At 33.3% G+C, this 144,179-nt stretch overlaps 13 protein-coding genes, 1 long non-coding RNA gene and 3 other non-coding genes across 24 annotated transcripts; 11 read left to right on the plus strand and 6 right to left on the minus strand.

Moving 5' to 3' along the window:
* The first annotated feature begins 7,933 nt into the window (after positions 1-7,933).
* Positions 7,934-8,040, plus strand: LOC117134568. The gene has a single exon (XR_004458752.1). It is a non-coding gene; the product is annotated as a small nucleolar RNA R71 (small nucleolar RNA).
* Positions 8,041-9,596: 1,556 nt separating this feature from the next.
* Positions 9,597-12,338, plus strand: LOC117134008. The gene is made up of 2 exons (XM_033291396.1): positions 9,597-9,877; positions 9,927-12,338. Exon 2 carries the CDS (start codon positions 10,109-10,111, stop codon positions 11,135-11,137), a length of 1,029 nt encoding a protein of 342 aa, XP_033147287.1. The 5' UTR covers positions 9,597-9,877; positions 9,927-10,108; the 3' UTR covers positions 11,138-12,338.
* Positions 12,339-12,347: 9 nt separating this feature from the next.
* LOC117134017 lies at positions 12,348-16,912 on the plus strand. Its single transcript, XR_004458122.1, has 2 exons — positions 12,348-13,891; positions 13,933-16,912. It is a non-coding gene; the product is annotated as an uncharacterized LOC117134017 (long non-coding RNA).
* Positions 16,913-17,868: 956 nt separating this feature from the next.
* On the minus strand, positions 17,869-27,507 carry LOC103868923 (aquaporin NIP3-1). 2 transcript variants are annotated; one of them, XM_009146973.3, is made up of 4 exons: positions 20,236-27,488; positions 19,598-19,822; positions 19,186-19,466; positions 17,869-19,106 (listed from the first exon to the last, which is right to left on the minus strand). In XM_009146973.3, the coding sequence occupies exons 1-4, from the start codon at positions 20,407-20,409 to the stop codon at positions 18,773-18,775; spliced, it is 1,014 nt and encodes a 337-aa protein (XP_009145221.1). In that variant the 5' UTR covers positions 20,410-27,488; the 3' UTR covers positions 17,869-18,772. The 2 variants fall into 2 exon arrangements, with proteins under 2 accessions (XP_009145221.1, XP_018514550.1); XM_018659034.2 differs by lacking the exon at positions 19,186-19,466 and having other exon boundaries at positions 19,038-19,106; positions 20,236-27,507.
* A 4,405-nt stretch (positions 27,508-31,912) lies between these two features.
* On the minus strand, positions 31,913-44,103 carry LOC103868924 (protein BREVIS RADIX). 3 transcript variants are annotated; one of them, XM_018658822.2, is made up of 8 exons: positions 38,543-44,103; positions 38,287-38,388; positions 37,912-38,025; positions 36,225-36,372; positions 35,382-35,776; positions 35,106-35,235; positions 34,715-35,028; positions 31,913-34,441 (listed from the first exon to the last, which is right to left on the minus strand). In XM_018658822.2, the coding sequence occupies exons 4-8, from the start codon at positions 36,336-36,338 to the stop codon at positions 34,363-34,365; spliced, it is 1,032 nt and encodes a 343-aa protein (XP_018514338.1). In that variant the 5' UTR covers positions 36,339-36,372; positions 37,912-38,025; positions 38,287-38,388; positions 38,543-44,103; the 3' UTR covers positions 31,913-34,362. The 3 variants fall into 3 exon arrangements, with proteins under 3 accessions (XP_018514338.1, XP_033147286.1, XP_009145222.1); XM_033291395.1 differs by having other exon boundaries at positions 37,912-38,214; XM_009146974.3 differs by lacking the exon at positions 38,287-38,388.
* A 2,061-nt stretch (positions 44,104-46,164) lies between these two features.
* Positions 46,165-49,178, minus strand: LOC103868925 (BUD13 homolog). The gene is made up of 9 exons (XM_009146977.3): positions 48,991-49,178; positions 48,469-48,678; positions 47,502-48,378; positions 47,311-47,378; positions 47,150-47,214; positions 46,945-47,048; positions 46,784-46,856; positions 46,505-46,685; positions 46,165-46,404 (listed from the first exon to the last, which is right to left on the minus strand). Exons 2-9 carry the CDS (start codon positions 48,659-48,661, stop codon positions 46,319-46,321), a joined length of 1,647 nt encoding a protein of 548 aa, XP_009145225.1. The 5' UTR covers positions 48,662-48,678; positions 48,991-49,178; the 3' UTR covers positions 46,165-46,318.
* Positions 49,179-49,221: 43 nt separating this feature from the next.
* Positions 49,222-51,200, plus strand: LOC103868926 (histidine biosynthesis bifunctional protein hisIE, chloroplastic). Of its 2 annotated transcripts, none has more exons than XM_009146978.3 (5): positions 49,222-49,479; positions 50,086-50,331; positions 50,423-50,518; positions 50,598-50,749; positions 50,834-51,200. In XM_009146978.3, the coding sequence occupies exons 1-5, from the start codon at positions 49,327-49,329 to the stop codon at positions 51,030-51,032; spliced, it is 846 nt and encodes a 281-aa protein (XP_009145226.1). In that variant the 5' UTR covers positions 49,222-49,326; the 3' UTR covers positions 51,033-51,200. The 2 variants fall into 2 exon arrangements, with proteins under 2 accessions (XP_009145226.1, XP_033147293.1); XM_033291402.1 differs by lacking the exon at positions 49,222-49,479 and adding an exon at positions 49,568-50,011.
* Positions 51,201-55,829: 4,629 nt separating this feature from the next.
* Positions 55,830-59,664, minus strand: LOC103868927 (probable methyltransferase PMT20). 4 transcript variants are annotated; one of them, XM_033291379.1, is made up of 7 exons: positions 59,361-59,658; positions 58,431-58,713; positions 58,009-58,353; positions 57,702-57,912; positions 56,703-57,381; positions 56,556-56,633; positions 55,830-56,255 (listed from the first exon to the last, which is right to left on the minus strand). In XM_033291379.1, exons 2-7 carry the CDS (start codon positions 58,710-58,712, stop codon positions 56,036-56,038), a joined length of 1,815 nt encoding a protein of 604 aa, XP_033147270.1. In that variant the 5' UTR covers position 58,713; positions 59,361-59,658; the 3' UTR covers positions 55,830-56,035. The 4 variants fall into 4 exon arrangements, with proteins under 4 accessions (XP_033147270.1, XP_033147271.1, XP_009145227.2 ...); XM_033291380.1 differs by lacking the exon at positions 59,361-59,658 and adding an exon at positions 58,837-58,949; XM_009146979.3 differs by lacking the exon at positions 59,361-59,658 and adding an exon at positions 58,798-58,911.
* A 6,382-nt stretch (positions 59,665-66,046) lies between these two features.
* On the plus strand, positions 66,047-67,251 carry LOC117134370. The gene is made up of 3 exons (XM_033292666.1): positions 66,047-66,793; positions 66,884-67,122; positions 67,194-67,251. The coding sequence occupies exons 1-3, from the start codon at positions 66,047-66,049 to the stop codon at positions 67,249-67,251; spliced, it is 1,044 nt and encodes a 347-aa protein (XP_033148557.1).
* LOC117134007 lies at positions 67,202-69,842 on the plus strand. The gene is made up of 4 exons (XM_033291389.1): positions 67,202-67,511; positions 67,611-68,089; positions 68,176-68,269; positions 68,336-69,842. Exons 1-4 carry the CDS (start codon positions 67,251-67,253, stop codon positions 68,951-68,953), a joined length of 1,452 nt encoding a protein of 483 aa, XP_033147280.1. The 5' UTR covers positions 67,202-67,250; the 3' UTR covers positions 68,954-69,842.
* Positions 69,843-69,852: 10 nt separating this feature from the next.
* Positions 69,853-70,596, minus strand: LOC117134371. Its single transcript, XM_033292667.1, has 2 exons — positions 70,390-70,596; positions 69,853-70,317 (listed from the first exon to the last, which is right to left on the minus strand). The coding sequence occupies exons 1-2, from the start codon at positions 70,594-70,596 to the stop codon at positions 69,853-69,855; spliced, it is 672 nt and encodes a 223-aa protein (XP_033148558.1).
* Positions 70,597-72,435: 1,839 nt separating this feature from the next.
* On the minus strand, positions 72,436-73,756 carry LOC108871890. The gene is made up of 2 exons (XM_033291394.1): positions 72,741-73,756; positions 72,436-72,669 (listed from the first exon to the last, which is right to left on the minus strand). Exons 1-2 carry the CDS (start codon positions 73,695-73,697, stop codon positions 72,577-72,579), a joined length of 1,050 nt encoding a protein of 349 aa, XP_033147285.1. The 5' UTR covers positions 73,698-73,756; the 3' UTR covers positions 72,436-72,576.
* Positions 73,757-76,848: 3,092 nt separating this feature from the next.
* On the plus strand, positions 76,849-77,016 carry LOC108871836. Its single transcript, XR_004458718.1, has one exon. It is a non-coding gene; the product is annotated as a small nucleolar RNA snoR143 (small nucleolar RNA).
* Positions 77,017-77,052: 36 nt separating this feature from the next.
* On the plus strand, positions 77,053-77,223 carry LOC117134533. Its single transcript, XR_004458719.1, has one exon. It is a non-coding gene; the product is annotated as a small nucleolar RNA snoR143 (small nucleolar RNA).
* Positions 77,224-83,823: 6,600 nt separating this feature from the next.
* Positions 83,824-85,080, plus strand: LOC103868929 (acyl-CoA-binding protein). The gene is made up of 4 exons (XM_009146981.3): positions 83,824-84,038; positions 84,463-84,580; positions 84,694-84,756; positions 84,825-85,080. Exons 1-4 carry the CDS (start codon positions 84,027-84,029, stop codon positions 84,908-84,910), a joined length of 279 nt encoding a protein of 92 aa, XP_009145229.2. The 5' UTR covers positions 83,824-84,026; the 3' UTR covers positions 84,911-85,080.
* Positions 85,081-85,342: 262 nt separating this feature from the next.
* Positions 85,343-86,722, plus strand: LOC103868930 (pentatricopeptide repeat-containing protein At1g31790). The gene has a single exon (XM_009146982.3). It carries the CDS (start codon positions 85,395-85,397, stop codon positions 86,631-86,633), a length of 1,239 nt encoding a protein of 412 aa, XP_009145230.1. The 5' UTR covers positions 85,343-85,394; the 3' UTR covers positions 86,634-86,722.
* A 49,305-nt stretch (positions 86,723-136,027) lies between these two features.
* LOC103868935 (ABC transporter G family member 14) lies at positions 136,028-142,179 on the plus strand. Its single transcript, XM_009146983.2, has 5 exons — positions 136,028-139,716; positions 139,881-140,670; positions 140,759-140,914; positions 141,019-141,206; positions 141,299-142,179. The coding sequence occupies exons 1-5, from the start codon at positions 139,576-139,578 to the stop codon at positions 141,947-141,949; spliced, it is 1,926 nt and encodes a 641-aa protein (XP_009145231.1). The 5' UTR covers positions 136,028-139,575; the 3' UTR covers positions 141,950-142,179.
* The last annotated feature ends 2,000 nt before the right edge of the window (positions 142,180-144,179 follow it).

Here is a 144,179-nt window from a genome sequence, read left to right on the forward strand (position 1 = left end):
AGTGGAAGGTTGAGTGGGTGGGTTCCTCCACTTACGCTGAAGCTGCGCAGTAGTGAGGGGGAAGCCAAGAGCATCAGGCGGGGGTGGGGGCTGGGGGTTTGAGGTGTTCGCGAAAGCGAAATCGGCTGAGCTACATCCAGCTATTCCTCCCCTAGTTAAGACATCAGCTACTTTCTTCATGAACTTGGCTGAAGTCTTTGCCTGCTTCTTCACAGTCTTGCTGAGCGCCTTGCACTTATCCTTCAGCTTTTCTATCGTTCTGTCCTGAGCTTTGTTCCACCTCTGGAGACGACCAATGTGGTCATGAGCATCACGGAGAGCTCCAGGGGGAAGGACTCCGTCATGGGGCTTGAAGTAGTAGCGCGGAGGTCCATAGATATGCTCAGACGTGTCTGCAACAGGCGGGTCAGGTTGCGTAGGGACACTCCTTCTCCTTGATGAAGCTGCTTGAATTGGATCGAGAGGCCCGTGTTCTCCGAGAAAGTACTCCTGGGGAATGTTGAAGCTGACAGCTCCTGGTATCTCTAAACTCGTCAGGTTCCGGTTTGGAAGAACCACCTCGACTGGCTTGCCCTGCAAGTAGTAGTGGTAGACGTAGTCCTTCCCATACATCCCACTGAAATAGGTGGCAATCCTCAAGTAGGTGCCATCAATGAACCTAGGCCCCGCTGCGTCCTTTCCCAAGGGAACATTCAGAAATTGGAGCAGTGGTGTGATCATTCCGCCTATCCCCATCTTTGGGCGCGAATCAGTGGTGTACCACGCCCAGTCTCTGTAGTGTTCGAGACGGCCCACAAAGAAACTGACCATCCCAAAGGTAGCATAGATATCAGTGCTGGGAAGGGGTAACACTCCAGGTTGAGCGTAAGGACGGATAGCCGGACAGAGCAGTCGCATGTCTTCCTCAGTAACATTACCAGCTTGCTTCCGTGGGTAGAAAGCATGGACTAGCAATCTGTGGAGGTAGCGTACAGACGGGTGTCGGATGTGTGAGTTCTTGTCAGCCCCGGTAGAGTGCCTGTTTCCAGTGATCAACTTCCAAAGCTCTGTGGGGAGGTTCTCACACTTGGGAAGTGAGTGGTCTTCTAGGTCTTGGAACCCCATGACCCTCCCAATGTCCTTGAAGTTCATGTTGTATTCCCTTCCATTGACCTTGAACGTGATTTTTCCCCATCCTTGCCTCACATGCGCCGTGTCGTGGTAAGTGACCACAAGAGAGGATAGGAACTGACAAGTGACATCCTTGTAGAAAGGATAAGCCATGGTGAGGAGTTTTGGCATCTTCAAATGTCCCAGCATCGCCTCAATATCAGATTCTAGGCCCAACTCCTTCAGCAAATCGAGGTCGGCGAACCTGGTTGGAGCCCAAGTGACCCCATTCTTCAAGTGATCATACAGCTCCTCCACAGATGGAGTTTTTGCCCTGTCTCGATCAACAGCAACCCCTTTTCCTTTGGACATCTTGGCTTTCTTCGTAGGTGCCTGCTCATCAGCACTCTCAGTTTCACTCTCCTCATGGTGGGAACTGCTACACTTTTCCCTGCCCTCTTCTCTTGTTCTTGCGATTTCCTTGCAGCCAAAGTCTGCTGTCGAACGGTTCTCTGCGTCCCTGACCCAGTTGGCTCGCAGGATAAAGCTTTTCCTCTTATGCAAACTCTTTTCTTTCAGCTTCTTGCTCTCAGCTTCCAACTTTCCCTTTGTCTTCTTAACCATTTTCACCTGAAAAGTAAAAACTTGAAAAGGGATAAGTAGATGGAAGTAAAGAAAAACAGGATTTTGCAGAGAAAATTGCAAAAGTGAACTTAACAAATGAATTATCAATTTAAACTCAAGTTCAACACAATGCAACAATTCTCACTCTTGTAACACCTTAACACATCTAGTTCACCCACAAACTCACCCAATTAAGGTCAAATTCGAAAATCCCTAATTCCATGAACCCTAATTTTGCCAAAGTGCAAATTAAACTCAATTTCACCATTAATTCAACAACCCAACTTGATAGATAAACTTTCCCTAGTCTATTTCACCACAATCTAGCAAGAAAGTGACCAAATTTCGACTTTCAAATTCTAGGGTTCATGGACCTACGAATTTGAATTTAAAAACTCAATACCTTGCTCTGGATGAAAGGAAATGGTGAATGGGTGGTGAGGAATAGACTACAGGGGCGAAAGCTTGGATTTAGAAACAAGAACTAGTTGATTTGGGTGAGAATTGAGAAGGTTTTGGGATTTTTGGTGTGGGTGAGTTTGAGAGAGTTTGTGAGTTTGTGAGAGGAGGGGAGAGTGAGAGAGATGGAGTCGCGGGGGTTGGGGTAGGTTTAGGGTCGTCCGGTTCGGTTTAGGGTGGTCTAGGGTCGGTTTACTTGAATCAAACCGGGGTTTAGAGTTAGGAAACTTACCTGGACCGGTTCGGGAGCGACGTGAGGGTGTCGCTGGGAGAGGTCGCTCCCGAGTCGTTTCCTCGCGTCGTGTTTCGACAAAACCGCGAGCGACCTTGAAGTGTCGCTCTAGAAACCTCGCTCTGGGCTGGAGCGACTTCAAGGCGTCGCTCTAGGACGTCGCTCCGGGTCAGTTTTTGAGCTCCGTTTCGTCGAAAACGCGAGCGACTCCGAGGTGTCGCTCCCATAATGTCGCTCCCAGCTGGAGCGACCCTTCGGCCTCGCTCCGAGACCTCGCTCTGAGGCGATTTTTCTTGATCCGACGACGAAAACGCGAGCGACCTTGGAGTGTCGCTCTCGAAACCTCGCTCCCAGCTGGAGCGACCTTGAGGTGTCGTTGTGAGACCTCGCTCCCACGCACGACTCCTGCTCAAAATGAACCGATCAAGCACCTGCACACAACTTCTCTCTCTTTTTTTTTTTATGCAATAAGATGAAAAATGGAAATACCAATGCAATATGTACAAGGATACGCATGGGACTTCCTCCCAAGTGAGCTTGTTTTAAGTCCCGAGCTTGACTTTGCCTCCTTTTAGATTAGGCCGGGGTAGGATCAGACAGTGGAGTTGAAACCCCATCTTCCTCTGGTGCAGTAGCCATGTAGAGCTTAACCCTTTGTCCATTGACTGTGAAGTCTCTTCCATCAGTGCTCCACAAAACTATTGCTCCATATGGTCTAACCTCCTTGACCTTGAAAGGACCGGACCACCTTGACTTAAGCTTTCCTGGAAACAACTTCAGCCTAGAGTTGTAGAGAAGAACTTGGTCTCCTTCTTTAAACTCTCTCTTCAGGATGTTCTTGTCATGGAAAGCCTTAGTCTTCTCCTTGTAGATTCTTGAGTTCTCGAAAGCATCCATTCTTATCTCATCAAGCTCATGTAGCTGAAAGAGCCTTTTCTCCTTGGCACTCTTGATGTCAAAGTTCAGCAACTTTATTGCCCATAGTGCCTTGTACTCAAGCTCCACTGGCAAATGGCAAGCTTTCCCATACACTAGGTTGAAAGGTGTGGTACCCAGTGGTGTCTTGTACGCTGTCCTATAAGCCCAAAGTGCATCGTCAAGCTTATTGGACCAATCCTTCCTTGTAATCCCCACAATCTTCTCCAGATAGATTTGATCTCCCTGTTAGAAATCTCAACTTGGCCACTTGTTTGGGGATGATAAGGAGTTGCCACCTTGTGCTTCACACCGTTCTTCTTGAGAAGTCCCTCAAGCAGTTTGTTAATGAAGTGGGAACCTCCATCACTGATTACAACTCTTGGAACTCCAAACCTTGGGAAGATGATGCTCTTGAACATCTTGATTACAACTCTAGCATCATTGGTGGGGCTTGCAATGGCTTCCACCCATTTGGAGACATAATCAACAGCCACAAGGATATATTTGTTGCCAAAAGATGATGGAAATGGTCCCATGAAGTCAATACCCCAGACATCAAACACTTCAACTTCAAGGATTGGATTTTGAGGCATCTCATTCCTCTTGGTGATGTTTCCTCTTCTTTGGCAAGAATCACACTTCGAAACAAAGTCTTGTGTATCCTTGAACATGTGTGGCCACCAGAATCCAGCTTGTAATACTTTTGCAACTGTCTTGAAGGTGGCAAAGTGACCTCCATAGGATGATCCATGACACTGTGCAAGGATCCCATCAATCTCCTCATTTGCAACCACTCTCCTATAAAGCTGATCTTTGCAGAGAATGTAGAGGTAGGGTTCGTCCCAGTAATATCTTTTCACATCCTTGTAGAACTTCTTCTTGGCATACCCTACAAGATTCAAAGGTTCTCTTCCTGTGGCTAGGTAGTTCACCAAATCAGCATACCAAGGTTCTTTCTCCTCTGTTGCTTTGACCTCTTCCAGCTTCCTACCAGTCTCACAAACTGCTATCACTGCTTCGATAGCCATGATCTGCTCTTCAGGAAGTCCTTCGTCAATAGGGACACCAGACTCTATCCTCAACCTGGACAAATGATCAGCTACTCCATTCTCAACTCCAGGTTTGTCCTTGATCTCCATATCAAACTCTTGGAGCAAAAGGATCCACCTCAAAAGCCTGGGTTTTGCATCTTTCTTGGCCAAAAGGTGTCTCAAGGCGGCATGATCTGTGTAGACAATGACTTTAGACCCAACCAAGTAGCTCCTGAACTTCTCAAAGGCAAAAACAATTGCCAGCATCTCCTTCTCTGTTGTGGCATACTTCATCTGGGCATCATTGAGGGTTTGGCTGGCATAATAGATCACATGGGTTTTGCCATCTTTCTTCTGCCCCAGAACAGCTCCCACAGCATAGTCACTGGCGTCACACATGATCTCAAAAGGGAGATCCCAATCAGGTGGCTGGACAATTGGGGCACTAACGAGTTCACCTTTCAGCTTCTTGAAAGCTTGTAGACATTCTACATCAAAACTGAAGGTAGCTTCCTTGCACAGCAGTCTGGTCAAAGGTCTAGTGATCATGGAGAAATCCTTGATGAACCTCCTGTAGAATCCAGCATGACCAAGAAAACTCCGGATGTCTTTCACTGTCTTTGGTGGAGGCAGACCAACCATAACATCGATTTTGGCTTTATCCACCTCAATCCCCTTCTCTGAAATCTTGTGTCCTAGCACAATCCCTTCCTTGACCATGAAGTGACACTTCTCCCAATTCAGCACAAGGTTGGTGTCTTCACATCTCTGTAGGACCCTGCACAAATTTGACAAACAAGCAGAAAACGAAGATCCGTAGACAGAGAAATCATCCATGAATACCTCCACAACATCCTCAATCAGATCAGAGAAAATTGACATCATGCACCTTTGAAAGGTGGCTGGAGCATTACATAGTCCAAATGGCATTCTTCGATATGCAAAGGTACCATAGGGACATGTGAATGTCGTTTTCTCTTGATCATTGGGATGTATGGGGATTTGGAAAAATCCTGAGTACCCATCAAGGAAACAATAGAATGGGTGATTTGCAAGTCTCTCAAGCATCTGATCAATAAATGGTAGTGGAAAATGATCCTTTCTAGATGCAGAGTTTAGTTTTCGGTAATCAATGCACATTCTATGACCTGTGATGGTTCTTGTTGGTATCAATTCATCCTTGTCATTCTTGATCACAGTGATACCACCTTTCTTTGGTACAACATGCACAGGTGATACCCATTTAGAATCTGAGATAGGGTAAATAACACCAGCATCTAGGAGTTTAAGAATCTCTTTCTTTACAACATCCTTCAGGTTAGGATTTAACCTTCTTTGATGCTCGATAGAAGTCATTGATTCATCCTCAAGATGTATCCTATGCATGCACAAAGAGGGTGATATCCCCTTGATGTCATCTAGTGAGTAACCTATTGCCTTTCTAAATCTTTTAAGTGTTTTCAAAAGTTCAGATAGCTCATTTTCAGTAAGTTCACTACTCACAATGACAGGGTAAGTTTCATTAGGACCAAGGAATGCATACCTTACACCATGGGGAAGAGGTTTAAGCTCCACTTTAGGTGCCTTAAGTTCACTCCAGTCATCCTGCTGGTTGTCCTCTTGTTGAGTGACTGAGACTTGTTGGTGAACCATCTGTGGAAGCTCCTCGTACTGGTCCTTACTGAAAAACGCCTGGTGTGAATCCAGCATCATCCCATAGGCAGTACTCTCCAGGTTCTCAATCACCTCAGTCTCCTTCTCTACAGTTAAAGCATGCTGTAGAGGGTCCTCTAGTGACAACTCTTCAAGGAGTTCATCAGCAAGGGCATCCATCTCTTCGATGTAGAACACTTGTCCTTGAACTGTTGGCCTCCTCATTACTTCCTTGATGTCGAAATGCAGAACGTGCCCTTTACCCAGATGGAGATCAATCTTGCCTTCTTTAACATTAACAATAGCTCCTGCTGTGGCTAAGAAAGGTCTTCCAAGGATTAAAGGATCTTGAGCTTCTTCACCCATTTCAAGCACCACAAAGTCTGTAGGGATCTCATAATTTCCAACCATCACTGGGAGGTCCTCTAAGATACCCACAGGGTACTTCACTGAACGATCAGCCAATACCAGAGAAAGTCTACACTTCTTGTACTGAGTGAAACCCAGCTTCTTAGCAACAGATAGGGGCATCAAGCTGACACTAGCTCCCAAATCGCAGAGACATCTATCAAATACCATAGGTCCAAGAGCACAAGGTAATGTGAAGCATCCTGGATCTTCTAGCTTCTTTGGAATGACCAGTCTCTGAATGATAGCACTGCACTCATGAGTGAGAATCACCATGCCCTCCATCTCTTTCTTCTTTGCAGCTACAGCATCTTTGAGGAACTTGCTGTACTGAGGGATCAGCATGAAAGCGTCAATAATGGGCATTGTGACCTGGACTTCACTCATTTGCTTGTCAAACAAAGCTTTGTACTTCTCTAGCAGCTGCCTCTTGAATCGACCTGGGAATGGAAGCTTGGGTTCATAGGCAGGAGGAACAAAAGAGTTTTCACTTGCAGGAGTGACAACTTCACCATCTTTAACTGTTTTCTTCTCTTCTCCAACCTTTCCTTTTCCTTTTGCTTCCACTATCTTTTCCAAGATCTCGTCATTGATCTTCTCATCAACAATCACCACTTCATCATCTATGGTGATGGCAACCCCCTCACTTTGTTTCTCAGCATCCTTGGTGAGAGTTCTCTGAGGTAACTCCTTACCACTCCTGAGAGTGATAGCTTTCATGGTTTCCTTGGGGTTTTGCTCAGATTTTCCAGGTAGAGAACCTTGTTGGCGATTTTGTTGAGTGTTCATGGCAGCAAACTGGTTCTCCAAAGCTCTGAACTTGTTGTTGAGCTCATTGTAGCTCCCATCAATCTTTGAGTGAAGATTCTTCAACTCATAGCCAACATGCTTCTCACTTCTTGTTTGAGACTCCAGGATTTGTTTCAGTAGAGCATCAGTGCTGCTGACTTGAGGAGTGGAGGTAGAGGGATTAGATTGTTGTTGGGAAGAATGGTTGCCCTTGTTGTTGAATCCAGGAGGAGGGTTTTGCTGAGGTTGATAGCTGCCTTGCTGATTGTTCCGAGGCTGATAACCACTCTGTTGGTTGTTGGAATAGGATTTCTGTTGGTAGTTGTTGTACTGAAAGTTGGGTTCTTTCTTGTACCAGCTACCATTGTTGTTGATGAAACACAGCTCTTCCTGACCTTCCAAACCCTCAACTTCATGGACAACAACTGGTGTCTCTTGGCTTGGGTTGCCAACAAAGTGCAGCTGCTCTTGGGTAGCTTTATCAGCAATGAGGATGTCTATCTTATCCTGTAGAGCCTTCAATTCCTTCCTCGTCTGCTTATCATCAGTTCTACTGCCTCTGTCGTGGTCTCCACTGTAGACTGCATCACTCTTAACCATGTTGTCAACCAGCTCCTCTGCATCCTCCTCAGTTCTCCCCAAGAAGAACCCATTACTAGCTGTATCCAGTCTGGCCCTGTACTTAGGGAGAGCACCACGGTAGAATGTGCTCAGCAAGCTCTCCTTAGAGAAACCATGGTGTGGGCATTGAGCTTGGTAGCCCTTGAATCTCTCCCAGGCTTCACTGAAACCTTCCAAGCCCTTCTGTTGAAAGCTGGAGATCTCGTTTCTCAGCTTAGCAGTTCTTGAAGTAGAGAAGAACTTCTCCAAGAATGCTTTCTTGCAGTCATCCCAAGTGGTAATGGAGTCGCTGGGTAGAGACTTCTCCCACTGACGTGCCTTATCTCCCAAAGAGAAAGGGAATAGCTTGAGCTTTAAGGCATCTTCGGACACACCATTGGTTTTTGACAACCCACAATAGCTGTCGAACCTGTCCAAGTGATCAAATGGATCCTCTAGAGCCAAGCCATGATACTTGTTGTTCTCGATCACGTTGAGGAGTCCTGACTTGATCTCAAAGTTGTTGGCTGCCACAGCGGGTGCTCGGATTCCCAATCTATGACCATGAATGTTTGGACGGTCGTAAGTGCCAATGGGTCGAGCTGCTCGCTGTTGGTTAGGTGGGCCATTGTTGTTAGCGCCATTGACGCCTGCATCTTCTTGATGAACGTCTCCCATGTCAGTGTTCAGTCTCTGCAATTGAGCCTGATGTTCTTCTTCTCTTCTCTTTCTAGCACACTCTCTCTCTAAAGCCCTGATGTCTGCTGCTCTTGGAACTAGGTTTGATGGACCCCTGCTCCTCAAGTTCATACACCTGTAGATTAAAGGGAGGTGAAGAAGAGTCAGTAACAAAAGAAAATAAAAATGACTTAGTCTCAAGCAATTGACTAAATCTCAATGTTTAAATCTACTCAGAATTTGGCAACGGCGCCAATTTGATGTTAGGAGTTTTCAAGGCTCCTAAGACAAATGCTGTAGTATAAATGATTGTCGAACCAGTTCTGAGAGATATCAAAGCACCGAGAATGCAAGTAATCACTTAATCTAAGTGCAATCAATGATTTAGATGGGTTTTTAAACTATGACTAATTAAAAGAAATAACTAAATGATACTTTCTTAACTATTGGAAAAGAGAACTCATGGATATAGGGATTAGACCTCGGGTGATCAAGTTTCGAACTAAAGATGGCAAACGATCAATCAATCTATTAACCTTAAGCTTGGACACAATCCTAAACAAACTCTATGTCTAGATGAATGTTCATTTACTTAACACAATTCAAACATCAAATGTCTTTGGTTGAATAATATGAAAGCAATCATAACTAGCAAGTCCAATGGCTATCTTAGCACCTCTAACAACAAATGTCTTTGGCAAAGTATGCTAAAAGCTAAGAAGAGTTGTCTCGGGCATTTCCTCGAACACCTTTCGGGGGGAAATGCCTAAGGATCAACTACTGAGTGGCCAACTCAGAAGATGCATTATGCTCACTCAACTAGCAAGGAAATATGAATGATCTACACTAAAACATCCTAGTTCTAACCTAATCACCCTCAATCTCCCTAACCCATGAATTCAAAAGGTGATTACTCACTAATCTCCATGATTCCTCTTAAACCCATGTTGGATTTCAGATTAATCATGTAGAGAAACACAGGAAAATAGATAAGAACACAGAATTCTCAATAATAAACTGATCAATTGATTCAAAGAGATGACTTTCCAAAGGTTTTTGGTGGTTTTTCTAAGAACAAAGATAATCTCCTCTTGGTGGCTTACAGAGTATTAAAACATAGGTTTTCAGAATAAAAAACGTGCATAATAAAATGACAAAAAGGGCCTTGAGAAAACATGAATTCGAGCAGATAGGCGACGCGCAGCGACCTCGGCAAGTCGCTCCAGCACGTCGCTCTGGGCTTCGGGAGCGACCTCAGGGTGTCGCTGCGAGAGGTCGCTCCGGCTTCAGTTTTGAGCTCTGTTTCGTCAAAAGAGCGAGCGACTTCAGGACGTCGCTCCAACGTGGTCGCTCCGAGAGGTAAGGCACAGCGACTTCAGGACGTCGCTCCGGTTAGGTCGCTCCGAGAGGTAAGGCACAGCGACTTCATGTGTCGCTGCGGTTAGGTCGCTCCGGTGTGTTGCTCGTCCGCTGATCACTTTAAACACTTCTTTTGAGCTCCAAATGCACCCAAACGTCTCCAAGAACTCCATGTGATACTCCAATACCTGATAAGGACTCATGTATGCAAAATGCAACCTAAACATGACTAAATCCTAATCTATATGATCAAAATGCATATGGATGGATGGATAAAACAATGGAAATATGCATGATATCAGGACCCCGTCAAGTCGCATGCCCTGTACGAAGCAAACGTGGATTGCTAATTGAGGAAGTTTTGGATACTGAAGAACCTGTTTACGGCGATGATGAACTGGATGATGAAGAAGAATTGTACCCTTATACATGTAACCTCTTGATCGTTCGTCTCTCTTGCCTCACACCTCGCGCTGATGATCATTTCCTGCAACGAAACAAGATATTCCAGTCCTATTGCACAATCAATGGAAAAGTTTGTTCTTTTGTCATCGATTCGGGAAGTAGCAAGAATGTGATAGCTGCTGATGCAGTTACCAAACTCGACATCAAGGACAAACCGCACCTGCCGCCTTATAAACTAGCATGGCTTCAGCAGACACATGATCTCTTTGTCACTCGCCGAGCCCTAGTCACGTTTTCGGTGGGAAAGTCATACAAAGATAAGATCTATTGTGACATCGCACCGATGGATGTTTGCCATCTCCTTCTAGGCAGACCTTGGGAATTTTATCGACGGATCATATATGATGGATTCAACAACACTTATAGTTTTAGCATGGACAATCGCAAGTTTGTGTTAAAACCGTCTTTACCAGCCTCACTCCACCTGGTGTCTCACCCTGTTCTTTTGCTCCAACGCCAACCTTTCAAAGCAACCATGCATGAGGAAGAGAGGGTACTTATTCTCCTGACTAAAGCGGCCGGCCCAGACCTTTTTCTAAACATTCCACCCGACTTTAAGGAACTGTTGCACGAGTTCGCTGATGTTTTTCCCGATGATTTGCCAGATGGCTTGCCTCCTCTTCGGGACATACAACATTGTATAGACTTTATACCAGATGCGGCACTGCCCAATAATTCTCATTATCACATGAGCCCCACTGAGCACGAGGAGCTTCGACGTCAAGTTGAAGAACTCGTATCTAAAGGATTCATGCGCGAAAGTTTGAGTCCATGTGCGGTACCGGCGCTTTTGATTCGAAAAAGATGGATTGTCTCGTATGGGTGTGGATAGCAGAGCGATAAACAAAATAACAGTCTGTTATCATTTCCCAATTCCACGAATTGACGACTTATTGGATTTAATAAGGACGGCTACGATCTTTTCCAAGCTGGACCTTAAAAGCAGATACCACCAAATTTGCATTAACCCTGGAGACGAGTGGAAGACGGCGTTCAAAACTCGAGAAGGTCTTTTTGAGTGGTTGGTAATGCCCTTCGGATTATCGAATTCTCCTAGCACGTTTATGAGAGTAATGAACCAAGCTCTTCTTCCGTTTATTGCTAAATTCGTGGTTGTCTACTTTGATGACATTCTCATCTTCAGTACATCACTCGCGGACAACATTCAACACCTTAAAGATGTCCTCACCATTTTGCGCCGAGATCAGTTCTTTGCAACTTAAAAAAAGTGTGAATTCGGCTCCAAATAGGTACACTTTCTTGGCTATATTGTGTCTGATCAAGGCCTCGCAGTAGATCCAGGGAAAATTTTGGCAGTTCGGTTGTGGCCAACACCGACGACAGTGACCGAGGTCCAAAGATTTCATGGCATGGCGTCGTTCTATCGTCGTTTTGTATCCCAGTTTAGCAGTTTGATAGCGCCCATGACAGACACTATACGAGAGGGTCGTCTCAACTGGGCACCTGCTGCAGCTAACGCCTTCACAATAATAAAAGATAACCTCATGCTCGGCTTTGATTCTTGCTTGACCCAATTTTGGTCTGGTCTTTGAGCTTCACTGCGATGCTTCGAAAATGGGTATCGGAGTTGTCCTTAGACAGAAAGGCCAACCTATCGCTTTCTTTAGCGAAAAGCTGTCAGGTTCTCGAATTCATTACCCGCTATTTGCCCGCCAGTACACCTCCAGATTCGGAGTCGAATACTTATTACCTGGGGAGTCCTGATGCAACGGCATCCTTAGTTTTGGCGCCAACATAGACATTTGAATCATAAGACTATAGGGATTTGGTTGTATTTTTTATTTTCTGTTTAAGATAATGATGCTTTATTTCCTTAATGTTTTAGTCTTTATATTCCTATTCTTTTCTTGAGGCTTTCCGTGGGAAGTAGCTATATAAGCTAATCTCTTGACTCTTTGTTATGTACGTTTTGATTTTATAAAAGAAGCTTTGCTTTAAATCTTGTTTGATTTGATTTGATTCATCAAACAAGAAGTTTATCTCAAGAAGCTATCGAAAGAAACTCTTGATCGATCTAAGAAAAGGTCTCGAAGAACCCTAAAGTTCATTGATCGACCGTTCACCCATTCATATGCTGCACCACTGACCGAACCTGATATTCAAATAGTACTCCACCCAACTCTTGAGTAGGATGTTGGGTCAGGTTTTATTTGGATATCAGGCCAGGTCGGGATTTAATTTCAGTTCGATACCAACTGTTTTGATATCGGTTTAATTAGTTTGATATCAGTTTAGATTCTAAACCAGTAAACCAAGCTAAACCTTTGTCTTTGCGGTTTCGGATCTCGATCTTCAAAAAATGAGGGTAAACAGATTTATTTACTTCAAATGTGTGCAATTAAGTTCATATATTTAAAATGTATGCAATTAGGATGAGCATGAAAGATTGTGCAGAACTCTTACTATACGAATGTGAAAATAGGTCGTTTACCTTTGTTTATTTTGGCGTTCATTTTCTCTTATTGTCTTTGCTAAAATTTTAAAATAGTTTGCCTTTAATATCCATGGTTATCTAAAAGTCTTTGCTAAACATGTATTATCGAGAGTGCAAGACAGCCAGAATACTGAACCTGATTCATCAAATAATTTTATTTTGCATGATTTTGATGTAAATTGAATTATTATATTCATGTTGTCCCTCTTCTATAAACATCTGAGTATACTTTTTTATATAAACATTTATAAAATAATTAAATTGTGAGAATTATTATATATTTTATTTTGTTTGTTTATAAGTGTTAGGTTATATTGTAATTTATACTAGATTTTGACCCGCGCTTTGAAAGCGCGGGATTTATTTCATGTTATATTAACATATCAAATCATCAATATGTTTATGTATTCATCGGAGATTTAACTTCAAGATGTGTAATATTGTTTCGATATTGTGACAATATGTAACTATATTTTTGTGTAATGTGAAATTTTAAATTAATAGATTACAAATAAATAAGACACAATAGATTACAATTTTTTGTATCTTATTAAATTAAAACTAATTTTATGATTAAGTAAAAACATTAACTACATATTAAACTATGATCCATCTATACTATTAGTTGAAATAGTATGGAATTATTATTTGCAAATTAAATAAGATATAAATTACTATTATAAGAGAAAAATGTTACTATGATTCATCTTTAATTATTAAAAAATGTATGGATTTTTTATTTTTGTATATATATTATTATCATATAAATTTTTTATTTAAAAAAAAAATATATATCAATTTGTAATGTTTCTGTTATAAATAATTTATAATGTATAGATTATACCATTTTGACATATGGCTAGATTTTTACTTGCGCTTTAAAAGCACAATATTTTTTTCAAACAAAATTTTATTTGTTACCAGTTTGTATTTTTGAATTTGATATCAGTTTGTATTTTTGATTTTGTATCACATTTTTTGCAACAAAGACATCATTATATATATTTGTATGAATTCTTTAGTATTTATAAGGGTTGCATTTATGAATTTTGGGAAGAGTTAAGATATAATCTACATCTATTGTGTTTATTTAATGGTTAAATTTTTGAGATTTGTAGTAGTTATGTAAAGGTTACAATTAAATTTTTGAGATTTGTAGTAGTTATGTAAAGGTTACAAACTTACAATTATGGATTTTGCAACTGAAAATTTTAATTTAGTGTTAATGATTTTTTTAAAAAAATTAACACATAATTCAATATCACTTATATATCACTTTGTCAATGAGAATACTATTTGGGGGTAAAATTGTATACATAATTTGTTTTCCAAAAAGTAATCTAGTACAACCTTAGACATTTTATAATTTATTAAAAACTGCTCAATTATAAATATACAGTAAATCCTGAGAGAGATATGTAAAGTAATATCAATATATCTCAAAGGCATATGTTTAATTAGAGATTGCTCAACGTTCTAAGGGTATTTGTTCAATTTCTCTGACCTTTTTTAATTTCTGGATTTTTGTGTGTATAAATATTCTTCACATGCATGGTTTAAATCAGATGAATCTGTTGACAGAAAAAAAATCAGATGAATCTAACATAAAAACAAAGTGAAGATGAGGTGGTGTTGGAAGATAAGGAATTAGCAAATAATTCAGGAAGATGAAGTGGTTTTTTTATCTCGTAATTTTCTGATTTAGTCAAGCTTCAAAGGACACATAAGAAAATAAATGAAAGCAGCTGATGCAGTTTACAAAGAACTCATGTAAGTAATGCTATTTCTTAACTTCAAGATTTTAGTGAGGTGAATTTTTTTTTGTTCAAAGACATGAGTTTTCGTAAGGCTTTTTTTAATAAATTAATTCCTTACAAAAATTTAACCTGCTTGGATTTAATTGTTTTAATTTGTCCTCATAGCCAGTTATATAGAGTATGTATAGTTGGAAATTAATTAACTATTCTACTTTGAAATTGTTTTAGGAATTTCTAAACTGCCTGAAACAACACGCATATAAGTCTCAGGATGCCTTATATAATATTGTATTTGTTATAATGAAACTACTAATGTTGATACAATATTGTTTTTGTTCTTATAGAAAATTTTATTGTTCTGTAGGATCTGTAGAAGGAGCAGTGAAGTTTAAGTGAGATAAAAGAAAGCAATGAAAGTATTCTTTTTAGATCAGCATAGAACTGATTCTGTTAAGCACAATAGACGGAAAAAATTAAAATAATTTTATAAGTTAGGGATAGAACTGATTATGTTAGTTATGAAATGAAAACTAAAAAGAAATATATTATGGTGTATATGTGATCATTATATGTAATGCAGTACTTAATATAGATGAATAAGACCGTAATATACCAAAAACCCTCAAAAGCGCACTTACATATGCATATTAGAATATGATCTCCAAGCTTGCTTTGGATCTGGCTGTGAATTGCTTCCATGAGTGAAGCACTTTGATTTGAATCCGCCAAAAAGTTTTAAAAGGTTTAATCTTGCTAAGAAAACTTAATTTTACGACTGATTAGTCTTTTTTTGTTATTTGTGGTGAATGCTTTTGTCAAGCTGTTGATGAATGTAGTTTTATACCATCTTGTTGTTAAAAAAAAAAAAGTTTTATACCATCTAATACCATTTCAGCATAGTCGTCAGTTTGTTTTAAACTAAAGATTTGTTTAGTTTATGTTTCACAAAAGTTGATTTGTGGAAGATTGAGAATTATAATGATTGGGCGCTAGTTTTTCTGCTCTAATATTTTAGATATTAAGGTTTACGATTTTTTATTTTTCTAATTTCTATTGTTTTTTATTGATTTGAAAAAAAAAATTGCAACTACGATAACAACCGGCACAATATTTGAATAGTTAAAAAATAAATTGGTATAATAATAAATTTGTTATTAAGCATATATATTTTAAAAAAACACTTCGACTTTAATTTAACAGTTATCCCTAATTCTGTTTTTATGGTTTATTTTCAATAGATGAGGGGTAAAAATAAAATAAAAACTAATGATTTGGGGTTTAGGGTATTGTGAATTAGGGATCATATATGTTAGGAACGTATAATTATGAATACTGCCAAAATGCATTATATCAGACTTCATCTATATATATTACATGTCAATTTGAAAATCTTGTATGTTATTAGATGGTGTAAGTTTCAATACGTAAAACCCACACAACACCATATACTTCAAAAAAAAAACATATGGTTTACGATTGGTTATGTTAATAGAAATAATATAGTTAGATTTTTTTTTAGTATAGAGAAATAATATAAGATTAGTTAGGTTACGATAGCTTTAATGATTTAATAGATTAGTTTGTTGGAAGAGAAGATATTGTGGAATAAGTAAATAATGCTTTAATAATTTAATTAAAATCATAGTTTAAAAATAATCTAGTGGCATTGTCTTGTAAATATTGTTGAAACAGGAGGGCACCTCAAAAAAGGGTCTTCTGTTTTAATAGTATTGATGTATTAAGTATCATTACGTTACCATCATAATTAGATATGTGAGTTTTAAATATAATATTATATTAATTCAAATATTTATTTTTGGTACATCGAGTTACTTTTATTCTTTTTAATTTAGCAACGATTTTTGTTTGTTTTCTTAATTATGTTAAAGTTGAATTATTATTTTCTTAACTTCAAGTAGTTTAGTTCATCCTCTTATATTTGCACATATATTTTGTAAAATTCGTATATCTGATATATGTTGTTTCAGAAAAAAATAGGAAAAAATATTAAATCAAAGTTGCATTGATAAAAATAACTTGTAATATTTTAAAAATTCATGCACATTTATGAATATATAAAATAATTAATTCATAACAATTGGTTTAATTGATTCTTCATATTTTGATTAGTTTGGTTATTTATATTTTGGTGGATTGGGTTCTATTTTTTTTTTGAAATGAATCAAAAGATTTTATTACAATTAGACTAGAACAATAATAACCATGTTAGTATTAATTACTGATTCGTAATATAGTTACACCAAAAACTCTTAAGTTTTCTCCCCATCAATTTACTATATTCAGTTCAGATCAAGCAATATTAATAAGTTTAATTTTCATTCTAACATTGTTTGAACTGTTTATTCAGTTTTAAGTTAGTAATTATAAAATAAAAGTAATAAATTGATATTAGATGATAATTTTTTGTTATTAAAAATTATTATCATTTAGTCAAAATTAATATTCATTGTAAAAATATTATTTTATCGTGTTTATTAGCCTTACATTTTAATATATGTGTTTGGTTTTAAAATAGTCACAAAATCTAATTGTTTGTTCTTTGAAAAATTATATTATATAATCATTTTATGTTGTTAAAATTTATTTTTAATCATATAAACTATATTTATAATAATATTATGATTTTGAATAAGGATATCTATATTAATTTATTTTTCAATTTGTTTTGTAAATTATATCTTAAAAGCTTATACATACATTTCTTTTTTGGTTATGTTTTTAACAAATACAAAGAATAAAAAAATCGTTTACATATAGAATCTATATAATTTCTATTATTTATGTGTTTTTGTAAAAAAGCATATATTTTAAAAAGGAAACTAAGTAAAAATAAATAACTGTATTTGAAATATAATATTTTAATTCGTTAAGGGTATCAATATAATCAACCATCGTGAGAGTTAACGTAAGAGCGACACATAAGAAACTGACTTCTCAAATAATATTATAGAGATAGTAAAAGTTTATATATTTTCTTTTTATTTACGGTTTTTGAAAAAATTTAGAAAAATAATTAAATTTCTGTATATAATTTTTTTTATGTTTATATTTCATAAATATTTATTTTTCTATTTATGTATTTTTGCAAAAGGGAAAATTAAATTAAAAAGTTAACTAAAGTCTTATATTGAAAAAGGAATGACAATAAAATATATTAAAGTTAATATTCAAAGTAAAAATATTATCTTTTAGAAGAATATTTTTTTTTAAAAAATTATATTTACAATTTTTGTGAAGCTATGTTATATATATATGTTAAAAGCTTATATATTTTGCTTTTTATTTATGTTGTTTAAGGAAATTTTAGAAAATAAGTTAAATTCGTTTCTATATAATAATTTTATATTTTTATTTTATAAATATTTCCTTTTTTATTTATGTGTTTTTAGAAAAGGAAATTAAATTAAAAAGTTAACTAAGATCTTATTATGAAAAAGGAAATACATGATTATTATCAATCATATATAATATTTTAGTTCATTAAAAGTATCTATGTAATCAACATCGTGAGAGTTACCGTAAATACCGACATGTAAGAAATTGATTTCTCAAATAATAATATAGAGATCTTTTGTTTCACGTTTGAGAAACTTCAATTGGGGTTCAACTCGAGAGAGTCTTATCAAATTTGAAATGAACCTATCAATTTTGGGACGGGGTCATACTAAACACACATGTTCTCATCTGGTGTTTTTACATATTTAGATTCAGTATAAAATATATATATTTTTATTGTACTTAGCCTTCTAAATGTTGACAAAAAGTCTTCTAAATAGTTTTATAATTAGTTTTGTATTATTTTTAGGTTTTAGTTCATCTTCAAATTGTCGTTCAAATTCATTGTGTAATTGTTAAGGAAAAAGTTCATTACCTAATTCGTGAATTGCCAATAAATTTTTATTTTTTTCCTTTTAGAATTTAAATTTGTTTTTATTTTCTTAAATTAAATTCGTGTTATACACTTTCAAAAATTATATTTTGGTATGAATAGTTTAACAATCCTTTTGCCCATGCATAGCATGAACCATAATACTAGTTAAAAATTGTAAACTTAACAAAAAACATGGTTATTGAAATTATATTGGTTAAAAGTTATGGAGAACAATTAGCTACAAAAAAATAATTCATTGATAACCAAGACTACTTATGATTTTTTTTTAAATGTGTAAAAAATTAATTAGAACATACATCTTTTTAAAACAGTGGTGGTATTCTGTACCAACACATATGTCTTTTATGCCAACTTGCAAGTGACATTACATGTTTCGTTGATGTCTGTGGGCGATGAAAGTATAAAAATTTTCCGGTTATTTGGGTCAACAACTCGAAGAACACAAGAGTCGTCTTGAGATGCTTCTTGGTGATCGTTCGAAGAAACTTTGTTGCAATTTGGACGTATTATCTCACCATATGATTTATTTGTAGACCGTAACATATTATAAGTCCATGCACCTATCAATGCTCCAATAACCGGTGAAACTATATATAACCATAAGTTCTTATAACATCCCCATATATAAGCAGGAGCCAAGCTTCTTGCTGGATTCATTGATGCTCCCGAGATTGGTCTAATCGATTTTCAAAAACAAAGCATTAACAATCATAATAACTTTGTAAAAATATTCTAATGGACTTCGATATAAGTACCCGCTGAACAAGATGTTGAGTACTACGGTTGCACCAATAGCAACGCCTGCGAATGATCTGTTTGCTCGTTTATCAGTAGCTACAGCCGAAATAACAAACAACAAGTTGAAAGTAGCGATGAGTTCCACTATGAATGTCGCTGTGTTGGAACCTGAAGGGCGTGTTCCCACATAAACATCGCCTTTGAGGCTACAAACGTTGTTATTCAGATGGAACATGAGCCTGAGAGCTTCGGCCGCTAAGGTTGATCCGAGAAGTTGAGCGGCAATATACCCCGGTACCTATATAGAGTACCATTATGGATGAATACAAAATGTTATATATATATCAAGCATAGATTTATGATGAAAATCACTTAAATCATATCATATATAACCCTAAATTTGATAGTATTATTTTATTCTTTTGTCACCTGTTTAAAAGGAAACTTTCTAGAAGAAGCAAGCGCAATGGAAACAGCAGGATTGAAATGAGCACCGGAGACATGACCAATTGAGTAGGTCATAACCATTACGGTTAGACCCCATGCCAAAGCTATGCCGGGAAGTGTCACCAGTTCACCGTACGTATCATTTACCACGGTTGCCGAGCATCCCGCAAATACAAGAGAGAATGTCCCCACGAACTCGCCTATCAACTAGAGTATATATACAACAATACGATTTTAGTTATATAGCAATAAAATCAATTTAATTTATCCCCAAAAACTCAATTTCATCATCATCACATATGATGACTAAACCGAGTTTTAGTTTGAATTCAATGGTATTGATCTGCTCGTTTTCAATATTTAAAACACCGTAGCTAAGAAAAAGAATGGTTAACAAAATAGTTAAACTACGTAATATTCTACCGAACCGATCCTGTATAGATGTTAATTTGGTTTGATTATTATACTTCACATTTGAATGTAGTCAAAAGTCAAATATTTGAACCAAAGACAAAACAGAACGTGCATATATGTTAAATCCTTTTTGTTTCTTAAATATATGTTTAATTTTGAATACGACTAATCAATGTCTCGATAAAATCAACAAAGCACATCATTACCTTTTGAACGAAGGATATGCATATAAGAGAACAGGGGGAATCTGGTAACCGGGAATCACCACTGGATCTACCATCTTCGATGTTTAAGATGGTGGTTTGTGTCCGAACAGTAATACCAGAGATCTCGGCCATTGATAAGATACTTTTCTCAGAAAATGTTAATGGTTTGCTCATTTGAGAACTCTAGTTTTTGTTAGTTTATAAGCAAATGATGAAGTTGAATTGTATATTCTATACAGCATGACAATTTCATGTTGACGAATTCTTCTTAGAAAAGAGCCAAAAATAGCATCATAGTAAGGCGGATTTAAGGAAGTGTGGCAAGTGCCAGGTACATCAGTTTTATATTGTTTTAGTTTATAAAGGTTTTATTTAAAAAAATGAGCATGCAGGTTAAATCTCCCTTATATGTTGCCCTTTTTTTATATATATTATAGTATGCAACGTATATTATAACCCTTTTACAAGGATAAAATAGATATTCTAGTTTATCTTAAACGTTTTATAAAAGTTATAATTCGTATGTAAAGTACGTACTATGATCTATCCAAATATAGAATACGTGTGCCTGAGTTATAACCAAATTTCTTTGTTTTTCTTAATACAATATGTATTGTACGCTTTTTACTTTATTGTAGAAAAATAAAAATAAAAACGTTAACTTGTGTTTATCCCTTATTCTATTATATATCGTAGATAAAACAGTGAAATGTGGTAGAATTTAAATTCTAACATCTTCCCTAAGTTCTATCATTTTATAATATGTATTCCAACCTTTTGTTTATGTTCTTTTAAGAAAAATATATGTATTCTATATTATGTATTCTATATTTTCATATATTTATAAATCTGAGAAAATCTAAGAAGAAATCCTAACTAATTTTATTCAAACTTATCTTGTACTTGACGTTGAGTTACATTGGATCAAATTGAATTCAACTTTTTTTTTGATTCAACGATCTTATTCCTTTATTCAGAAGAAGCAAGGTTTTTTTACGAGGTTTAATCTGACAATCACCTTGAATATCCAGAAACAGAAGAGGCTCTGACATAACATGAAGAGGATGACGATGAGCCGGTGATAGTTGGCCGAAATTTCTAAACAGAGTTCATAAGATTCCCCGTAATCAATTGCCAAGATCACCAAGAGAGGTTGAGAGAAAATGTTTTTCTCTTAGCGAAGAACACAATGTTGATCGTGACAAAAATGGACTAAATATTTAGAATTACTTTATTAATAAACTAAATAGATAAACTATATACATATTTAACTATTATTTCTTAATTAGCCAACATAATTTATAAATTAGGTTAGACAGTCATTTTGTACTAAATTATAAATTAGAGGGTTAATTTCGTATTTATAAAAGCAAAGGCATGTTGGGACAAAAGTAATACAATCAAAGGTATAAAGAAACAAACCATTTCTTAATATGGTCCATTAGAACATGAATAATGGTTGTTTCGGAAGAAAAGTCTCTCACAAAAGTAATAGTAAAATATAGTAAAGTAAGAAAGAGAACATTGATCGAATTGATTTCTACAGATGTTTCTCTTTTATTGGTGTTCTTGTTTTTTAAATATTAAATTTAAATCAGATAAATAAATTGAACTAAAATATTAATATAAGTGCTTAAGAATTTATGTCTGAGAGACTTAACCATTGATGATGTTCTTAGCCAATTCTTCCTTTATTCAATATTTTGACCCTTGAGCTCAAAACAATTTTATTCAGTTTTGTCATACAAGTTTGTGACCTATATGTCCAACTTATATGCAAATCTTGGTACAACACATGTCTGTTACGCCAACTTTTTTTTTTTAATTTAAATTCCGACTTTTATTCATCATCCCAAATGGGCATAAGTAATGGATACAAACAGAGACTCAGATAAAATCCGTACAACCTAAAACTGCTCCGCTACACTTCCGAATGATACACAGACGGGTTACTTCGCTAAACTCCGGACCCAACTCTAAGAAGGATACACAGACAAGCCGCTTATCATAACCCCAGACCCAACATCGGTGATCACCGGCTGGTTCCGGTTAATCGGGGCGGGAGAACAAGTCTCCGCTTCCTCCTCCCCGAATGATCCATTACCACCATGAAGATCAGAGAGATTACAACACAACATCACGATCTAAAACTATCACAACCTAAACACAAGAAAAAAAACAGACAACAACACAAGCAAACATAAAACTAAAAAACGGGATTGAAAGAGGCTGCAACACACAAACCAACTAGAACGAAACCTGCAACGAAACGGTTAGAAACACATCCACTAGAGCAGCCAAATGACTAAAACCCTGGCGCTGGGATGATGAGCTTCAGCGCAAGCTGTCTTCGAGACCAGTCCACCGAAAGAAGGACCGAGTACCCGCCTTGCTCAACCTCTGAGAACCAGAGGACTGTCCGCTTCAAAACCCATCCGGAAGCTCTCGAAGACAAGCGACAAACTTCCTAATGAGAGCAAGCATCAAACGCTCGGAGAAGTGACATCGCGAAGACACAAGCCGAGAGCTAGCTGGGATGCCGTGACTTGAGGAATCAAAGAAGAAGCAACGGAACCCGAGATTGGCCGGAGCCATAGACGACTCGCTCCCTCCGCCGAGCTACAGACTTGCACGCGCCACCACCAAGAAGATGCGACCGACACACGACGACCTAACCTCCTTGCACGCGTCGGTGAAAAACACACCGAAAACTTCTTGGATGACGGCGAGGTGAGCTTCCGCCGCGAGACACCAAGCGAGCAGAGAACCCACGCGCCACCACCCCACTCCTCCAGAACAGATCGAAAGAGATGATTCCAGTGAAGCCCAGATCTGGGAAGAAGAGACCCCTCGGCAAAGCCACGCGCCACCGTTCCTTGAAACACGCCGGAGATCTAAAGGAGAAAACGAAACTCCGACGAATCTCAATCCCTAAAACCCGACCCCCTGAGCTGAATCACCCTTACGCGCCTCACCGGACCTCCAAATGGCTGACGAACTCCACAAACGGCGAGGTCTCACCGTGATGAGAAGCAGGTAAAAGATCATAACTCCAAGTATATCGACCCAAGGAATAAAGCAACAACAGGAGGCGAAAGCAAAACCAAAGAGGAGGAAGGAAGAGAACGCCTCCGACGCCGGAACAACCGAATAAGGGAGAAAGACGAGAGCTTTTAGTGAGAAGTTTTTGAGGAGAGAGGTTTTTTTCATGCCGTTACGCCAATTTGCATGTGACATTACATGTGTCGTTAAAGTCAGTGGAAGATGAAAATATGAAAATTTTCCGGTTATTCGGGTCAACCACTCGAAGAACACAAAAATCGTATTGAGATGCTTCTTTGCCATTGTTCGAAGAAACTTTATTGCAATATGGACGTACTATCTCACCATATGATTTATTTGTAGACCGTAACATATTATAAGTCCATGCACATGCTAATCCTCCGATGACCGTTGAAACAATGTATAACCATAAATCCTTATAACATCCCCATATATATTCAGGGCCTAAGCTTCTTGCTGGATTCATTGATGCTCCCGAGACTGGCCTAATCGATTTATCAAAAACAACCATATTTCTTACACAATTTCTAAAAACAATCATAATAATTTTATAAAATATATTCCAATGGGCTTGGATTTAGCTACCCGCTAAACAAGATGTCGAGTACTATGGTTGCACCAATAGCAATTCCTGCAAATGATTCGTTTGCTCGTTTATCAGTAGCTACTGCCGAATTAACAAAGATCAAGTTGAAAGTATCGATGAATTACTACAAACACCGCAGTTTTAGAATTTGATGGGTACGTTCCCACATAAACATCGCCTTTGAGGCTGCAAACGTTGTCGTTCAGATGAAGACGAGCCGTAGAGCTTCGGCCGCTAAGGTTGATCCGAGAACTTGAGCAACAATATAGCCCGGAACCTATATAAAGATATTGATCACAAGTAGTTTATATTACTATATTCATGAAATCATCATGTTATTTATGTGCCTTGTGCTTATAAGCTTTGACGGACCTAAGGCAAATTTTAAGATAATTTTGTTTAAATAAAATATTTTCTAAGGCCTGTTTCAAAATAGAATATATATTTTCTATAAAAAAATTAAGTGGAAATTGGAAGTTGTAAACTTATCTTTAAAACAAGATTCAAAATATTTTATGATTTTTTGGGTGTTCAAAATATTATTAAAATAAAATGATCAAACATCATATACAATACATAGTTTGTTTGATAACAAAATTTTCGTGTTTGTTTAAATATACTCATGAATTGATCATGCAAAATCGTCATGGTCAATAAAAATGTTATCATGCATGCATAAATGGATTATGTATATTAGAGTGTATCAGAATTATTAGAATGATTGAACCAGTGGTTTAATGTATAAACCGGTAGACTAGTGAGTATAAATACATGTTATGTATGTAGAAAAGAGTTGAGTTGAATTTCTGAGACAAGAGTAATACCAACATGATCCGCACTGTGAACGTAGAGAGGATTCAAATTCGGATCTTGAAGCGATGCTGTTGCTTAGCCATCACCGGATGTTGAGATGACGGTGGCGTCGATGTAGAGTTGACAACATTCGCATAAAAAGGAGGCATAGCGAAATCACGAACCGAAGGTAAAGGCGAAATTGAAAATCAAGAATCCAAGAGTCGATGAACATAAAGATAGATCAATAAGCGGAGGATCGCAAGATCAAGAGAGCAATCACAACTGAGAGAAAGTGATAGATTGCAAAGAACTCCAAAAGAATCGATCGAACAAAGACGATGACGAAAATGGAAAGACTCATAACATCGAATCGTGAATCGGAGATGACTGGAGCTGAAATCGAAGTGAAATGGAGTTGAACGGGGCTCAGATCGAGGGGAAACGAAGCAGGAAATGTGAATCTCACCGCTCTGATACCATATTAGAGATTGAGCTGAAAGAATCAAGAGGAAGTTTGTTACAGAGAAAAGTATTTGTTTTATTTAACTCAAATATGGTATTATGAATGGAGGATAGAAGGCAGCAATGGCTCAACGTTCTCTTCATCTTAGACATGGGAAGCATTGCGACCAAACGAGGATGAAAAGCAATGGGCGGATAGTGTTTGGTTTGGAGGCTAATTACGACATTCATTCAAAATGTGGGTTGCCAATTACGACAGGCTTCCCACAAGAACAAGACTCGCCTCCTGGGGACTGCAATTACAAACAAACTGCTGCCTTTGCTCACTTGAACCGGAGACAAGGGACCACCTTCTTCTTACGTGTCAGTTCAGCAAGGACGTCTGGAATCAGATTCTCTCCCGCTTAAATCCACCCTCTCAGCTGTTCTGGAATTGGAGTGAGCTCCTCTCTTGGATCCGAGCCTCCTCTCCTACCAGTCCCTCCATTCTACGAAAACTTGCAGTTCAAGCTACGGTATTCCACCTGTGGAGGCAGAGAAACAACATTTACCATAATAATTGTGTTATGGCCCCGGCAGTGATCGCGAATATGGTTTACAGACATGTCAAGAACATAATCCTGGCAAGGAGGAAGAGAAAGCAATTTTGAAACCTCTTGTCTAAATGGTTATTGTAATTTTTCTAGGTTTTTTAACTTTTACAAAAAAAAAAGGTGTTCTTTGCCGGGAACCCAAACAATGTAAATAGCCTCTTCCAGAGCAAATCAAATTCGGGTGGCGGAAGTTACAGCCGCAACCCCTTTACCACCAGAGCTGACTCGTTCTGGTTTTTTTTTTCCTCCCTTATTATTTTAACCTTTATTGCTCTCCCTTATTTTTATCTTTTTTGTCAAGGTGGAGTAGCCACTAGATTCTACTTTGTAAAATCTAAAATCATTAATATAATATTAGCATTCTTAGCAAAAAAAAAAAACCATTAATATAATATTAGCTTCTTTTTTTTTTTAATCTCCTTTATTGTTTTAACCTTTATTGCTCTCCCTTATTTTTTTATCTTTTTTGCCAAGGTGGAGTAGCCACTAGATTTTACTTTGTAAAATCTGAAATCATTAATATAATATTAGCACTCTTAGCAAAAAAAATCATTAATATAATATTAGCATTTTTTTTTATTGCTCTCCTTTATTTTTTTAACCTTTATTGCTCTCCCCTTTTTTTTTTTTTTGCCAAGGTGGAGTAGCCACTAGATTCTACTTTGAAAAATCTGAAATCATTAATATAATATTAGCATTCTTAGCAAAAACAAAATTCGCTATCGGCAGCATGTCATATAATACCCTCATATAATTATTTTTGGATTGGTACAATACTAACATTTATAAGAATGTAAGAACTGAATTTGATAGTAGTATGTTTTTTCTCTTTGGTCACCTGTTTAAAAGGGAACTTCGTAGAAGAAGCTAAGGCAACAGCAAGGTTGAAATGTGCACCGGAGACATGACCAATTGAGTAGAACCATTATGGTTAGTCCCCACCATAGCTATGCGAGGAAGTGTCACCGGTTTACCATACGTTTCATTTACCACCATTGCCGCGCAGCCGGCAAATACCAGAGAAAATGTCCCAACGAACTTGCCAATCAACTAGAGTAGACAACAATAAGCTTTTTAGTATTTTAAGTTTATCCAAAATCACTCAATTTTGATCATCATGACATAAAAACTATGCAACTGAATCAAAAACTCTACCGAACCAATCCTATATAGATCTTAATTCGGTTTGATTATACTTCATAAATTTGAATAACTCAAAAGCCAGAAATTTGAACCAAACTCATATATATATATATATATATATATATATATATATATATATATATATATATATATATGATTAGGGCATCTGATCTAAAGGGGCATATTTTAGTTTTCTTATCTTACTTATGTTTATAAATAAAGGAAATTAATAAGATTTTTTTTGTTAAAAATGTACATGGACATTTTTAATTATGATAATTTGAAGGCATCCTACATATATTAACTGAGAAGTCACTTAAGTGACTTTTTTTTACGTATCGATCATTGGTGAAATCTTAAGAAAATCCCCCTATACATTAAAAGAGAAGTCACTTTAGTGATTTCTGCTGAGGTGGCACTCATATAGCGCTTCTCAGGAAAAATGTTATAATTCTATTGGCTGGTTTTTTTGAATTTTTCTTTTTCATTTATTTTAATCAATCGCTTATGTGTAGACAAGCCCAAAACTATTGTCGATTTGGTTAAGCCCATATATAGCTAGGGGATAATAATTATCGATTTAGTTTAGCCTTGGGTACCCGTTCGGGTTCGGATCGGGTATTTCGGATTTTTGGGTATTTCGGTATAGAGGTGTAGAACCCGTTCGGGTATTTCTGTACTTCGGGACGGGTTCGGGTATTTTTAGTTCGGATTCGGTTATTTTGGATCTGGTTCGGATATTTAGATTTAAAAAAAAAATTAAAATTTTCATTTCTCAAGTTTCTTATATTTAAAAATATAACTTTCAGTTAACTAATTTTTTATTTTTAATAGATTGAATAGTTAATAGATTTGGACATAAGATTTTAAAACTAAAATGCTTTAATTTAGTTATTGTTTTTAAATTTCGAATGTAACTTTTTGTTAATTTTTTAAATAAAAAACTTGACATGCATTTTAAGTTAGTAGCAAATCATTTTTTTCGTAATTGTATGTATATCATATAACTTAAAGTATGTGTAGTATCAATATAAATATTTTATATAAAATGAGAGATGTAAACTGAAAATATAAGGTTAATTATACATATGTTCGGTTATCTTCGGATATCTATTCGGGTTCGGGTATTATCCGTTCGGGTATCCATTCTCTCCTTATTCAATACCCGTTCGGGTATTTTGCTATTTCGGTTCGGATTTCAGTTCGGGTTTTTCGGATCGGGTTCGGGTGCCACTTTGGATATCGGGTAAAGTGTCCACTCCTACTAATTAGGTTGTTTGTTTTTAATAACTTACCTTTCTAATATGGATTACTTGCGCAAGTTGAAATCATTAAATATGCAAATAACTTATTGACAAAATTTGTTTTTAATAACTTACCTTTCTAATATAGATTACTTGCGCAAGTTGAAATCATTAAATATGCAAATTACTTATTCACAATATGGATTACTTGCACAAGTTGAAATCATTAAATTTTATCGATTTAGTTTACCATTGGGCAAGATTTAGAATTAAGACAAATATTAAAAACTTTCCTTATTATTCAAACGGTAAACTTGTGCATGTTCATATCATATTTATTATATTGCTTACAAAATATTTTAATGTTTCTAATTAGGTTGTTTGTTTTTAATAACGTACCTTTCTAATATGGATTACTTGCGCAAGTTAAAATCATATCATATGCAAATCATTTTTTGACAATACACATTTAATATCGATTAAGTTGAAATCATTAAATATGCAAATAAATTATTGACAAAATTTGTTTTTAATAACTTACCTTTCTAATATAGATTACTTGCGCAAGTTGAAATCATTAAATATGCAAATCACTTATTCACAATATGGATTACTTGCGCAAGTTGAAATCTTTAAATTTTATCGATTTAGTTTACCCTTGGGCAAGATTTAGAATTAAGACAAATATTAAAAACTTTCCTTATTATTCAAACGGTAAACTTGCGCATGTTGATATCATATTTATTATATTGCTTACAAAATATTTTAATGTTTCTAATTAGGTTGTTTGTTTTTAATAACTTACCTTTCTAATATGGATTACTTGCACAAGTTAAAATCATATCATATGCAAATCATTTTTTGACAATACACATTTAATATCTTTCTTTAAACGATTTTATTATTTATTGTGCAAAATATTAAAATCATTAATATGAGAATAAATCGACTGTATATATATAGGAGACACCCAATGTTTTAAAATACAAACATTCTCTTTTCATTCTTTAAAGTATTATTCACAAATCTCTCCTCTCATACTATTAAGGTATTACGACAATGCTGCTTGTGTGCTAAGAAAAATGTGTTTAGACGCAAAGGCTCTTCATCTTTAGAACCTTGAACTCAACTCTTTGTGTCTTGTCTCCAAAAAGCATGTCTGGTCTATCTTTTCCATGTGTTGAATACTGGTAACGACAATATGTCTTCCTTTTTTTATATGTATACCAGGTCATGAGAGTGATAGTGATCCAGAAAACCTTGATTGAACATGCTGAGAAGCTTCGCCAAGTTAAAGCAGTTCTTGAATAGGTTCTTTAGTACTTTCTCTCTCTTTGTTGAATATTTTCCGGGAAAGTATTACATAGTATCATTTAGTAATACTATCTTATATCATTTTTTTTTGTTGAATATACTATCTTATAAGTAAGCTAGCATTATGCATTTTTTATTTAATTCATGAGGTCATTTTTTCACAGCAGAGAACTTTTTGGAATGGCGCATGGAGGAAATTTCTCAAGGATATACAGGAAGGTTCAACTGAAGCCGCTGAAGTGGGATGGTGAAGGCGAAGAATAAAGACCTGTAGAGGCCCTTATGATTCTTAAATACGGCGGTGTTCTAACTCACGCTTGTAGAAAACAGGTGTTTACATACTCTACCATTTAATTTGTCATTGTTATATATATATATATATATATTTACCAAATATGGAAGAATTGTTTAACTTATTGACGTTTATCATCACTTGCCATATAATCGAACGAATATTACAAATAACGAAACTATTCTCGAAATTATTGAAAGACTAATAATGTTTTATTTATTACTTTTAATATTTATAACCTGTAAAATAAAATGAACGAAATTTTATATAAGATAATTATAATAGTTTTATCCTCTACTTGATAAATTGTGTTCGAATATAATTATATAATAACTATTTTAAATATTACAAAATCCAAAAATGTTTATTAATATTATTTTTAAATTATTTATCGTTGTTTAAAGAATAAATTTATCATAATTTTAAAATAATTTATAAAATGCTTACAAAATGCAAGGCAAAGTTGCACTTTCAAGAGTTAAGTCGAGATCTGGATTAAAAATCCTAATAACTGGTAAAGAAGGAAAGCCGAAGACAAAAACATTGAATGTTTTCTACAAACAAATTTTTCAGAATATTCCATAGTCACGGTACGTAATTTTAATCTACTTTTTTCAAATACAAATTTTAAAATATATAAACTGTTACAATTATTTATTTTTTGTATTTGCCAGATGGGTTTTGATGAGTTAGGAGACCGATGACGGTATGTCAATTTAATATTATTTCATGTTCAATAAAATTTTGAAATTTATAAATTTATCAAATAATGTTAACCCGTCAAATTGCTTACAAAATTTATTTAATTTTTTGCACGTTTCTAATTGAATTTGCTTTCTTTATCGAGAAATGTACTTCATAATTTATATTATTTATGGATAATATTTTGATTTTTATTATATTTTCTTTTAATATGTCTACATAAATGTTTGTTTATTATTTATGGAAAAATAATATTATTCACCTAAAATAAAGAATTACGAAACATATACAATACAATTTTAATTAATGATAATATAAAATCTGTTACTTCTAAAACTATACACTATTTATTCTATTTTTTGAATGAAAGTATCTTCGTAAACACACAGAATATTTTGTGACGTTGCAATTATACATACACACAATATCTGCTTCTTCATACTGACGTTACTGTGTTCCCTCTCGTGAAGTACGGGCCGAGAGAGAACACAGGGTGCAGACCGATCATGTTCTTATACCCGCACAGGGTGCGGACCGATCACCTAGTTATTATAATTTGAATGGTCGCTGAGTTTTAATTTTTATTTATTTTAATTAGACTTAAACATAAAAGGTAAGTCTAATAATCCATTAATATCACTTGCCAAATAATCTGCATAATATTACAAATAATGATTTATAGTAACCAATTGTCAAAATTATAGAAATAGTAATAATGTTTGATCAATTCTTTTTTATATTTATAAACTACATAAAATAATGAACGAAGACAATTTATATAAATCGATATAATGATTTTATATTCTTATGTAAAGCATATATATTCATATATAAAGTATTATAACAACTATTAATGTTTTACAAAGTCCATACATTCTTTACAAATCATTTATAAAAAATGAAAAACATTTATAAAATTATTTATCTTGGAAGTTGTAAGTCATTTATAAAATTTTCTAATTTAAATATATTTATATCGATAACTATTACAATAATATATATATATATATATATATACATCCAACTAATTAGCTTAAACCTCAACTTACTTTATATTTACCCAAATATATATATATATATATAAGTATGTCAAATGGATGCACAATAATCAAATATACAACTTGAAAGCCCAAAAGAGATGAAATATAATTTTTTATAGTTGAATTCATATTTCAGGCAAGAAAAAATACAAAAGAATGATGATTTTCTTTTTGAAAAAAAAAATAATTCTTAGATAAATTAGAGGCTATTGATTTTACATTGATAATTTAACAGATAATTTGCATGATGTGAGAGAAAAAAATACACTTTTTGAAATTTTATTTTGAAGTGTATATTTCTATTTTGTGTTCTTGAAAGGAAAAATATTGTATCTTCATATTTTATATTATTTTGGTTAATTTGTTTGTTAAATTTCCAAATATTATATATATATATATATATATGAATCAATTGAATTTAATGATTTATTTATTAGTTAACCTTATTTGATGTTGAATTCCATTTTGTATTATCAATTTTGGAAATTTTTAACATTTTAAAAATAGTAACCTGTAATTATAATTCATATATTGATTTTTTTTCTAATCATGTGTGTATACTCACAATGACTTATAGCCTCATATATAGTATATGTTATTTTGAATATTTTCAATAATATATAACCTAAACTTTGAAAACAATGAGTTTAATTAATTTACATATAATTTTTTGAAAGTCTTGTATTCTTAATATTAATTCTTATTTTGTATTTTATTTTAATGTTACATTTCGAGAAATATAATTTCGAAGTAAATTTATTTATAATGTTTTACTTTTGTTAACTTACCTTGTTAGATATTAGTTTCTATTTTATTTAAATGATTTTATGAAAATGTTTAAATTCTAATAAAAAAATACTGAATTGTTTATCACTGATTTATAGTCTTAGCTTATATATAATGTATGTTATTTATGAATGTTTTCAATAGCATATAGCCTAAATTTGAAAATCATGAGTTAAATTTATAGTTATAATTGTTTGAATTATTGCATCTTAAAATTAATTATTATTTTTAGTTAATTCATGTTAAATTTAGAAATTATTATATATATGTATATATATATTAAGTTAATATATGTATAATGTTTTTACTTTTCTTAGTTTGCCTTATTTAATATTGATTTCTTTTTATTATGAAATAAAAATAGTTTTGTGGAAACATTGACATATTTAAAACTAAAAAATAAAAATCTTTATTTGTCATAATATGATTGGTTGTTTTAAATCATATCCTAATGGCTTTTAGCCTCAACTTTTATTTAATAGTTCACCTTATTTGATGTTGAATTCCATTTTGTATTATCAATTTTAGAAATTTTAACATTTTAAAAATAGTAAACTATAATTATGATTTTTCATATTTTGATTGTTTTTTTTTCTAATCTTATGTGTATACTGTCAATTACTTATAGCCTCATATATAATATATGTTATTTTTGAATATTTTCAATAGCATATATTCTAAATTTTGAAAATCATGAGTTAATGTTAATTAATGATTAGTTATAATTGTTTGAAAGTCTTGCATTTTTAATATTAATTCTTATTTTGTATTTTATTTTAATGTTACATTTCGAGAAATATTATATATATTAAATAAAATTTAATTATAATGTTTTACTTTTGTTAACTTACCTTGTTTGATATTGGTTTCAATTTTATTTTAAATGATTTTATGGAATTTTCTAAATCCTAATCAAAATATAATGAATTGTTTCTCACTTATTTACATTCTTAGCTTATATATAATGCATGTTATTAATGAATATTTTCAATAGCATATAGCCTAAATTTTGAAAATCATGAGTTAAATTTATAGTTATAATTGTTTGAATTATTGTATTTTAAAATTAATTATTATTTATAGTTAATTTATGTTAAATTTCGAAATATTAATATATATATATATATATATATATATATATTAAGTTAATATATGTATAATGGTTTTACTTTTGTTAGTTTGCCTTATCTAATATTGATTTTTTTTATTATGAAATAAAGAGTTTTTTTGGAAACATTGACATACTTAAAATAACAAATTAAATGTTTTTTTGTCATAATACGATTAGTCGTTTAAAATCCTACGTGGAAGCTTTCAATGGCTTATATCATCAACTTTTATATAGTATAGATATAGATTTTATTTTTGAAATAATTTTGTTTTGTAATATTGACATTTTTAGAAATAGAAAATTAAAAAAAAAAAACAATTCGTAGATTTTAGTACTTTAAAATAATATGTGAATATTCTCAATGATTTATAACATCAACTTATATATATTATATGTTATTTCAGAATATTTTCAATATTATGTAACCTAAGCTTTGAAAATCATGAGTTTAACTTTAGATTTATATAATTATAATTATATGAAAGTGTTGTATTTTAAATTTAATTATTCTTTTGTTATTTATTTTTAGTTTTCGAAAAAACTATTAAACATTATGTTAACTTAATATAGTATTTATATCTTTGTAAATCTACCTTATTTGATATTGATTTATATTATAGTTTAAAATAAACAATATATTTGGTAATGTTGACATTTTTATAATTTGATTTTTAAATTTTTTTGACATTTTTAGAAAAGCAAACTAAAATATTGATTTGTCATACTACGATTGATGGTTTTAAATCTTATGTGGACGCCCTCGATAGTTTATAGTCTCAACTTTTATATAGTATTAGATTCACAATTTTTGTCTGTTAGGTTTTTATATAGGTTGTATGTATATATTTAGGCTTAGTGATCGATGATTGATTTATGTATAGATATTAAGCCAAGATTAAACATGATAACCAAAATGTGTATAGCTGTATTGTTGTGTGCTGGAGATTAACTAATTTGTTAATTAAAGATTATGAAAAGCCTCATATTTCCCTGTTCCTAGAGGTATTGGGTTTGTATTCTCTCTCTGTTCTGCTCCCACCACGTCTTTGCATGCACTTCCCCAAATCGTTCCCGGCTGTTGATTAAACCAAAAAACAAACATTAGTAACGGTATCAATATAATGATGAAATTCAAAATGTCTTACAACATCTCTTTGGTCACCGATATTATAATCCGGAAACCAAACTAATCATAGGATTTTAAGTACTAAATAACCAATTCAAACTGCTGAAAATCTTGTAAATGTTTCATACTTTAAGGTAACAGGGATCCTGAACCATGAGCTTAGCTTAGCTTAGAGGGTTTAAACGATTGATCCTAAATGCTTAGCTTAGAAGTTTGCTATACCTGAATCTGACACGACGTAACTCTCTAGTCCCATCTGCTAACTGTCTGATAGTAATATAAACGCCTGGCTCATCCTCTTCAATCCACTCAGCCTGCATTTCACTAGCATTGCTCATGGACGGTGCCTCATCTCTCGAGGAAGTCGTGGTTCGTGATGCATCCATCAGAGGTCCTCCATTGTGACCATAGTTGCTAGAGCCACCATAGAAATGATGCGGCACATTAACTCCTGGAGGTCTGAAGTTGTGTCTTGGTGTCCAGTCTTTGCTCTCTCTCGCTGATTCCATCTTTGAGTAAGTTGAATCTCTCTGTGACTGAAAAAAAATAAACAAGACACGGTTCACTAAAGGTTCTTGTCTGGAGGAGAGAGCTTTCGGAATGTGTTTTTAACCTGGTCCTCGGATCTTGCAGGAGTTTGAAGAGCTTGGCGGTTGAATCTCTGTACATTGTAAAGCTCAACGACTTTTTCATAGTTCTCACCCCACCACCGTTGAGCTTGCCACTTGTCGAAAATCTCTCGGCTTTCAAAACAAGACACAAGTAATGGTTAGTTTTCAAAACAAGACACAAAACAGGACATGCAGGTTCTGTTTTAGTCACTACCTACTGATCTATAAAAAAAACTTAAAGATCACACACAGAGGTTGTTTTGAGTAGTTCAATTTACCTAAAGCGGATCCGCTTAAGATCATTTCCTCCGGTGGGAAGCGACGAGAATGTGATATGGACACCTGGTTCTACTTGAGCCATCCATTCTTTAGGCCCTTCCTCATCTAGTACCACATCACAAGACTGAGCAGATATAGATTCCCGATCGTTTCCATAGACTGAAGTGAACTTTTTTGGTTCTGATCGTCCGGCTGGATGGTGAGAGGAGTTTGTGAAGTCCCAAGCAGGAGTTGAGCCGGCACTTCCACCCATGTAAGGGTAGGGAACACCATCAGAAGCGTTGTCATAATCTGGGAACGGTCTGTGTCCTTTCTTCAAGGGGCTGGTAGTGGAACCAGTGCATGGCTTGCATTGTTTATAGGCACCCGAGAATTTTATAGCCATATCTTTAATCTGCATAACACAAGTTACCCACACACACACACATTTTAAAACGCAATGATGTTGAATACAACAGTTTCACTACCATTATATGTACGTAGTTTCAGGCTTTTAGCCATGACTAAATGCGCCAAGAGAAGTATATATTTAGCCAAAAGAAGTAAAAAGACGACTAATATGATCATATTCTTTAAAGAGGATCGACGAGATCTAACATGATTAAAATTATATTCAAAAAACTACTTCATTAGCAAATATTAACCAAAGCATTAATCTGCCACTATGCTCTCAAGAAATTATATAACTTTCAATGTGGATTTTTCCGTACTTGTTTGACTTTCTTTTTTTTTTTGGATAAATAAACACTGACATAATCTATTAAAAAGAGATTGGTGAAAGATTCAATAAGCAAGTAGAAGGATCAACAACGAAAGAAGATATTCATAGATAGAGATGAGACCTGTGTGGTTAGGCTTTTGACGGCTTCTTTAGTATTGGGAGTGGTGCCTCCACGCGCTCCATTACCGACTTCCTCACCTCCGTCTGCTTTCGTACAAGCTATGCAAGTAAACATCTTTTCTGCTCACTATTTGTTTGCCTTTTCAGCCCTACAAAATCGTATAAAACAAAGTCTACTTAAAATAAACACCACACAACCAAACCTCAATGAATAATACTACAAACCAAAACAAAATCATTACAAAACCAAAAGTAGAGACAACTAAACAATAACGGGATCCACAATCCGACATCAAACACGGTAGACATATAGCTTATGTAATCAGAGTACATATTTTAATTTATTGAAATATAAAATAATAATAGGAAATGATGAAATGGTCCTACGATAGCAGTAACAGACAAATTGTAAACATTAGTTACAAGTTGGAATATAGGAAGGGGAATTCGGATGCCGATTTGTCGTTCTCTCTAACGCAAACACAGCACAAAAGGATAAAAGTTGTGACGTATCTCTCTTCTGGTTAGAAAACAACTACTCAAAAGAAAATAGAACCTTGATTTGGTTTAGTTTAACTTACAAACAAAAGCTTAAATATTTTAGAGAGCTAAACCCATTTCATACCGAAAATAATAAAAGTGGAAAGACAGTAACCTCGGAGATTTACACACTTAGCTGGAATCAAATAGTTTAACTTATAAGAACCAAAGCTTAAATATTTCAAGAACTAAACCCATTTTTTATTTTTCTACAACTAAACCCATTTCTGTTCATACCAAAGATATCATAAAACTGAAAAGAAAAAACAGTAAACTCGGAGATTTTTTTTAATCTCTGAAGCAAAGAACACTAACTGAAATTAATAAAATAATATAAGCTTTTACGGAGGTTCATTATATTTAGTTCGTTGATCTTTGATTGAGACAAAAAGTGTTGAAAGATATTTAAACTACAAGTTACACTTCTCTTTTTTAAAAAGAAAGAAATAGAACTTGGGGATAAGAGGATAGGACCCCAGTGAGGAAAAAAAATTGTATGTTCTGAAAAATGGTTTAAAATAGACTCTTTACTTTAATTAATTTACGAGTAAAATAGTCCATTTTAAAAGCAACCATAATAGAAACAAAATTTTCTTCTTTGTACTTTAAAGTGTTATGGTATACAGAAATGCTTTTGTTTGCAGCAAAGAGCCCATCCCTCAACTAACACATATCAAAGGAGATGAAAGAATAAAACTTTTTTTTTGCAGTAGCCGAAAGTCCTGACATTAAAAAACAAAATAAAAATACTACTAACTTAACAAAGAATCAAATAATATGTTCAGATTCCTCCGTGTGTAGCACCATTCAAGACCAAAAAATACGATCATTAATGGAATAAACTGGAAAAGGAAATATTGAATGTATTAAACAATAGAATGGAATCTTGACAGTCACGTGTAAGGAAAAAGAAAAAGAGTTTGGTTTCTATTTTAGGGTTGTGTGTGATGATGGACCAATCTAAAGCGTGTCGAGAGATGAAAGCTACAGATATGAATCTGTATTCAGAATACAAACGATCACGAATTACGAAGAATGGGGTTTTTTATTATGAAAAGCAAAGGCAAGAATAACTGATACAAAAAGCCATTATTATAGACATTGAATTTTTTGATTTGATTTGAATGGATATTAGTAGATTTACTGACCTTTGCTTCGATATCTGCGTGTTTGATTAGAGAGCGCTGCTGCTTTTATTTCCTCTTTAAGGTTTAGTCCTATTGTGATAGCCGGCACGAGTGGGGTTTGTTCTGTGTCTAAGCCTACATATAGACCATCAATGGTTGCACAACATTAGCAACCGTAATAAATGTGAGTAAAAGGACGAGTCAATTGATGATGGCAAGAGAGAAAAACTTGGCGTATTCTTCTTCTTTCTTTCTTTAAAGTAAAAGTTAGGAAACAATAAATACAAGGAAGCTTTTGAAACGAACAAGAAACGTAAGATTTTCCTGGAAAGATTTAAGAAAAATCTGTTTGAATACTTAGGAATCGGACACTAGAGATATCTTTTGGAAACTTACTATGCTATTTTATCCCCCAAAAAATAATAGAGACGAGTGACGAATCGATTCTGTCAAAATCAAATGACAGAGGAGGGGCAACAATGTAACAGTTCAAGGCACCTTACCATGAAAAAAAGAAAACTCAGTGAATCTTTTTCCGAGAAAAAAAATAGTTTGAAAAGATAAAAACGAGTGATATATCTCTGTTTGCTTTCTCAATCGTTTCTACAGAAGCGAAAGTACAAAAACACAAGCAACGAATCTCCCTACTGACCTGAAATGTCTGCTTCGTAGCGAAACAGAATCAGATTCTCAATACAAAACTTCACACTCACGAAGCAATACAACTCAATGCGAACAGATAATTTTCTTCAAGAACAGGAAGACAAGTTCGGGTTATCGGGTCACCCGAGAACTGAAACGGAGCTCTGATATTTTTGTTTTGTATGTCGAAGAGAAAGAGAGAGCAGACAAGTGCGTATTTATACGTGGAGGAAAGTGAAGGTTTTAACGGCGTTAAGTCTTCATTTATTTAAAAGAAAAACACAGAGGAGAGTTCTTTGGTCGAGTTAAGAGACGGCAGCGAGGGCCCATGTTGTCTTACAGTGGCTTACGTGTGCTGGAACTTGATTACTTGGCTATTTATCACTCGTTCGTGAAACCGGGTCGGGTTATGGTTACGATATACTTACTTGACATGCCAAGCGAACGGTCGCATCACTATTCGCTTTGTCTAGGTTCGTTTTTAAATTTAATTTAATATATACTACATTACTACTCTTTTTTTATATTAAAAAACAAAATATTATATACATAATACATGTATCATTTGTATCATCATTTTTTGTCTTGTTATAGATGTGATGATCATGTGTGAAACTTGAAATACTACATGAGTAAAGAAAAAAGTATCGACTGAGAAGAGAACATATCATTTTATGGTTGAAACTTGAAATTTACAAGTTAGAAATAGCTCAGGGATTATAGTGCTCGTATATATATTATTAAGCTAGTATAGTATAGTATAGTATTATATTGTGAATGCGTATAGTTGAAGTTTTTCTTAACTAGTGTCATTATCAAAGATTAATGTTTGCATGGTGGATAGAACTTGAAGTATGGGATACATACAGCTATGCTATTTGCTTCACACGTGACATGTTTGTTTGTCATGTACGTTTCTCTTACACATTCCTCATTCTCCGACCAAATATTTGTTGTCTATTTTTATTTTTATTTTGTAAAAAAGAAATTATTTGATTTAGATTCAGATTCTCGTTTTGTCTATTTTGTTTTTACTTGCATATGTAAGCAGAGCCGGCCCGTGGGTTCAGTTCGGGGTTGATAAAAAGTAGCCAGTCGTGATGGTTCATTCTGTGCACAAACTATATGAAGATATGTGTCTTCGAATTTCGCTAAACATTACAATAATTAACATAGGAATCATAATCTTGAACTGATCTGAGTCTTTGAAATATATGAAAAAGCACAGACACAGTGTATATAGTTCTAATCAAAATGAAAATGAAAGTTTTAATCAAAATAACATGCATATAGTTCTTGTCATCGAAGTTCGAACTCATAGGTAAGATTCATTAAAAAAAATGTAAAAGCATGATGAACAAGCTGCTTGACTTTACTTAGTCCTGTTGTTCATCGATCTTTTCCTTTTGAGAAAACACAATAGTAGAAAAGAATTACTCGAGTCCGATAAAGATGGTTAACTAAAACACAAACTTTTAATTATAAAAATTACTAAATAAACGTAGGCATTAGAAGATCCGTCTCCAAAGTCACGTAGGTTGATGATATTGTAACGTTGATTCGTGGTTAAGTAATAGGGACATTACACATATGTCTTCTCTGTATTATTTAATATTTTCCTCATACATATTTTGTAAGTTATTCATTTTCGAGTAATTAAAACAAACAATATGAGAACGGGAATACTTGAATTCAAGTTTGAAGTCCAAGTTATGAAGCTAGTGCAAGAGTGGATTTTTAAGTTTCGGATGTATATATTTTTCATATATTTAATTTTTTTTTTGCTATAACAAATATTGTACTAAATGACAAAATGCTATAAACATTTACTTGAATTTACGGCAGCACTATACAAACTATTGGAATTGTTTTATGTTTAAACATCCAGTACTAAAGGCGTGTAAACAGCTTTTTTTTTTGTTTACTCTAAAACATTGAAAACTCTGAGGTTGCATAAAATTAATCACTAATATTATGTGCAACATGTTCGACGATTCTATACTTTCTTGAAAAGAAATAAAATCAGACAAACATAAAATGCATCTCTTTAACCCAAAACGTGGGGGCCTTGGGGGTGGGAACTTAACTTTTATATATTCCTGGGGCTACCCTGTCTTTAAGCAAAGAATGCTTCGAACTGAGGGACAACAAAACTCCAAATAACTATCCAATTAAGAAGTACATATGACGATATTATATGAAAATAAGAAGAAATTTGCATGCAGTTTTACGTTTAAAACATATTGTAATTTTAAACAATAAATGTTCAAATATTTTTACAAAAAAACTAACTTCAAGAGTCTAGTTCAAAACAATATTAATCATGATTTCGCTATTATTAAAAAAATTAAAATACTGTCGAAGTAAAAGTTAAAAAAAAAAACTAAATATGTTTTGTGGTTTTAGTAAAACAAAAAAAAACATATTTGTGGTATCTTAAGATATGATAACACAATGCACAATTGTCGATAGTGGCTCAATCGTTTATATTGAAACTTTATCTTGTAAAAAGAATTGCATCAATTTATATGAAGCACTGCACTACGTACAGTTGAAACAAAAATGGGCTATACAAAAATATATTTTTATGGTGTAAATCAAAAGGATATGATTCTAACTTATATAATTGCGATTTAACTAATGTGCAAGAAAAGTATATGAGACTTTTGTCCAAGTATAGTCGATGTCCCCAAAACACTTCCCATCTTGTGTTATAGTATATGTTATGTCTTTTGGATTCGTTTTACTAATAAAAATACAAACATATTCTTCAGCTTTGTCGTTTTTATTTTTCATTCTTTATGTTCCTTTTTAAACTTTTCACTGCATTGTTAGATCATATTCTATTTCTGAAGAAATAATATATTTACTTATTTAGATATCAAAATGATCATGTAAATTAAGAAAAACAATTTTCTAAACTACCATTCGCTAATCTCTTAAAACCACCACTAAGATGTTTAGATTACAACAATTACGTACATAAACTTGTGTGTTAAAAAAAAAACTTGTGTGTTAAATAGTGTTAGTTCGCAAGATTTTTGGTTTTCTTCCGTTTTACGCATGTTCCTGATCATTTCCAAGAGGCTACCTACCTCTGATTAGTGAAAAACCTGTGTTGGAACTCTGCTTTTTAACAAAAATCCAGAAGCTGGTTTTTTCGACTTTCCGGTGATTTTTCCTCGGACTTTTCCGGTCAAACAGATGTTTTGTGGCCGGATTAATAGTGCGTTGCAAAGCTTACAACGAAAATTTAGTATATTTAAACGTCAAAAATATTTAAATAAAAATAATATTTAAATAGAATAAGATATGAAACAACAAAAATGGTAACTTAGAATTATACAAGTTTCAAAAAGATTATGTTATTACCAGTGTCCCACATCGGGGAATGATGCCTTGAGGAGTAATATATACATGTTCTCCCACCATTGTCATAGGTCAAATGCTTGTGAGAGAGACTCAGCTTGGCTCTGCACCATCGCCGTTCAACTGGCTCAGGCGTGGGCTTTGGTCCAACATTGTTTTTGGACTAAGTTATTTTCAGTTTTCTAGTTCACTTTAAACGACATATAGTTCATGAGAAAGAACATGATTTTCTCTACTTTGACAAATATTTAATCAAGAAAAGATCTTGTTGAGGAAGTTTCGTAACGCCTAACCTCTGAGATCTTCACGAGATTCCCACTAACGTGCATACGTGCTACAACAATTACGGTAAATAGCTTGTCTTCTCCTCTTTAAATGTTCGTCTTCTCTTATTATCATGTGATTCATTATTTGCTACATCACATCGTCTCACTACTGAGCGAATAATAAAAGTTAAGGAAAAATATTTTATCTCGACTCCATATGCTGTTTACAAAAATGTTTTTCATATTAACTTTCATTTCGTATATTTCCTTAATATCGCTTTATTTAATCATTTATGTAAATTCGGCTAATGTCGAATGGAAATCCTCATAGCGTAAAACCTCACGCTTTAATGGACGCTTCACAAAACCACTGACTCTTTCACCGTCATACACCATAGCCAGGCTAGAGGCTCCAGATCTATATATATGATTCTTCACTGGCCTTTCCCCTGCGACCGCTCCTCCTCCACTGCGCATCAGTTCCGCTGAAGTCAACACAGCCACGACGAGCTCTACCTCTGCGACATTGCCCTAGCTGCTCAGCACATTGTTTTCTATGTACTCCAACGACAAGCCTAGCCAGATCCATAACTCTCTCCAGCGAGTTAACATAGTTTGGCGCGCGTGACAACCCACCTTCTCCCAACAAAACCCTGGAGATTACTATGATCTTTATGGGCTTGGACCTGGCCATTTGGTATGAGCATTAGACCTAATTTTGCGTGTCAAGAAGGCTCTACGGTTCCAGGGTCTCCTACCCTTTAAGTCATCTGCTATTTCTTACTAGAATGTCATTTCCAGTTCTAGTTAAAGCTTTTTGACTATGATTTTGGATCTCTCAACTCTTTTTGGCCAACAATCGAGCACCGTTAGAGATGATTGCAACCACCGTTAGAGATGATTGCAACCGCTCTCAAAACCCGTTGGTTGGATATTTCAACGTTAGTATTGAATCTGATTTCAATGTTTTCTTCCAAGCATAGTTTTAGACTTTCAAGTGAAGTTTTTCTATAGATCTATTCTCTTTTAATTTTAAATTAATTTATAATTTATATGCATCATTTATATTAATAATATTATATTACTTTAATTATATATATGATTTTAGATATGTTATATCTAATCGATTTTGTTGTTTTTACATTCGATTAGTTATCATTTGGGTAAATTAGATTGCATATCTGAATCCAAGTGTAATATTTTTTATTCTTTATATCAAAATTTGATTAATTTCTTATTTGCATTCAGGTGGTTGTTGTCTTAGATATGTAAATATAATTTATGAAAATTATGTATATTGTGCTTAGAATGAAATAAAAAATAAACTAAAGTGTATGATTCCAAATTACATACATTAATATAACGATAATATTATGAATATTTTACAAAAGAACTAAATTGTAACAGTTGGTTAATATTTTATTTTTATTTTTAATATGTTTTGAGTTGTCCTATGATTTATATTTATAAAATAAATTACTATTCTTATAAAATTATATATTATTATCGTAGTTAAATCTATGATTTTAGATATAAGTTAGATTAGTCGAGTCACTCATGTTGTGAATATATTGACTTACATATATTATTTCAAATTCAAAATGAAGTATAATTATTTTTATTATAATTAAGTCAAATCAAATCAATTTTATTTATAATTTAAATATGCATGTATTTTCATAACATTTATCAAATTATATATTGATGTTTTTTAAAAAAATATTAGAAAATAAAGCGATGATCAAAGTTAGATGCATAAGTAGCTAATACATTTTTGGAAGTTCATAAACACATATCAATATTTACAATAATTAAAATATTTTATAATTCTAAATAACTTTATGCCAACATTATATTTTAAATTGTTTGCCAACATTATTTTAATTAATTTTGAAAATGAGAATTCAGATTTGCTTTGGTATTTTGATTATGGTTCTACTAGGTGTTTGCCCGCGATGCGGGCTTAAACTATTCATAAAATTTTAAAAAGTTCCTTGTACACTATATTCATTATACTAAAATAAATCTTAAAGTAACTCAATATTCTATTTTTAATTATATAATTTATGTTTTTTTAACTTTTTACTAAAAGATTTTTTCAGATAACAATACAATATATATATATAGAAATTATCTTTTTTTTTAATTATATTTTTTAGATTTTGGATAATTCATTATTTTATTTTAACTATATAATTAAGAATTTTATTTGATTAATATTTAGTTATATAATTATGTTTTTAACTTTTCACTAAAAAACTTTTTCAGATAACAATACAATATATACATAATTATCTCTTTTTTAAATTATATTTTCAGATTCTGGATAATTCTTACTATTATTAATTTTAATCAATTATCTAATCAAATAAATTAAAATTTCTTTTTTAATTTATTTATACATTTTATTCATTAAGGGTAAAAACGATATTAACCACTCTAACTTTTAACGTGAGAGCTCGATTCCAAAAATTTACTTCGCAAATAATAGTATAGATTTCCACAGACATAAAAACATAAAATTTAAAAGCAAATTTAATATTAAGAAAATATATAACGTTAATAATGATAAAATATAATATATCTACCTTATTTAAAGTACTTTATAACCATTTGATCAAACTTTTTGTTTAAAAAAATAGTTTTTTAATATCTCTTAAAAATAAGCACTTAACAAAATTGTGATTGTATTTGAAAATAATATTATATAAGTAAAATATAATATTTTGATTTTTTTTGCTGTTATTGAAAATATTATAATCTACTAAATATATGAAAATAAATAAAATATTTCAATATTACTAATTATAAACTATTTTTAGTCAATTTAACATATATCAGTATATGTTACTTAATTATTTTATGTAATCATCTGAGAAAATAGATAGATATATAAAAATATTTTTATTACTTTAATTTTTTTTGTATTATTTAAAATTATGTTTTAAAAGAAATAATATATCTTTTTCTAATATCAAAATATTTCTAAGAAAAAATAGATATAAAGAAAATATTTTATTACTTCAAAAGTATATTTTATGTTATTTAAATGGAGTGCTATTATTTTGTGAACTTTCCTTTTTAATGAAATAATATTATATATACATATATTTTCGTTTATATAAAAATATTTTTATTACTTTAATTTTTTTTGTATTATTTAAAATTATGTTTTAAAAGAAATAATATATCTTTTTCTAATATCAAAATATTTCTAAGAAAAAATAGATATAAAGAAAATATTTTATTACTTCAAAAGTATATTTTATGTTATTTAAATGGAGTGCTATTATTTTGTGAACTTTCCTTTTTAATGAAATAATATTATATATACATATATTTTCGTTTTAATTTTTTTTTTTAAACTTTATAAATGTTTCCTTTTTATTTTATGTCTATAAATGTAAGATTACTATTTTGTTAACTTTCTCCTTTTATGAAATCATATTATATATTCATATATTTTCGTTTTTCAATTCCTTTTTTTGACTTTATAAAATTTTCCTTTTATTATATGTATATGTTTTTGGAAAATTTTAAAAAGTAAACTAAATAATAAATAAATAATAGTATTTTAAATGTAAATTAATTTATTAAGGGTATCAATGTAAACAATTATCGTGAGAATTAAACATAGGAAACTGACTTTTCAAATAATATTATAGTGATCGATTAATGTATTTTAACTCCTCCAAGATTTGCCAGTCAAAAGACTTAATGGCAAATAACTTAAAGGGCTTGGCTCAATCAAAAATTAAAGAATCTACATTTACATGTGCACAAGTGACAAGAGTCGGTTCTTTTTCATGTCTGATATTTTAGTTTAACTTTTGGATCATTTCTATCTATACAATTCTATTTCGATGGTGTTAAGTCGAACATCTTTATCTAAAGATGTCATAAGCAAAATCAGATTGAATTTAATTCAAGATTCTGTTTTTAATATTTGTACTACTTTCTTCAACATTAAGAGTTATGTTAAACCGAAGCCATTCTGTACCGTTATCTAGCATTTTAAACAATTATCAGAATTCCTCGTTGTCTTAACATATAAAACGAGTACAAACACATAGTTCTTCGGTTTAGAATGGTCCTCTCATAAACCAAACCACATTTAGCCCAACAACAAATTCTGATTTAGTTTTGGGGAATCACATATCAGCAACAGACCAAAGGTACGCTTCACTTTCCGTTGCTTTTTTCTCACTTGTCTTCTTAAACCTGTCCTTCTCATGTCCTATATAACCCCCACAAAACAGATCAAATAAATAAGCTTCTAATGGATTCTTTTTATTTTATATGTGCAAAGGTAAAACACATAACAGAAAAAAACTTACCAGTACTGCGGTCAACTCCATCCCAATGTCTACCGGGTTTGATTCCATACCGATTAGGTGCAGCTTCTAATCCTCTTGTTATCCAGCTGTGCTTTGGGATACTTTGTGGTATTACAAATCCAGATTTTTTCATCTCCTCGTTGTCTCCAAGATCCATAAGAGGTGCCTCGTACTGCTTTTTCTGCGATATAGAGATCCGCTGATATGTTAGTTTTTTTTATTCAAAGGCGGGTCTTGGTCAGTGGTGAATTTTGTAGTAGGCAGAAGTACTATCAATACCTTCACCAAATGAGCCATTGGATCTCCCCATCTAACTCTTTCTTTCATCATTTGATCAAGCTCGGGATCATCCCTGAAATGACATGGATAAAACCGTTTGATTAACAACCAAGTGGATAGTAGCTCAACCTCAAGCTCATGAGAAAGAGACGATATAATACCTGGTCCGAGCAAATGGCTTATCCTTCTCAAGCTCAAGTTCCTGTAGTCTAGCTTCAGCATCACGCTTCTGAGCTAAACCTTGGCCCCATTCCAATTTGATCTCCTACAAAGAATTAGCCAATTATGTTGCCAACTGTTTCTCTCTCAGTTACTCAGATTCACTATTCATATTCTGTAAAACGTAGAGTTAACAGCAAACAGTACCTTTGGCTTCTCTATCACTTTCTTTTGCTTTGATTGAAGATATTCCTCCTTCGATATACGCTTCCCTGCAATATCAATAAATAACCATATGGGAGTGAGTCATGATATATTCATTCTCACCGAAAATTATAGGGACCTAAGAACCTATTCTCGGTCCTTACCTGTAATCTTGTCACGGAACACTGCTTCTGCATTCTGACCAGTTAGCTCGGAATCCATATTTTTAAACCTGCAAAATAGTTTAACTTGTCAAAATGGTTTCTTGTCAAGTCCCAAAGACGTAAAAAGACAAAATCCTAATAGAAAAAGGAATGGTTAAATCTGAAAGAAAAGTCTGCTTTAAAATTATTACCTCAGCTGTTCATCCTGCTTCTTCTTTCGATATTCACTTCCAATGTCTTTGCCACTAATTAGCCCAGTCTTCCGTTGCTCCTTGCTTGTTTGGGGAGGTGGTGATTCTCTGCGCGGTCTCCTTGGTGGAGAGCTATCAAAATTGGAACTCCTCGACACAGGTTTCCTTTGAGGCGAAAGATCCGAGTCTCGGGAACCCTTCACACTCACACTCCTGCGTGGTGGAGATAAATCAGAGTTGGAGCCAAGAGATTTTGAAGGCCTTCTACCAGGTTCAGGTGATGGAGAATGATATCGTCTTCTCCGTGGAGGAGAAAGATCATTGCTCCTTTTGTTAACATCTGAGACAAGTGAATCCTTTTTCCTGCGAGGGGGAGATAAATCACCGTCTAACTCAAGAGAATCTGAACGCTTTCTGCTTCTTTCAGGCGATACAGGATGAACACGTCTCTTCCGAGGAGGAGACAGATCTTCACCCAGACTTTTGGGGGCTGGATCTTCAGGTTCTGGTGAAGGAGAATCATTCCTGGCTCGTCTTTTGCGAGGTGGTGTCAAATCAGAATCCAAACTAACAGGCTTGGCATGTAGTCTGTTAGGTTCAGGGGAAGGTGTATAATGACGTTTTCTCCGACGTGGTGGTGACATGTCTGTTTCAGGAAGTGAACCCCTAGACCCACCAGGCTCAGGAGATGGAGAGTCGTTACGAGTCCTGTGTCTCCTTGGAGGAGAAATATCATCAGATCTTTGGGGGTCTGAAGATAAACTCACCCACCCACTCCCATCCTCAGCAATGGCATTTTGGGCACGCCTTGCCTTGATTTCCTCCAACCTCCTCATTCTCTTAACCTCAATGTCCTCGTCAACCACAGGCCTTTCCTCTTAGACAAAACAGAAAAAAAAAAAAACTTATTAGTGTCAACTGCTACTCTTTCAGGAAGGAAGTTAAGAAAGAGTTTTAAGGGCATTACCAGCTGAATAATTTTCATTATCTTCCTCGTGGGGATCAACCTGCTTCTGCCAAACGGGATCTTCATCCACAACTAAAACACCAGTGGGTTCAGGCTTGGAAGGCTTCTTCTTTTTCTTTTCTATAACCTCACTACTTTCATACTTCTTCAAGTAATCTTTCATAGATTTCACCCCTGTTCTTGAAGCAGCCATCTTCCAGAATTTAAAGCCTAGTAACCAGTAAAATAAACGTGGAAAATTAAGGTAAACATGGCATCTACAATACACATGAACAAAATTGAAAACTTTCAGTAAAATAAAAAGACTCAAGCAGGATTGGCAATGCGAATTCTTTATCATCTTCAAATAAACGAATGATAGAATAGCATTCAAAAGACAAATCAAGTATCAATCAAGCCCTAAATCACCATACTCTAGCAATAAGAATGGACTGAATCCAGAAGAAGAACCAAAAGCGATTAGTCTTATCCCCAGAACCTAAAACCGAAGCGATTCCAAAACCCGAGAAAGAGAACACATACCTGATCGGGAGGTTGACGCCGGAGATGACAGGTGAATAGACCAGAAGCCCAAAAGCCTACTCCGCGAGATCTTCTTCTTCCTCTTCTAGGGTTTTCAATCCCCCCAAAATTCACAAGAATGGCGAAACTGAAATTAAATCAGTTAAGAGGGGTGTTTCCGTAATTTACGAGCAACGAGAGGGGCTTTTCTGTCAATTAGAAACTGATGGGCTTGTCTTTAAAAAAAGGCCTTCATTGAAACTAATCATCGGCGAGAACATTTAGGGTTTTCCTCTTTGATCCCGCCGCCACTTTCGTCCCCCTCTATATAAATCGTCCACGATTCGCATCTCCTTGATGGCGATATCTTACAATGCATTAGCACAAACTCTACAGGGGAGGAGTACCTGCTTCTTCTTCGTCCCCAAAGCCTTGTGCATCAAGCAGAGAAGCAGATCCACTGTCGTATTCGCTTCTAATGACAAGAACATTATTGCTCTTCAATCTAAGGTAGTTTATTTATTTATTCTTTGTGAGAATGATAGTTGAACCAGACATTGTCAGGTGGCTACTCTCTCTTTAATACATGAGTAGTTACTGTTACATGTCGGGTAAAGAAAACAGAGAGAAGGAAAGATTTTTAAAGATGGTTTCCATCTCTAGGATCTGGGTTTCTCTTTTAAGATGCTCATCGTTTGCTTGGTCAACTTCATTTTGTGATGACTTGAGCTACATCTGTTCATCACATTTTATTATCTTCCCAAGTGACTTATGCTCAGTTAATACAATTGTTTCTTGTTTGTAAACTTTTTGATTTTGGCCAGAGATGGTCAGGTTCCTACTCTTTATCAAGTGAGTTGGAACTGTTACATCTCTGGTAAAGAAAACAGAGACAAGGAAAGCCCTTTTGATGGTTTCCATCTTTTGGTCTGAAATTCTCTCTAAAGGTGTACATCGTTTGCTTGGTCATCTGAATCTGTGATGGCATGGGCTACATCTGTCCCCCACAACTAAATAATCAATCTCCTGTTATATACTATAAGTGAGGGCTTACGTTGTTAGTTTATGTTTGATGCTGTATTTATCTTTCCTTGTATTTTGTTTTCTTGGGTTTAGGTAGATAATTTGTTGGACCGCATAAAATGGGATGAGAAAGGATTAGCTGTGGCTATTGCACAAAACGTTGACACTGGAGCAGTATTAATGCAAGGCTTTGCTAACCGAGAGGCTCTCTCCACAACCATCACTTCTCGTAAAGCTACATTCTTCAGTCGATCAAGATCTACCTTGTGGACTAAGGGAGAGACATCCAATAACTTCATCAACGTCCTCGATGTTTATATTGACTGTGATCGCGATTCGGTATGTTTGTCTGAGCCATTGTTATTAGAATCTGACTAACTCTTCGTAAAATGTTATATTTATTAACTTTAGTTGGCTTGTGATTACTCAGATAATTTACCTTGGAACACCTGATGGGCCTACTTGTCACACAGGGGCAGAGACTTGTTACTATACATCAGTTTTGGACCAGTTAATCGATGATGAGGTTTGCTTTATCTTTTCCTGTGACATGAGATGAATTCAAATCTGAAAAAAAGTTAAAACAACTTTCAATCGCACCACAGGCTTCAGGAGAGAAGCTAGCATCAACAACATTGTACTCGCTAGAATCAATCATTTCAAAGAGGAAGGAGGAATCAACAGTTCCTCAAGAAGGCAAACCGTCATGGACCCGGCGGTTATTGACCGATGATGCTCTGCTTTGCTCAAAGATCAGGTAATTTTGTCGGTTATATTCAATCAATTGTTACAACAGATCGTCGAGTTATGTATGAAGCTTATTGTGGTGTTTGTGATTCAGGGAAGAAGCAGACGAGTTATGCAGAACGCTTGAGGATAAGGAGGAAGTATCAAGAACAGCATCAGAGATGGCGGATGTGTTGTACCATGCGATGGTGCTTCTGTCTAAAAGGGATGTCAAGTTTGAAGATGTACTTGAAGTTCTTAGGAAACGCTTCTCTCAATCTGGGATCGAGGAGAAGCAAAGCCGTTCAAAGTGACCTTTTAAACTGTTGTATTTGCGAGAATTTTAACTATTCCACTGCTCTTATCATAGAGCTTTTTTTGTACATTGCAAAATCGGAAATAAATTGTATCGTGCTTTTGTACATTGCAAAATCGGAAATAAATTGTATCGTTTTATTTATGTAAACTCTTGCTCTGCTGTATCATGGAGCTTTGTTTAATAATCTTACATTGTTCAAAAAAAAAAGAAAGGTTTTTTATATTCGACCAAAAGATTTATTGATTACTATCTAAGCAAACATTGTTGTACAAGAAAACTTTGACATTGTTACATCCTTTTCTTTGGCATTTATTATCTTTAACTCATTATTATATCTAAATAAAAACTTTGGAGATCACAAATTTTATTACTTGCGTAAATCTTTGTAAGATCTATGTTATTATATTAATATAACACCAGAGTTCGGGCGTTTAGTTCTATAATTATATAAATCATTATTTTTCTATAGTTTTGTAGTATATATTTTTAACATTTACATGTATTAAATTTTTAAATTTTTAAATTTTTGTGTATGTGATATTATACACAAAAATTGTTATTATGAAGTAATTTTATTTATTTTATCTACCCGTAAATTGCATTAGTCGTTTATATATATATATAACTCATTATTATATCCAAATAAAAATTTTGAGATCAAACCAATTCTGCGGTTAGAATCACTAAGATTAGAATTCGTTTGGATCAAGCTACGAGGGATACTACTGTGTCTATTGAGCACATTCATGAGCCTCGTGGTGACTTCAACAAAGTCTATAAAGATGAAGATGAATACTAGAAGTTGAAAAGTAGAAATCGGTGGCTTAACCTCAGAGATCGTAATACTTCTTTTTATCATGGATTAACAAAGTGAAGAAAAGTAAAAATAAAAATAAAATATCTAAGATGAGAGATAGAAGTGGAGTCATTCATACTCAAGAGGAGACTATTGCTAAAGTTGCAGAGGAGTATTTTGTGAGTATGTTTCTAGTCTTCTCTTACCATTTCTCTTCATAACTGCTTGCCTAATATATAGCTAATGATTACGATGGATATGAATACAAAGCTGATTGCTCCAGTTACAGATATGAAAATCAAAGAAGCTTTGGATTCAATAGGAACTGATAGAGCTTCGGGCCCAGATGGATTCAGTGCACCGTTTTTTCAACAGTTTTGGGAATCTATTAGATCTGATGTGTGTAGTATGATCATGAGATTTTTTGAAACTGGAGTTATGGAAAATGGGATCAATCATACCAATATATGTCTAATCCCTAAGTTTCTAGAGGTGGCTTCAATGGGTGATTATCGACCTATTAGCCTGTGTACGATTGCTTATAAACTGATAAACTGATTTCTAAGGTGTTGGGGTTAAGACTTCAGAGATGCTTGGAAGTTGTTGTTATATCTGAATCTCAGGCTGCTTTTGTTCCTGGTAGACAATTTTTCTGATAATATTCTTGTGGCTCATGAATTGATAAGTGCTTTGAAGTCGAAAAAGGATTGCTCGGAACAGTACATGACTATCAAGACTGATATCACTAAAGCTTATGATCGTGTTGAATGGAGTTTTCTAGAGAATATCATGTATAAGTTGGGTTTCATCCGGTTTGTATATCTTGGATAATGTCTTGTGTAACTTCGGTGAACTATTCTGTATTAATTAATGGAACTCCATATGGTGAGTTTCAAGCCTTCAAGAGGAATAAGACAAGGATATACGTTATCTCCATATTTATTTCTTCTCTGTGCTGAAGCTCTTAGTCAAATGATTGATTGTGCTCAGGAAAGTAAAATGTTTTAAGGGATGAAGTTAGCAAGATATTGTCCTTGGGTTTTACATCTTTTATTTGCTGATGATTCTTTGTTCTTTTGCCGAGCAAACGAGCAGAATGCGTCTTGTATGGCTGATATATTGAATAATTATGAGAAATTTTCTGGTCAGAAATTAAATTTGGAGAAATCATCAATCATCTTTGGTATAAGAGTTGATCAGTAGAAGTGAGCCAGAATTCAGAATATTTTGAAGATTCATGTTATTGGTGGTGGGGGAAAGCATTTAGGACTACCAGAACAGTTTGGTAAAAGCAAAGTAAAAGATTTTGATGGAATGGTTAAGCATATCAAGACTTTAACTATTCAATGGCATAATCAATATCTCTCTCTGGCGGAAAAATAGGTTCTTATTAAGTCAGTCCTTCAGGCTAAGCCAGTGTTCTCTATGAATTGTTTTTTGAATCCAAAGACTACATGTGATGAAACTAATGCTATTATTTCTGAATTTTGGTTGGGTATATTTGAAATGTTTGTGTCTACCGAAGAAAGAAGGGGGCATAGGATTTCGGGACCTGTATAGCTTCAATAAAGCTTTGTTATCCAAGAAGGCTTGGAGGATATGGCAAAATCCTAATTCTCTTCTCAGTAGAATTTATAAAGTAAGATATCATCATTCGTCGACATTTTTAGAGTCTTCGAATCCTAAGAAAGCCTCTTGCGGCTGGAGGTCGATTCAAGTAGACAAAGATCTACTTCAAAAAGGCTTATGTTCAATGATAGGTGATGGTAAAGACACTAACGTCTGGTTGGATCATTGGTTACCGGCTCTTCCACCTAGATGTGTAATACAAGTTTCATATAATTCGAATATGAAGGTGGAAGAATTTATTGATAAGGAAACTTACACTTGGGATATCTTGAAGTTGGAACAGTTTTTGCAACCGCAAGATATTGGTCATGTTTTGAAGATCAGGTTATTTAAGTTCGCTCTAGCTGATAGACTGATTTGGCCGTTCACCAAAGATATGCAGTATACGGTTAAGTCAGGATACTGGACAACAACTCACTACTACCATGATGGGGAGGACATACAACAACTTGAGGGTTCACTAGATATAAAACTAGATATTTGGAAGCTCAATATCTTACCAAAGATTAAACAGTTCATATAGATCGTGTTGTTTCATAAGCCCTTCCAACCTATGCAAGATTATATTCGAGAGGGATTCACCTTGATCCTACTTGCCAAAGATGTTATGAATCTATCAATTATTTATTGTTCTTATGTCCACATGCGTCTGCAATTTGGAGAAGCTCGGGGATCCATAGTAATCATGTTTTTTTATCGGATTGGAAGATAATATAAGAACCCTCTTGGGAGTGATGAATTCTATGCCAGAGTATGAGGCAAATAAACTGCTGGTATTTTGGGTTCTTTGGCTGATCTGAAAATCTAGGAATGAATTTATCTTTTCAAAAAGAAATGTTCATCCAATTGAAGATGTTAGAGGTGCGATGGATGTTAATATTCAATGGCATAAGAATGTCATGTATTCTAAACGGTGTAATGGAGTACAATAGGTTAGATCACCGAAATGGGAGCCTCCCCCTAGTGGGTGGGTAAAGTGTAACTTTGATTATAGTTCGGGTACTCAAGATGGTGGAGCTGGAATAGCTTGGTTAATGCGTGATGAAAAAGGAAGTTTTCTGGGAACATGATGTACTCGAGTGGAAAAAATGTATTCATCACTTGAAGGTGAAGTTATTAGTTTTCTTTTCGCGCTTCAACGGGTTTGGATTAGAGGATGGAGAAGAGTATGGTTTGAAGGAGATAACCAAGAATTGTGTAATCTAATTAATCAAGTTAAGAACCATGTGGAACTGGGGAATTTGCTTTGTGATATTCGTTATTGGATGACTTTGCTACCGGAAAGTTCGTTGGATCATGTTAACAGAGAGAAAAATCAAACGGTAGATATTTTGGCTAAAAAGGCAGTGATCATCAAAAAAAATTGTTTGAATTTTATAATATTCTTTCTGTATGGTTGATTCAATTTCTTTATATACCGTTTACAATTTAGTTTTTGATAAAGTTACGTGGTTACAAAAACAAAAAAAAACTTTGGAAATCACAAATTTTGTTACTTGCGTAAATCTTCGTAACATATGAATTTTAATAAAACATGCTTGTTGTTTAAAAAAACAATTAATAAAACATGTATTGTTGCTTAGCTATGACAAAGACCAAAGGTTGCTTCTGCTTTCTTTGTTCATAACTTCGGAATACATACTAACAATATCAAATAAAAAAAACAATATCAGAGATAAAAGATAGTATAAAATAGGGCAATTGTCAATAATAGCACCTTTGAAGTTCATGTCTCAAAAATAGCACTAGAAGGAGAAAGTCACAAAAATGACATTCATTAAAGGGTAAAATATCCTTAATACCCTTGGTTTAAAATTAAATAAACAAACAAAAATAAATAAAAATAAATAAAATAAAAATAAAATAAATAAAAAAAAGATTTTTTTTTTATATAGTTTCAGATTATATGTTTTCAGATTCGAAATTTTTATAATTTTTTTTATAATTTTTTTTTTCAAATTTTCTTTTTATAATTTAAAAATACTTTTTGAAACTGTTTTTAAAATTTTTATTTTTTATTTTAGTATATTTTTTTTATAAAATTTTAAACCCTAATTCCAAAACCCCACCCCTTAACTCTAAACCCTAAGGTTTGAATTAATTAACCCAAGGGGTATAAGTGTATATTTACCTCTTTAATGAAACCTATTTTTGTGACTTTGAGCCTTGAGTGCTACTTTGAAAACATAAACTTGGTTTAGTGCTATTCTAGTTTTTTTCTCTATAAAATATGTAAAGCTTTGAAAATGTTTATGAACCGGAAAATTAGTTTTTCCGATGTTATATTGTTACGTGTGTGAACGGGATTGCGTAACTAACAATGAACTGCATTGCCTTTTGTATTGGGTTTGACAGACAGTTCAACAATGAAACAAACTATAACTAAAAATATAATATGTATATATACCCGATAAATTTAACATAAGCCAAAAAAGGAAAAATGTTTATAGCTATTATATCTTTGTTTTAAAGAACCAGATCTCTAACACCTCAAAAGAGTATACATCCCATGAGATTGATGAGAACTAAGATTAATCCAACATCTTCGGTTTAAACTTTGGTATAGTGCCTCATCAAGAGGTTTGGTTAGACGAAAACCAAAGCTTTTTCTGGCAAACCAGAATCTTCTCGCTTTCCACGGCATACTCAGTCTCCTCTCTCCGACAATTCCACCTCGTCCCCTTGGCCAACATCGTGATTGCGTCCATGAAATAACTCGATTCTCGCATTATTACATATCCACCCGGTCTCAATATCCGGTCCATCTCCAGCAAAACGTACTTCATCTCACACCTGTTTCACATTACCACACGGTTCACATACACATAAATACCAGAACCTGTGCGAAACCAATCTTAAATTCAATTTAACCGGTGCTGAATTTTGATAAACCAAACCGTTCCGGTCCGTCCAAACCATAAAATTAAACTAAAAATCAAAATTAATCGTAAAGTTGTTGAATTGGTTTTAATTTCATATACCGGAACTAAAATTTGAATTTGAGCCCAACCAAGAAAATTGGAACGGAAAACAAATGTATATCCAATTTAAAATTGAAACCTAAACCATACCAAACCGGGATCTAAAACGTACCTGTGGCTCTCAAGTGTAAAAAGGCTGTCAAGGTGAAGAAGATCATATGTTCTTGGATACGTCGAGAAAGCTTCGCACCTACAGTTTCAGTTCCAGGTTAACATCCTTCACATACACATAACAAAAACAGAGAAAAGATTCTATTACCAGTCGTGGTAGGTTCCAATGAGACCACGATCAAAGACAACAGGAAGCGTATTGGCGCTGTAGGACGAGACAACGTTCATGACCCAAACAGGATCCTTGACAAGAGCAGCAGCGAAGCCTCCATAAACAGTGTTCATATCCATAACATTCCTTATCTTATCTGTCCCAAGAGCCGGTAACACTTTCTTGTAATGCTTAACCCTGTTCTTCCACTTACCATCATCGTGTTTCAAACCACTAGCGCTCCCTCCATGAACATCAGAGATCCTCTCCGGCGCTACGTTCAATCTCTCGGGCCATTTCGGTATCGACCCGAGTCCAGAGTTCTTGACTTTAGCGGTCGGTGCAACCACGCAGGGACGGAGGGGAGTGTACCAAGCGGAGTCAGGTTCAATGCTGTCGTCACATTTTGGAGGGTAAGCTTCCATGTTCTTTGCGATCTTGTCGTAACAAGATTTGTCTGAGAGTTTCTGCCACACGGCTATGTCGTCTTTTTGTGCGTACTTTTTGAAGCACATGGAGGTTAGAAGTGACTGGAGCTTGTTGTAGTCTGATTTCTGATCTTCCATGGTTGTGTTCCATCCGCGCCACCGTCTGTTGTAGTTCACTGGTGGACCTGAGAGAACCCAGAAACCTCCAGGTCGGACTATCCGGTGAATCTCAAGCAAATAGATCCCACCTGCAACATCATACAATCATTCAGATGTTTGAGATTAAATGAAATAATAAACCAATTACAATCGATTGACAGTGTGTTCAATCCAGATTAACCAAATCGATCCAAACCAAACCAAAATACTGATCTAAAAATGTTAATACGGTTTAAATGGATTCATTTTCTATATCCAAAAAAAACCAAAACCGAACAAGAAAACCGATCTAAAACCTGAATCTGAACCAAACCATTCATAACAAATTAAGTTTTATCTTGGATATGAATATTTTTATAAGCCGAAAAATATATCACAATGTAATATAAACCATGAAGCAGAAGCTTACCAAACTCAGTCCAGGGAATGAGACATCTAGAGCAATGAGCCATATCAAAAGAATTTGAAGGGAAGGGGAGACGCTGCGTAGAGATAACACCGAGAATAGCAGGGATCCCACGTTCAAGAGCAAACTGAACCTGAGCTTCATGGTTATCTCTAGGAGCCAGAGAGATTGTTAGTATCCCACGGTCCAATAGATCACCTCCCCAGCTCGCTACCTACATAACAAAAACCAACTCAAAAACTTTATAAACCGGAACCGGTTAGAGAAACTTGAGTTAGTTGAAAAGAAAGAAAGAAAGAGAGAGACTAACCCCACAGCCAGTGTCAATGGCGGTTCTGACTGTACCGTCTTTCATCTCGGGAATCAGATCTTGCATCTCATCAACGTAGTGACTAACTCCACGTGGAAACATGGTACCACCACCAGGGAAATGGAACTTGTCACCTTCTTTCTTGAGCCAATGCTGGTTTGATTTCTGCTTGTTGATCCAATCATAAGGCACGTTCTTGTACCAACACTGGTCTCTGCTCTTCGGCCATCTTATAGGCGGTTTGTACCCGTCTGGTGGTGGGATCAAACACTCGTTCTTCTCGTAAACTGGAGGACAGTGACGCTCCAAGAAACTTAGGCGGTGTACACCGTACCTCTTCCATCTCTGAGAACAAGGAAACACCACAACAAAAACAGTTCAGTCTTACGCAACAGAGTAAGAGTAGGTTTTTATTTGTGTACCTTTGGATCGGTGCAGGGCGTGTAATCTTGCAACTCTGAACTGCATTCAGGGAAAGAGACGGATTTGATTTGAAGAGGCGAAACTGTTGGTTTCATAGGGGAAGCTACAGCCTTTGTAGTGGTGCTTGTGACGTCGTTGGCTTCGATCTTGACTCTCTCAGAGCAAAACATACCACCGAGGTAAAAGGAGAAACCGCACAAAGCGATGAACAGAACTGTGAGTGATAAGATCCTAGAAGAACCCTTTTCGGGTTGCGAAGATTGCTTCCCGTTCTTCATCATTCTATAGAAACCAAAAAAGTAAGGAATCAGATCAACCAAACTTCTTATTATCGTTACAGTTCACTATGAAATATACAAAAATGACTTTGGTATGTCTTGATCAGGAATAAATATGAATCTTTAGTCAATAAATAGTATGAATGAGATTCAGATTTAGAAGATGAGATCTGGAAGAGACACTTTTTTCCAACACAGTGCAACTTCTGTCGCATTTTCACATGTCCTAAAAGATGGGTCCCCAATATTAAAGGCACCCCTAAAGCATCACACTAGGTCAAAAGAAGTTTAAATTGGAAGACATCAGAGGCGACTACTCATTTGTTTTAACGCTTAAAATAACCCTTAAAAATATGTACAGTTGAGGGTTCTACAGCTCTATATTTATCATCTATCCATAGATCGAAACTTTACAGCAGAATAATTTTCAATTTAAGAAACTTTGGGAGGAAAAAGGGTTATGAACAAAATACATTGAAAGATGAGATCTTTAGATGGGCTTAGTAGTTAGTGCACATCAACAGAAACAAACGGAAACAAGTATGACTTGATCAATGAGTACAGCTCACCAAAATGGATCTGACGCGTACACAAAAGAAAAACAGAGGAATATGAACAGAACATAAAGAAAAGAACTAAGGATTTACTTACTTAGAATGTTTTTGTTTTGAGATGAGAAGATTTTAAGTAAGAGATTGGGATAAGAAGTGAGGACTCCTCTCTCCGCAGATCTCTCAATCTTTCACTCTCCAAGTCTGTGTGTTTTATCAGACAAGAAGTGAAGCTAACAGATAGATAGAGAAAGCTTTTTATATAAAAGTATCTCTTCTTTTATTTTCGTCTTCCTCGTTGGTTCATTCGCCGCTTTCCCTCCTCCCCATCACCTCCTCCTCTCTTTCACTAGATTTTCAGTTCTCTTTCTTTAGTATTTTTCTAATTTTGTAGTATTTGATATTTATAAAATTTATTTTACGACAGAGGTATAAAGGATTTCCTTTTTTTATAATTTAGACAAATGGCTGTCATTTCTTCTTTTTCTGTTTTTCTTTTGCTAGGCTTTTTTTTTTAAAGGAATTTAAAAGTTAAAATATACTTTAAAGCTCTAAACCCATGATAATTTGAGAAAAACACATGAATATTTGAGAATCTAATCTATTAAAATCGAAGTACAAATTAAGAATAACCCTTAAACTTGCACAATATTTACAGTTTAATGCCACTGAAATAATTAAATGAAGTTACTTTTAAATATTTTTTGTCTTTTTCAAAATTAATAGTAATACTTACTCCTAATTCTATGCTTTCCATATCTTTTTAAAAATTAATAAAACATTTTCTAAATTAAATTTACAATCAATTCAATATAAATCTTTTAACTTATCTATATCATATTAATATTATAAACATTCATAAATATCAATAATATACACAAAATATTTATATAACAATATAAGTTACATTTTGTCTCATTATCCTCCATAATTCACGTCGCTCTTCTTTTTTCTGAACAAATTCTTTTTTCTTACCAATATAAATATATTACATGCACCATTATAATTATTTACAAACTTACCATGTATGTAAAATAATTTATTAGACATTCTCATAAAATTTTGATCCACAAAAAAACAAAATAAAACATTTGTATAGATGCAAGGATCATATTCTAAAAATAGTGGTAATACAATTGACGGTTACAAGATAAAATAAAATTAAAAAATATAAACTATAAAATTATTATGCTTATGAATGTTATTAAATAATTATTTAATACATGTAAAATTTTAAAAATACATATTATCACTTAGACAAAATGAATATTTATTTACAAAAATAAAAGCAAAAATCTGCAAAGTCGTAGTTTAAATGTACACAAATTTAAATCCATTTATATTTTTTTATCAGTCACATCAAATTTATATTTTCATTTTATTTTCAATCTTAATTTGTATATGTTCCAAATTTCATATAAGTTTAACAATCATTTTATTTTCTTACAAATATTATAGCTAATGTTTCATTTATAAATAGCATGCTAATTCACAATTGTCTATTTTCGTACTTTTTATTTAAAAAATTTGTTAGATATATATATTAGACATGGATCTTATTATATAAATGTCAGATTTTTTATATAATACCTAATATCGGTGATACTTTTTACGCTAAAATGATTAAATATAAAATCAAGTACAAATATAACATTTATATTTATAAATATGACTACATTAACAAATATATCATTAAATACAAACACAAATTAAATATTTGAGCGGTCGTGCGGGTCAAGATTTAGTCTATATTATAATGATTGAGTTTTTGCTCTCTACTCAGCGTGCCACATCAGCGTTTTGTGGACCATACTTTTAAAAAGTGTGAAAAGTGTCAAACTCATGGCTCGAACCCGGATTATTGATATATAAACACCAACATTTATACCACTAAACTAAAGGATACTTTGTATATTGATGGCCGAAACTAATATATATTCATGAAGGTCGGAAACGCTTGCTTATTCGGTTTTCTCTGTGGACCAGGCCTAGGGAAGGAATATAATATAGATTGTTTTTAATTGATTTCCTGATTCTTTGTTGAATAATATTATTTGCAGATTCTGTGATTCATGGGTTTATTCCCGCGAGACGTGCTAATCATTACATGTCGTCTTCGAAAGATGGTTCCATTATGTTTCGATATCATAACTAATATTTAAACTCACAGATATGGTTGGGAAAATACTTTCTGTCCAGAGCTTTGTTCTTACCAAAAAAACAACACGACTCGTTATCCATCTCCTCATTGATCCGTAAGAAACAATCAACACACAATTCTATTTATATTATTATTATATATATTGTGCTAACATCAATAATCAAAAATATTTCTTACCCAAAATCTGTGGTCGTTTATTTATCTTCCTTACTTATCAAACTAATTTTAAACAAACATTTATTTTACAGCTTAAAAGAAACCACAACAACTCAAACAATCAAAACACCAAAAACTAGAATTCCAAAAAAAGACGAATCATTAATAACCACCTCTCTTTTTTGTCTAATCTTAGAAATAAACTTCAAAGCAAATACATCAAACCAATCACCTTAACTAAAACTCAACGACGCATACATCGAGTCAGCTAAACAAATACAAACTACAACTATTTAACAATTTTAAAACTTACTTTCGCAACAAAGAAGACGAAGACGACAACCAAGATCAGTGAAATTACCTAAACAAAAAAGCAGAGTAAGTTACGAACTCTGATAAATACAACAAACAATGATTTTTGTTTACATATTACCCATCAAATAAAAGAGAAACAAACACAGCTACACTAGAAGATACAAGAGACAATCCAGAGAGACACAAAGACGGCAACAACATCTCCACCTGCTCACTCTTCTTGTCTTATAAAAATAGCTTACATGCCCAATGTCAACAGGCCAATGCTATTGCTTTTTTTATGAGAAATATATAAATTCGTTTAAAGCCCATTAAGGCTCAACTACTCAAAAATGTCACTCATTTTATAATTATATTTACAAGTTTAAAAATAAAAAAAGTTTAAAAACAAGTTTTCATGTATTTGTTTTAAAGGTCCGGAAAGAGTAGGGGTGTTCAATCCGAATATCGGTTCGGTTTAGGATCGGTTTTTTTTGGTTTTCGGTATTTCGGTTAGTAAACTATAACTACCATTCTAAATCCATATTTACTTCGGTTCGGTTCGGTTTATATACTGTGGTTTTCGGTTTATTCGGTTTTATACCAAAAAACATAATTATTTAGTTTGAGATCATATTATATCAATTTTAGAGTCATATTGTCAACACAATCATTTATTAAAAATATATTACATGTTCAAATAAATGAACAAAAAAAGTAAAAATGCTTCTACCATCAAATAAAATAATCAAATCTATAACTAAAATTAAAGCTTGAAATTTTGAAAATAAAAATATGAAACAAAACAGAAACATGAAGTTTCAGTGACACAGCAAACAACACCACGAACTATATCAATCACATTACTAACACAGTTTAGTACTTCATAAGTGGAGAACAATGCATACATAATTCATCATCCCAACTCTAACCGTATAACAATAAAAAAAACTTGAAAAACAACTCAAAACGCAAAATTCACAACTACAATAACCCTATCAAATATTGAGATGAAACAAAAAACTTTGTCCACAATCCTGCGTTTGCGCGGAGGCAATGCTCCTAGTATCTGTAATACTGTGGTAATATGTCATTTATTTATGATATGTTATAAATCAATTGATGGATGTCCATAACCGGTCTGATCCATAACCAGCCCAAACCCTAGAGAGAGAGACGGCCCAAACCTAGAAAGGGAGAGGCGACCGACTTGGAGAGAGAGGCAACCAACTTGGAGTTTCCATTCTTCTAGTTTTCCTATTTTTTATTGGTTTATGATTTGTAAGTTTTCCATTTATGTATTTCTATTTATCTCTCATGTAACCCTTATATAAAGGGATGTCTTATTCATTAATAAAATACACAGAAACATTTAGCTCTAAATCTATTGTTTCACAATATGATATAATTAATAGCATCATTTTTACATCTTATGCTACCAAAACCAACACCTTCCAAAAAGACGTTTCCAATCCAACCTCAAATCCTCAAATTAAAAATGTTATCATTCCAACCGAATATCAGATCCTCAAAATTACTGTTTATTTCTTCTTAGTCCTTATTATTATTATTTTTTATGTTAAACTTAATTTAGATTATCTAAGTACACCAAAATAAAAAAAAATAGAATAAATATCACATAACATTAAGTAAATTTCACAAAATATAAAAATATATTAAATAAAGCTCACATAAACTAAAAATAAATGAAACCAACTTCAGAAATAAAGAAAATTACATAAACACTTAAAAAATTACATATCTAAAATTTATGTATATGTATGTTGTTTTTTTTTTTTTTTACAACAAAAGGCTATGAAACTAAGAAGATTCCTGGTCCGAGAACCACCTCGGGGGAATTGAATCAACATAAACCATAGCAGATGGCGAAGTCCTAGCACCTCGTGCCAACTTGTCCGCCAGAGTATTTTGCGCCCTTGGTATATGCTGGATAGTAAAATTAAGAAAGAATTCCTTACGTATGTTGTTTTATTATATATGTAATTTATATTATCTCTTATTATATAATATTATAATATTATGTGTTTTTACAACTTTAGATATTTATAATGTGTCTAATAGTTATTATAATTATTCAATAGTTTTATTTATATAAGTAAATAACTGAAAGTTTACAACTAATTAATATTATATATAAATATCTAAATTCATTTTACATATACGAAAAACAAATAATTATTTTACATTATTTTAAAAATATTATTTTATGTACAAAAACTTGTATGCCAATTTTATCTTGACGAAGATATTTTTATTTAACTATAAATTAGTTAAAATGTAATACTTTCTAAAAAAAAAACCAAATTTTTTTTTACTAAAGACTCATAAAAGTTGTTTTTTTCTTTGTTCTTCGTAAATTAGTTAAAGCTTTGAAAAACAGTAAAGCTTGCTTGGCAAATTAAATGACTTAAAAAAATAAAAACTAAAAGGTAAAATTTGATTGGAAGAAAAATGAATTTTGAAAAAGTAAAAACAAAAAACTAAAACAAAAACTAAAAACAATCATCATATAATATCATATAATTTTGACATAAAAATAGTATATGATAAAGATGCCCTTACACGTATATTCTCTTTTAACCAAACATGAAACAATTTTATTTATATTTTTAATACTTGGGAAATTTTGACATAAAAACGTGCATATACTTGATATTTCAAGCAACGAATTATTAATACTAACACGTACCCCAACTTAGGAGTATGACACTCCTTACCGACACAATAACGATGCGACTTGTAGTCTTAAATCAGTAAAAGAACTGTGATAAAATAATTTTACTACAATTTTATCTTGACGAAGATATTTTTATTTAACTATAAATTAATTAAAATGTAATATTTTCTACAAAAAGAAACCAAATTTTTTTTTACTAAAGACTCATAAAAGTTGTTTTTTTTTCTTTGTTCTTCGTAAATTAGTTAAAGCTTTGAAAAACAGTAAAGCTTGTTTGGCAAATTAAATGACTTAAAAAAACAAAAACTAAAAGTTAAAACTTGATTGGAAGAAAAATGAATTTTGAAAAAGCAAAAACCAAAAACTAAAACAATAACTAAAAACAATCATCACATAATATAATATAATTTTGACATAAAAATAGTATATGACGAAGATGCCCTTACACGTATATTCTCTTTTAACCGAACATGAAACAATTTTATTTATATTTTTAATACTTGGGAAATTTTGACATAAAAACGTGCATATACTTGATATTTCAAGCAACGAATTATTAATACTAACACGTACCCCAACTTAGGAGTATGACACTCCTTACCGACACAATAACGATGCGATTTGTAGTCTTAAATCAGTAAAAGAACTGTGATAAAATAATGGGAAATTACCTCTAATAACTCACATTTTATAACTAATGACTAGATTAACACACAAAAAAAAGAAAGATAGAAAATGCATAATTAAGACTGAAATGCCCTATCGGTTAAAAAATTAGTTCCCAGTAAAAATAAATTAAGGCAAAATTACTCTTACTTGACCAAAAAAAAGTAAAACCTCTTTGAAAAAAAAAATATCCTCACGACACTTTTCTCTTCCATGACCCCAAGAATCCTAAATCCCCAAATTGTGAAATCCTCAATCTCTTGACTCTCTTTGGTTTCCATCATGATTTCTCATCGATTTCTTCATCTCCACACCCTAATCAACCACTAAGTGAATCCAAAACCCAAGCGACGAAACCTAAACCCCCTTTCGAAAATTCTCAGCTGCGTCGAATCTCAAGGCTTTCATCACTTATTCTCGTTGATTTCGACACTCTTATAAGCTCCTCTCCACATCAATCAGTTTAATTCACCTATTTTGCCATCAAAGGTCAGTCTCTGTCAAACTATTTTTGATACAGAGTATCAAATGAATTCGATTTTGTTTTGATACAGAGTAGAAGTGTTTTTCATTTGTACATTTGTTGATATCAGTTTGGGTATGTCTGGGTCGTTTGTGTTCTTCAGTCTTGGTCGTTTCTATGTTTTTGGAAAAAAAAAAATTTTCTAATACTTACTACATTTTACAATTTTGCAGACGGATGACTACATCAAAAAGTGGAAAAAAATATCCAGCAAGACTTTATCCAGAGGGGAAATGTCCATTGCAAAGTGGAAGCATGAATCATAACTGTCATTTGGCTAATTTACAGATGGTGGAAGAAGTAGTTGGTTTAGATGTGTGGGAATCCATTAAAACATCATCTGTTGGAGTTATTCTGAGGCTGAAAGAGCTGAATTATACCTGGTCAGCCAAGGCGGTTCATCATTTACTTACAAACCAATTGGTGGTTAATAATATCCATGAGATATGGTCTGCTATAGAAGGTCAGCCAATTAGGTTTTCGCTATATGAGTTTGGTGATATTACGAGTTTAAATTGCGAGCCTTTCAACATAAATGACGAGGTGGAGATTGATCATAAGCCATTTTGGGAAGAGCTTGGTGTCTCTCCTTCACATGGTCCTATGCTTTCTGAGTTGCAGTCGTTGTTCACTAAAATTAGGAATTGGTCGTTTGAGAAGAGAAGAATGATTGGTTTACTATGTGTCTTGTCTATTGGAGTACTTGGCATCTCTCCAGACAGTAGAATTCCTTTGGATCAAGCAAAGAGAGTCCTAGACATAGAAGCATTTGACAGATACCCTTGGGGGCGTGTGGGATTTTCTAGCCTGGTAAATTCAGTGAAAATTGTTTCATATGAAGGAAGGAACAAGTATACACTTCGCGGATGCGTACACGCTCTCTTCATCTGGGTGTATGAGTCGATACCTGGTATTGGGCATGAATATGGGAATCATATTGAGGGTAACCAAGTTCCTCTTCTCTCCTGGTATGGATCTCGTGGTCGTATAAACTGGGATGAGTTTTATAAAAAGGAGAAAAGTCTCCATCTGAAGGTTACGTTTCTTTTCTTCATTATTGTTTTTTTTTAAAGTGATCACTTGAGATATTAAGATACTAACATATTTGCATTATTTTATTGGTAGGTACGAGTCAGACATCTCATTGTCAAGCAAGAAGCTGAGATATACCCTCAATGGCCAGAGGACAAGGTTGATGATGATCTTCACAACTTGATCACATACATTCTACATGGTGAGCTCGATGATACGTATTGGAACTTGAACTCGCGTACTGCACCAGTACCAAACAAAGAGAAAAGGAAATTGGTGAGTGAAGAACAAGAGTGTATGAAAAAAAAATGCCAAAAGAGAGGACATCCACTGTGAGTATATAAGCCTTTTGTTATACATATATGCTTGATGTTTATTGCTGAGTTTGTTTACTGTGTTGTAGCATGCTTGTGGATCCAGCCTTAACTCAAGTCGAGATGATACATTCCAACTTGGCCTAATGGAAGCAATGATAACATTGACTGCAAAGGTTGGAAGTATTGACACAGTCATTGTTGAGAAGGTGTTGACTGCAGTAGACGCATCTGTAGATGAAAAAGTAAATGCAAGGATTGGTGAAGCCGTGCTGGTATTTACACAGAAAATCTCCACTTTACAAGAAGAGATTGCTCAACTTAGAGAGCAAATGCAAGCTACTGTCCCTAAAAATGATGCACATTACAATGTGAACCATGAAGATGAAGTCAACAGCAACGACCCGGTTAGTGATTTGCTTCCTTTAACTAGTATGTCTATTTCATTTTAAAATAACTTACTCTTGAAATTTGACTTTCTATTGTTTTTTATATGCTGAAATTAGTCATGGATGGTCCAAGACAAAGCCTCATCACAAATGGATGCGGCAATACAATGTGTGGTTAGAAAGAAAGCCAAAAAATCCGAGGTCAAGCTAACATCTCCAATTCTACTTGACACTGGTGGTGAGAAGGTTGTTGGAACAACACAAGTAAAAAAACCAGCTAGAGGATTGAAAAATGTAAAGAAGGAGAAGGTTGAAGTTCCACAACTTAGGGATTCTGGTGGAACATGGTCTGATTCAGAAGACAAGCAAAAATATGGTAATCTAGGTGCCACATTAGACCAGTTGGCGGCAGTCTTGGATGGACCTTTGCAAAAATGCAAGACACAGCTGACAAAGACCCAAGTGTATCCATATGTAGGTAACTCAACTGTCAAAGGGATCATAAAAGGTGATGTCTCTAAAGCCTGCTATGATCCCTTAGCTAAAGTTGATGAGACAAAATTTAAGAAGCTACTGGATTATTTGCGAAGTCTTGAGTAAGTTTAATTATTAGCACGCCTTATTTGTTCTTAATAATTTGTTACTGTTATACTAACTTGAGCTTGTTTTTTATTCATTTCAGTGGTGATAACGATGTAGACACTAACTTCTATATAAAGCTAATAACGCCAAGAAATGTGTGGGAAAAAGATCGTTTTGGGTGGCTGTCAGATTCTGTAAGTTTATTTCTTTTTCTTGTATCAACATGAATCCGGGTGGTTAACACACAATTTTTTTTATAGCATATGGCATCTGCAATGCTTATGTTTCATAAAAGAGCTATGAGGGACCCTTCACCGTACTCAGCAAAGATAGCTTTTCTTGAGCACTGGTTTGTCAAGATGTGGGTCAGAGACTACAAGAAATATGATCCTAAAACGTGGAAGTTCTCAGATACTTACAAGAAGGTGTTCAATGGCAATCACCCTACAGAGTTTTCCAACAACAGAAAGTGGCTGAAGGATGTGGATCGGTTGTTTCTTTGCCACTTGATAAATGGTGACCATTGGGTCGCTTTAGAAGTGGATCTTGACAAGAAAATAATCCATGTTTACGATAGCATACAGACAGTTGTCCCAAGCCACACGGATCTTCTAGAAGAGTGTCGTCCTTTCACGAAGATGATTCCTTTATTGTTGAAAGAAATGGTTCCAGAAAGGAAGAGTTCACAGCAGTTCAGGATTTCAAGACTTAAAAATGTTCCGCATAATGAAGAGCCTGGTGATTGTGGTGTTTACGCTCTGAAGTATATAGAGTGTAAGGCGATTGGCTGTGGTTTTGAAGGACTTTCTGATCAGTGCATTCTGGCAATGCGTATTAAGTTAGCTGCTGAGATCTATGATGAGGTTTTGGGTCTGTAGTATTTTAAGTTTCTGATATGATATTCTATGTTTTGAACGTTATGGATATGTAGTATTTTCATTTTTCGGATGTGTAACATTTTTATGGTTTGGTTTGGTTTTGAAATCAATATTTCGAGAAGTTATGATAGTCTAGAGATGTGGAAGGGTTGTGGAGACGTTGATCAAACACGCTTCTGAATTAGCTTCAAAACTGTGTTCTTTTGTGGCTTTTTTTTTTGTCATCAAACCTTGTAACAAATGTATCTCAAGTCAAAAGACTTGGCAACAACCAAAGAAAACAACTGCCAATAGGCAACAAAACCCAAACAAGAGAGAATTAAATAATAAGAGATTAAGAGTATATAGAGCTGAACAGCTCGTGTCTCAATCTTCAAAGAACTCAAACGGACTCCGCGGCTTCCGTGAACAGGGAACGCATCAGCCATAAGAATAATATTATTATTGATGCAGGTCAATACATAAGTTGTGTCGTTGTCTGGTGGTATTTGGGTGGTTTTTCGCCCATCACTTCATGGGTTCAAACCCAGCAGAGAGTGTTTTTATTTTTTTGCATTTGCTAATTCATTAATGGCATAATGGTAAATAAGTTCATCTTCTTCAGATCAATTCTAGGGTCATGAAGATTGCAGATTTTTGTGATTTTTAGTTCAAAATCGTGAAAGCAAGGTGATAAACCAAGTTGTTTCACTTGACTTGATCTCAATTTGTCAATTTTCTATCGATTTGAGGCTGGGTGATCGAATTAGTGGTTTTCTGGGAAAAAAAAATTGGACTTTCATGTAAAACAGAGTAAAACAGAGAACAAATTGTCTAACCAGAATCCAATAAAATAGAAGTTAAATTGTCCAACAAAAAACAATAGCAAATTGTCTACCAAAAAACAAATGACGCATTGTCTAACCAACAGGACATGTTTTGCAATTGTGACCAACTTGATTACAAATCGAACATTTGTGCTCTTTTCTTGGTCGTTTCTTATTTTCACCTTTCTCAAACCAAGACTTCATTCTTGAATTTTTGGGTCTCCCTGGTGGTTGGCGAACCTCGGGAGGCAAACAAATTTTTCCTGCGACATTATCAGGGACTGGTGTATCAGCATATCTCGGCATTACTGCCACAGAGTAAGCGTTGTACAGATAGTTTGTAAGATAGTATGGAAGACACAATGAAATGGTTGATAACTTTGTCGCTTCAGCTGCTGCAATTGCGTGAACACAAGGTAGTTTTTCTAAGTCAAATCTGCGACATGAACAACTTCTCTCAGTCAAATTCACTATGTGGGTAGATGAGACACTTGACACCTGATATTGATGAATATCTATCTGTTGCACGCACAGCGTTTTAGCATAAGGTACACGGCCCTACAAAAGTATGTCTCAAATGTTAGTATTGTGTTCACCAAATATTCATGTGTAATAGAAAATCAGGTTTACCTCTAAAAGCTTCTCTACTCCACGAGTTAGAGTTGTTTTCATTGAATTTGCATCAATCTTACGTGACGAAAACCAGCGCATCATCATTTGCCTAATTGCTTCTATAAGTCTTACAACCGGCAAACTCCTTTCATCTGAAAGCACTTTGTTGATAGATTCAGCTATGTTGGTCGTAGTCAAGTTGTATGATATCTTGCATATTTGCATTGTTTTATCCATTCATCCATGAGCATTTTCATCATGTAGATTAGGATTTAGCCATGTCTAGGTTGCATTTTGCATTCATTGTCCTTATTAGGTGTTGGAGTGCCACATGGAGTTCTTGGGGACATTTGGATGCATTTGGAGCTTAAAGGACGTGAAATAGGTGATCATTTGACGAGCAGAGCATGGGAGCGAGGTTCCGCAGCGACGTCATGAGGTCGCTCCAAAGAACCCCCCAGAGCGACTTGCCCAGAGCGACGCCCCGAGGTCGCTCGCATCTCACACCCCTCTCGGAGCGACCTCCCAAAGCGACACCCCGAGGTCGCTCGCGTCTCTATGGCGAGACGACACGAAGCGAAGCCTGGAGCGACCTCTCAGAGCGACCCACTGAGGTCGCTCCCGAAGGCCGGAGCGACTTGTCGGAGCGACATGCCGAGGTCGCTCCGCGTCTATTATCTGCTCGATTTCTATTTTACTTAAGGGCCTTTTGGTCATTTCATTATGCACGTTTTACATTTCTAAAACCTATGTTTTAAACATCTTTTGTAGCCACCAGGGCAGATTATCTTTTGATCTATTGAGAAATACACAAAAACTCTCTGGAGAAGTTCATCTCTTGGATTTTGATTGTTATGTTCTTGTGTTCTTGTTGATTTCTTATCTATTTCTCTACATGATTAACCTGAAATCCAATATGGGTTTAAGAGGAATCATGGAGATTAGTGAGTAATCACCTTTTGAATTCATGGGTTAGGGAGATTAAGGGTGATTAGGTTAGAGCTAGGATGTTTTAGTGTAGATCATTCATATTTCCTTGCTAGTAGAGTAATCATAATGCATCTTCTGAGTTGGCCACTCAGTTGTTGATCCTTAGGCATTTTTCACCCGAAAGGTGTTCGATGAAATGCCCGAGACAACTCTCCTAGGCTTTTAGTATACTTTGCCAAAGACATTTGTTGTTAAAGGTGCTAAGATAGCTAATAGACTTGTTAGTAATGATTGCTTTCATATTATTCAACCAAAGACATTTGATGTTTGAGATATGTTAGCAAATGAGCATTCATCTAGACATAGAGCTTGCTTAGAATTGTGTCTAGGCTTAAGGTTGATAGTTTGATTGATCATTTGCCATCCTTAGTTTGATACTTGATCACCCAAGGTCTAATCCCTATGCCCATGAGTTCTCTTTTCCCTTAGTCAAGAAAGTATCATTCTATTATTGCTTTCTAGTATTAGTAGTAGTTTAAAACTCATCTAAATCATTGGTTGCACTTAGATTAAGTGAGTACTTGCATTCTCGGTGCTTTAATATCCCTCAGAACTGGTTCGACAATCTTTTATACTACAACATTTGTCTTAGGAGCCTTGAAAACTCCTAACATCATTGTACCTATCACCAGGGAAATGAGCTCTCGCCCACTTGCGTACATCTGCTTTCTGTAAATAATCATGTAATGCCGGGTGCAGTTCTTTGATCTCATCGAATATGGTCTCAAAATCTGAAGGCCTGTATGAATTAGCTGCCTTTTTAACCAAGCCAAACAACTCGCAGCCTCTAAACTTTAACAAGACATTCTTATACAAGTGATAAGTGCAAACTCCTCGGCTGGCAGTTGGATATACATGGGCTATTGCTTTTCCAATTGATTTGTGCCTATCAGAAATAATAGCAAGCCTTTCGTCATCTGGAATCACACAGCTGAGTTGTCTGAAAAACCACTTCCATGATTCATCATTTTCAGTATCGACTATCGCAAATGCTACTGGAAATATTTGGAAGTTGCCATCCTGTGCTGATGCAATTAGTAGAGTCCCTTTGTACTTTCCTTGCAAGAATGTGCCATCGACCACAACAACCTTCCTCATGAATGGAAATCCCTTGATGCTAGCACCAAATGCGATGAAAAGATACTTAAATCTGTCACTAGAATCTACTACAAGGCGAGTGAATGTCCCTGGATTTGCTTCTCTAATCAGATGCAATTAGACTGGTAATTCCTGGTAGCCACTCTCAGCAGATCCCCTAACCAATTCTCTTGCACATATCAGTGTCCGATGAGCTTTCCAGTAGTCCATCTATCATTTAAAATAGTAAGAAACAGTTAGAAATAAATCAAATTTTGAGTAAACAAGTAAATGAAATAAACCTTTATTCCAAAGCACATGTTAAGGGACTGCTTCACATGACTTGGCAAAATGGTTGACTCCACTCCACCAATGAAATCAGTGTATAAAGATCCGAGAATATCTGGTGTTGCTTGTCTGCAACGAGCTGATCTCTCTGTAACTGAACAAGTATGATCTGAAACATAGACACGTACAGTAAAGCGAGGAGTATCACTTGTCGGTGATGCTCGTAGCCTCCAACTACAGCCTTCAACCCAACATTTTACGACTAACAGATTCGGTGTTGAGTACTCGACATCGTAATCAAACTGTTGCACTATCGTCAACATCTTAAGTCGTGTTTGTAAAGCAGACTTGGACTCAAAACTTTGGCCAACAGAAATATTTAGTGAATTCAGTTGTTGCTGCCTAACATGTGGAGCCACTGCCTTAGCCTTTTTCGATTTGCTTCCCACCCCCATCTTTGGCGTACACACTTTCCTCATATTTGTATCTACTTCTGGAATTAATCCGTAGGCTATAAAGTCTTCATCATCTGATGTCGCACCATCTGAATCATCGCAATAGTCAAACCGTTCTCCGTCAGTGTCTGAGTCTTCATCATGATTACAATCATACTGGTTAATATGTTTCATCGTCTTCATGTTGTCTTTAAAAGTGACCTCTATGCATAGACGAACTTTGTCAGATTGTAGGAGACGGAAGAAACCTTGCAACTGTCGAAAATTCCCAATTTTAACTGGGGGTGTGTCACGAGTTAGCTTCATCAAGCTTTTCCTGCCAAGCATGTAACTCAATTCGATATTAACATGTCTCTTATCTAATCCGTAGTCCTCATAAACCATGTTAATCATATCTTCAAAGCTTGTCTTGTCACTGACTGGAATTACTTTGCTTCCTCTTCTGTTATCAACGTGAAACATCCACTTATCCTTCTCGAATAACCACTGCCCACAAACGGCTATAACCCCCTCCATCAGTTTCTCTTGAGATTAGCGTGAAATAGCCACTTGTCCAAAAAATGATCGTGACTTGGAGAAGAAGAAGTTTTACGGCTAAATCTAGGTTTTAATAACTGGTTGAAGGTATGGTCGAAATTTTGGTTTAATTAGAGCAAACCGGAATTTTTTTCTTCTAATTAGTTAACCAATTAAGTTGTTAACCGGTTCTGGATGAAAAAGTCTGCCATCCCTTGAAAGTCTGCGGTAACTAGAATAAAGCATGCCGTAAGTATGCCGTAACTAGAAGCATACTTATTCTGAAAGTTTGTTGTTTGTAAACGTAGAAAGTATAAGTCTGCTATAACATGAAAAGAAAATCTGCTAAATTATAAAAAAGTCTACGAGATAAATCTGCATGCCAGTATAAAACTTTCGACATATTACAAAACCTGTCGTCATAGGAAAAAAATCTACCACTAAAAGTCTGCCAACGTAAAATAAATCTGCGAGTATAATCAAATCTACCATCATGTGAGGTAGACTTGTTTTTGAAAGTATGTGATGGTATAAGTCTATGATACTAAGTTTTCGGTAAACAATAAATCTGCAACAGTTTATTAAAATTGCCATCAAGTATTGCAGATTTTTTATAGCAGACTTATGTTACTGTTTCGTTAAGAAAAAAAAATTGATGACGTGCAATAATTTTTTTTTCTGTAATTTGTTTTTTTGTTAACAAAGAAAATAAGGGCATTGTAGGCATAAAAAATATTTTAGTAATTAAAAAAAGTTATAAATTACTCTAGTAATAATAACATAATTTGGAGTTATTTTAGTAATCTTCCCAATAATAATTTTACTACTGTATTTTTCAAGGCTTGGAAAAAAAAAAGGAAGAAAACGAATTGTAAAACTGTGAAAAAAAAACATATTAAATATTTAATAATTTCAGATGGGGAATAAAGGCTCACCCACAGAAGAATGGGATATGTCTTTATTCTTTGCTTCGGAACATTCAAACCATTAAATAGCAATACTCTCTCTCTCTCTCTCTCTCTCTCTCTCTCTCTCTCTCTCTCTCTCTCTCTCTCTCTCTCTCTCTCTCTCTCTCTCTCTCTCTCTCTCTCTTCATTTTTTTATATATGATACTTTAGGATTATGCACATAGATTAAAAAAACATTTAATTTCTAAACAAAAAAATTATTAATTATTTACCTAACACATATTAACCAATAATTAAATAGAAACTATAATATCATTGGTCATCTAACATTAATTAGTAATAAATTTTACATAAAAAATTGAAAACTTCAAATAATTTGGAACAAAAAAATTCTTCTAAAACGTCATATATAAAAAAACCGGAGGAAGTAGTTTTCTGTGGAGTTGTCATTATGTTGAATCATGAGAAGTTAGTCAAAACGTAGATATCAAAATTAATAACGTTGGTGACAATAACATATGGATCCTGTAGCATATAAAGAAAAAGAATGCAACGTTTCAAAATGAAAAGTCTTAACGCGACATATGTAAATATGGATGACTAATACTAAGGTGTTTATTTTGTTTTTTTTTTTGTCGACGCCCATCTTCTAAGATCAAGTGGTAGACGGTCTTGAGACGCTCTGTCCGGCGTTTATTTTTATTTTATTTTGTTTATTTTGTTATAATGACCAAAAAACGTTTATGAGTAAATGGCAATACTCCATCCGTTCCTAAAATATAGACCTTTTAGTATTTTCACACATATTAAGAAAACACATTAAACTACTATAATAAATGTATCATTTTCTGTAATTTTTAATTTTCAATAACTTTTAACCAATATTATAAAAATTGACTATAAACAAATAAAAAAATCTATTAAAATATAGATTCGACAAGTCTTTATTAATTTGAATGAAATTTTAAAAAGAAACGATTCCGCGCTTTGAAAGCGCGGATCACAATCTAGTATATATATATAATGTGAATGTAAATTTAAAAAAATGAAAGCTACTTTTTATTATACATAAATTTAAATGAAACTAATAGGTTTTCTGTTATTATGATTTAAAATGAACAAAAATAAATAAAAAGGATATTATGCTAATAATGTTATTGAAACTGATTATTTTTTTCTTTAAATAGAGGGCAAATCTCCAAAATAACACTTTTCTAAGTTTATATCACGAAAATAGCACTCAAAAACTAAAATGACCAAAATAACATTTTATCTTTTGAAAAATTTAGATTTTTTTATTTTTCAAAATTTGAAATCTTATCCCCAAAACCTTACTTCTCAACTCTAAACCCTAAAACCTAAACTCTAAACCCTAAACCCTAAATTCTAAACCCTAAACCCCACCCCTTGAGTGCTACTTTTGTGACTTTTGGCCTTGAGTGCTAGTTCGGGAACAAAAACTTGATTTAGTGCTATTTTGGTCTTTTTCTCTTAAAAATAAAAGTGAATAAAAATATTGTTAATTTAACATTTTTTTTTTTCAAATAAGGCTCCCAGAACTTCAAAGACCGGCTCTGATTATGGCGTCAGACGAATCTGTTAGGCACGTAAAGGGAAGCGAGGCTCACTCCTATTGCTGGAATGCTGGTCTTATAATAGTGTTGACTATCTGCATTGTAATTTGTTCCCAGTCGTAAAGCTCAGAAGAAAATTTGGAAATGGACTATTTGTTAGTATGTTTGATTCTGTTTCTCTTGGAAGATTGGTTTATAACTTGGTCCAGACATCCGAATTAAAGGAAAAGAAAAAACATTTTGTAAACACGAACCGACGCAACAAAGAATGTGGGCTATAATAGATTAGCCCATTATAATTTTCTTTAACGGAAGCGTCTCCCTCCATCGCCAAACCCTAATTTTTCGTTACGTCGTGGCCGCCGTGCAAGGACCGGGTTAACCTCAACCCGACCCGAATAAATAAAACATATGGGCTTTACTGGGACGGCCCATCAAAGTGATGATAAACATTGGTTTACTTAACGAAGCTATCTCCTCTCTCAAAACCCTAATTTTGTTTGTCTCGTATAAATCCCAGCGCTTCGTCGTTCTCCGACAGTAAACCAGTAGTGTCGAGGCTTCTTATCTCTCTGGGTTCTGTTATACGGATAACATTTAATTTTCGAATCTGTAGCATCAGTATTTTTGTTTTGATTCGTTTGGTTGGTTTCGTATTTGATAATTTTTCTGCACTAATGTTTGGAAGGCTATGTCAAATTAAATGGCATAGTCATCGAGCAACAGTGCATAAACTGATAGCTGTTAAATCAGCAAGCGGCCAGACAACCGTTGGGATAGATCCACAGGTGAAACAGATGTTTCTCTGTTTTCAGCTACTAAATCTATTCTACACTTTGTTCTTTTTGTTAATTGAATATGGAGTTATGAGTTTTGCACCTTATATCTAAGGTCATGCCTCGTTCTGGTGGCATGGCCATTTTTCGAGGATGCGTTAAGGAATTGCTGTTAAGTCAGTAAGCGGCCAGACAACCGTTGGGATAGATCCACAGGTGTGATGCGGTTTCTCTCTCCGCTCTCAGCTACTAAATCTATCCCACAATTCGATCTTTGTAAACATAGTTTTTTTGGAGATGTGTTGTTATGTTTGGCATGAGGTTTGTTCTTATATGTTGTCCGAGATATTTTGCCAGTTGGGCATGTAACGTTGCAGACAAGCACGGTTGGGATGATGGAGAGTAAGGACATTCAGATCTGCGAAGCTTATGGTCCCGTAACTTTTAAAATGGATTGGGTGTTTGAGTTTGTTGACCTGAATGTCTTTCTCTTCATCAAAACTGCCTCTAGTGTTTGAATATCTGGAGTTTGTGTGTGTGTGTTATGGAGACTTGGTCCTAATTTAGGCTTAATGGATCTACTTGGACAGCACTTTTGAGAAGGCTAGAGTGTGGTTAAGATCTCACAGTGAAACAATGTTGGTTTTTATCAGAGGGAATCAATGCGGACTTGTTGGATGTTGAACAAAAGGGATTTTAGTGTCAGTTAGTTTTCATGTATTTGTTAGACTGAGACTAACTACTTTGAAGTCAAGTTTTTTTAGGGAGTGAAGTGTGGGTGTCCTCCTCTTCGATTTTGCTTTCTTGTTTTCTCTTTAAGTAGTTAGTAATAATGACTCGAGATGATAAATTGAATCCGAAGCTGTTGATGTTGTGTTATGAAAATGTTTTAGTTTTGTGGTTAAGGGTTCGTTAGATTTTTCTTACAAGTGCAAACTCTGTCTTGTGATCTCAATGATTCAGCTTCATATGGCTCTTAAACTAGTTTTACTGAACTGTAGAATTAGGCAATCATTGCGATGGGCAGGTTCGTGGTTTCCCAAATTTGTGTCATTCTGTGCAACAGCTTTTTGTGGTGGTTAAGGTGAATGGGTTTACGCATTTCAAGAAGAAGAGAAACTCCATTGTTGCCTTCGGAAGCGGTTACTCCAATTCCAGCAATGATCAGAATCCTATAGTGTACATCGAGGACACTACTAGGAAGGCTCATAAATAATGGTTGCAGATTGCCAAGGAAACGTAGGGTCATGTGATAAAAAAAAAGAAAAGAAATCGTGTTTGCAGATTTTCTTTTGTTATTCTATAGAAACCGAGTTGTCTCTTTGTTTGGTTATGTTTGGTTACTTCAAGACCTGATGAAATTATTGGACCAAAGGGATTGTTTTAATATTTGCTACGGATTACAATCTGACAATCCCAATACAGAGTCAGCAACAGCCGCTTTTGCCTGATCCTAGCCACAATTTTAAAGTGAACCCATTTGGTCTGTTGAGCTCATCAATACATGGTTTTGCTGAATCATATGGCAACCCATTGGCTCTATATGCATTGGAATCAGATCCACCTTTACTACTCAAGCTGTCTACTATAAGCAGAAGACTGGTCATGGTGGATATGGATTACGACTTACCAACCTTACTATCCTCATTGGTAATATATCTAGTATACGACTATCTGGGAAGGGAAGCAATGTGTGTCTAGTCGAAAGAGGTAGACTCTTAAGTGTTTTGATATTCTTGTACTGAACATCAAGAATTTTTTTTTCATATGTTCAAATAGAAAAAGACTTGATATTGTCGCAGTTTTTCTGTACATCTTTTGTAGTCTACTGATCTCTTGTTTATGAGTTTACTTGTGGGGGAATGGTCTTTTATGGATTGATCTTACATTTCTAATCTTTGATTTTGTAGATAACCTGCCAAGATTTACTTTCTTAATATGTTTTCAGTGCGAGACAATATAACTTTTTTAACACTTTCTTTTATTAAAAGTGGTTTGGAACCATTACATTTTAGAAAAAAGAAAAATTGGACTGTATACCCACCAATTAGGTAAGTAACTAAAAAAAAGTTTAACCAAAATACTCAACGTAATTTTTTAAATATATACCAAACTATCATTGAAGACAACTAGTTAACTTCTTCTTTCATCTTTGTTCTCTTCTCCAATTAACATTTACATATATTTATTATTATTTTTTATTCTTATCATCAATTTATTTCTGTTAATTTTTCTTACAGTGGTGTAAATATTATAAATAAATATATTATTGTTTTTATTTGGGTTTGAGTTTAGTGATTGAAATTTAGGGTTTAGTATTTAGTATTTACGGGTTAGAGTAATGTTTAGTATTAATGGTTGTGGGTGGCTTATAATCCTATACTATTTCGGTCATATGTAATAGAACAGTCAGTACATATGTGTGGTCAATAAACATACGAGTATTATAAATATATATTATTGTTTATATTTGGATTTGTGTTTAGTGATTGAGATTTAAGGTTTAGTATTTATGGGTTGAGGTAATGTTTAATATTTATGGGTTGGGATAATGTTTAGTATTAGGAGTTCTGAATATGGTTATAATCTTATACTATTTTGGTCATATGGAATAAAATACTTAGTGCATATGTATTTAGTAAATAAACCTGTAATGTGGATGACTCTTCCATTTTTTCTTGTATGCATGTTAATTGAAAATTTGTTAAAAAAAAGGATAAAACCAGCCGGAAAGTGGCGTAAATGCACATTATATTATGTTAAAATCAATGCTAGTTACACAAATAAGCTCTAGAAAAAAATTGATATATGAAATACAAAGAAAAATCTAATGGCATTTTTCCACACTGAAAACAACGCAAATAATTTTAAAGACATATTTACAATATCATATCATGACGATTTTATTAGAGACTAACGTAAATGCCTAAACGTTCATGTACTTATATTAGCAGTGGACTTTTGGGGGGGTGGGGGGGGGGGTGGGGGGTGGGGGGTAGTACCTTTTAAATAATTTTTTCAAATTGCCTTTGTCGATTGTTCAGTATTAGTTTTGGAAAGGCACAGTGAATAAAATGAACATAACGCAAACTAGAACACCTACCAAACGGATTAACACGACCGCAAGAAAAATTAAACCTAAGATAAAAGATATAAGAATTTGGTGACTAAAATAAAAACCTTATGCTAGAACCGTTGTTGCAGCACTGAATCAGATCCATCACAATTGGCCAATGCACGATCTAATAAACTGAAATAGACTCAAGCAAGGTTCAATGGGGTGAAGGAGATCCTGATTATGAAGTTTTGGACTTAATTATCCTTTTATGTATATGAAATCTTAAAAATAATTAAAATGAGTTGTAATAGATTAACTCTTAACAATGATGATACATTTAAGAGATCAACATTTGTATTCATTATTTTACAATCGATAAATATTGTAGAGTTGCAAAATGTCAAACCATTTAATGAACAAACATTAATATAAAGAACTTATTCTGCGCATGCGCACGAGTTATTATCTAGTACTAGAGATTTTTTCCGCGCTTCGCGCGGATTGTGTCTTATAAATTTATTTTATTTATAATATTATTTGTCGTTTTTTTTTCTTTTATATTAATTTCTTGTTTTTCCAATGTTAGTTTTTCTTAATTTAAATTTATATGTTTATAATTTTTCATTTTTCTTGTTGTAATTATATCTTTTATTGATGGTTTTTTGTATGTGACATAAACTTTTTGAAATTTTAAAATAATGTTATATATAGTACAATTAACACATTAAAGAAGAGAAACATATTCAAGCACATTTTACACTGGTTTTATATGCATAATTTTAAACATTATATATGTATATATTATAAGTTTGAAACATATAAATGCTTTCTAAAGCTAAATACTTGTTCAGAGTTTACATAACTTATCGAAAGTTTTATCTCTTTTTAAATTCAAATCACAGAAAAAAAATATCAAAAAGTCAGTATAGATGGGTCTTTTGGGCTTTTAAATCAACACTGGAAAAATTACATGAATGAGATAACAACAGTTTTAAAAACAACTGGATAAAATTTGACTGAGCCAAAGATTTTAACACAATATGTTCTTTCTTCTTCAAATTGCGAAGAGCCTATAGACACAAGAAAAAAAATCATAATTTTTGTTTTCACTTATATAACATTTTTTCTCCTTTACACACAGAGTTTATTACACTGCTATAAGCAATGGAGAACTCTATTCATATAAAATTCACATCTATGCATTTTGACAAAGAAGAATTTTAGCCATCTTTAGTTTCGGAATAGACCAACTTCAGTCATATACACTATATTTTCTCTATGATTCATATCTTACAATTTTAATATATGTGCAGATTTCCATGTGAAAAAGCACGCACGCCATTTGTCATTCAACCTATTACTCTTTCCAAAGTAAACATTATAATCCTCGTTTGGTTAGCTCCACAAACTAATCTCTTTGGATCAGTTTACTAAAAAATATGGATACTAATGTCAGAAAAGAATATAAACACTATCAACAACAAATATTGACACAAGACTATTTGGTTCAAGGAACATATTCCACGTAATGCGTTTATATCATGGATGGCTTTGCAGAGAAGACTGCCAACCAAGGATCGCTTGAGGCGTTGGAGGTTAATGTCTCAGAAACGTGCGTCCTTTGTAATCTGGAAATAGAGGCTCACTATCATCTCTTCTTTGAGTGCTCTTTCTCTCGCTTGATATGTGAGCCTTTTGCTGCTGAAGTTTGGATTTTTCCTCCGGCTGATCTACACTATGTTGCAGCCTGGATCAATCAACCTCGCGTCAACGCAGATGCACATGCTACTTTAGTCATCAAGCTCTATTTTCAGTCAGCCATCTACCTGCTGTGGAAAGAGCGTAATGCTCGTGTGTTCACACCTGTCTCTTCACCTTCATCAGTCATCCTTGCCTCTCTCGACCGTATGATGCGTGACCGTCTCCTCTCTTACCCGGCAAGTTCTTCTTTCTCCTCTTCTCTACTTCTTTTTTATATTTCTTGTATAAGATCTCTTTAAGGCTTTTTTTACCTTGAGTTGTTGGTGGTTGTTTTTGTTTCCTTACTGTAATAAGTTGTTTAAAAACAACAATGTAACCTTTCAGAAAATGATAATCTTAGTATCTTACAAAAAAAAAACAAATATTGATTTATTTATGTGAATATATATTTTATTTTAAATCATTTTAGTGGACGAAGAAAACATCATAATTTGTACAATCAATTTTCTTAGATTCATCTCATCATACTCACCATTTTACCATTTTAATTACATAATTTTACATGAGATTTTTCACCCTCCCCGGTTATTTTCTCTTTATTTATAACTATAATATAAAGTTATAAACTATATATATATATATATTATAAATTAATATTTTATTTACCTTTGAAATCTAATGATTAAAAATAGAACATAATTCAATATAAATATATGATTCTATTAATAAATTAGCAGTTACAAATTTGAAATTTCTAGAAATATCAAAAGTCATATATTAGTTAATTATCTTTCAAATGACATCTATTTCTAATATTTTATTGATGAGAATATTTTGGTTGAGGTGGATAGTCTCAAAAGCCTTGAATTTAGTCCCTTTTATATAGTAGGATAATATTATAAAATAGCTTTTAGTGTGAAATTTAGTGTTGTGATTAGAGAAGAAAAAAAATTAAATGCTAGAACTACACTAAAAGAGTATAATCTAATTTATTAAAATAGAATTTTATTTTTTATCTACTGTTCAAAAGTTGTCAATTAAATTTGGACCTATCATCTCTTTTAGTAAAACAGAAATATTCGGTTGTACCTACCACAAATATCTATTTGTGTGTGATATATATTTTAATATATAAATTATAATCTACCTAATGAAATCTAACTAAATAATATTTTTTATTTTTCTCCTATACACGTTTGGTTTGAAAAAATGGGTATTGGTTTGGAAAATGACATACATTCATATCACTTCAAATATAGTTTTTTACTTTCATAATGTGTTGCAAATAAAAATAAAATTTCATAAAAAATACATGTACATTTTATTTAAATATTTTTTAAATATAAACTATATTTCATATTACTTCAGAATTTCTAATACAATTGAAAAAATTACTTCAAATTTTCTAAACAATTTATATAAATTATATGTTTTCATAGCATATTAAAAAAATCAACCAAATTATAAAAACTTATCCAAAAATTGTAACAACTCAAATATTTTATACAAGATTATGATAAAAAAGATAACATTAAATATATTTTCTTTTACTGACAATTTAAGTTTATGAATAAAATCATATCCGTTTGGACGGGTCGGAATCTAGTTTTGACACTAAAATAGTGTTATGGGTTCGAGATGTCCTAAACTGAATTCACTTAGAGTATTATGAGGTCCGTAGAACACAATTGAGTTTTTAACCTTAACTTAATCATAAAAGTCCGTTAATAAAAATTTATATATGTTTTTGTCTGTAATTTTCTTAGTTTTTTTTATTTTTAAATAGTTTTAATATTTATTAAAAAATATAAAATATCAAAAGTCCAAAATTGGGAAGATGTGAATTTATGACATAAGGTCTTAAGTACAAAGAAAACAATAAAATCTTTTTTTGGTTAAAAAAAAAAATTCTTTCTTCCGCCCACGGGATTAAGTCAAGGTGTCTGAGTTCACGTGTGTATATCTAAGAGCAAAATTATTTGTGGGATGAAGAGAAAGAAGGAGAGAGTCCCTTGTTTTGCTTTTTTTTTTTTTTTTATTTGGTCATTAAAGAGTAAGAAACATCCCTTAATTAAGGGCTTTTCTCTTCTCTTTCTTCCCCGGTTCCTACATCTTTCTCCTAAGAGATGCCTTAAAAGACTCCCAATAATATTGCCCTAAGATTTTTTTTTTTAACCCTAAAAACAATTAATATAATTTTTATTTCAGAGAGCCTCGCCGATGTATAAATAACAATCGCGTAGTCCTCGACTTCTCCGTCTTACACTGATTTTATCTCCGCAATTTATCTCAACTTCTGACGTCTAATCATCATGGGTTTGAAGGTACGATCAAATCCATATGGACCTATTTCAATCTTTGTTTCGGTTTATATTCAGATCTAAGTGTCTCGTTTATCATTTCATATATAATTTAGACAAGTTTGTAATCCATCTCACCGGTTAAGCTTGTGTTAGGTTTGCATAGGGGTAATAAAAGTTCGAATCTGAGTTAGGTTTATGCCTTGATGTCTTTTCACTTACTGTTATCTGATGATGGTATTGTAGGCAATTAAGATTTGTTTCTCATGACTTATCATTTCATATATGATTCAGACAAGTTTGTAATCCATCTCACCTGCGAAGCTTGTGTTAGGTTTGAATAGTGTAATAAAGATTGAATCTGAGTAGGCTTAAGCCTTGTGTTGAGTTTGATTTGATGGTGCTGTAGACAATTAAGATCTGGTTCTGTTGATTTATAAATCTGTAGGAGGACTTTGAGGAGCACGCTGAGAAAGTCAAGAAGCTCACCGCGAGCCCATCGAACGAGGACTTGCTCATCCTCTACGGTCTCTACAAGCAAGCCACCGTTGGGCCAGTGACCACCAGTTAATATTATTACCCTTTTTTTCTCTCTGCACGCCTTAAGAAAGCTTCATTTTAAGATCCTGCGGTTTGCTTCTTGGTTCAACCTCTTCTCTTTTTTTTTTTTGATTCAAAGGTCGTCCTGGGATGTTCAGCATGAAGGAAAGAGCCAAGTGGGACGCTTGGAAGGCCGTTGAAGGTAATCCGCTTCATACTGAGTTGCTACTGGTTTGCTTGGAACTGACTTGTGATTGTTTTGGATGTCAGGGAAATCAACGGACGAAGCCATGAGTGACTACATCACTAAGGTGAAGCAACTCCTTGAAGCAGAGGCTTCCTCCGCTTCAGCTTGATGGTGATTTATCAAGTGCTCTTATGCAGTAATTCTATCTAAGCTTCAAATAAGTTTTAGCAGAAGACTTGGTTCTTTACTTCTTGTGTGTTTTCTCTATCGTTAAGAATCTTGATGCAAAATTGAAGTGATGTGTGCATTTTAGTAACGTATACGCATTATCTCTTTTAATGTCGCTGTTAATCAAACTCGTCGAAATATTTCACACCTCTATAAACAGTTAAACCACAAAACACACGCCCCTCAGTCCACAACGGTAAGTGATGTCCAGGCGCAACCGCTGCGCGTATGATAATGGGCTTTTATTTTGAGCAATTTATGGGCTTTTATCGAGCGATGAATTAGTGCCAGATTCATATCTTAATCGAGCCGGTTAACTTACAAACCAAACGGACATAAAATTAGTGCACGCTGAACCGAACCGGCGTAGCTTCTTTAGTTTGTTCGTCTTCTTCTTCCTCCCTCCCTGCTAAAGAAATTACAGAATGAGAACTCTGGAATTAGCTTTATCGCCACCTCCGGCCTCTTTAATTCCTTCTTTCAAACACTCCACCACACAAAGCGTCGGAATCGATGTGAAGACCACCTTCGATGCTCAGCTTCTCCTAAGGAGACCCAAACACCAAAGCCCAGAACCCGTCGTCGTCCTTCAACCACATATTGCGATAGACAGATCTCAAATTCCAATTCCTCGTTACTCGACTTCCGATATTCTCCGAATCATGGACTCTCTGTCTCTACCTGGTAACGAAGACCTATACTCGTGTCTCGCCAAGGAATCAACCAGCGAATGCGATCAGCGTGGAGCTTACGAACTAACAGTTCATATCATGAAGTCAAGTGTAAGACCCAGAACGACGTTCCTCAACCGTCTTCTCCTGATGCACGTGTCGTGCGGTCGTCTTGATACGGCACGCCAGGTGTTCGATAGAATGCCTCACAGAGATTTTCATTCCTGGGCTATCCTTATCCTCGGCTACATTGAGATGGGTGATTTTGAAGAGGCTGCTTTGCTCTTTGTTTCTATGTTGAAACACCAGAACGGTGCTTCCAAGATCACGCCTTGGATCATGGGCTGCGTTCTAAAAGCGTCTGCTATGATCAGAGATTTGGGTTTAGGGCAACAGGTACATGGCTTGTGTCAGAAGCTAGGGTTTATAGAGGAACAAGACTCATGTCTCTCGGGTTCCTTGATACGCTTCTACGGGGAGTTCGGATGCTTGGAAGACGCTAATCTTGTGCTGCACCAGCTCTCCAATCCTGACACCCTTGTTTGGGCAGCCAAGGTTAGTAACGACTACAGAGAAGGGGAATTTCAACAGGTGATCCGCGATTTCATAGAAATGGGTAAGCACGGGGTCCAGAAGAATGCTTTGGTATTCTCTAGCGTTTTGAAAGCAAGCACATGGGTCAGTGACGGTGGGAGAAGCGGTGGAGGAGTGCACGCAGATGCTATAAAGCTCGGGTTTGACTCGGATTGTCTGATCCGATGTCGGTTAATTGAAATGTATGGCAAGTATGGGAAGGTGAAAGATGCAGAGAAGGCGTTCATGAGTAGAGAGGATGAGACGAATGGTAGTTGCTGGAACGCTATGGTTGCGGGTTATATGCAGAATGGGTGTTATATTGAAGCCATCAAGCTTCTCTATCAAATGAAAGCAACTGGTATAACAGTACAGGATAGACTCTTGAATGAAGTCAAGCTCAAGCCCACCTTTAGATAAATAACAAACATTAGTTAAAGAAATTGATGAGCTTGATATGTAAATATACCTTATATATTAATTGAATAGCATTGCAACATTCTTTTTTAGCCACGTGTCATTATTAAAATGATTTTTGGAATTTTTTAAAAAATTAGTTGGTTCATCTAAACGTATATTGTACAAAAATATTCTCATTTATTTTCTTAAACAAAAACTACGGAATTACTTAATATGATTTTCCAATCATTACCCAAAAGGAAAATTTTTCTTGGGCTGATCTTTGTTTTCCCAAAGCAAAAGGAGGTTTAGGAATTCACAAATTGTGCCACTTTTCACGAATTTTTGCTCTAAGCCTCATATTGCATATATTTTCTCTTTCTGGGTCTCTTTGGGTGGCTTGGACGCGGCAGTACCTCTTGCATTATGGGTCATATTGGGATGCTAAAGACAATGTCGCTGGATCTTGGGTCTGGCGAAAGTTGTTAAAACTCAGACCTCTTGCCTTTGGATTTCTCAAAAAATTGAAGTCAACAATGGTGGATCTGTATTATTTTGAACAGATAATTGGCTTGGGACGGACAGACTGATAGATGAGACATGGGTGATTGGAACCCGTTATTTGGGATTTCAACGGAATGCTACTCTTTACGAAGCTGTACTTAATTATGAATGGAACCTCCGGAGTCGTGGTCGCAGAGTTTATCCACATCTATACGCTAGGATATAGTCTATGCATCCGCCGGACGCCGAATCTGGCACAAACATTGCTACTTGGAAACATGGACAAGATGTTTTTAAACCGGCTACACAGAAATTGGAGCACATGCGAGTTCGCAGAGAGACAGTCTCTTGGCATAAACTTGTCTGGTTCTCCCAAGCTATTCCACGGCAAATCATTTATGGTTTGGTTAGCATTTCAGGACAGAATATCAACTGGGGTTCGAATGAGGCAGTGGGTCATAATATAGGGCTGTGTTTTCTGTGTCGAAAGGGATGAGAGTATAGATCACATTTACTTTGTGTGTCTTTTTACATTTACTATCTGGCTGAAGAAAGCAGGCGGGCTACTTGGTCATTCTACTACACCAAATTGGTATGATACAATCACCATACTGCTTGCTTCTAATCAAGGCAGACTTAATGACATCCTAATAAAGATGTTGTTTCAAGGGTTAGTATACTCGATGTGGAGAGAGAGAAATTCTAGAAAGAATGGGGGAGTGGGAGCTACGGTGGATGTTCTTGCTTGCGCTAATGACAGATCAATTCGAAACTGCATTTCATCTCTGCAGTATACTGTAAATTACAAGCTTGAAGGGTTGTTACGAAGATGGTTTGCAGTCAGCTCTTGCTGACACAATTATATTTTCCTATCTTTTTTTTTAAATTAGCTCACTGCCTCTTCTATAGATAAGATAGAACACAGATTACCTTGTTAATGTTCTTCCTACATTACTAGGGTGCGGGTCTGCGAATAAACAGATTTAATATAAATATATTTGAAGTTTGGTTGAAATTGTGACAAAAATAGTTAATATGTTCTCAACTAAAATAACATTAGTTTCAATTTTTTCTCTTACAATTTTTACTGTTTAATATATTATTCTTGTTATAAATCATTTACTTAGTACCGGTAAGGAAATGTCGAGAACTTGAAGAAAGCTGTGAGTATTTTTAATTGAAACCAAATTGAGCGGTTCTTATCCCATCATATGTTGGTATTAGTGAGATTAAATAATGTGTATAGGTACCATTGGAGGTTTCTGTTGAGATCATAATGAAGATTTTGGGTGACAAAAGTATTGAAAGGCTCCTGGGTCTGGTGGAGCCATGCCCGACTACTGAATTCGTCCTACATTGGCACCTGCAGTAAGGATTTATATCTTTAGTTAGATTATTTTGACCTTTAGCCTGTGGTATTATGCAGATACCTGAATTTCGAGTACCTAGTGGTATGATCAGGGGCATTTACAAACGACGGGTGAGTGGGTTGATTAAATTATGTACGGAACGTAGACCAGCCGTCGTTATGTTAAGGTGATATGTATGCCATGGAAAAGGATAATATGTTTATTAATTTGAGGAAAGGAAATTGAATGTTAGCATGATGAAGTAAGATGAGGAACATGAAAGTTATCCACTTATTATTTTAGTTTTGATTGAACTCGAAGGTGGGATGCAGAAGTTGATGAGGACAACTAATTTTGTCATCAACTCGTGTTTGTTCTTAAAGCCGCGTATCTTGCATCGCAAGTGCTGAGCATGAAGCTGACTACCACAGTCATCATCATTCAAAGAATTAAAATATGGTAATTGTTGTTTATGACGCAAGTGGTGGGGACAACTGTGTACTCCTCTAGTGTTATAACTATTAAGAGTCATACTTATTTGTTGGAGAGATCATTATAGAGTCTAATTTCTAGTACGTGTGTCTCTTACTAAAACATGTGAACTAAGCTATAATATAAATATTTGGCCACTCTTTTAAAGCCTTGACTCTTTAGGTGTTTTTTAAAAATGCATGGCTTTCAGACTTCATACCAATGAATAAAGAGCGTGTGCTAAGATACTCCTCTTGTTCCAACCATTGTGAGTCGTGGGTGGTTTTCGGGTCGACTTACCATTACCGGCATAAATAGGTTGTAAGGTTCTTTTCGACTTAGTGTTGTCTTCAATGAGTGTGTGCATTCTAAAATATGTCAATGTCATATTAAAAGCTTCAGATGTTCACAAACAGAGAAAACAAAAAAGTGAAAAACAACACAATATTTAAATAGATAGTTCACTAACTGTCCTATCCTTTATTTGAAAACATAATCTGAGTGAAATAAGCAGAAGCCTCGGTGAAAATGTTGGCTTAGTTTCTCGTTAGTGCTAGATTCCAGGACTTCTTCGATGGATTACCTTCTGGTTAAACTTGGGGCACGTCACCAACATCCTTATTTATGGAATCCTCCTGCTCAGTGTTTGGTACTGTTTCCTTTCCTCAACAACTGGCTCGCATCCATCTCCTGCTTAGAGGAATCACCAATATGAAACTTGCAAGAAGCACAATTTGCACCATTCATATTATCATTAGGGTTGTTTCCCCCACCCTATCGAGGAACAGATAACTTGTATTGACTTATATGTGGTGCAAAGGCAGGTCCTGGAATTCTCAACAATGTCCTCAGGAATTGAGGGAGCTGGTAGCTGCTAGGGTCTTGTTCACAATGACCCTGAATATGGTTTAAACACGCATTAGCAAATGCCAATCAAATAACATGGAACAGTGTGGTTCGATTGTATTGTATGTTGGGCACTAACCATAGGATTCTCAACCTCTGTAGTCCTAACACCTGTGAGCTTAGTCATAGCTTAATCGCTGCATCTTCACCTGACTCCACCAGCAGCTCAACACGGTATCCTAAAAAGCTTGTATATTCCCATCCGAAGTACTTGGTAAGTACAAATAATAGAAAGCTCTATGCTAATAAGGATATATTAAGGGGCATGCGTATAGAGAACCTGACAACTCTAACAGCAGTTGCATTAAAACATGAACTGCAAGTGAAAGATGAAATTCCTCGTTGGAGCTTCTTGTAACACATATGTAACACCATCCATTGGTAGAATCAACTGAACAAATCTTGACTTTGCATAGGAACTCAATAGACTAAGTAATTACGAATAACCAATGCAATACCAAAAAAAATTGTAGCTAGGAATATTTTTGTAGTTGGAAACATACCTGTGGGGGTGACTCCAGAACGTAGTGAAACCGCTTCTAGCTTCTTCACACCGGTGGAGTAGGAGGACAACCTGGAAAATGGTTAGTATTGTCTGAATGGACAAATACATGAAAACACATGCTTTTAAATCTTAATAAGTTTAAAAGAAGCACTTTGCACATCAAAGACATATAAACAAACATGAAAAAAAAATAAGGGAAAACCATATACATAACAACAAACACGTAAGAAAGGGGAACATATACCTGATCATCAAGAATCAGAGTAGGCGTGCCACAACCGTTTGAGTACAACGCTCTGGCTTCAACTCGGAAAGCGATATCGGGGAAGCTGCCATAGTTCTTGGAAGGATGTTTCTGAATTATGAGTTATGAGGAGTGAAGAATCTGTGGAAACCATCTATCCGGAGACGCCAATTTATAGGTTCGAAATTGTGGAGAAGATGAAGAGGACGGAGCCCATGAAGTAGTGACGTAGTGGGGATCGACTTTACTGCTATCGTATTCAAGGGAGGTGCAGCCGTTTCTCAGATCTAAGCGTATATTAAGATGGGCTTTTAGCTTAATGAGAACAATATTCATGTCTCCAGTTCGACGTTAATTTATCAGTAGTATTAGAGGCCCAAGACGAATAAATGATACGTGGTGAGCCGGACACGTGAGAGAATCTTGTTCTTTATATTATAAGATGATCAATAAATTTGATATTCAATCAATTTTTTTTTTTCCCAATAACCCTCCTTAATTATTTTTGTTAATATGGGCGGCTTAAAGTTAATTAAGGATATTGTAAGGGTGCAAAAAAGTAAAAATAATGTATTAAAAGTACCAGATTTGAGTTATTTCCCATGGATCTTATGGTACATCTGGAAGAATTGTAATGATAAATTTTTTAATAACAAAGTTAGGGATCCTCCTTATATTCTCTGCACTGTAGAAATTGAAGGGGTGTTATGGGCCGAATCCCAGACTAAAGAAGCAACATATAGGGAGTCTTCCCATGTTGGGACCCCTATTTTACATGGGATAGATCGATGTTGTGTTGATGGTGCATGGAGAGAACAAGATTCCTTCACAGGACAAGGATGGTTTTACAGAAACGAAAGATCCACTGATACTATGATGGGTGCAATGTCTATTCGCAGGAGTCTATCACCTTTACATGCAGAATGTGAAGCTTTGATATGGGCGATGGAGTGCATGAAGAACCTACATATCTCAGAGGTGGTGTTTGCAACCGACTGCTCACAATTGGTGAAGATGGTATCTACACCAACAGAATGGCCGGCATTCACTACTCACATGGAAGAGTTTCTACGATGTAAGGATTACTTCCCCAACTTCTTCATTCAACATATTCCAAGGGCACAAAACACAATGGCGGACAAACTAACACGAGGTGCTAGAGACCTGCCTTCTACTATGGTTTATGTTGATTTAGTTCCACCGAGATGACTCTCGCGGCCGGAACCGATTTAGTTTAGTTTCTTTTGTTGAAAAAAAAAAGTAAAAAAGGGCGAAAACAATGGTGGACGAGTTGTGCTAGGTACTACAACACAAGATGATGATTGAGACAAATAATGATTACGTCTACAAATAGTTCAAGTGGGTTTTACGGCCCGACCAGACTGGTGTATATCCTCGAAAACACACGCTCGTGCCTTTGTTTATATGACTATTTAGGCATTTAAGTATGAAAAGATTATGGTAAACTAATTAAAAATAGTATAAAGATATGAAATCATGATTTTATTTGTCTTGTACCAATATTGTATCGATAATTAAAGTGTCGTTATTTGAATTCGAATTTCAGTGTCTGCGTCTATAAGTTGCAGACAACAAATTTTATGTTTTAAAAGAATTTATTAGTGACAAAAATGTCATGAATCAACAACTCAAAAAGTAAGTTGTTAAGGTTTAATTTCAAAGATTTTGTTTTCAGGATTAACCTAGCTTCTGGTAGTCCTGAATCCTGCGGTCGATAGTACGGGACGTGCTTAAAGCGCTAACAGATTTCAGGTTCAATTTATTTATTGCCCAAAATTAAGTCATATTATTTTTCAACGTCCATACAAATATTGAACTTTGATTTTAACTTATTTAAATATCCGAAAAGATAATCTATCCATAGACTAGATTTCTCTCTAAGAATTAGTTTAGTCTCTTCTATATATCCGAGATACTCCCAAATTGATAAAAAAAATCTAGTTTGCTGGTGTATTTATCTACGGGGATAATGAAGGAATGTTATCTCATGCGTGGTTTTAAACATCACTGATGAGCATATTTTAAATTCATAAACATCACACAGACAAAACAGTAAATAGTCAATCTAGGCCACATTCACGATCACGACGAGGATCGATTACTGTAAATGGTAACAACATTTTTCTTCTTAACCACGTTGGTATTGTCGGATGGTACAGTGGGCTTAGAAAGATATTAAGCACCTCAGTTTCAAAAGCTACCATTTAGATTTACCCATTTGCATGGTTACACTGCGTGGATATCTAATTCTCACGTAGAATAATCGGGCTTACACACGCCATGTAATTACCACGTAGAATAACCGGGCTTAGGAACAAATGCAGTGGTCCGGACGGCTACTCTTCGGAATTCTTTAAAGCTTGCTGGAGTATTATTGGCCCTGAGATTACACAAGCTGTCCTGGAATTTTTTTCTTCAGCAAGTCTCTTAAAGCAATGGAACGCTACAACGCTGGTCTTAATCCCAAAAATTACAAATGCAGCGTCTCCATCGGACTTCAGACCTATCTCTTGCCTTAATACAATCTTCAAAGTGATCTCTAAGCTATTGGCAAGGAGGCTCCAAATGGTCCTTCCAAGAGTTATCTCCCAGTCTCAGTCAGCGTTTATGCCAGGTAGATTACTTGCAGAGAATGTCTTGCTGGCTACTGATTTGGTTCAGGGATACAACACAGCTGCGTCAGAGCCAAGTGCTATGCTCAAAGTGGATCTGCGCAAAGCTTTTGATACTCTCAGATGGGACTTTATCATTGGGACTCTTCGAGCTCTTTCCATCCCGACAAAATTCATCCAATGGGTCCATCAATGCTTATCAACTGCCTCCTTCACCATCTCTGTAAATGGCAGTAGCAGTGGATATTTCAACAGCTCAAATGGCATCAGGCAAGGTGATCCTATGTCACCATATATCTTTGTGCTTGCGATGGAATCTTTCTCAAGACTCCTGCTGTCGAGGTATGAATCCGGCCTTATTGGTTACCATCCAAGAACTGCTGATATCAACCTTACTCACCTTATGTTTGCGGATGACGTAATGATTTTCTTCGATGGAAGCAACAATTCACTTCATGGGATCTCAGACTGCCTCGACGACTTTGCTTCTTGGTCTGGCCTCACTATGAACCGAAACAAGACTGAGCTATACACTTCGGCTCTGAATGAAACTGAAGAATTGGCTGTTTCAAATTTCGGTTTCAACCGTGGCTCTCTCCCCATTAGATATCTTGGCCTACCACTGATGAGCAGGAAATTGAGAGTCTCTGATTATGATCCTCTACTGCAAAAGCTGATAAATACTTTCAGGGGTTGGGCTGTTAAGACCTTATCTTTTGCAGGAAGATTGCTACTGCTAAACACGGTGATATCTGGTACAGTTAATTTTTGGATAACAACATTCATGCTTCCAAAAGCCTGCCTCAAGATGATCGACTCTCTCTGTTCTCGATTCCTATGGACAGGCAACATAGACAAGTTCAGAAGCGTCAAAATAGCTTGGAGCACATGTTGCCTTCCGAAAACTGAAGGGGGGTTAGGCCTGAGAAGTTTTGCATCTTGGAATAAAGTTCTCTTATTGCGTTTCGTTTGGATGCTTTTCTCTGGAAGTAAATCTCTGTGGGTAACTTGGCATTCTCATTATCACCTACAAGGCAAGAACTTCTGGGCATTATCTGAAACAATCCATCAGTCTTGGGTTTGGAAGCAGATTCTTAAGCTGAGGCATCTTGCTCTTCGTTTTTGCAAAGGGGTCCTTAATTCAGGCTCCAAGATTAGTTTTTGGTATGATGTATGGACTCCTCTTGGCCAACTCCTGCAGTACATTGGTCCAACTGGACCTCGAGCTTTGAGGATCCCCTTGCTAGCAACAGTGGCTGACGCTTGTTCCCTAACAGGCTGGCGACTTCCCTCCCCTCGATCCCAGGAAGCTCTAACCTTGCAGATCCATCTCACAACAATTCCACTCCCATCGCTTACTCTTGATGATGATTTCTTTGAATGGAGAGTTGAAGACTCTTCTGTAACAACGTTCTCTTCTGCGATCACTTGGCAGGCTCTCCGGCCGCGTGAGGATGAGAAGCTTTGGGTTGATTGCGTTTGGTTCAAAGGGGCGGTTCCAAAGCACTCTTTTAACATGTGGGTAGCAAATCTTGATAGACTACCTACCCGGGTCAGATTAGCGTCATGGGGTCTGCAAATTCCCACTACTTGCTGTCTATGTTCTAGTGAGCCTGAGACCAGAGACCACCTGATGCTTACTTGCCAATTTAGCAGGGAGGTTTGGAAGCTAGCACTGGGAAATTTAAACCCTCCGGTACAGCTCTTCAGGGATTGGAATGAGCTTTTGTCTTGGATCAGAATGTCATCGAAACTAAGCCCGTCAATCCTTAGGAAGTTGGCGACTCAAGCAACTATCTTTCATCTCTGGAAACAGAGAAACAACGCTTACCACAACAGCTGTGTGGTTCTTCCTCTTGTGATCTCGAAAATGATTTATAGGGATGTGAAGAATACGATCTTGGCAAGAAGGAATAGGAAGCAATTTCGTACCCTCTTGTCTCTGTGGATCACTTAATCTTGTGTAATGTTACTTTAGTTGCTCTACCTTGTTTTTATTTGTTTTTGCCGAGGTAGAGTATTTCTTAGATTCTACTTTGTAAAATCTGAACATCATTAATATGATATTAGCATTCTTAGCAAAAAAAATAACCGGGCTTGCCTGTCGCCGATGGACCGACTCTTAGAAGATTAGTGAGTTCGGATACTCCCGGATTATAAAACTAACATTACTCTGGGTGCGTGTATCTATTCGTAAGTATGTGTATTGTGTATTCTTAATAAAATATCTAAATCTGGATTTTAAATGATACATTTTCTTTTTGTTTCCAAATTCAATGTTACAGTTTTCTGATTTGTTTAAGAATTTTTAAATCTTGTTTAATAATGTTTTTGACGTCAAACACACCTCTCTAATGATGAATGAACAGATTAGCCGCTTCAACAAATTTAACTAGTGGGACAACCTACACCAAAATAAAATTGTTATGAAAGCAAACAAATTTCATGTTTTTATTGAAATGTTGAATTAATTGATCATAAAAAGTTATTTAATTTGTAAGAAAATAGATTGCATATTGGCTTACGATGAAACATTCCTTATTAAAACTGTGTGTTGTGATATAATGCAACGTATTTTTCCAATCCAGATCAGCCGGAGCATCTAATAAATCCCAACTACATCAAGCCAAACCGTAAAATTATGATCATATAGAAAAACGATCTCGGGTTCCATCGGACTTCATACATGAAATTAGCCTCTCATTTTTTTTTTTTTTTGCTTAGAATGTAAATGACATGAAATAAGCCTGAATGTATTTCTTAAATTGCATGTGTGCTTCGTATAAATTGACTCTTTATAGCATTTCCAAAAGATACTCTGCAATTTCAACTACGAAGTTTTTACTTTTCAAAAATGAAAAATTTGAGGTTTCAAATAGTAAAACTTCAAATATGAAGTGTCAATATGCAAAACTTCATATTTGAAGTTTCATAATTTTATTTATATTTTGATCTTTGTAATTACACATCACATTTATGATTTTTAAATATTTTTTCTGTTTAGCGCTTTAATTCTTAACTTTTTATATGTCATAAATATTTCAATTTTTAATAAACTGAAGTTTTACACATAAAATTAATTAAAATAATTAAAATAATATTCAAATATTTTAAAACAGGATTTAGACAAAACAAAATATTACAGAAGAAACTTAACAAATTCACTAGTTGATCATCGTATATGGAAATATTACGGAAATAGTTTTTTGGAATAATATGATATTTTACTTGTAATTTAATATTTAATTATGTATATCTATGTAAAATTTTATATTTTAGTGCAACATTTTATTTATTATTATTTCTGTAATACTTTTCAAATATGTGCTAATTATCTATAAGTTTTTATGCATTTTAAATAATTATGAAGAATATAAGGATTATAATATAAAATATATAACTTTTTTAAGTTAAAAGTTTGATTTTGGATAAAAACATTTTTTTTCAAGGATAAAAACACTTTGAAACTTCAAATAGATTTTTTTGGATGCTCTTATAGCCAATCAAGTGAAAATGGATTTTCTATTTTGTTTTTGTTGTTCGGTTTGTTTCAAATGATCAGATCCATATATTATAGGTTATAGGCACACTCAGATACTCTAATCCACAATTATACATTCAGTAGAATTAATGAGTGGCAGATCTAGAATTTATTTTGACTGAAGGCATAATATTTAATACATATGAAATAAAAATGGTTTTAACTATATGACTACGGAAGTTTCCTTAGTCATGTGGTTTGAGTAAAAGTTTATTAATGTTTATAATTGTAAAGAAAAAAAAAAGTAATGCTTATTCTAATATCAACCCAAAACGTTTATACACTAAATCCAAAACACTGATCATTAAACCCTAAAATGAAATATAAACTCTAACCCAAAAATCAAAATATGCAAATAATGCATAGTATAAAGCACTATTAAAAAAGAATAGTAACGAATGAAATATTATAATACTTATTGTTCAAATTTTAAAATATTTATGGTTGCACGGAAAGAGGTAATGTGTACCCAACGTCAACCCAAACTTTCTATAAACTAAACCCAATATACTAATTACCAAACCCTAAAAGGAAATATAGACCCTATCCTATATATCAAAATATGCAAATAATACACAATATGAAACATTATTAAAATAGAATAATAACAAACTAAATATCAGGGAATGAGGCAATGCCCCCAACGTCGACTCAAACCTTCAATAAACTAACACTACAAAAAAAAAGTCATTTAGCATCATTTATTTTATATTTTTGCATTAGTTATAAATGATGTAAAAATATTTTGCATCATTTAAATAAATGACTCTGAAAGTGGTGATGCAAATAATTTGTATCAATTTATCAATAAATGATGTAAAAATAATAAATATTTACATCAATTATTGTAAATGATATCATTATGTATCGGTTACAAAAAAATGATATTAACTATTACATCAGTCTTTTAAAATGATGTTAGCATTGACATCAATTTAAATAATTGATCTTAATTATTTATATCATTTACTAATAACTGAAGTTAAATTATATCAAATTTTGAAAAAAATATTTTAAAAATATATCATTTATAGTTATTAATTAAGATACTTATTTAGCATTTGTATAAATAAGATCAATAAATAAAAATATTTCATTTATAATTTTTATTTTCATTGAAATAATATTTTACAAATAAATTAAATAAAAAGCCTAAAAAGCACGAAGATGAATACAAAAAAAAATTGTAAATAGGTAAACAAGATAAGCTTCTTCTTCCTTCTCTTTCTCTGTATCCATATTTTCATCATCAAACTTCATTGGTGGCTTGAAGCTAAATTGATTCAGTTGTGAAGCTAATGAGATTCATTGTAGAATTCTCCATCATCTGATATTCCTTGAAACTTCTACTTTCCTCTATATTTTGATTTAACGTCATCTCATTATGTACTTCCACATGCTCCCGATCCTAACAAAAGATATTATTAAAAACCATAAACAAAAAGTCTTAAGAACTTGCAATTTTCAAATAAAAAAATTGAGAACCAAGAGAAGAAAAAGAAAGAATACCTCTTAGAATTTTTAATCAGATTCGTCTGATTAGCAGAGTGGTGTGTCCTTTCAAACTCTTCATAAGAAGTAGCAAAATCATTATCTTCACTCATATAAATGCTTGATTTTGTTGAAATGTTGTTTAATTCAATCTCCAAATACATACAATGATAAAAGAAAATTTAAGAAACTGAAAGAAAGAAGAAGATGAGGATTTTGACGGAAGAGAGTATCCATTTATTGAAGTGAAACAGTTACAATGATGATATAATTAAATCAAAGCACAAAAAAGAAGAGAATATCCATTTTCTTTACCTGTAGTCGTTCCTTTTTTTGTGGGGGTGGGGGGAAGATTGTAACAGATCACTATTAGTTTACATTAATTCAATAATATATATTAATTCGATAATATATATACACTAATTATTAGCTTAACTATTTCATAGATATAAATTGATAGTGTTTCAAAAAAAAAGGTACAAATTGATATTAATAGATAAAATATTTTAACCAATGTGAAATGAGATAAAAACAACATCATTTTATTAAGTGATATTAAAAACATAGATATATAATATAAAATTGTTAGCATCAGTTTCTTACTGATATAAATTATGCATCATTTTAATAATTGATGTTAACCAAAATAATAAATATATCAGTTGTTTAATTGATATAAATGTATATAACAATATCAGTTTTGTTAAAATGATACGAATTCATAGAGATTATATCATTTTCTATGAAGTGATGTTAAATTAATTAATAAGGACATCAGTTGTTATAATTGATTTAAAATTATATATAGTTATATCATTTAGAAATAAGTAATGTAAAGTAATATCATTTATTCTTGTGATACAATTTAAGTGATTTAATTCACTCATTTTTTTGTAGTGTAAACCCAAAACATTAATCACTAAACCCTAACATAAATATAAACTTTAACCCAAATATCAAAATATGCAAATAGTACTTGATATAAAGCATTATTAAAATATAAACTTTTAATCCAAATATAATGAAACAAAATAAATAATATAGTACAAATTAGTGAAATTATGAAATTACTATGATTGCATGAAAGAAGTTAATATTGACCTCAACCTTCTTTCCAAATACTAAACCCTAAACGTTAATTACTAAACCCTAAACCTTAATTACTAAACCCTAAACCCAAATATAAATTTCAAATTCAAAAATGAATCTTAAACCCGAATAAAATGGAAAATGAAGAAAGTTAGCAAAAGAAATTACAAAAGAAGAAAATATGAATATTAAAGAGCCGCAAGTTATTTTTGACAAGTAATGCTTTTTATATGCAGGTTTCACGAGTTGTTTGAAAGGATAAAATAACATTATTATATAAAAGCTACGTTGTGTATATGTGTACTAAAAAAATTGGACATCTAGCTAATTAGTGTTTTTTCACCGTTATTAAACCCAATTTCCAAGAAACAAAGGGGTTTCAAATCGTGGACAAGGCCTTGTGGGGACAACAACCGTTACAGCAAGCATATATTTACGAATTTGGTCACAATTACTACTATCCCTTATATATTAAAAGGAATGCATTGGCTTTAATGCATTCACACAACCTTTGCCACGTGGCGCTTTCACATTCATTTAGAAGAACTTATGCTGATGTGTCGCTTTAATAGAGCACCTTACAATTTTGTTTCTTATTTTGATTAAAAGCTATAACAAACGTTTTATATCGTCGATACTCTTATGTTTCACGTAAGTTTTTAAGCTTTCAAATTTTGGAAAGTTATATCGAAGTGGAGGGTTATAAAAAGGTGTTCACGATGCATCACATCCTTATGCAGTTCTCTGGCCACACTCTTCGACAACAACAGTGCTTGTCATCTTCTTCCCGATGTTTAGCTTCTCTCTGGTCATCTCTACTATCTTGTCCCTACAACAACGAAAAAGAAAAAGACCAAGAAAGTAATGTTTGCGGATCATGAGGTAAAAGAAGACGCAAGATTACTAGCTAAGAGAAGGTGTATGTAGCCGATCACACTAGTGAAAGAACCAGCAACACTGATGGTGATGACAATAAGAACGTGAGTGTTATGAGAATGAAGATCGTTGTGAGTAAGCAAGAGTTAGAGAAGCTGCTCCAAGGATGGTCATTCCATGAAATGGTCTACCAGACTCTTGAGAAACAAACTTTGCTTTCTGATGATGATAATCTTCAATGTAAAACCAAGAAAGTAACGTTTGCGGATCCTGAGGTGGAATAAGATGCAAGATTACTTAGAGAAGGTGTAGCCGATCATACTGGTGAAAGAACCAGCAACAATGATGGTGATGACAATAAGAACGTGAGTGTTATGAGAATGAAAATCGTTTTGAGTAAGCAAGAGTTAGAGAAGTTTCTCCAAGGAGGGTCGTTCCATGCAATGGTGTACCAAACTCTTGGGAAACAAACTTTGATTTCTGATGATAATAATCTTCAATGTAATACAGGTTAGAGACCTATGTTAGATAGCATAGCTGAAAGCTGAATAATCCCACAAAGAATATAACAGATAGATCATAGATATATACGAAAACAATCTTGCGTTTGTTCAAGGACAGTTGTTTTTGAGGTTTTGGTGTATATAAAAGCTTTGAAGCTCTGTTAATGATGACAAGTTTTTTCGGTATAATAAAGAAACACTATATTCTCGAGCTTTTCCTATTATTATGGTTATGGTTTTAACGCTAAGCTCTGTTATGGTTTAACACTTTCATTTGGTATGATAAAAATCGTTTTCAAAATCAGAGCTTTGCCTATTATTATGGTTAACACTTTTAAACCAAAATTCAAAATCGGTTTGTTATTATACCGAAGGAAACGCTAAGCTCTGTTTTTGAAATCGATTTTACTACCTTGAGTGATTGCCAAGGTTGATTGATGATAGGGGATTTGCATATATTTTAAAACTTTGGTTTATGGCAATATATATTGATTCTGCTGAGCAAGGCATAAATATAGGACATTAATTTTTTTTAAGGCGATAAGCGTAACTTGCATTAGGTTTTTTAGACCTATATAAGACACATGTCTTCTATCTTTCTTACTCAAAACCTAAATGCAAAACCTAAGCATTTTTCTATAATGGTTGCGATAAGTTGATAATGACTCATATATCCTAAATCTCTACACATAAGTTGTGACCAATGAAAAGTCCAAAAAATCCAACCTAAAACTAAATCGATGTCCACATTAAATAGATCTAATGTCTTCTTATTTTATAAATAAAGAAATTAATAATCTCATCCCGCACAAGACGCATGTTATCACCTAGTTTATAATATTATCCACTGGGGGCAGCTGTCACTGTCAACTAACTATTCATATGTGTTCACATGGACGAAGGCTTAGCAGCCTAGTGACTATTGAACTAAATGAATGAATGTGTAAATCGAGTAAAGTTTGTTACAACATTCCTTAAATATTCTGGATAAGCAAAAGGAAACCTAAAAACTAGATGATTAACTCTTAACCATAATAAACCGATATACTCTATTTAATAGTGACTCGTCATTTTTATTTATACGGCCATATATATATTTATATGGGTTTTAACCTGGTTCCTCTATGTTAGATATGCAGAGAGTGAATGTGAAGTCTGGTTTAATGCGAACGAAGTGGTACAACCTGAGATACAAGAAATCATTCTTGAGGAGCCCCAAACCATAAGCTTGGGTAATATTTGCTTGCTAGATGGATCTTGGACAGCCTCGGGTCAGTATAGTGGATGTGGATGGGTCTGGTGGGACAGTAGAGGAAACATTCAATTGATGGGGACAAGGAATATCAATCGACGTAAATCAGCTTTGCATTCGGAAGTAGAAGCTCTACGATGGGCAATGGAGAACATGCTTTAACACTCAAATTGCCAGAACTTTGGGACAAATTGCAAGGAGCTGATAGCAATGATAAAGGATCTTCATGCTTGGCCTAGCTTTGTGACAGAATTGGAAAGGATAGAGACGCTGCTGATTTGCTTTCCGGACTTCAACATCATTCATGTTCCACGAGCGCGCTATCAATTTTCAGATTTTTTAGCTAAGACTGCTAGATCCTTCCATAGGAAATTACATTTTATTGTTTGTTCTATTCCGGTCTGATTACCCAGTCCACCTCAAGGTTGAGTAATAGAATGGCCGTTTGAAGTAAAAAAAAAAAAAATTGGTTCCTCTATTTGGAATTTATATAGTTCATCATGAGACGACTCGCGATAAAAACAACATAAGTGTATACATCGAATGATAAAGTTTTACTTAGAAATCATCCTAGTTGAAAACTGAGAATTATTTTTTATTATGTTAATTATTATATATGTGTGTGTATCGCACTCCCACAATGATATGATATGCTAAGATAGTCAACTTCACAATGATATCAAAAATGATATCATAATATTTTCCTCCACTCACAAAAGAATATGTTTGGTAACTAACTCGCTAGTAATCATTGAGCACGTATGTTATGTTTATAGTAATAGTTTTTACTATACTAGTCTTACCGGCCTTTTTCTTAGTCCATTTTACTATATTCTTTTCTTTTGTCAGCTACTATGTATATATTCTATTATGCACCATGAATATCGGCCGAAGGTTGTTTTCTCTTTTAATTAGGTTTGCCTGGAACCGAACTTATTAATTAAAATATTACTCTTCCTAAAGTTTTGCAGTTTCTTTGGTCAAATGATCATGCATATTATAGCATTTCGGATTCTACTGGCTTTCCCTGGTTGAGCGAAATAGAGTTTAATTCCAGCAAAATTTAATTTTACTTCTTACCAAAAAAGAAAATTTTAATTTACTGTGTTCTCTATTGTTTTTACTAACTAAAAATAGAAAGAACTAATTTATTGATTATATTTGTTTGCTGGAAACCGCTATTTTTCCAACAGGATCTGTTTTTACAAATATGGATCATCTTTTTGGAGAGTTTCTCCGCAGCTAGATGATCATCAGTTTGCATGGATTCTATGGTATATCTGAAAATGAAGGAATAATAAAGTTTTTAGTAATCTTGATATGGATCCTAGGGATACGATTAAACTGGCAGAAACAGAGTCCACACTATGGGCTGAAGCGCAAATAGTGAAGGAACATAGAGCAGGGCCACACGCAGAGGGTTCGGCATTACCGTTAATCCAAGGAAGATGGTGCTTCACTGATGTTTCCTGGAAAGAGGATAGTGGTTTCTCCGGCCAGGAATGGTTTAGTACTTTAGAAGGTTTTGAGGGATTGATGGGGGCAAAGAATGTTCGGGCTAGTCTATCTCCTCTACATACGGAGATGGAAGCATTACTTTGGGCAATGGAGTGTATGAGGAACTTACGACAATTTTAGGTTACATTTGCAATGGATTGTTCTCAATTGGTGAAGATGGTTTCAGAACCAGAAGAATGGTCAGCTTTTGCAAGTTATTTAGATGATGTTAAAGTCCTGAAAGAAAGCTTTCCCGATCAGAGATTGTCCATGTGCCAAGAACGCAAAATACAAAGGCGGATAGCCTAGCACATAGTATCAGGAAGCAGCCGTCTTTCGTCGTTCATATGGATCGACATCTCCAGTTTGGTTCACAGAGTCTGTATGAGTCTGTTTATGCTGATGACAAAAAAAAAATTTGTTTGCTGGAAACCGAAAGAAGGGTTTTACATGAAAAATATTTCTCCTATGGAAATTGTACTCATCTCTTTTTCTTCTAATTCCATTTGGTACTCAATTTTACCAGTCAAATATAGTCCATATTTTCTAAATCTATGAATAATATAACATTAATAAAGGAAATATAAAAATGAAAAAGTTATATTGGTACCAAAGGAGTGAAAACATAATATTTAAAAGCTCCAAAAATCGAATAAGATCATAGCAAAGGAACAAAAAGCTATATAATTAGTGATTTGAATACATGAATGTAATCATCTTTATTCGAGAGTATAATTATAAAATATTGGATAAAGGATGTTTGCCGCAAGTTAATTCAGTGAGAAAAGAAGTTAAGTCTGTGATATAATTTGTTTATTATGTGTGTCAACAAATATAACAAAAGAAAATAAGAATATAATTACATTAAATATGTTAAAGATGAACAGAATATACAGTAGACTCATTTTTATTAGTATTGTATTACTCATTATCAGATTTGTATATTTTGCATGGGTTAATCTTCTGATGACATACCACAATCGAATCAAGTTATAAACATGTTACCTAAAAAGAACATGTTACTTCAAGTTTTTTTTTTAAATTTCTGATCGCATATTATTTGGGTGGTATATAGACATATCTGGCCTAGCGTCTAGCGATGTATAATGATTCTTATATTAGCAAGCATGTTTTCATTTGGATATAGAATTGCAGGTCTTATATTAGCAGCATGTTTTCATTTATAGCATTGTAATTAATTTTATTAATTTTGGGGATTATAATACAAAATTGATAGTTTTAGAGAGAAAAAAATTGAAGATTTATCCTTGGAGTAATGCACTTTCAAATCTGTATTTCAGAGACATATCTTACCTAGCATCTAGCGATGTATAATGATCGTTATATTAGCAACATGTTTTCATTTGGATATAGACTCGGAGGTCTTATATTAACAGCATGTTTTCATTTATATCATTATAATTAATTTTATTAATTTTGGGGTTTATAATAAAAAAATTAGTTTTAGAGAAAAAAATTGAAGATTTATCCTTGGAGTAATGCACCTTCAAATCTGTATTTCAAAGATAAACCATCCTCAAAATAAAAGGGTTGAGATGCTTTTAGTTATGATTATATTATAGAGTGCAAAATTTTTTCATGCCAATCCTCGTTTCCAAGAGCACGATCTAAGCGACATCGTACATATCCATTGGGTTGTTTTCTGGCCCATGACAGTTGGTTCCCAGTACATGAAAACTCAAGCATACCACAATCCGAAATCATTTGGTTAAACGAAAGAAATGATGTATCAGATCGTCGTTTTACTCCGTCTTTCTCATGGTGTCCTATTATTTCATTAAAATTCCCCATCATGAACCAAGGTCCATCTTTACTTGTGGCAAAATGCGTAAGACATTCCTAAACTTGATCTCTTTTTTTCTAAAACAGGGTCCCCATGAACGAATGTCATATGGACATTTATTCCATTAATAGCTGCTTTTACATCAATCATTCGATTATTTGAAAACAAAATATCAACTTGAAATTCATCTATAAAAAATAAAGCTAAACCACTACTGTGACACCCCCGATCGTAGATGACTGGAAATGACACGGTCGATGTTTCTCGATGGTCGATCTGAGGTTCTCAGAATACTTCCGATCGCCTTAGACCAACAATCAAAGAACAACAACGCTCCTATCGGATACCACTCTAGGCTTTTCAACCCGAGAAAGCAATACCTGATAGTTAGTTCGTCTGGACAAGGACTAATATCATATGGAACCCGTACATAAAAAAAACATTATTTATATATCATTCAAAATCATCTTACAAAATTTGTTATAAATTAACCTCGAGGTTTTCGGTCTACAAATCTTATTCATAAGATATATCAAAATGACTTTGCAAGGATAATAAAACTACCGCTGGCTAATGATGTTCCTTCCCATCCTAGAGTTAGGTCTCCCACCTATTAGTTACCTGCATCACAAATGAGTCATGAGTAACTAGTTTACTCAGTGAGCCTAGTCCCGCACCCCAACATATATTAATAATATCTCAAGCAATCAATTTCATTTGTATGCAGTGGAAATATATTCCATATCTGGATATTTATATATAAAGAATATTCTTCCATCATTGTGAATCTAATCATATACCTCACTTGTTATTCTCGTCTCTCATATCATTTTTATAATCATATTTATATATATATATATACCAGACCCGAGAAACCACAAAGGCTAAATGAGTCTAGCGAGTTAGCATCACCATCATTGCCATCAGATATTCAAAAATTGAACATCTAACGCTGCATGCAGTTACACGGCCTCCAGGGTGCGACCCCATCATCGTGTCTTCGTGAACTTGTTCCATATCGCAGGACCAATTCACGGTAATCATCATTCATACGGGAATATTTTGAAAGATAAGTTTATAATAAAACTTCACATGATTAATACTTCCATACTTAATTATATTTAATACTATACATATGTATTAGTACTTGAGAACAAGTACTAAGGTTTGGAATAAACCTCTAAGATCATTCATAAATATTTAATAAGTGTTTACACTAAGTAAACACCTTACCAATTCAATATTGATCAAGAGACAAAGCCTATCAATCATCTACAATCAGTATGTTCAATCAAGAAATATTCATTCACTACTCACCACTCATCTATCTAGACTCACCTTTCATTCCATGAGATTGGCTAGGGAAGACTAGACTCGAGCTCAACTAATAACACTCCATTTCACTCCTGATTCAGAATGTGTGGATACAAGATCAGTCAGGTTGATTCCAACAGAAACTCTACTCAGCTTAGTTCAAAGCAGTTCAGTTCGGTTGAAGGATAATTCAGTTCAACTAAGCCTTTAAAAAAATATCTAAGAGACATAACTGAACCAAGATCAATCCACATACAGGTTTAAAAACTGATCTGGACAGGAAGCTTAACAAATCAGTCCACTTGTTCCAAACAAAACTTCTCTGAACTAGTAGCTATGGCTTACCGATTTCCTCAAGCTTTAAGATGAACTTGGTTGATATAAACTTCAAGCTGGACACACGTCTAACCTGATCAGGACGAGATACCCATGATAGGTTCAAGATCCGAAACAGACCAAATCGTTTTGGTTACCTAACAAGAACTGAAGCTCAAGCAAAACTGATCTCATCAAACCCATATGTTCTTACCGATAAAATCCAAGGCTAAAGAACTTGGGTGATTCTAAACTCTTGGACACCAAACCTTCAGCTCTTAACCATACCAGAACACACTGATTAAAGTCACAGGATGGTGAGAAAGATTCGTCCATGCTCAATTCTCTTCTCTGAATTTTTTTCTTAATTTTTCAACTAGTTTTTCTCACAGATTTTTCTCTCTTCTTTCTCTCTTTCTCTCTGAATTTTCTATGGTTTTTCTTGCAGTAACAGGACGTCCAGAGGAGAGAAGAGGGTATTTTATATCATATGGGGTTGCCTCAGCTCAGGGTTTTCTCTTTACACAAAGTGGTAGTTTGGAGAAACATGTGGCAACCAGCTTCAGCACAAGCAGCTCACCTTTCCCTTACAAGAAGAAAGCTGCAAGCAGCTGAAGCAAACAGCTTGTGACCAGCATATGACTTCTAATGAGTAAGCATGTAAGCAAGTAGATGCATGTAATGTGACCTAATTACTGAGAAAGCAAGTAGGCTAGAAGGTGCAAGACATGTGACTGTTCAGAAATAATTTTAAGAGTTTTGTCGATATTTTTCGGACTGTTTCAATTAAATATTTTTCATCATTCGAATCTCGTCCTGCTCTGAATAAACTCGCCTAGCATGAATAAAAATCGACAATAATAATTAACACTCGACCAGAACCATCAAGAGATGATTTTTTGACCAAAAGACAGCCCGTCGAGAGATTAATTCACCGTGTCGATTTTTATTTAAATTCTGATCGATTTATCTTCAAACTGATCTTAAAGAATTTTCTCGACCAAAATTCTATCTGCTCATGAGGGTTATTACAACCACGTTGGCCAAGTACAATACCTTCGCATGTGGGGGTTCGGACTATCGTCCGATATTAGCAGATATCTTAACCAAACCAACAAGAAAAAGGAAAACATTCAAGTTTGATAAGTGATGGCTGGATAATGAAGAGATAAGACAAGTGATTTTAGATGGCTGGAACTCTTCTGAGCTCTCTCCTAATGCAACTATCATGGATCATATATCCAGCTATAGGAAAACACTAGGACAATGGAAAATAAAAGATGACTTAAATGCTTCAAAGCAAATTGAAGAGCTTAAATCAAAGGTGGATAATCTCTACTCAGATGATGATGCCAAAACAGAAGAAATTGGAGCATAGCTTAAAGAACTTACAGAGGCTCTTAAGGCTGAAGAACGGTTCTGGAAACAAAAGAGTAGAATTTTTTGACTCAGAGAAGGGGATTTGAACACAATGTTTTTTCATGCTATTACAAAACAGAGAAGAACCAAAAATAAAATTACGGGTCTTTTGGATTCTGCTGGGAATCTAGTGGAGGATGAAGAAAAATTGGTAACCATCGCTACTGATTACTTTAGAGACCTATTTGCAACTTCTAACACGGAGCTGATTGAGGAGGCCCTGGCCAATGTCACCACAATAATGTCTGACCAAATCAATGCAGATCTTACATCTCCTGTTTCAGAATGGGAGGTAAAGCTGGCTCTATTTGCAATGCACCCAGAAAAAAAGCACCTGGATCTGATGGCCTGACAGTCCTGCTCTATCGAAAATTCGGGGACATTGTAAAAGATGACTTAACACGTATGGTTAATGAATTTCTCTTCCAGTGGTTTATGAACCATGGTCTCAATGATGCCAATATATATCTCATTCCTAAAAAAGACAAACCAAATGAAATGTCTCAGTTTCGACCCATTAGTCTTTGCAATGTGAGCTACAAGATAGTATCTAAAGTATTATGTTAGTGATTAAAGAAAATACTACCAGACCGGATATCGGAAACCCAGTCAGCCTTTGTTGCGCGAAGACAAATATTTGATAATGTACTAATAGCACATGAGTTGTTCCATGATCTTCGTACAGATCCCGGCGGAAGAAATATGAAGATGGCAATAAAGACAGACATGAGGCAAGCTTATGATCGGTTAGAATGGGATTTTATGAGTGCGGTTATGAATAAAATGGGATTTTCAGGCTTATGGATTGAGTGGATAATGCAGTACATAAGATCAGTTAAATATCATGTTCTGTTCAATGGCCAACCTAGAGGAAATATAACCTCAAAGAGGAGATTGCATCAAGGAGATCCTTTATCTCCTTTCCTCTTTATCCTATGCACGGAAGTGCTTGTTAGCCTTTTCAATCATGCAGAGAGTCAAAGTAAGATAATGGGGATGCGCGTTTAACACGCTAGCCCTCTGGTATCACCCCTTCTCTTCGCTGATGATAACATGTTCTTTTGTAAGGCGGAGCCCCGTGAATGCGATGAAGTCATGGAAGTTCTTAAGACTTATGGGAAAGCTTCTGGACAGTATATTAATTTTGAAAAATCGTCCTTGCTCTTTGGAAAGAAGATATATGGAAATGTGAAGGAGGCTATAAAAATCTCAACGGGAAAATGCGAACTTATCTTCGTATCCCTGAGGGACATTAGTGGCTCAAAATGGAAGTTGTTTGCAAGGATTGGTTGCAAAATCGGGTAAATGGTTGGACAGGCCGATGGCTAACAAAGAGAGGAAAGGAAGTTCTCATAAAGTCAATCCTATTGGCTCTACCACGTAATGTCGACTCTGCTACTACCATTAGAGACCTGTGAAAATTTTGTCAGTGTCATTACATAGTTCTGGTGGAGCTCAAACCTCCCTAAAAGAGATATACATTGGGTAAAATTGGAAAAACTATGCAAACCAAGAGAAGAGGGAGGGATAGGATTCAAAATGATCCATTAATTCAATCTTGCCCTAACAAACAATTATGGCGATTAGTACAGTATCCAGATTCTTTAGTGGCTAGAGCTCTAAGGAGAAAATACTTCAGATGTAGCAAGTCCTTGCGGCTAAACAAGGAAAATAGACCCTCTTATAGATGGACAAGTATAATGGCAGCAAAATCTTTAATGCTGTTGGGGATAAAACAAAATGTACACTCCGGGAATGAGATTAGAGTATGGGAAGACCGTTGGATACCAACAATACTAGCAAGACCACCTTGACCAATAGCACCAGTGGTCCACCCGATGATGCGAGTTTGTGACCTAATGATAGAGAATCCAAAAAGATGGAACTCAGAAATGCTTGAAAACTAATTCATTCCGGAAGATATCCCACTGATTCAATCTTTGGCCATAAGTCAAGGATATTAGCGAGATAAATATTGCTAGAGATATACTAAGAATGGGATGTACACTGTAAAGTTAGGATACTGGGTAGCCATGAACATTTTCAACAGGGATATGATGGACACTCTCGTAGAGCCGAGTATTACAAAAATCTAAGCTTTTGCTTGGAAGATACAAGCTCCACCAAAACTAAAACATTTTATCTGGCAATAATCTCTGGACAATTAGCAGTAACAAGCAACCTAGCACATCGTCACATGTGGTGCGACAACACCATTGTCCTAGATGTGGAGCAGAGGATAAAACTATAAACCATGCCATCTTTGAATGTCCGTCAGCTTTACAAACATGGGCACATGCACCAACCCCAACTCCACAATCGATGTTCCCCATCGCAAGCCACTACACGAACATATACTATCTTTTTTGGAGGAAGAATGATATAGAGGACCCTGAGCTGGATAAATACCCATATTCTTGGATTATGTGGTACATTTTAAAAGCGAGGAATAACAAATTATTTAGAGGGATAGACAAAGACCCATTGGAAACTGTCAAACATGCTGAGTCAAAATGTTATGCTTGGTTCGAAGCAAACATCAAACATGAAGAACCAAAAGTTACACAAAACCTTGAACATATAACTAATTCTGCGAGATGCATGATATAGGGATCATGGACACATGACGTACTCTTCAGTGGTTATGGATGGACTTAGACAAGTTTTAGAGGAGTAACTCAGCTATTGGGAGCACGAAACCAGTGGCGAAGAATCTCACCACATCACTCGGAGTTCGAAACCCTCTCATGGGCGATGGAGTGCATGCTTCAGATATCGACGTGTCAGGTGTTTGCCACTGATTGCAAGGATCTAGTCTCGATGATGCAAGACTCAGGAGCATGGCTTAACTTTTTCACTGAATTAAAGGAGCTAATGGAGCTGAAAAGTAGATTTACTGAGCTCTCGATTTTTTTATTCATCGCTCTGAAAATGTATTGTCTGGTTCATTAGCTAAGATAACAAGATATTTTTATATGGATCTGTACTACATTGATTGTTATGTTCCGGTCTAGTTCCTAGACTACCTCAAGCTTGTGTAATTAAGTAATAGAATAATCATTTGATGTGGGAAAAAAAGAAGTTATAGTTATATTATCTTATTTTCTTTGTCTTTATTATATTATGAATAATCTTTTTTGTGGCTTGGGCAATTCTTTGTCTATGGCTGTAGTAAACATAAAAAAATTTTAAACACAACATATTCTTCCACTAGTTGCTTAATCGCTTACATGGATATGCGATTCTTTTGAGAGATTCAAGAACAAAGTACAAGAAACATAGACACAAGCTTGTTTAAGCTTTGATAAAAAGTCAAAGAAAAATCTAAAGGAACCACTGCGTCCTTCAAATTTTCCAGACTTGGAAATAGCCACATTATATATGTACGTACATGTATTTTTTTTTAACGCTGGATAATTATTCTATCACAACTATGAGAAATATTACAGATAATTCTACGGCCGATAATTCTACATGCCGTATGAGGATTCACGCCTGACTACATCACTTGAGCCGTCCTATGGGATCCATTCTTGACGGTACTCCTTACCCCATGCTGTAGATTTCTTGTAAGCCTTTTCTCCTTTAATTTGCATAATTCTTCCTTCTCCGGGAATTGAAACCCAAACTCTTAGTGTAGAAGCATTAATGAACCCTTGGTCAAACCAATAGACCAAGTGGACTTCCATTGGTGTACGTACATGTATTTAAGGGATTTCAAAATTTTGCCACTAAATTAGGGAAAATTATTTTTTTAGGCCAAAAAATGGTAACTATGTCTCATTAGACTAATCTCATATATTTTATGTCAGATTAGACTAATTATTTTTAAAATAGCAATAATGCCTTAATTTCAATTATAAATTTGAAATTACAATTAACAAAACATTATTAAATATTAAAATTTAATAAATAATTTAATTAATTAAAATAAAAGAAAACATTAAAAATTAATTTATGTCCCACGATTTTTTTTTATGAAAATTTTTTTTTTCATATATGGAAACTGTATATTTCCAAATATTTTTCTCTCATATTTTTCGAAACTGATTATTTTTATCCGTAGAATACAGTAAATCTATAGAACTTGGTTTCTACAAGATTTTTTTTTTTTGTCGAAAAAAAAGAATTTTTCGATTTCTACAGGTTCTTAGATTTATAGCAATGTGTAGATTTCGATTTCTACAGGTTTTAGATTTATAGTAATATATAGATTCTGATTTCTATAGATTTTAGAACGATTGGTTAAACGCAGAATGTGTATTTTAAATATTTTTAAAGTACTACTATTTACGTAGATATTCTAAACATAGTATATTCAATGAAAAAAATGGATTTTATTTTCTACTTTGTACAATGTCAATTTTACTTTATGTAGAACAAAATTTGAAACTATGATTTAAACAATTTTAGAACTGGAAAAAATACTACTAAGTTCATATGGGTATTTCATTAGTAGTTACTATTTTTTAAATTTTTTTAATTTTTTTTTAGTTTGTTAAATTATTTATTTGATTTATTTTTGAAAATACTAAAGAGCATTAAAAACAAAAAAATGGTACAAAATAATTATCCTAATGGGACATAGTTACCATTTTTTTGCCTATAAAAATAATTTTCCCAAATTATTGGTAAAGAAGAGTACGGTGTGGGGTGCATGAAATCAAATGAGTTATTTTGGAAGATCTTATGTTTGTCACTTTCTTCTCATCTTGTCTGCGTATGCATTCGTATACAAACATCATATCATGCACTTTTTCGTACATCAATTGCATAATCGAAGGTTCGAGCTCGACCATCATTTTCTTTTCTACTGTTCAAGTTTGATCAATATCCCTTAGAAAATTAAACATATGCCCGTCTTTCTTAGATATGGGACGATAAGCAAGTATCATATAACCGTCCCATATTCAAGACAACTCGAATTAGCATAGAGATTAAAATAATACAGTACGTCCACAAACTACTAGTCTACAGTATGAAAAAAGCTCATTCCCAACGATCATATTCCTCGGAAATTGTCGAAAATGGTTTTTTTACCGGCAGATTTCGAACATAACGTGTTCATCGAGTCTATTTCTAGAGAAAAAAAATTCATCAATGTTGAGAGGTTCAACCAAATTTCCAACAACTGTTTTATCGAGAAATTCCCGAAGGAAAACTTATCGGAAAGAATTAGTTGGGAATTTGTCAAAAATATTTAAGAAAATTATCCGATGACCAAATGTTGTGAGTGGATTTTAAAAATGAACCTGAGGTTGTGGGCAATGTTTTAAACCCGAATTGAACCTTGAACCAAATTATTTCCAAATCATCGGTTATATTGTCGACCACAGACCGATAGTTTAATTAATTTTTAAAATATTAATATCACATATCAACTATTGAAAAATACGAATAATAAATTATTTAAATTTCATTTCATTTGACGTTCAAAATATCAAAAGAATAATTAAAACTATTGAATTTTTTTATTACAAGTTAAGAGTTAGACATAAAATATAAATAAGGGATTTGTCAAAATTGACTAAATTTTTAATAGAAATGCAAAATTAGATCTCATATTCAATCAAATACAATAACATGAATGGTTAATAAAATTACTATATTCCTTTTGTTACCAAACAAAAAAAATATAAATTTATTTAAGATTCTATCATTCCAAAGTCTACACTTAACAGAACAATTTCTGGGATATATTCCTCAAGAAATCTACAAGGTTGAGACTTCTCAAGAAATCTACTAGGTCGAGATATCTCAAGAAGTTTACTAGGTGTAGACTTACTAAGAAGTCTATTTCATAATTTGATCTATTAATTTTATTTTAAAGTTTTTAAAAATTAATTATTTAAAAAATCATAAATCATCAATAAATGAGCTAATATAAGGAATATAAATTAAAATTTAATAAAATTAAACAATTTGAAAGAATATAAATTGGTTTGCTAAACATTTTTGTACAATGCTTATGGTTTGATAACAATAGGTTCAATGTATTGTATTTCTAGTGTTAGATCTAAGATTTTGTATTTTTTTTTGTATTTTTATATTTATATATAAATGTTGAGTTGTGTATACCTTACAAGATTTTCATATGTGATACAATGATTAAATAAGAGTTTTTGGTTATCAAGTGGACATTTATAGAATTTTAGATTTGTGGTTTAGTAAACTTCAAAAGAAGTTTACATAATTTTAGGATATAGTATACTTTTGTAGTCTACTAAAATTTGAGATTTTAAAAAATTAAACAATTTTAAATTTTTTTTATATTTTATCATGAATAATATTTTTGTTAAAATCATATATTAAACATGTTCAAAAATAAAGGAAAATTTGTGAAATCAAATATTAAATTATTACAATAATAAAGAATAATCCACAACAAAGAATAATATTATCGTAGTAGATTTCCAAAGGAGTCTACTAAACCGGAAAAAAAAATTCACCTAACCGGATTTTAATCAAAGTAATTTAACCTAACCGAATTTAAAGCAACAAAAGTTTTAACCTAACCAAAAAGTTACCAGACATGTAAGTAAGAATTGTTGTTGTCTTTACAGGATAAATATCAAAAGCCTTAGTTGTTTTCCCTCGCTAAAGGAAATTTCCGGTGAAGAAGGTGATTTCCGGTAAACTGACTCCACGCTGTTTCTGCCGCTTACACTGGTCACCATCTTCACAGCAATATCTTCCTGTAAGATAATCATCTTCAGTGTTGGTTTTTAGATGTCAAATTTAGTTTTTTTTTTCAGATCCACGTCATCGACCGTTGGTTTATTGTACTCTTCGTGTCGGATTTTTCAGTTTGTAGTTCAAGTTCATCTTTTGTTTTTCGGTTTTTTTGTACTCGCCGTGTCACCGCCGCAATATAAAAACCTTCTGTGTTTTTTATTGTTTCAGGTCTGTGTCGTAGTTTCCCCGCAAATCACCGTTCTGCTCTTGTCCATCTCGCTGCTTCCATTTGCTCTCTGCCACAAGTGAAGTTTTCCTTGACTTATTTCGTTTTGCTAACCTAACTAGTAGAATTATCTTAATATGTGTAGGCTTTTCTCATGTAGACTTACAGGTTGAGATGTAGACCTTTGCTTTAGGCTTAGAGGTCGAGATGTAGACTTCTCGTGTAGAATCTTTTGATATGTAGACTTCTTGTGTAGATTTCTAAAGTTGTTATATGTAAACTTCTTGTGTAATCTTCTAAGTGGATATGTTTACTTCTCGTGTAGAATTTATATCTAGATATCTTGTATAAACTTCTTTGTTGATATGTAAAATTCTTGTGTAGAATTATTTGTTGATATGTAAACTTCTTTTGTAGACGTCGTTGGTTATTTTCAGACTTCTTGGTTGATTTTCAGACTTATTCTGTATGATTCTTCGTTTTTTTACATTTTATTTTTGAAGATTTAAAAATAGATACGCTTGATTTCCGATCGAGGCTATTTACTAAAGGGTATGAACCAGTTCCAACAAAAAAACATTTCCTATTACAGTGATACCACTAAGTTATTTCCAACTCTTAAAGAAGCAATCAAGGAAGCTGAATGGGATGATCTTAAGATTTTTAAATTAAGAGTGTTCTTAAGGTTCTTCTAATTGTATTTTGGATGGGCTTCAAGGATGGTGCACTATACGCTATATTTTCATCTTGAGTGCACGAAGAAGTTTGAGATCTGGGGTCTTGTAGAAGGTCAACCAGTGAGGTTTTGTGAGTATGTGAATAATCTTGAGAATCAGAGGTTGAGGTAACATATGAGATGAAAGAATTTTGGGAGCATATGAGAGTGTATTTTGAGCGGGGGTCAAGTATTGAGGAATTAATTCCAGCGTGCAAGATCGGTAGAGCATGGTCTCAAGAGGATCAGCTACATTTAGGGTATGTAGTCATCTTCACTGGCTTCTTTGAAGCATGAAGAACCTCTTCACCCACATGGGCTAACCTGGCTAGGTTAGTGAGGGATTAAGATTGTTTTTAGAATCACATTTAATATCTTGATGGAGTCGGTGAAGAATAAAGACTACACAAAGTCGTATATCATTGAAAGATTTATCCAGGTTCTCCAAGTGTGGATCTACTATCATCTTCGTGATTTTGCAGCTGGCTATGGAGAACTTATAAAAGGTAACCACCACCTCTGATTTCTTTCAAAGGTAGCAAAAGTAGTAAAGGCCGCAAAAATGTCAAAGAGTATATTAAAAATAGAAATTATTCTTCTTCATTATATGAAAACTGTTATAAGTTTTATATTTACTTTTAAAGTGGTTTGATACTAACTTTAGAAGTTTATGTTCTGCAATCTCGTGTGAAAGACTATGTTGTGGATGATTACTTTGAAATTTTCCCTCACTGAGATGATGATGTGGTAGATAACAAGGTTGATAACATAATATAGGCAATGTGAAAACTAGAAGTGGGATCAAACTCATTGGCCATTGTTGGAACAAATGTGAAGATTAAGCACCTTTAGGCAAAGACAAAGGATGTGCATGTGATGACATGCAATGCTCCAGAGACAAAGATAAGAATTGAGTCAGAAGAAGAATAACACAAGAAGGCTCATTCAGGGTCCATTTTTCTCGTGAGTGGGGAAAAATTGGATAAGCAGACTCTGAAAGCATAAATAGAAATTTGACTCACTGGCCTGACCTCAGGTGTTTAGCATATGTGATTGCAAGATTGAGATCCTTACCGATAATGTAGAAGCTGTGGAGCAGATTGTGCGCGAAGGTGGGAGCAAGACCCTACCAAAACCGATTCATTTGTAGTGTACATGTGCCTGAGTGAGACAAAGACACTGAACGTAGGGTTAATACCAAACCTAAACCCAAAAGAGGGAAAATACTTTATCTACTTGTTTGAAATTGTTGCTTTTCATTTCATGTGATAAACTTGGTTTGAAATCTTTATTAACTTGTTTGAGAAAACTGGTTTGTGCTGCTTTGGAATGTTTGCGTTTGGTTTCTGAAACTTTGTAATGATTAATTTTGTTTGTGTTACTTTGGAGTTGTTAATTAATGTGTTGAATTTTTATTGTGTCAAAACAATTCAGAGTGAAAGTGTGAGTGGGAGAAAAGAACCAAGTGTTATGGTAGTAGACAAAAATCAATTACACATTGATTATTGTTCAGTGAAAAACAAAAACAAGCTGGAAAGATGAAAGTTGCCTACATTTTGGCACATTTAAAGAGTGATCGGCTACGTATGCTTGTTGCTACAAAAGTTCTTCCATTTTAAAGAAACAATACGGAAAATCTTAACCTAACCAGCCAAAATGAGGCCATGGATATGACATGTTTGCTCTAGTTGATAGGAAAAATGTCAATGTTGTTGTTGATTGGCTGAAATATGACCCATAAGTCATCCATTCTAATATATATATGATGTTATATTAACAACCATCTTAACTGTTTAATTTGATTATCACAATATTTGGTGATTAAATTGGTTGAGACTTTAAGCTTTGGCACTACACACTACTAACTCTTCATCAATGGATGGATTACATAATATGTAGACTTCTCTTTGATATAGACGTTTTTTTTTGTTAATCTTTTCTTTGATGTAGACTTCTATCTGATGTAGACTTCTCTACTTTTAAAAATGCATCACATTGATGCTAGAATTAATCTCTTTAGGCTTCACTTTTCAAACCACGTGGAATGTTTTAGATTGGACATAATTTTCATGTTCAATGCTTTGTTTGGTTACATGTGGATAGAAAATTACTAGTGTTTGTAAGCTCTACTCTCACGCATGGCGGATGAGGTAAACAACTCCATTACGGAGCCTTAGACTACTATACAGGCGACGAGCCAGCGTACTGCAAATAAAATAAGACATGGAGCTGAAGGTGGATAATATATATACGTCATTACACATTAAGACAGTCATTGGGCAGCGTTGTGGATATCAGTTCTTAGGATACACATAGCGATTTGAGACTATCATATTATTCAATATCAAACACACCAAATGCACACTTTTGATGTTCCAAGCCAACAACACAATTTAATGTCCTCCTTTCACAAAGCATCGCCAACCATGAAGTTGTTCTACAATCATCTTATTGCATACTATTGACGAACAACCAAAAAGTGTTCAACTCTCCATCTTTGTTGTGTCGTGAGACTTAGTGTTGTATCTGTCACCTGGAAAGTGAACTCTTGACGATAAGAAGATTTCAGTGTTCTCTTGCAAGATCGGGATTTATACTATGTATCTCATTAATGTAGTGGTTAAAATAAAAAAAACATATGTGCATAAACATGCTTTTTACCAAGTACATCATGTGTTTTCCATTAAACCTAGTGGTTATGTTATTTTGTAGATTATAATAGAATATTTCTCGCATTTCCTAATGGAAAACCTTCTCATGTGCCCTCTTAATAGAATTGTGCATGTCAAAAACTTTCAACAAAGCATAATCATCTGAAACGCAACTCCACAATTTGGTACAAAACTATTTCTATAAATCATCAATCTCCACATCCACAATTCCAAAAAATAATTAAAATATCTAAAATTCTGTCACTAGCATAAATGTTTCATACTTTCCACTTAGATAAGTCTCATTTATACATAGATTTCTCGATAAATTTACCAGATTTTTTTTTGTTTTCAAAGGCAAAGGCATATAAGCTTCTAGTAAAAAATAAATTTGGTCAATTGCAAAACCAACTTGTGCATTGACAAGCAGACTGCAAAGTAATTCTACGGATAAGCGTAGACATACAGAGAAATCTGATGTCTCGACACAAATCTGAATAGTAACAAAAACCATGTAAATGATTACGTTTTTCCGGTGGAATCTCGTTTCCAAATGTTTCCACCATACAAACTACAAATCTTGTTAAAATATAATATGGTTTGACGTTTCTTAAGGAAGAATCACCAAAATATGAAAGTTGTGTTTATGAGAATGAATATATGAGATCTAGCTTTTAAGATGAAAGTGGAGAGGAAATGAAAGGAAAGAGAGCTGGTGTAGAATGAGAAGAAAAGATATGTAAATTTAATGTTTGAGCTTTAAAAGCTTCAAACTGAGTGTTCATGATTGTTGAAGAAGTTATGGTATTTTTGAAAAAGTTAAGTGATGGTATTTTTGAAAAAGTTAAGGATTGTATAGGGATAAGACGACAAAATATAGTAGACAAAAAAGATTATGTATGTAGTTTACTTCAAATTTTAAATTATATTTGAAAAACTCATAAAAGATAAATACTAAGATAAATACTAATAAGTATTTAGATGTCTCATTTGAATAATAAAATTAAATTTTAAATAAAAAAATAAACTAGAATAAAAATATAAAAATTGTAATAAACTGACGATAACAAAAGTAAAGTAATGCCAAATCACATTCTAATTTAGGTTCTCTTCATCCTCATTCACTTCATTTTCTGGATAGTATAGTGAAATCTTCATCAAACTAACTATTAAGAATCACAAGTCTAGTAATTTAGTTTCTATTTTACACAACTAAAAGAAAAATCAGAAACCCAATTAACGATCTATAACAACACTTAAAAGAATAAGAAAAGTTAAATAATAATCACCAGTTTGTTCAAATGGTTGCCATATCCCATATTTTAGTGATTTTTGTGGATTATTAAATAATAGGTTCTTAAAACTAAAACCATATTACAAATATGCACCATCTCCCATATCGACCGCGAAACCGAGTTAGGTTTTAAAAAAATTGTTTTGGATAATATTTTCGATGTAAATAGTTATCAAAAATATTACTGACAATGTAAGTTTCGTCAGAATATCCCGATGGACTTTGAAGAAAAAAATCTGAAAAGTTTTTGACTAATATTTCGACGAATTCCAATAAATTATTTCTAATTTTCAACGCGTATTATAAATATCATTTTATTTTATTCATTTAAATAATATGATGTTCTAAAAAAATAATAAAAACTAATATGTAATTACTTTCATAGAAACTAATATTAAATATTTGGATAAAAACCTAAAACTAAAAATTTCTCTTACTGGGTCGGTTCAATAAACTTTTTATTTTCCACAAGTTGATGAACATTTTCTTTATTTGGAGCAATGATCTCTATAACGAATAAATATTTGATCTGTAATTTTTAGACGAAATTTTTTTTCCCTCGGTAATTTATGAGTTTTACATATATATATATATTGTTTCCTCAGGAATTTGTCGAGAACTTTTTGATGGATTACCAACGAGTCCTAATATAAATGATTTCATGAATTTTACGTTGGTATTCCACTAAGATCTCATGACGAATAAACTTATCTATCTGAAAATCCGTTGGAAATAACCTGCTATTTTTCTAGTGCTACCCATATATTTGGATATCGTTTCATATAATTTTTGCGAAAAATTTAAGATGCACACATAAGCGACCCCATAGGATTTCACTTTCACATCTCTCTAAAATTTCAGTCATAGTATATTCTTTGGCTTATTTAATCAGCAAGAATTCATAAGCGCAAAAAATCTCTTAAAATATAAGTAGACAATTGAGAGACCATGTACCAACATTAGTAGATTATAAAGTACATAGATAATATAAAAATTCATCAATTCCATTTCAATTTTAAATAACAATAAATGAATTAATTTATATTTCCTTTGATTTTTTTCTTTCTAAAACGTCTGTTATATTGTAAGTGTTTTTATGGCAAATGTCTTCCAAGATGAAAAACATTCTTATTCATTTTTCATGATCTTATTTCACTTTTGAATTAGACATTTATTTTAAAAGCTTGACTTTTCATTTACCTAAACTAGAGTTAATATATACATCCTATGTTGAGCTGTTGACCTAACGGTCTCAATAAAAAAATTACAACACGAAATACTACAAGCAGACAAAATAATATGTGATACAATCATCTCACATTCTCTGAATGAATAAAAACATAAGAACATTGATTTTTTTTATATAGCATGGTTAACTAGTTTAGGTTAATTCGTAATAGTCGTAACTGCTATCAAAATGCATCATGATTCAATTATTTACGGCTGGGAAAAGATGATGTGAAATGAAGAAGATAATATAAATAAAGTGAGTTACAAAAAGAAAGAGTATGAAATGATTGATTGGTGAGAGTGTCATATAATTCTGATCTCATTCTGAGTGCTTTCATAGCAAACGTCGAAGATTGCATCCCACCGTTACTCCCACTTTCCACGCGTGTGTTTTTTTTTTCTCTTTCCATCTCATTTCACATCGTAGCTCTATATATTTATTAATATAAACTCCTAATTTATTCATCACAATACTTCGACTACTACGAGTAGTGATCTCAATAAAATAATTAATGGTGATGGTATATGAAACCGGAGTGAATGCAAAAGGTTAAGCAGATTAAGATATATATTGACTGAGTGCAGTGCCGTGCCTAGAGTATTTGAAGTAAGGGATAAAATAATTCATTTTATTTAAATAATAACACAAATAGTATAGTGTAATAATAACTTTTTAATATAAAAAATCAAAATATTTCTATTTATTATTTCTATGAGAGAAAACATATACAAACTTCTATTGGCAAAGGATATATCTCTTTAGTCGAAAGTTATATACTCCTTGTTTCGTAAAGACTGTCACTTAGACACTTTTCATACATATTAATAAAATGATTAAAATTTATTTATGATTTCATTAATTACATATGTTTAACCAATAATATTTGAGATAAATTAGTAATCAGTTGAAAGTAAGTATAAAATGCAATGAAATTCCAAAACAAAATATTTTGTGTAACAAGAAAAAGATACAAAAGTCACACTCTTTCAAAAAAAGAGGGAGCATATATATACACATAGAGAGAATAATCTTTCAACATTTAAAAGAGGTTAGTGTCCACAATAATAAATAAAAATAGCAAAGAATGTTAGAAATTGAATTATTAAAAGAATACCTTGTTTCTGGTAATTTTTTTCATTAGCATAACAGACTCGGTTACATCCGCTACTAACAAAATAGGGGACTCAGTGTTTGTGAAGAAAAAATAGGTCGGTTAACATCTAGCTCCTCGTGCTAGATTGTATGCCGTTGTATTCTGAATTATTGGTACATGAGTTATCGCAAAAAATATGATTTTTTCTTGATCTGTTGTGTTTTTTCAAGATAGGATGCAAATGCATTGCCATTCTCCTAGATTCTGAAACCATCTTACCGATTGAGAACAATCTGTTTCAAATGTCACATAAAATTTTCGAAGTTTTGCCATATATTCCATCGCCCAGATAAAAGATTCAAATTCTGCATGTAACGGGATAAAGAAATCTTTTTATTCCTTGTCCTCATCAATCCGCCAAAACCCTCAAATATACTATACTAACTATTTCCGGAGTAATGATCCTTTTCTTTTTATGATACATCTATAAAACTTCATCTTCATATCCTACTTATTACGCCTTGTTTTTACTCCTCTGGATTTAGTGTGATTACTGATTTGGATCTATCTTGTTTCTCGATAATTATATTAGCATTTTTCTTAAGAGTATCAATAAATGTGGAGTCTCAATATTTACAACTATGACAAATATGAGAAGGGCCTGAAGACAATGTCTCAAAACTTATGCACTGGCACGGCTCTGGCTGAGTGGTCGAGAGACATGTTCAGTTCACTTGATTTTTTTCTTCTTACCAAGGAAAATACGGTGTTCATGATTTCATACTACAACTTTTTAGCTTATATGATTAGTAAACATTAAAGCAGTATATCTCCCATAGCTATGGCAAAGAGTTATTGGTTAGTGAATTCTCATGGATTTTGAAAATTTTAAGATTTTATTATTATTGGTTCTTGGATTTCAAAAGTTTTAATAGAATCCATTGTTATTGGTTTAAAAATTTTCAAAATATATTCAAATCGTTTGTTATTCAAAAATTTAGTTATTATTGATTCTCTAATTCTAACTAAATTGTTATGGGGAGATGAATTTTATTCATTTTTACTCAAAATATCATATGTATCCACGTGATTTTCAAAATCCATGTGATAAAAACTAGAAAACAAAATAGTTATTCTTACCAAATATCTTTTGCACTTTAAATCTAAATTATATGTCCAATATATAATTCATTACAATTATATAGACTTTTACATTTTAATTTATAATTATATTTATATTGTTTTAACATTTTTGAATATATAATTATATTTATAAATATTACAATTTTAAAAATAAAAATTTTAAAATAGTTTCAAAAGCATTTTTGAATTTCAAAAATAGATTTTTTAAAATCAAATTTTTTTAAAAAAAAATCGAATTTGAAAAAATATAATTCTAAACTAACAAAAAAATTAAAACTAATTCGAAAATTATTAAAAAATTATAAGAAGTTTAAATTTATAAACATATAATTCCAAATTAAAAAAAAAATATTTATATGTCTATAAAGTAAGGGGTAAAATAGTATTTTGCATTTTTAATGAAGTTTAATTGATTTTAAGGTATAATGGACTTCTTATGTAGTCTAGAAAATTTGAGACTACAAAAAAATAAAATAATTTTAAAACAGTTTTAGTTTTTGCATGAATAAGTTAAAACAATAGTCTTCAATAGGCATGGGCGTTCGGGTACCCGTTGGCGTTCGGGTTGGGTTTTTCGGATTTCGGTTCTCTTTTATAACACTTCCTAGGTTCCATTCTAGTAAATTTGCAAGTACGGGTCGGGTTCGGATATAACACATCGGGTTCGGGTCAGTTTTGTATCACATCATAGAACCCATAAAGTAATCATATATTATTCGGATTCGGGTTATATCGGATCGGTTCGGATATACCCGAAATAAAATCTAAAATTTGAAAGTAAAACATAAGAAATATATATTTATTTATATATAATTAAGTATTTAAGGTAGCTATTTAAATTTTAAATATTGATTGTTAGATAACATATCAAAATAAATATGAAATTGGATATTTGAAGTATATATTCATGTTTCATATAATTATATTGTATATTATTTTGGACATTCGGATCGGTTTCTTCGGATATTTTCTCAGATTTTTTGGTTTTTCGGGTTACCCGTTTGGGTTCGGTTAGTAACACTTCGGGTTCGGATATATTTTATACCACCTTACAAGATCCATTCAGATATTTTTTTACATTTCGGACTGGATACAGATCGGGTTTTTCGTTTCGGAATTGGTTCGGATTTCGAGTTATGGATATTGTGCCCATGCCTAGTCTTCAAATTAATATTCAAAAATTGTGAAATCATATATTTAAACTATAATAATAATAAAGAACAAATAAAAGTAATGAAATGATCATAGTAGAGTTCCAAATGACTAAATGAGTATACTAAGTAAACTTCTAACGAAGCTTATTTCATAATTTTAAATATAGTAGACTTTTTTGAAGTTTATTATGCCGTAGCTTATAACATAATTACAATTGTTTTTCTCTATATAAAATAAATTTACACACACTCTCTACAATGATTTCACAATTTTCCAAAACTCTCTTCTTTTTATATAGTAGACTTCTTTTGAAGTTTATTATGTCGTAGCTTATAACATAATTACAATTGTTTTTCTCTATATAAAAGAAATTTACACACACTCTCTAAAATGATTTCACAATTTTCCAAAACTCTCTTCTTTTTATATAGTAGACTTCTTTTGAAGTTTATTATGTCGTAGCTTTTAACATAATTACAATTTTTGTTTCTCTATATAAAGGAAATTTACACATATTCTCTAAAATGATTTCACAATTTTCTAAAACTCTCTTCTTTCTCTATAAAACTCTTTCACTTCTCTCTAATTTCTTTCAATTTGAAGAAAATTTTAGTTTGGTTTCTTAAATTTTTCACTTCTTCATTAAATTAAAAATATAGAGAAAAGATGAGAGAGAGAGAGAGAGAGAGAGAGAGAGAGATTGTATAATTACAATTATATTTTACACTTCGGAAATATAATAGAACATAAAAATATTTTATTATACTTTGCATATTCAATTTTGTAAATATATGTCTATTTAAAAAAGTTAAAACATACCATATACAAAAACTATGTTTTTTTATTGATAAATTATTAAATTGAATAAGTGATTTTAAGACCGGTAAAGTTAAATAAAAAGGAAAGGGAAAATGATGAAGAACAGAATTAAAATTATTATATGAACAGAACGAAAACAATATTTTTGTCTCAAGCAATTTAAATATAAGAAGTATACTTTATAAAGACGTTGCACGGGATGAACATATGTTAGACTTCTGCTAAGATTGTGAAGGTACTACATAGGACCGGACCTGTCTAGAACAAATGTTTTTTTAATCTAGGGTTTAGTGTATAAATCGTTACAATGCTCTTCACGTGTATGTGGACAGATCACAAAATCGTAATCTCATAAATAATTACCTTTTTTTATATGAAATTTCATATTTATTGATCTATCAAAAAATGTTATTTACATAGGAATGTTTCTATGAAAGAATGAATCTAGTGTGTTACTCTAAACCGTTGCTTCGAACCAACGCTGTAGCAATCCCGCATACTTATGAGTGCCCGTGTATCTGAGGGAGAATATTGATTCCTGACTGCATTATCTATTAGGCGTTGCAGTTGATCAACCGAAGTCCAGTTCCGTTGGTGTCGTATCCTGTTTCGCTCTCTCCATAGATAATAGACAGTCGTCTGAAACAACAATTTGGCCAATACAGTGTCCATCTCCTTTGCTCTCATTTGCTGCAGGCGAGTAACTGTCCAAAGCCAATCCAGGTTGATGAGGTTCCCCACCAACTGCCTTGCGAGTCTTTCCCATATAGTGTATGAATATGGACAAGCAAAGAAAAGATGATCTCTTGTCTCATCTCTCTCTCCTCACAGCATACATCCTTGCACCATCCCCCATATTTACGCATTCGATCGCCAGTAGATAACCTGTTGCGCATAATTACCATTGTAAGTATAGGAAAATAATAATGACTAAGCATTAAATGTTGACGTGTTATTTTGTTTTGTTAGTCAATAATGAAGAAGCTTATAGTCTATTAGTCAAGTTATAATCTAATGATCAATGGTAATCAATGGTAATTTTTGTAATTAATCTAGTTAACAAAGGGTTTTATAATATAGGGCGTGAGAGAGCTTGTGGTGCTTCCACATAGGAAATGGTAATTTCGATAATAATACATGAGCTATAGGTTAGTTTTCTATAATGCTCCTCAATTAATAAAAAAGGGATATATTTAATTTCATTTGATATAAGAAATAAATTTATACTACATAATTAAAGGAAAATATATAATAGTAATATAATTTTATCATTTTATTTAAGATACCTTTACGAATTTGTTTTTTTAATATACTTTGTTTATCATTTAAGACGATTTTTTCATTTTAATAATTCATATACCAATTTTACACAAATAGACTCTATGATGGAGGGAAATATCATGCAAGGTATACAACCTCATTTGTTTTAAAAGCAAGATCTAGACACAATCCAATGAAAAATTGATTTTGGTTTCATAAAATTTGAATTTGTTTAACATAAATAAAATTTTCCGAATTAAAAAAAAAGAGTATTTTTTTATTGAGATTCTAAAAGAAATATTTATAGTCTTCTAAATTCATATCTATATATTATTTGCCCTAAATTTCTCTAATTAAAAAACTCTTATTATAATTCAGTCATTCAACAATAGTTTCATATATTATGTTTGGAATATCATATTTATTAACTTCTATCATAATAAACTCTATATCAAAATTTTATTTAATATATTGAATATAATTCCTAACATTACACGAGAAAAATAAATGAAAAATAAATAGAATTTATATCAAAAATAGATCTAGTTGCCCAAAAGCTTCTCAAGTATATATACGATATATAAAATTTCATTTTATATAAGAAATAAGTTTATACTATATGATTAAATGAAAATATATAATAGTAATAATAGTTTATCATTCAATTTAAGATATTTTTACAAAAAATTAAAATTTTAAATATACTTTTTATCATTTACGACTATTTTGTCATTTTAATAATTCTTACACAAATAGACTCTATGATGGATGGAAATATCATGCAAAGTATCCAACCTCATTTCTTTTAAAAGCAGATCTAGACACAATCCAATGAAACATTGATTTTGGTTTCATAAAATTTGAATTTTTCTTACATAAATATAGTTTTCCAAATTAAAAAGGAATAAATTTTATTGAGATTCTTAAAGAAATATTTATAGTCTTCTAAATTCAGATCTATATATTCAATAGTAATATAGAGATAGGTAGTCCCTAGATGCAGATCTAGAACTGTATATAACCAGAGGTATACAAATTTTTTTACTACACTTTACTATTGGATAAAGAGCACTGTCAATGATTACCCTTTATTACTTAAAGGAAATGAAGATTTTGCCCGGTGTACGTGACCCAGTACATCCCTTACAAGGTCTGCCTCAGCAATCACAAATCCATGAAAGGTATACCATCTCACTTGTTTTCATTATCAATTTAAATCTTTTAAACTCCGGATATCTTAATTTTACGGAAAGCCCAAATTAGTATCTAATTAGAAGTATAATCCATGTATGAACTATTTTCCGGATATTTAAATAGGTTGTAAGCGTTGAACTCATATCCACATGGTCATAAGATGAACTGTAGTGAAATATCTTCGAATATAAGTTAGTTAGTAAGATAAAGCTCATCTACCATTAAACTTCAATTCGATTCATTCTTAACAAATTAGTATTCACAATGCCATGATTGAGAATTGTTTGATCGTCTTTCTCTTACTATACATCATATCTTGTTTGTATTGTCTAAAATAAAAACGCGTTTATTTCTAGATGCATTAACATTTCCCTTTTTTTAATTCTAGTTATTAACCACCATCATGAGATTATTGGTAAAAAAAATTAAAAATTTTCCAGTTCAAATCTGATGCATATGCTTGATTATTGTTTTTAATATTTTACAAATACTGTAAATATAAGTCCTGATCCTAAGAAAATGGATCTGAATCCCATTCTTAGTTAACAATTCTGTGTTTATTGTGAAACAACTATAATATTGGTAGATTAAAAAGTTTTAATTTTTTTTTGCAACTGAAAAAAAAGTTTTAATATTTACAAAATTAAATGTATATATAAGACTTTATATAGTTGTTTGTAATTTTGAATCGTATACGTTCGTATAAACATACTATGTACCTTTCTGTCAACAAATATACTTCGTACTTGTTCTAAAAGAGATACGTCATACTTATTTGATTTTGCCATACCTAGTTCAAAAACGAATATGTATAAACAAGTTCTAGTGAAATCAAATTTAATTAGTGACTAGGTCACATCTGCCATTATTTGAAAAATAGTAAACTTTCTTAAACAAGTAGTATTAGTTTAATTTAACCTGACATGAGCACAAGCACCCACCACTAGATTGTCATAGTGAGCGACACGTGTTGACTTCCGAACTGGTATTCAAACTCACTAAATGACATTCTCCACTACCACGAGACATATGGCCTATCATTTTAGTCTAGTTACTGTTTTTCGTTTCTTTGTTTCGTATTTCACTGTGAAACTAAATAGGGCTAGACCAATTGTAGTAATATCTATGCACACGAGCATATCAAAACAAATGGTGTTTAAAAACACACAAAATTTATCAAAAACATATTTATATGATATACATCTTTTATATATAATTGATATATGCATATAAATACAAGCAAGTTGGGGGAAGAAAGTGGTGCTCTCGAAGAGGATGCGCACCAAAGATAGCTACCAAAGAAATTATTAATCAGTAAACAATAAATCAGAACGAAATTTTGAAAAGAAGAGAAAGAAAAAGGCAAAGACTGTCTGGCTCCACTTGGAGTCCACACACTAAAAAGATCAAGTGCTATTCGAAGATCTGAAATATATAGTACATATTATTTTACACACATATGTTTTATATATATTCTGCGTATTTAATATTCTGCGAAGATAATTAGATGCCTTTTTCTTTATATTATCTGCAACTTAAAATCAACGTATAAAGCGATCAAGAGTTATGCGTTTAATATCTTACTCTTAACAATGCATATGGTAGTTAGAATCTTGAGTAAGCCGAGTGTGTGTCAGTGTATATAAAAAAGATTGAAACAAGGTGAATAATTCTTTATTAAAATGGAAGGTGAATAATTCTGTAATGGAGAGCCTTCGACACATGAACACCAATATGCTATATGATAAAATAATGAATTATTTTAGTAAATAAAAATAATGAATGGTCATATTATATCTCGTTTTGAGGATTCGGGGTACGCGGAAATATCATTATATTAATGGAAATACGAATGAATTAGGCGAAAGTGAAGGGTGTAAGTCTCTTTCACTAAGATTTTCTACAACAAAAAGGATACAATTTATAATTGATGGTATATTACTAGCTATAGTATAAATCCAAATTTACATGTTGTGCAGACATTCTTTTTTTAGGGATTTAATCCTTCGCCAGTTGAAAGGGGACTATATATATGTACATATTAAGAGTGAAACTATAGAACAAATCAACAAATTCTTTTAGCCCAAAGAAATTACAATCTGTAGTACGAATACGTAAATTGCAATTATTAATAGATAATCGGTATATAACCGAAGTGTTCACGTAAGAAAAAACAAAATTTCTGGTTCATGTAGTTCTGAAAGGAAATCTATTTAAGTGTAGCTGATTCTTGGTTCTGTAGAACAAATTTTTTAATCGATATATGTATGTTAAAAAAATAATTGTATATTCTTAATTAATTAAAACATCACCACATTATAAAATTAATTGAAGCGCTAGCTTTTCTACGTATTTCCGTTTAAACCTAGACTCACAACAACTATTTTTAATTTTTTTAAATATGTGATTTGTTATCATTAACCATAAATCAACAGGTAACATTAGTTTGTTTTCACTAACTACTAGAATTTGATCCGCGCTTGGAAAGCGCGGGTTTTTTGGATTATATTATAATACAAAGTCTTATTATATCGAAAAAATATAATTTTTAACAGTTATATAATCTATGAATTAGTTTATTTGATATTTTATATGTACACTTTTACGTAAGTGTTTTTTTAGGCATGAGAATTATATCTGGATCAAAAAAACAAAACGAACCAACCCAGAAATATAAGTGTAGTTTAGGTCCAGAGAAGATAACCTATTGGGGTTTTTTTTAGACCCGCATGTCTTTGTTTGAGTCCGAGTCCTACCCTAGACCCGATCATAAATATGTTGTGTTTATTTGGTATATTTGGATATTTTGAATATATTTCCGGTATTATGAATATTTTTTTTAGGTTTTTGGTTTACGATTATAGTTTTTGGTTTCAGGTAAATTTTCAAATTAAATTTTTTTTTGGGTATTTGGGTAAAATTTTGAGTATTTTCAATTCAGTGTCAGATTTTGAATTTTTTTGGTATTTGTTTGGAGTTTCAAGTATTTTTCGTGTTTCTGATATTTTTCAGATTTTTTAGATATTTCGAATCATTTTAGGATCCTAAATACCCGAACAGATGTCGATTCATTACGTCCATATCGGGTCCAACAACCTTTTGATATAGATTTTTAACATTACTGTACAAAAACATGTTTGATGAAATATTTTTTAGAAAACTCATTTTTAAATATGAAAATATCTGTCAAACTCTAGATTGTTGAAAGTTTAGTATATAATATGATATTTTAGTAGGAAAATTTATATATGATATGATTACGTTATTATAAAGAAAAGAGGAAGTTAAAATGTACACATATATGTCGTGTAACTTCTCTTGCTTTAAATTATATATTATATGATAAAAATGATAATATAAAATATTAGTTTCAATGCTTTTACGATTAAAAGTCAAAATGGTAAATATAATAATAGTAATGATTAAGGTTTAGGAGTGGTATTTGAATAAATAAAGGAATTGAATAAATTATTGTTAGAGAAATATATGGTAGCATATTGTTAGTCTAAGTTTAAGGTAAGACCAAAAAATAATGAGTTAAATAAAAAAGTCCAAACAACTTTGATAGGTAGATTTTTTAAGACTCCCTTCCCTTTTAATAGTATTGATTTATGATTACGTGATTATGAAAATAACATATACTACTATCTATATTAAGGTAATTAATCTCCAAACAATAGAAAATATTAGATCTCACCGTTTTAATAACTTTTTATTAATCTTCTTCCAAATTATTTGATAAATCAAATAATAAACTAAAACACTCAAATAACTTGTGAATTCTTTTTGAAAATACGTATATCCTTTTTGCAGGTTTAGATACTACAAAATAATTTCACTTAATATGATACCAATTAAATTAATGGATTTATATTTATATTTTCATAAATAGAAATTACATCCATTTACACTCAAATAATCTTTCATATTAAATTAAATATTGTATACAAATAAAATGTTAGAGTCAATAAATTGAGATCAAATAAAATTTATAATAAAATTATCAAAAATATATCACACAATTAATCAAATAAATTACATATAATCTATTAAAAGTCCATAATGAGAATGGTTGAAAGAACTAAAAATAAAACTAAAGTAATATATTATATAATTTTCATATTTAATATAAATATAAAATACTATAATAATATATATTTTAAATACAGTAAAATAAAAATGTGAAACATTTTGATTTCGATAACTATATTTTGTTAAAAGATACTCCCGCGTTTTGATTTAGCATATCAGAATCTAGTGTCAGCTATAATAAAAACATTTATAGTTACAAATCCTAATGTCTACTTGTTTTGACATATGTGTTTATACATATATGCCATTTACTCGCACACAAAAGTTGTAACCGTGTCCAAAATATATCAAATTCTAGCTCAAAACATAATAGGTTTCGTTGCACCAGAGGAACCAAACTGTTTTGGAGATTTCCAATCAAACAAACACCGGATTTTTTTCAGTTTTTATTAAAACGGTTATGACATAAAAGTATTCATCAACCATATAAACAATTAATTAACCATCATACTTATACTTTAAGTGTCCTTTTTTACTTTCCGCCACCTTTTACCTTATGTTTTTTTTAACCACTTTGTTTAGAACATCTCCAATAAGCACATTCTTTCTAAAAAAAGCAACACCATTAATAAGATGTTTAGAGTATATTACTCCAATGGTGTTCTTCAAATTTATTTTTCTACAAATTTTTAATTTGGATTTTAGTCCTCAATATTAATAACTTATTAACTATAATCATTAAAATTTAATAAAAAAATAAAAAAAATATTATTTAAAGGTTATCACATGAGAAAGTGTAATGAAAATACTAAATATAACTATAAATAACATAAAATGCCAATAAAATATTTTTAATTAGAATATTTGTCGAAAGTATAATATGACTTAAAAGATTATTCATAAAAATGTGGAACATATATAGTTATAAGAAAAAAGTGAAAAGTAAATAATATTTTGAGGTAACAATAATGCAACTTCTATACTATTCATTTTCTTAGACTTTGAGGGGATGAGAGACTATTAGAATGCAAAATAAAATTGAATGAATAAGGAGTTGTTAGAGATGCTTTTAAACTAACTTGCCAATCATGTTCAATCGTACCTATCCAACCATTTTAACATCAAACCAGATTAAGACCCGCGCCTTGCGCGGGATGATGATTATATATATAATGTATCATATGTTTTAACATATTATAAAATAATAAATAAATATTAAATGATTAAAAGTCAGTAACTATTACATGTATAATTAAATTGGTACAGACATATAAATCAATTTTATTAATCCAAACAATATTTTTTTATTTGATAGGATATATAATTAAATTAAAATGATATTCATATTTATAGTATATTTTTAATATTAATATCTATTAAATGATGTTTTCTACTCATATGACTTTATGATCATTTGTATCTTTTATACCAAAACATTTTAAATTATTGATAACAAAATTTTCATTGATTAATAGTTTTAGTAATTTACATTCTTTTAAAAATTAAGTTGTCAATGTTTGTTCAAAGTTTTTAATAAAAAGATTGTTCAAAGAAAATTTTGAAATTTAAATATTTATGTATTTTATATGGTATATAGTTTAATCTAAAACGATATATATATATATGTTTTAATCTTAATAATTAATTAAATTAGACTTTTTTACTTAGAGAAATTCTCTAGGATAGTCTTTTTTAAGTTTTTATCACAAAAATAGCTATCAATGAAGAAAATGACCAAAATAAGTTTTATTAAAGGGTAAACATGTGTTTTTACCCTAGGGTTAGTTAATCTAGACTTAGGGTTTATAGTTAAGTGGTGGGGTTTTGGAGATAGAGTTTCAAATTTTAAAACATTAAAAATTAAAATTAAAATTTTCAAAATAAAAAGAGGCTGTTTTGGTTATTTTCTTTCTTGTGTGCTATTTTTTGTGACAAAAGAACTTAAAAAAACTATTTGAGAGAATTATCATTTTACTTATATGATTTTGTAATCATTTGTATTTTCTCATAAAAAAAATATTAAAACATAGATCACAAAATTTGAATGTGATACTTTTAACAGTTTTAGTAATTTATAGTCGTTTTTAAAAATTCAAAATATAACATAAACAGAAAAATCTATTGTTTTATTATATGGTTAATGTGGTTGTTTAATTTATTTTAATAGTTTAAAATTAAACAAATATGATAGAAAATATACTAATTTTTATCAACTCTTTATTATTAAAAATTATTAATTGCAATATAGGCTTTAGCCATATTAGGTAATTTCATAACTTTTATTTAAGGAAATAATAAAGAATATTAATAATAAATTTATGGTTAGTTTAATAAAAAGCTTATTATATAAAAAGATGGACCAACATATTTATCTAATGATTTTAAGAATCATCCTAGTGATGACATGTGACTACAAAAAGAAATTGTAATGCTTTTTCAATTAATATATAGATGATTCGTATATAGGTTCATTATATACGCCTCTATATAATAAAACTAGCTTTGGTTCTTTCATTTTTGACGAATAAAACTAATAAACTATAACAATTCCAGCATCTTCTTCTGATATTCAAATAAAAACCTGTCTATATTCGGATTCGTGCATTCGTGCAAAGTTATAACCAAGTGGGTTTCTCAAAGAATGACATTACATTACAATTCAGTTCTGTATAATAAAAAGAAATAAGAGAATCCGAATCTTATATGGAAGGAACTTTCCACGGGAGAGATATAAGATGAGGAGGATCGTATTCTGACTATCATTTTAAACCACAAGTATATATCCCTTTCCCAATTACCTTATTTCTCAATCTTCTTAGATATAATGATTTAATCTAATATTGACAATTTTTTTGTTGACGATCGAAATTATTATCATGGAATAAAAAAAATGGAAAATAATACTCAGTGCTCGTAAACGCAACGCGATCTCTAAAAATGACTGCATCCTCAATTAGTAAGGCAATGCTTACATAAAATATGTGCAAATAAGAGTGTATTTTTTTTTATAACGTTGATTTATTAGCACATTACATTTATGAGAAAGATTATATAGACGATTCGACAACCGACAATGCTATCTGCCTTATGAAGATTTATGCCTAACTGCATCATCTGAGCCGTCCTATGAAGATCTAATTTCCTAACCAGATTTACTTGCACCATGTTGAACATTTTTTGTAAACCTTTCTTCTGTTGTATTCATTAATAAATCGCTCTCTCCGGGATTTGAAATCTGGATTTCCTGTAATCTGCAAGAAATTGCATAGTCTGGGGTTCGAATTCTAGACCTGAGTGTAGAAGCTTTTAAACCTTAACCAATAGACTAAGATGCTTCCACAATAAGAGTGTATTTAGGGAAGTGAAAGAGAGATACTCAGGGGTCTTCAATCCCAAAAAAAAACCAAAAAATTAATACCGAACCGATCCCGAAATAGAAAAAATGGTTTGACTATCTTTATTTCTTCTTCAAAGCTTTCTTTTCTTATGCATTTTCATCTAGGCTTTTGTTTCTCTCTGGTTCGTGTGTAATCTCGACACGGTCTGAGATCCTGTTTATGATCTTAGTTCGTCGATGAAATCTCATCACAACTATAAACTTTACTAAGAGCTCCCGGAAATCTGTCACTCGGTTCCCTTTGCTCACCGCCTCACCCTTACCAGCCCTTCTCCTCTTGGTTTTAGATCTATGAGCCTCAACCTCATGCTCTCTCTTACGGTGTCTCTTCGGCTCGAAGCCCCTTTCCGACTTCCGCCTCCAACCCTAATGCAAGGACATCAACATCAACATCCTCCAACGTCTTGAACACCGGTTTTCGTGGGGCTTCACATATAATGCGGTCTCTAGATCTAGAACATCATCGACTTGAAATCATCTACTTGATATGCTCTTTCTCCATCTCTACCGCTTCCGGTCTCCTTCGCGAATCTAGGGTTATGTTAAACTCTCGGTGAAGCTGCTCCTCTACATGCACCCTCTGACGCCATCTATCCATATCACACCGGAAGTGAGGTTTGAACTCCCGTCATGCTCATTTGTCACCTCTTACACTCTCAGACTTCGCGTTTATTCAGCTATCATGTTTTGTTCTGTTTGATAAAAACTGAGCCATTTAAACCGTGAGATGGGCTTCACTCATTTCTCTCTGGGCTTGGCAAGCCTAATATAGCTCAAATCCCCCCCCCATCTCATGCTCATTGCTTTAGTCTCTTTGACTAACCTCCTAAAAATATTTGATGCGTACACCAATTTTTTTACCGCAGACATCTTGTTCATATGGCTTAGCTTGTCCGAAGAATATCTTGTGTTCTTAGGTACCGGCGTGTTCACCAGACTAATCACAACCACCACCATCATCAATTCCCTCTGCTGAGGAGCGAATGGTATAACTATATTCCTCGTCTCTGAGGTGTGCCTTCCCTCCTGATCATATGTGGAGGACACTGTCCATTTCTGTAACAGATTTGCTATCTTTTGGAGCGGTCCGCTCCGGGACCTGAAGATGAAACAGACTTCGTTCAGCGATATTTCCATTCGTGGATTGGGTGTTAACGTCATACTTCAAAATGACTAAATCTCAAGCTTTCGGTGCTGTCTTGAACCTTGTTTCGATGCATTTGAGTTTTACTCTGAATTTGCTGGCATTTTATTTTAGAGATCTCTTTACGTTTATCTTTTATGGTTTATTGTCTTTTTCTTGTAAAATTTGGGTAAACTCTCCTGTAATATGTACCACGAATGTTTGAGAATTAATGAAATTTATGTTCCACAAATAAACACAAAAGACATTTATGGTAAAATTTAGTTATTATTTGCTATTACTAACTTTTTGTAACTTTATTTAATGAAATTATAATACTTATTTTTAATTGTTAAATAAAAGTAAAGAATATTCTATTTTAAAATTACAGTACTGAAAATATCTTTGTGTTTTAATAAATTTAATTTTTAATCATATAAATATTGATAAAATATCATAAAATAAATATATAATTATGGTTTTTAGTACAAAAATGAATAAATAATAATTGATAATAATTAACCAGAAGCAAACAAATAATTTTAATACAGTAGCTAATAGTTATAAACCTAAATACCAAAAAAATGAAAAACTGAATTAAAATTAAACTGAAATCCGAATTGAACAACCCTAACATATGGCAAAAAGAGTAACAGCAAATCAAATGATATTCAATGCAATATTATACTCCCTTTGTATATTAAAGAGTATCACTTTATCATTTTTTCTTCTTTACACAAAAAAATGTCGTTCTAGAATTCTAATGCATTTTAATTATATTTACTTTCAACTGACTATTAATTGTAAAATCGATTGATATGGTAGATAAATTTATTTATCACAAATATTGTTGGTTAAACGGATGTAACTAAATGAAATTATAAATGCATTTTGATTATTTTATTAATACGTGTAAAAAATGTATAAGTGATACTTTTTATGAAATAGATGGTGTAATAGTTTTTATACATTTTTCGTTATGGGTACCTAACAAAAAAAAAAACGTTCCAAAGCTCCTTTCGAGTTCTGACCATCATTGACATAAAAGACAATAGAAAAAAGACTGTACGTTATTTTAATTTGAAAGTATTATTAAAAAAACTATATATTTTTTTTTTGTAATAGAAAAAGGTTAAACTTAGATCTATTAAAGACAACATAAGAAAAACTATATGCCTGTTGGTATATAGTCTTCTTGGATCCGGGTTCGAAACAAATTGTGCTGGAAAAGACAATTCATCCCCTACAACTGACCTTAGACATTAAATGCCCCAAAGGCTTTCGAGTTTTCTGTAAACAAATTGTCAGAAAAAAAAATTGATATAGTAATGTGACGTTGGAAAAGATGCCTATAGCGTCAACTTTTGTCTGAAAATGTAACCCATTTTGTTGATATAACAACAAGAACAACGTGCGAAGATACTTTGTCTTTTATTTGGTTGATGGAGAATTCACTAGAGGTTAGCCTGATCATTCTATGTCTCTATCCATATATTTTCACCAGACACTAAATAATTCTTCTTATCAAAACGAGCTTACCATCTAGTCGGCCGGATATGACATATATATTTTCAAAATCCAAGTTTTTTTTTTTGATAAATTTTCAAAATCCAAGATATTGCATATTTTATCTCTGGTGGTTACTCAAGAATAGTAGTATAAGATTCTCAGGCTATCACAAGAATCTGATCTTTTTTTGAATGGTTGGTCTTGTGTCGCGGGCATGCTACAATCTTTTTCATGTGTGACATGAACTCCTACAAGAAAGGAAGAATCAAAAGACTAGGACATTAACATAAAACTGCCGTGTACTAGGGAATTTTTAGTTTTGGCTAATAGACAAATAAAGGAAGTGTATCTATGACCAGGTCGCCAGTTCTAAAAACTATTCTGCGTCATGTGCTGTTTTAGGAAGAAATGATTTCTTGAGGAAACAGTGTTTCACATGCAGACAACAACAGCACATGAGAGCTTGATAATGCAGAGATATAACAAATGATAAGAGATGGCATGTGAAATATAAATCTAAAAAACAATAACATAGCGAAAATATTAATAGAAAAACTTAAATAAGATATTTTACTCTTTTGAAGATTTAGAGGATCTTCCCACTTGGATTGGTTGTGGTATAGCTATTTTTGAGTTCTGAAATGGTGGAGAGCATAATTATTGGTCATGTATAATGCAAAAGCCGCAAAGTCTCTTCCTTTTTGTTTCCACTTTTTGTTTTATGTAAATGTAAATCATCTACGTGAAAGAAAAAAGTTGAAGAAGTTACCAAAGATGGTTAAATAATTGAAGCATCTAGTGCTCTTATGCTTTGAGCTTCTTTTTCAGAAGTTGCTTAAACACTGTTTCACTCTGATTATCCGCAACCACATCAGACGGTTAAGAATATATCTGGGCATAATTACCATAAACCAAAAAAAAACTAATCAAATATTTTTGTCTGAACAATCCAAATTATCCAGTATTTTTATTTGAAAATTTTGAATTAATTGATACTTTTATCCTAAATATCTAAAATTTTCTAAAAACTTTTGTTTCAGATTCTCAAGTTACTCGATTTGAACTGAACAGAAAAATCTTGAACTGAAACAATATCGAATTTTATAAATATTTGAATAGTTTCTATATTCTTATATTAAAAAAAATCAAAAACAAATTGAACCAAAACCAAATGCCTACTGGAACTTAGGAGAACTTAACAACAGCTGATGAATTTTCAATAGAGGAAAACTTTGTGCAAATTGTGAAAATTGCAGTATTAGAATCCACAGGAGTCAAAACTCCAAAGGGTGCTTTATTTAATTTATCTTAAAAGAAAAATGGAATTAGAGGTGAGATTCTCATAAATGGAAAAAGGAAGAGATAGGTATAAATATTTGGTAAAGAAATTAGCTTTAGAATAAATTAACGGGAGAGAGAGAAGGTGGGAACCCACCACAGACGATTGATCAGCCAACATCGTAAAGAAATCGTTTTTTTTTTAATCTCCCTCTTCCTGTTTCTTGCAAGACACATGACTAATTCTAAGTGTGTAAGGGTGTTTCCCATACTACTATATATTCATGTGCTCACATGGGTTCCCTTAGAGGGAGATCAAGAAGAAAGCAACCAAAGACACTCACTTTTTAAGCTCTCTTACCTTTGTTGCTTACTTTGATACTCTTACCACTATTAAGAACTTTCCATAAACGCATCACAATAAGACGAGTAAGGAAACTGGTTCAGGATCCATCATGCCACAGAACTGCATAGCACCAAGGCCTGAAGAAAGTGGCAGTGGCGAAGCCATGGTACAAGGTTTGACAGATATGTCAGAAACACAGAGCAAGTCTGTACAAGGTCTCCAGCTGTCCATGTACCCCATAACTCTCAAGGTGTGTGTGTCTCTCTCTCTCTATCTAACTCTCAAAAGGGAATCAGTTCTATTCACTCTTTTTTTTTTCATGCACAGAAATCTCATAAAGAAATATTACTCTCTAGCTTGATAGTTGGTTCTTATAGAGCTTTCCATTGATTTATTTGTGGGTTGTACATGCAGTTTGAGGAGGTTGTGTACAAGGTTAAGATAGAGCAGACAGGTCAGTGTTTGGGATCATGGAGCTGCAAAGAGAAGACAATTCTGAACGGGATAACGGGTATGGTTTGTCCAGGAGAGATTCTAGCTATGTTAGGTCCATCAGGCAGTGGCAAAACCACTCTTCTCTCAGCTCTCGGGGGCCGCCTCTCCAAAACTTTCTCGGGGAAAGTCATGTACAACGGCCAGCCTTTCTCTGGCTGCATCAAGCGGAGAACAGGGTTTGTTGCTCAGGATGATATCCTCTACCCTCACCTCACGGTTTGGGAGACTCTCTTCTTTACTGCGCTTCTACGGCTACCAAGCAGTTTGACAAGAGACGAGAAGGCTGAGCATGTGGACCGAGTTATCTCTGAACTCGGATTGACTCGGTGTACTAACAGCATGATAGGAGGACCACTGTTCAGAGGAATATCAGGAGGGGAGAAAAAAAGAGTTAGCATTGGTCAAGAAATGCTCATCAATCCTAGCTTGCTCCTTCTTGATGAACCCACTTCAGGTCTTGACTCGACCACTGCTCATCGCATCGTGACCACAATTAAACGGCTGGCTTCTGGGGGAAGGACTGTAGTCACCACAATTCATCAGCCATCAAGCCGCATATACCATATGTTTGACAAGGTGGTTTTGCTGTCTGAAGGTAGTCCTATTTATTATGGTCCTGCATCTTCTGCTATGGAATATTTCAGCTCTGTTGGATTCTCTACTACCATGACAGTTAACCCAGCTGACCTTTTACTTGACCTTGCAAACGGTAAACAACCCTTTCTCTTTAAGCTTCTAGATAATGAAAAAATGGGAAAAATACCTTTTTAATTTATCAAAAATTTGGTAAACTACAGGAATACCACCTGATTCTCAAAAGGAGACATCAGAACAAGAACAGAAGACAGTGAAAGAAACTCTTGTTTCAGCTTATGAGAAGAACATATCTACTAAACTGAAAGCTGAACTCTGCAATGCAGATTCTCATAGCTATGAGTACACCAAAGCTGCTGGTAATTTTCCCTTTAAAAAAAAAAAAAAAAAAAAAGTAGTTCTTGTATTATTCTGCTTCTGCTCCTCTACATCACTAATAATATCTGTTATTTAAATGGAGCAGCAAAAAGTATCAAGTCAGAACAGTGGTGCACAACTTGGTGGTACCAGTTCACTGTATTGCTCCAAAGAGGGGTCAGAGAGAGGAGATTTGAATCTTTCAACAAGCTAAGGATTTTCCAAGTCATCAGCGTGGCTTTCCTTGGTGGCCTACTCTGGTGGCATACTCCAAAATCTCACCTACAAGATAGAGTAAGACTCTTCTTCTTGGCTGAATAAAATAGATAATGATTATATATCGTGACTTGTCACATTAGTGTTTTAACAATCATTCTGCATTGCAGACTGCCTTGCTCTTCTTCTTCTCAGTCTTTTGGGGGTTCTACCCACTATACAACGCGGTTTTCACATTTCCCCAAGAGAAGAGAATGCTAATCAAGGAGCGGTCTTCCGGAATGTACCGTCTTTCCTCCTATTTCATGGCTAGAAACATTGGAGACCTGCCCTTGGAACTCGCCCTTCCAACTGCTTTTGTGTTCATAATTTACTGGATGGGTGGGCTCAAACCTGACCCCACTACATTTATCCTCTCACTACTGGTGGTTCTCTATTCCGTCCTTGTTGCTCAAGGTCTTGGCTTAGCGTTCGGTGCTCTCCTTATGAACATCAAGCAAGCCACAACGTTGGCATCTGTTACTACACTTGTGTTTCTCATAGCTGGAGGGTATTACGTTCAGCAAATCCCTCCTTTCATCGTATGGCTCAAGTACCTAAGCTATAGCTACTACTGCTACAAGCTGCTTTTGGGTATTCAATACAGTGATGAGGATTACTACGAGTGCTCAGAAGGGGTCTGGTGCAGAGTTGGAGACTTCCCAGGAATCAAAGCCATGGGACTGAACAATTTATGGATAGACGTACTTGTTATGGGAGTTATGCTGGTGGGTTATCGACTCATGGCATACATGGCACTGCATCGAGTGAAGTTGAGATAAAAAGATGCAGCAAGAAGAATAATATTAGTATCAGAAAAAAGTTTAATAAGTCGTCGAATTTTGGTTGATTTTACTTAAGTATCCGAGATATATATCCGACGACTTTCTTTTGTTTTAGGCTTTAGATGATAATTATACTCCTAAGTTTGATAATAAAACACTGAGATGATTATATATGTATGAGATAAGAAAGGGAAGCAAAAGTATATACCATTTGCAAAATAGTGAAACGAAAGTGACTAAACTTTCAAGTCCACTCTCCTGTTGGAGATGAGTGTCGTATCTTTGTGGGGTTCCTTAAAACATTCGGTCCACTTATACCTTACTAGTCACCTGCAACTGCAAGTGCATCAACTGGTGAAAACAATGACATGTATTATCAGATAAGAATAATTAAAGCAAGTTGCTGATAATTAGATGAACAGCGACAGGACATAATCAAACACACCTGACCGTGGCTCTCATTGTCATCTCAAGTTCTCTAGCGGTAGTTTGTTGTTTCTTTTTTCACAAAACCAAGGACAAAGATTAGAGTGCTATCAATTATAACCCATTATCGAAAAGGAAAAAAAAAGCAGACTTTCTAACTGCATAATCATGTCAACATAGCTAAAGGAATAAGCTTTCGCTTTCAGGCAATGGCTGTTATACTTCACATCGTTAGCTACAAAATAATTGCACCAAAAGAAGAAGTGGGAGGCTATAGTGTGTGGCAGAACAACATAGAGTAGTAAAGAAATAGAGAAAAATCAAGGAAAGATAAAAACAAATCATTGGATGATAAGGCCCACAAGATATGCTTACACATTAAGACGTGATTCACTTTAGTCAAGTGGAAGCTGATGCAACAAGACATCACAAAGGGAAATCCATGTCACTCTCTACTTTGTCAAGTGTCATTGTCATCACCAAGAAGAACCATCTATGACCCCCAAGTAAATAAACAGAAACGTCATTCACTTAACCTCCTGCCTGCTGCTTTCTTATACCTAAATACATCATCATCCTTGTAGTGATTTGCATACGAAAGCAAGAGATCATATGATCTAATCATGTTATATGTTATAATACTAGAGAGAGTAACACTAGTTGCTCGTTTTTTAGTGTACTAAATTAAGATACAGTCGACCACAAGCCTATGTACCTGAACGAGATAACATAAATTAACCAGAGAGTATGAAAATTTCCATCTCCTTAAAGTCATATATATTGAGACAACTTGGTGAAACGCATTGTCATTCACCATTTGAGTAACGTCATTCACTAAGCCCTGATGCTTTCTAGACCTAAATAAATCATCTTTGTAGTGATTCACATATGAAAAGCATGAAAACATATGATTTAATCATGTTCTTTCACTTTATATATGTTATAAAACTAGACAGAGTAAACACAAGTTGCTGTTTTAGTGTACTAAATTAAGATGCAAATGACCACAAGCTTAACTACCTGAACGAGATAACATATATTAACTAAAGAGTATGAAGAAACGCCATCTCTCTGAAGTCATAAATATTTAACCAAGTTCGTGAAAAGCATTGTCATTCACCATTTGAGTAACGTCATTCACTAAATGAGTCTAAATCCTTACTGCTTTCTTATACCTAAATATATCATCATCATCCTTGTAGTGATTTGCATACGAAAGCAAGAGATCATATGATCTAATCATGTTCTTTCCATATATATATGTTAAAATACTAGAGAGAGTAATACTACTTGCTGGTTTTTTTTAGTGTGCAAAATTAAGAGCCAATTAACCACAAGCCTATACCTGAACAAGATAGTATAAATTAACCAGAGTATGAAGAAATGCAATCTCCTTAAAGTCATACATATTTAACAAACTTGGTGGGGAAACGCATTGCCAGTCACTAACTCCTGCAGCTTTACCAGACCTAGGTGAACACAATCAAAAGAAGAATTTTCATGTTTACTACTTTCTTGTTATCATTATTCATGCTTATCACCACTAAAAAAATGTTTTCAAAAATATATTTTTCATTAATAGGCAAACAAATTCTTATACATTTGTTCTCTCTATATATATAATAAATAATAATTTACATAAATAAAAATAATAATAAAATTTTTTTGTATGTTTTCGAATTACATTTTTTTAAAATTTGAACTTTTTATAACCATTTTTTAATATATTTTTTTAAAATTTCTTTTTGCAAATCAGAATATTTTTTTATACTATTTTTAAAATTTTAAGTACTTATTTATA

Source organism: Brassica rapa, chromosome A05, assembly GCF_000309985.2.
Source record: "Brassica rapa cultivar Chiifu-401-42 chromosome A05, CAAS_Brap_v3.01, whole genome shotgun sequence".
Lineage (NCBI taxonomy): Eukaryota > Viridiplantae > Streptophyta > Magnoliopsida > Brassicales > Brassicaceae > Brassica > Brassica rapa.

Excerpts from the sequence above, each read along its gene's own strand:
- LOC117134008 (XM_033291396.1), top strand. The coding sequence starts at position 10,109 with ATGGATAAAACAATGGAAATATGCATGATATCAGGACCCCGTCAAGTC.
- LOC103868923 (XM_009146973.3), bottom strand. The coding sequence starts at position 20,409 with ATGAGCAAACCATTAACATTTTCTGAGAAAAGTATCTTATCAATGGCC. Across the intron at positions 19,467-19,597 it reads GAAAGTTTCCTTTTAAACAG|GTACCGGGGTATATTGCCGC; the intron begins GTGACAAAAGAA and ends TACTCTATATAG. Across the intron at positions 19,107-19,185 it reads CTCAACATCTTGTTCAGCGG|ACCAATCTCGGGAGCATCAA; the intron begins GTACTTATATCG and ends AAAATCGATTAG.
- LOC103868924 (XM_009146974.3), bottom strand. The coding sequence starts at position 36,338 with ATGTTTACTTGCATAGCTTGTACGAAAGCAGACGGAGGTGAGGAAGTC. Across the intron at positions 35,777-36,224 it reads TCAAAAGCCTAACCACACAG|ATTAAAGATATGGCTATAAA; the intron begins GTCTCATCTCTA and ends TGTGTTATGCAG. Across the intron at positions 35,029-35,105 it reads CTGCAAGATCCGAGGACCAG|TCACAGAGAGATTCAACTTA; the intron begins GTTAAAAACACA and ends ATTTTTTTTCAG.
- LOC103868925 (XM_009146977.3), bottom strand. The coding sequence starts at position 48,661 with ATGGCTGCTTCAAGAACAGGGGTGAAATCTATGAAAGATTACTTGAAG. Across the intron at positions 46,686-46,783 it reads CAATGGCTCATTTGGTGAAG|AAAAAGCAGTACGAGGCACC; the intron begins GTATTGATAGTA and ends TCTATATCGCAG. Across the intron at positions 46,405-46,504 it reads TGGAGTTGACCGCAGTACTG|GACATGAGAAGGACAGGTTT; the intron begins GTAAGTTTTTTT and ends GGGGTTATATAG.
- LOC103868926 (XM_009146978.3), top strand. The coding sequence starts at position 49,327 with ATGGCGATATCTTACAATGCATTAGCACAAACTCTACAGGGGAGGAGT. Across the intron at positions 50,332-50,422 it reads TTGACTGTGATCGCGATTCG|ATAATTTACCTTGGAACACC; the intron begins GTATGTTTGTCT and ends GTGATTACTCAG. Across the intron at positions 50,519-50,597 it reads ACCAGTTAATCGATGATGAG|GCTTCAGGAGAGAAGCTAGC; the intron begins GTTTGCTTTATC and ends ATCGCACCACAG.
- LOC103868927 (XM_033291379.1), bottom strand. The coding sequence starts at position 58,712 with ATGATGAAGAACGGGAAGCAATCTTCGCAACCCGAAAAGGGTTCTTCT. Across the intron at positions 58,354-58,430 it reads CGCCCTGCACCGATCCAAAG|AGATGGAAGAGGTACGGTGT; the intron begins GTACACAAATAA and ends CCTTGTTCTCAG. Across the intron at positions 57,913-58,008 it reads CCATTGACACTGGCTGTGGG|GTAGCGAGCTGGGGAGGTGA; the intron begins GTTAGTCTCTCT and ends TTTGTTATGTAG.
- LOC117134370 (XM_033292666.1), top strand. The coding sequence starts at position 66,047 with ATGGTGGAAGAAGTAGTTGGTTTAGATGTGTGGGAATCCATTAAAACA. Across the intron at positions 66,794-66,883 it reads AGAAAAGTCTCCATCTGAAG|GTACGAGTCAGACATCTCAT; the intron begins GTTACGTTTCTT and ends TTTTATTGGTAG. Across the intron at positions 67,123-67,193 it reads CAAAAGAGAGGACATCCACT|CATGCTTGTGGATCCAGCCT; the intron begins GTGAGTATATAA and ends ACTGTGTTGTAG.
- LOC117134007 (XM_033291389.1), top strand. The coding sequence starts at position 67,251 with ATGGAAGCAATGATAACATTGACTGCAAAGGTTGGAAGTATTGACACA. Across the intron at positions 68,090-68,175 it reads GATTATTTGCGAAGTCTTGA|TGGTGATAACGATGTAGACA; the intron begins GTAAGTTTAATT and ends TATTCATTTCAG. Across the intron at positions 68,270-68,335 it reads TTGGGTGGCTGTCAGATTCT|CATATGGCATCTGCAATGCT; the intron begins GTAAGTTTATTT and ends TTTTTTTTATAG.
- LOC117134371 (XM_033292667.1), bottom strand. The coding sequence starts at position 70,596 with ATGCAAATATGCAAGATATCATACAACTTGACTACGACCAACATAGCT. Across the intron at positions 70,318-70,389 it reads GAGTAGAGAAGCTTTTAGAG|GGCCGTGTACCTTATGCTAA; the intron begins GTAAACCTGATT and ends ATACTTTTGTAG.
- LOC108871890 (XM_033291394.1), bottom strand. The coding sequence starts at position 73,697 with ATGGAGGGGGTTATAGCCGTTTGTGGGCAGTGGTTATTCGAGAAGGAT. Across the intron at positions 72,670-72,740 it reads ACATGTGCTTTGGAATAAAG|ATGGACTACTGGAAAGCTCA; the intron begins GTTTATTTCATT and ends TTTAAATGATAG.
- LOC103868929 (XM_009146981.3), top strand. Across the intron at positions 84,581-84,693 it reads CGTTGGGCCAGTGACCACCA|GTCGTCCTGGGATGTTCAGC; the intron begins GTTAATATTATT and ends TTTGATTCAAAG. Across the intron at positions 84,757-84,824 it reads CGCTTGGAAGGCCGTTGAAG|GGAAATCAACGGACGAAGCC; the intron begins GTAATCCGCTTC and ends TTTGGATGTCAG.
- LOC103868930 (XM_009146982.3), top strand. The coding sequence starts at position 85,395 with ATGAGAACTCTGGAATTAGCTTTATCGCCACCTCCGGCCTCTTTAATT.
- LOC103868935 (XM_009146983.2), top strand. The coding sequence starts at position 139,576 with ATGCCACAGAACTGCATAGCACCAAGGCCTGAAGAAAGTGGCAGTGGC. Across the intron at positions 139,717-139,880 it reads TGTACCCCATAACTCTCAAG|TTTGAGGAGGTTGTGTACAA; the intron begins GTGTGTGTGTCT and ends TTGTACATGCAG. Across the intron at positions 140,915-141,018 it reads TGAGTACACCAAAGCTGCTG|CAAAAAGTATCAAGTCAGAA; the intron begins GTAATTTTCCCT and ends TAAATGGAGCAG.